Here is a 144,179-nt window from a genome sequence, read left to right as displayed (position 1 = left end):
CTATATTGTGGCTAAATATTAGCATGTCATCCACATAGATGCATATAAGTACAACACTTAAGACTACCTCTTTTGAGTATAGACATGCATATGATTTGTTTAGCATGTAGCCCAGATCCATAATGTCTTATGAAACTTCTCATACCACTGTTTGGGGGCTTGTTTTAGCCCATACATGGATTTTATGAGTCTACATACCTTTCCCTCTAGTCCTGGTTCAATGCACCCAGGTGGTTGCTCCATGTAGATCTCTTCCTCTAGATCCCCATTTAGGAAGGCTGTTTTAACATCCATTTGGTGTACTAGCCAGTTGTGACAGGATGCTAGAGCAAACAACACACGAATTGTGGCTATTTTAGTCACAGGGGAATACGTGCAGAAGTAGTCTTCAACAAACTTCTGTTTGTACCCCTTTGCTACTAGCCTGACCTTAAATCCTTCTATTGACCTGTCAGGTCTCAGTTTTCTTTTAAAGATCCACTTGCAGCCAATAGGTTTGGCTCCTTTGGGTAGATCTACCACTTCCCATGTGTGATTAGACTTAATAGAGTCTAGTTCACTTTTGTAACACCCCAGATTTTTGAAACTTTTAAAACTTATATAATAAAGGTAATTTCTCATTAAATCCCAAAACAGAGCATTACTAAACATAAGTGTTCGGGGTGTTATGCCACATCTGAGCTGGAGAACTCAGATGCACAGGCTATACTAACTAAATATCCTCAAAGCAATGTCAATACATCATCATGGCACAGAGGCCGAAAGGAAAACTAACTATCTACGCTTCGAATCTCTAGCGCGCTCCGGAGTCTACTCATCTGTGCCTAAAAGCCAAATATATCTGTTTAGTGAATAATGCTGGTGACCCACTCCAACGCGTTAAAATACAATATAGGTATATATATATATATATATATATATATATATATATATATATATATATATATATATATATATATATATATATATATATATATATATAGGAAAACCATTTTGAAGCAGGAAGATATATACTCAGGAGACTCTAGCTTTAAAACCAGGATTAGACTCGACAGATAGGGATAAACACATTCAACAATGATAATCAATTATATAGAGACAACATCATAAAAACACGTATCTAAAGTCACAGCTCACTTTCAAATCATTCACATCATCATTCAATCAATATCATTGTCACATAACACACTTTGGTGGCGCAACGGGACCAATCGCATGCCCCAAACATGAGGGTTAGTGCATATAGCGCTAACACGGCCCCGCAGCACCCTACCTCATACCGCAGCATGAAGGAATTGACCCCAGCCAATTGTATAGACCGTCGATAGTTTCAACGGCGGATCACAGCCCTACACACCGCTGACGCGTTCAGTCGGTGAACTGTGATCCTCTTTTGGGGACTGCAACCCTACACACCTCTTGACGAGCTCAGTCAGTGGGTTGTAGCTGATCATAGCCCTACACACCGCCTGAGGGACTCATTCGGTGGGCTAGGATCTTTGGGGACTACGACCCTACACACCGCTGGCACATACACTCGGTGGATCGCAGCCGACCATAGCCCTACACACCGCCTGACAAGTCATCCGTGGACTATGGCCTTCCTCGGGCTAGTGACCCTACACACCGCCTGACGCGTCCAGTCGGTGGACCACAGCACACGAGGCCCATGGGGTGGACCGCAGCCCTAGAAGTGAGTCAGTGACCACAGCCAGGATAATGAACCGCAGCTCATGAGTAACCAGTTTAACCGCAGCCAAGATAATGATCGCAACCAAATTGGGGTATCATGCACACATAACACATAGTAAACACATGCAACTCACATTAACACATTGGGAAAGGGGAAAATGTATAAATAAAACTTATGCGTCATTATCCACATACTAACAATAGTCCTAAGGGGTTCATACATCTTCCTCCTAGGCCAATGGGTTACCGATTCAACTAGCATGCAATACACGAGACTCTTTTATCCTACGAACGGTACCCGAACATCAAACTAGACGCATGCATGACAAACGGAGTCCGTTGGGACACCCTGGGGACAGGGGAACATCAAATGGGGAAGCCAAAGTACCAAAGGGGAAAAATCCAACGGGTGTAGGGCCACCCGCCGGCTACGATCCTCGGGGCAACGGGTGCCCGGCGGGCAGTCGTCTTCCCGCCGGCTGCCCGCTACCGGCGGCATTAAATCGGGCAGCGGGTAGGTGGCGGGTCCCCCTACCCCCACCTACCCCCCAGGACTTTTAACGCAAATGACGACTCCACGTGGACAATTAACGGATCAAAAGCAAGAATCACATGGAACACATCCTATCACGACTTCTAAACATAATCAACACCCGAACATGTGAATTCCCACCCAAATATACCGAGAATATCCCAATATGAAATTCACGATTCAACCTAGGGCTCTGATCATATTTAAATCATCAAGATCATAGTTCATCTTTAATATCAAGAAACATCAAGATTTATCAAGAATATCACACAATCATCAAGATCCTCTTATCATCATCAAGATCATCAAGATCACACATAAAATCATCTCATCAATCATCAAGATCATATCATAATTATCATAGAAGATTTCATCAAGACACAAGCATATAGAAGGAGCCAAAGAAGAAGATTATAGCAAAGAAAATAGGTTTTGTTGAGACATGGGTTACCTCTTAGCCATAATTAAATTTCTTGGACATGAAGGGTCTTTCTTTAAGATCTCTTCTTTCTTGATCTCTCCTATGGGAATTCTTGGGAATTCTTGTGTGGTGAAAGTTATTGTGGTGTGAGTTCTAGTTGCCTCCTATGTCCTTATTTATATATCTAAGGGTCCCAATCAGGGTCTAAATGACATGGGTTTGCTAAATCTATTCCTTATAGGACTAAGGGATTGGTTTTAGGGATACGGGTCCATGGGCTATGGTGGACTCTTCCTAATTAATTAATGGAATTTAATTCTTTCTTTTGGCTAAATGATTAAATAATTAAATGGTTTAGAGGCCGTAACACGGGGTGTTACACTCTCCCCCCCTTAACGGGAAGCTTCGTCCCCGAAGCTTTGGTTTTGCTGAGTTGTCCTCTTCCCTTATCCTATGCTTTCGCCTTGGTTACCTTGTGTGAAGAGTTCGGTGTAGCGTTCCTTCATTGTGTCTTTGAGTTCCCATGTTGCCTCTTCGGCCCCGTGGTTGGTCAAGAGGATTTTTACCATTTCTATGGTTCGCTGGCGAGTGGTTATTGTCTTGGTGTCTAGGATCCTTACAGGTTTCTCTTAGTATGTTAGTGCGTCGTCTAGGTCCACGGCCTCGGGTTGTAGCACGTGACTTGGATCGTGTATATATTTCTTTAGTTGGGATATGTAGAATACGTTGTGTACTCGCTCTAGTTCGATGGGCAAGGCGAGGCGGTAGGCCAGGTCCCCGACTTTTTCTATGATTTCGTAGGGACCGATGAACCGGGGGCTGAGTTTCCCCTTTCTTCTGAACCTCATCACCCCTCATGTGGGTGAGATTCTTAGCCAGACCTTTTCCCCTGTGGAGAACTCGGCTTGCTTCCTCCCCAGGTCGGCGTAAGATTTTTGGCGGTCCTAGGCGGCCTTCATTCTTTCTTGTATGTGTTTGACTTTAGTTATCGTGTCTTGTAGGTATTGGGGTCCCAGTGCCACTGGGCTGACCATGTCTTCCCAACATAAGGGTGTTCTGCATTTTTGACCGTACAGTGCTTTGTAGGGAGCCATGCGGATGCTTGACTGATAACTGTTGTTGTAAGAAAATTCGATGAGGTCTAGGTGTTCTTCCCATGTCCCCTGGAAGTCTAACATGCAGGCTCTTAGCATGTCTTCGAGAGTTTGAATGGTTCTCTCAATTTGACCGTCGGTGGTGGGGTGGAAGGCAGTGCTCAAGTTCAGCCGTGTCCCCATGGCTGTTTGTAGAGACTTCCAGAATTGTGATAAGAACCTAGGATCTCTATCGGACACAATGTTTCGGGGGACTCCGTGGTACTTCACTACTCGGTTTAGGTAGGCCTTAGCTAGTTGTGTCATTGTCCATGTCTCTTTCATGGCAATGAACCATGTTGTCTTGGTTAGCCGGTCCACTATTACCCAGATTTTATCCTTACCTGTTGGTGTTGTGGGTAATCCTCCAACGAAATCCATGGATATGGAGTCCCATTTTCCTTGAGGTATCTCGAGGGGTTGTACGAGTCCCTTGGGCTTGCATCGTTCGGCTTTTACCCTTTGGTAGTTCAGACATTTGCTCACGAAGTCCGCGATTTCCTATTTCATGTTGGGCCACCAAAACATCTTTTTCACGTCTTGGTATAAATTTGTCACCTCTGGGGTGCACCGAGTATGGTGAGCTATCCCTTTCTTCCAAGATTTGTTGCTTTAGGTGGGGGTATGTCATGGGTACGCACCATCTTCCTTGATAGCGGTGGCAACCATCTTCACATATTTTGAATGGTCTTTCCTTTCCCTGAGTCAGGTCGAGCCGTATTTTATCTAGTTTTGGGTCTTGTTGCTGCCCGACTTTGATTTCCTCGAGTAGTGTGGGTATGATTCTGACATTGAATAGGTGGATTTCAGAATTTATTTGTCCTTGCTCTACTACCTCCAAATTCAACCTTTGGAAGTCCTTGCATAGCTCTTCTAACAGGACCCAGGTGGTGTTGAGGGAGTGGTTAGATTTTTAGCTTACGGCGTCTGCCACGACGTTAGCCTTCCCCTCGTGGTACTGAATATCTAGGTCATAATCCTTTATAAGTTCTAACCATCTTCATTGTCGCATGTTTAGATCCTTCTGAGTGAAGATGTACATCAGGCTTTTATGGTCTATATAAATTTTGCATTGCACTCCGTATAGGTAATGCCTCCAAATTCTTAGGGCGAACACGATGGCAGCTAGCTCGAGGTCATGTGTGGGGTAGTTTTCTTCGTGGGTTTTGAGTTGCCTGGATGCGTATGCTATTACTTTGCCCCTTTGCATTAGTACACATCTTAGTCCCTTTTTGGAGGCGTCGCTGAAAACTTCGAATCCTTCCACTCCAGAGGGAAGGGCTAGGACGGGTGCTGTGGTAAGTTTTTCTTTCAATTCCTGAAAGGCTGAGGTGCAGTTGTTGTCCCATCGAAAGGGGGTTTCCTTCTTCATGAGCTTGGTGAGGGGTTGGGCTATCTTGGTAAAATCGGGTACGAACCTTCGATAATAACCTGCTAACCCTAGGAAGCTTCTAACCTCTGAAAGTGATTTCGGTGTGGGCCATTCCTTGACGGCGTGGATTTTGGTTGGGTCCACCCTGATCCCCTCTTTGGTTATCACGTGTCCCAGGAATGCCACGTTTTCCTTCCAAAATTCGCACTTGGAGAATTTGGCGTATAGCTGGTGTTCCCTCAGGGTTTGCAAGGTTGTGCGGAGGTGCTTTTCATGTTCCTTTTTGTCTCGTGAGTAGACCAGGATGTCGTCGATGAACACGATGACGAAGTCATCTAGGTAGGGCCGGAATACTCGGTTCATGAGGTCCATGAATATAGCGGGTGCATTGGTGAGTCCAAAGGGCATTACCGTGAATTCGTAGTGGCCGTAGCAGGTTCGAAAGGCCGTTTTCTGAATATCTGGGTCGGCCACTTTTATCTGATGGTATCCGGATCTTAAATCGATTTTTGAGAACACCCCTGCTCCTTTAAGTTGGTCGAACAAGTCATCAATTCGGGGAAGAGGATACTTATTCTTTATTGTTACTTGATTTAGTTCCCTGTAGTCGATGCATAGATGCATGCACCCATCCTTCTTCTTGACGAATAGTACTGGTGCTCCCCATGGCGAGGTACTGGGGTGTATGTATCCTTTATCTAGTAAATCCTGAAGTTGTGCTTTTACTTCCTTCATTTCTTTTGGCGCCAACCTGTAGGGTGGCTTCGAGATTGGGGCAGCACCAGGCACCAAGTCTATGGTGAATTCTACTTCTCTGGTTGGGGGTGCCCCGGGGATTTCGTCTGGAAAGACATTGGTGAATTCGTTTACCACTGGAATGGTCTGGGGCTCGGCTATTTTGGTGTCGAGATCTTTGACTAAGCACAGGAAGGCTTCGTGTCCTTGGGTCAGATGTCTCTTCATTTACATCATGTTTTCTAATTTGATTTCCAGGTTCTTGTGGGTTCCGTGGTAGGATACCCGTTTGCCGTTTGGTCCCCCCAAAGACCACTTTTTGTTCGCCGCATAGGATTTGTGCTTGGAATTTCCCTAGCCAGTCCATACCCAAGATCACTTGTATCCCATCTAGCCTGATTTGTATCAGGTTGCCAGGGAATTCTACTCCTTCGATGGTGATCATTATATCCTTGTGCATGCGGTCACATTTTATGATTTCACCGGATGCCACCTTGAATTGCAGTTGTACTATTGTGTTGGTGTTCAGACCGAGTTGCCCGGCGAATTCGGCTGCTATTAATGAGTTGGTGGCTCCTGAGTCAAATAGTACGGTGGCAGGGGTGGCATGTACGAGGAAGGTTCCGAAGACTATGTTGCTATCTCTGACTCTGGCTTTGCTTATGGTAAGGATCCTTCCTTGAGTGATTCCCACTTTCCTTGTGGGGGGCGGTGTTATGGCATTGTGGGGCGAGGCGGCCGTGGCGGTCTTTAGTTTTCGAATGGGGTTTGTGTGATTTTTTCCGATTTTTCTTTTGTGTCCCAGGTGTGTTTCCTGTGGCTTGCTCAGTATTTGTTGTAGCTGGGTTACCTTGGCATAGGCTTCTTCGAGAGTTCTTGGTTTGCGTATGGTTAGGGCCTTCTAGCTTTCGAGGTTGAGGCCCGTCATAAATTTCTCGATTTTGATTGACTCTGTAGGTACCAGCTCGGGTGTGAGGCGAGCCAACTTGAGGAACTGCTGGTAGTATTCTGTGATTGGGGTTGCTCCTTGTTTTAGATGGAGGAATTCTTCGTATATGGCTTTATTTATGTGACTAGGGTAGAATCGTTCCCGTAATCGTGCTTTTAGGGCCTCCCAGTTGAATCCCGGACATTTTTCGCAACTGGGTTTCTCGTGGACCCACCAGAGGTCGGCTTCGTGCCTGAAGTGAAAGGAGGCTGTTTCTACTTGGTGATTTTTCGGGCATTCTATTGTTTCGGATATCTTGTCAAAGGTTCTGATCCATTCTTCGAGAATTGTGGGGTCTTCATCCCCTGAGAAGGTAGGCGATCGATGTTCTGAGACTTGGTGGTGGATTTCCAAGTTTCTATTTGGTGGTGGTGGTTGAAGGACTCTGTTGCTTAACGTCTGGGCAACTTGGGCCAGATGCTGCAGATTCTGAATGAAGGATTCATGTGTGGGGAGTCCCAGTGCTTTTGCCTGTTTCCTTGTTGGTGCCATCCTAGGGGTTTACAGGTTGATATTATTTTGCATCCCTACCTTGATACTATGAGTGTAGGGGAATTTCTTTAAATTAAGTGTGATTTAGAGTCAGGGGAAGATTAGGGGACTCACAATCTCACAGCATGTCCTATGATTCCTAAATCCTATGTTCCTGAACACCTAGAGTTTAAGCCTAATGTCCTAAAGTCTGGTCTTAAGAGTTTCGTCCTAGGGTCAAACTTAGGCTCTTATACCATCTGTAACACCCCAAATTTTCGAAACTTTTAAAACTTATATAATAAAGGTAATTTCTCATTAAATCCCAAAACAGAGCATTACTACACATAAGTGTTCGGGTGCTATGCCACATTTGAGCTGGAAAACTCAGATGCACAGGCTATACTAACTAAATATCCTCAAACCAATGTCAGTACATCATCATGGCACGCAGGCCGAAAGGAAAATTAACTATCTACGCTTCTGATCTCTAGCGCGCTCCAGAGTTAACTCATCTGTGCCTGAAAGCCAAATATACCTGTTCAGCGAATAATGCTGGTAACCTACTCCAACGCGTTTAAATACAATATAGGTATATATATATATATATATATATATATATATATATATATATATATATATATATATATATATATATATATATATATATATATATATATATAGATATAGATGTAGGAAAACCATTTTGAAGCAGGGAGATATATACTATGGAGACTCTAGCTTTAAAACCAGGATTAGACTCGACAGATAGGGATAAACACATTCAACACTGATAATCAATTATATATAGACAACATCACAAAAACACGTATCTAAGGTCACAGCTCACTTTCAAATCATTCACATCATCATTCAATCAATATCCTTGTCACACAAGCACACTTTGGTGGCGCCTCGGGACCAATCGCATGCCCCAAACAGGAGGGTTAGTGCATATAGCGCTAACACGACCCTGCAGCACCCTACCTCATACCGCAGCATTAAGGAATTGACCGCAGCCAATTGTATAGACCGTCGATAGTTTCAACGGCGGATCACAGCCCTACACACCGCTGACGTGTTCAGTCGGTGGACTGTGATCCTCTGTTGCGGACTGCGACCCTACACACCATCTGAGGGACTCATTCTGTGGGCTAGGATCTTTGGGGACTACGACCCTACAAACCGCTTGCACATACACTCGGTGTATCGCAACCGACCATAGCACTACACACCGCCTGACAACTCATTCGGTGGACTATGGCCTTCCTCGTGCTAGTGGCCCTACACACTGCCTGACGCGTCTAGTCGATGGACCACAGCACACGAGGCCCATGGGGTGGACCGCAGCCCTAGAAGTGAATCACTGACCGTAGCCAGGATAATGAACCGCAGCTCATGAGTAACTAGTTTGACCGCAGCCAAGATAATGAACCGCAGCTCATGTATAACCAATTTGATCGCAACCAAATTGGGGTATCATGCACACATAACACATAGTAAACACATGCAACTTACATTGACACATTGGGAAAGGGGAAAACGTATAAATAAAACTTATGCGTGATTATCCACATACTAAGAATATTTGTGACACCCCAAAATCCAAATTCAATTAAGGGATTAATTGAGTAATTAATCCTATTTCAATTTGTAATTTAATTCCTTAAATTCCTGAAATTTAATAGTTAGGGACTAGTAATTGACTAGTCAACCCCAAAGTCAAAGTTGTACATTGAGCTTTGTAAGGAGGTCCCTTGTTCCTTACACTTCCTTATGTTAGTAAGGGTATTCTTGACCTTTCAATGTTGTTGGTATTGTAACCTAACCTAGTAGACCACCTTCATTCTCTCCTTACACTTTTCTAAAAATCTAGCTCCACTTCAAGAGTTTCTTCCAAGATTCAACCTTTCATATATTTGGGCATCTAGGAGGGTAAGATCTAAGTACATCTTTTGTTTTTGGTTTTATCTAAGGTGTCTTTTCTTAAAGATAGGATCTTTATGATCTTTTGGTATGTTTTTGAAGTGGGTTTGGAAGGTGAGCCTTGAGAGGAGCTTGTTGAGGTGTAAAGTGAAGTCTTTAGTCTACAAGACGTAACACATGCTCTACAAAACCTATTTTGCTTACCTATATGTTATTTCTTTGATTCTACATGTGCTTTGCTATGAAATGTGAGTGTTTATGCATTGTCTTGTGAAAATGCATATCTAGAGCTTGTGTTTAGGGTTCATTTGTGCCATTGCTTGGCATTTCCTTTGATTCAAGTCATTTTGTTGTATTTGATGAGATTTGGCATGTTTTGGACTTGATTGTGGTACAGGGGTGTACCCGCGGGCGGAACGGCGGGTAGGCGTCCAACCCGCCGCCCACCCACGGGGTACACAGGTTGGGCAGCCTGTACCTGCGGGCGGAACCGCGGGTAGAGGCCTACCCGTGGGCCTACCCGCGGGTACGTATTGTGGTGATGGCAGGGATTTGTTCCCCTTGATTCTTTTGACTCGGTATTTGGTCTTTGGACTTCCCGATGTTCTTTTGTGGAACTTTTTGAGTGTCTTCTTGATGTTTCGTATGTCTAGAACTATATGGTAGGAATCCATGTAGGTTTTGGTGTCTTGAATCGTGCTAAGTGTTCAACATTGTGTTTCGTTGAACCGTGATGAGTCTTGTGTGTTCTTCGGAACTACCTTTGGTTTACCCGTTTGATGAGCATGCTAGTTCGGTGTTTAAATGCTAGCGTGTGTGTTGTTTGTACCTTCCTATTAGTTGATGATAACTTGTCTTATTCATCGTTGTTGGTGTTGGGCTGTGACCCATTCTTTGATTGAGTATGGTTTCATATCTTCATTGTGATCCGTTGATTGATTCATGTTGTGGTGTGATGTGTGCGTGGCTTTACCTGGATTGCACGATTAGTGGTATGGGACACTAGCCACCAAGATATTGCAGCGGTCCTCGTGGTGGCCGTGACACGATTATGGAGTTGTGACCTTTGTGTAAGGTTCACGTGATTCTTGGGTGGCATGTGTTGCCGTGTGTGTGTACGGTACCCTCGTGTACTATGAAATTGGTGGTCTCGTTGGTGGTCGTTGGTGGGGGACGACGGTCCCAGGAGGGAAAAGGTTGGACTTGGTTGTACAGGGGTCCTGGAGGTAATGGTTGGAAGAAGATACAAGGTTGGGGGTAGCCATAAGGTTGGAACCGGGCATAAGGAAGGCATATCAACTCGTGATGGGTGATGTCACGAGGGCTTGTGTAGCTTTTGTTGTGAGTTTGATTCTTGTGACGTGTGTAGTCACAAGGGCATGTGTTGCCATCGGTCTTGTCTTTATCCTTTGGGTTGTGGTTATCCTTTGTGGTTTGGGATGTGTTCCCGTATCCTTGTTGAGAGTGTTGAGTCTTGTGTTGACTATTTATCTTGGTTTTGTACTTATATACTTATGTATTCCGTTTCGAAAATGGCTTTACAACTTATATCTTACCTATGTATGTTATTTCACATGTATTGGTGGGTTACCAGCATTATTCGCTGACCGGGCGTCATCCCATGTTTTATTGTGTTCTTTCAGGTGATGTCTAGACGAGTGCGCGGTCTAGTGCTTGGTAGTATAGCTTCTCCCTCTTTGTTTTGTGTCCAGTGTGCCAGTTTAGATGTAGTACTTTGAGACTATGGGTTTAGATGTAAACATTGCAGATGTTGCCGTAGCGTTCATCCTTTTGGTGAACGTGGCATAACACCCCATGTTTCGAATTATGTTTATCTAGTTTTCTTTCAGTCTTCCGCTGTGTATGTTGTTTAGCTCAGTTATCTGCATGTTTAAGGCTTTTAAATAGCTTGTTTTTAGGGGGTGTTACAATATTCCTAATGGGTTCATATATCTTCCTCCTAGGCCAATGGGTTACCGATTCAACTAGCATGCAATACACGAGACTCTTTTATCCTATGAACGGTACCCGAACATCAAACTAGACGAATGCACGACAAACGGAGTCCGTTGGGACACCCTGGGAGTTGGGGAACATCAAACGGGGAAGCCAAAGTCCCAAAGTGGGAAAAATCCAACGGGTGGAGGGCCACCCGCCGGCTGCCCACTACCAGCGGCGTTAAATAAGGCAGCGGGTAGGTGGCGGGTCCCCTACCCCCACCTACCCCCACTGACTCTTTTCCAAAATAACGACTCCACGTAGACAATTAACGGATCAAAAGCAAGAATAACATAGAACACATCCTATCATGACTTCTAAACATAATCAACACCTGAACTTGTGAATTCCCACCCAAATATACCAAGAATATCCCAATATGAAATTCACGACTCAACCTAGGGCTCTAATCATATTTAAATCATCAAGATCATAGTTCATCTTTAATATCAAGAAACATCAAGATTTATCAAGAATATCACACAATCATCATCAAGATCCTCTTATCATCATCAAGATCACACATAAAATCATCTCATCAATCATCAAGATCATATCATAATTATCATAGAAGATTTTATCAAGACACAAACATATAGAAGGAGCCAAAGAAGAAGATTATAGCAAAGAAAATAGGTTTTGTTGAGACATGGGTTACCTCTTAGCCTTAATTAAATTCCTTGGCTATGAAGGGTCTTTCTTTAAGATCTCTTCTTTCTTGATCTCTCCTATGGGAATTCTTGTGTGGTGAAAGTTATTGTGGTGTGACTTCTAGGTGCCTGCTATGTCCCTATTTATATATCTAAGGGTCCCAATCAGGGTCTAAATGGTATGGGTTTGCTAATTCTATTCCTTATAGGACTAAGGGATTGATTTTAGGGATAAGGGTCCATGGGCTATGGTGGACTCTTCCTAATTAATTAATGGAATTTAATTCTTTCTTTTGGGTAAATGATTAAATAATTAATTTATTTAGAGGCCGTAACACGAGGTGTTACAACTTTGGATGGCTTCTTTCCAAATAAAAGCGTCTATAGAGCGCACCGCAGCCTCAAAGGACTTTAGCTCTTCTTCTAAGAATAACTGACAGACGAACTGATCAGATAGTTCATTAACGTCACTCAGCTCAAATATTTACGTAATGAAATCAGGCCCAAAGCTGGTTTTAGTTCTTTATCTCTTGCTCCTCCTCAGCTCCTCTGCCTCGTTCTCAATTTGATATGAGGAAGGTAGCAAAGACACACCTTCTTGAGAGATAGGTGGGGCCAATTTTAGTGGGAAGACATGTTCGAAGAACTCAGCCTCTCGTGCCTCGCACATAGAGCGACCATCCAGGTACATAAACCTATATGCAGCGCTGTTTTCTGCATATCCCACAAAGACAGCGTCTTGGGTTTTAGACCCGATGTTAGGCCTTTTAAAGGTTGGGAGACATACCTTTGCTAGGCACCCCCATACTTTGAAGTATTTCAGGTTCGGTGCATAACCTTTCCATAGCTCATATGGAGTTTTCTCATACCCTTTATGGGGTATCCTGTTGAGAATGTGGTTAGCTGTAAGAGCTGCTTCTCCCCACAAGGAGGTTGAAGCGCCCGAGCTGATTAGGAAAACACTGATCATCTCTTTGATAGTTATGTTTTTCCTCTCAGCTATGCCATTTTGTTGTGGCGAATAAGGCCCGGTAACTTCAAGGATGATGCCATGTTTTTCACAAAAGGATTTTAGAGATGTGGACTCATATTCTCCACCTCTATTAGACCTAAGTCTTTTGATCCTTTTATCTAGCTGATTTTCTACTTCTATTTTAAAGATAACAAATTTTTGTTCTGCCTCATCTTTTGATCTAAGTAGATATAGCTTTGAATAACTGGTGAAATCATCTATAAAGAGATATAATATCTTTTTCCACCTTTAGTCTTTGTACTTTTAAAGTCAGTAATATCTGAGTAAATTAACTCTAAGGCGCATGTAGTATGGTGCTTTACAGTAAGAAACGGTTTTTTTTAGCTAATTTAGCCTCAGCACATACTTCATATTTGGAATAGGAGTCATTTTTCAGATTTGAGAGCATACTCATAGATTTTAGTATATTCATGCATTTAAACCCAATATGTCCTAATCTAGCATGCCATACATCAAAGGAAATAGCAATATAAGAAGAACCGCTAGTGCGACTGGCAAGATTATCCATAAAAGATTGAATGTTTTGGGAAGTGTACGCAATGAGGGGAAAAAAACAGCCCCCCACGAAGATAAGCATTTCCTATATATTCCCCCCATATGAGTCATTATCATTCTCTCAGACTCAAACACGAGTTTGATCCCAACCCTAACCAACAAGGGACCTGAGACCAAGTTCCTACGTAGAGAGGGAACATATAACACATTTGATAAAAACAAGTACTTTCTAGAGTTTAGCTTAATCTCCACATTTCCTCTACCTCTTACCTCAGAAGTACTGTCATTCCCCATGTATACTTGTTCTCCTTGTCCTTGATGAAGGCTTGGAAGTCTTTGAACATGATCCTACTCACACAGAAGTGGCGAGTTGCTCTAGTGTCAATGATCCACTCCTCAGTGCCTTGCACCACATTTGCCTCCAATGTCACCACAGCTGCTACCACCTCATTTTCTTCAACAACGTTTGCTTGATTCTGGTTCCCTTGTTGGTCGCTCTTTTGCTCGTTTCCTCCTTTGCAGTGGTAGCACTGGGCTGCTCAATGGCCATGCTTGGCACAGACATAGCAGGGGCCTCCTTTCCCTTGGCTCTTGAATCATTGTTCACCTTGACTCCTTTCTTCTAGTTCTTTTTCCCTCCAGACTTTGAAAGCTTTGCCCTGTCACTTTTCTTACCACTGGAATCTACTATGTTAGCCTTTAAATTTCAGTTTGAGAAGCAGACCTTTGCCTGAGGCGATACGCCTCTTCGATGTTCAGATGGTTGACCATTTCCTCCCAGGTGTAGTCCTTTGACTCATGCTTTATCTTGTTTTGGAACTCACTCCAAGACTCAGGTAATTTCTCCAATACAGTATAAGTTTGAAGCATGTTACTTACCGGGATGCTTTCAGGCTCCATGTTGGACACGAGATTCTCGTACTCGTGTACTTGTTCGATGATAGGCTTGGAGTCCACCAACTTGAAATTAAGCCAACGCCCGACCGTATACTTTCTTCGGCCCGCATCGTTTTCTCCATACTTCTTCTTGAGCATGTCCCATATGTCTTTCGCAGATTTGTACTTCGCATAGACGTCTAGTACAATGTCAGACATATGTTGCAGGAAGGTGCCACGAACCGTCTTGTTATCCTTTTCGTACTTCGTACGAACCTGTTGGATCTTCTCGGAGGACTCGGCTGATGCAGCGTTGGGATCAGGTGTTTTTGGATCCGAGTTGTCGTCTACGGTGGTCAGTTGTTTCTCACTTTGCGTCGAGGCTAGAGACTTGGCCTGAGACGCCTCAGGCACATCATCAAGAGCGAGGATGTAATCGAGTTCGAAGGACTCGAAGTGTATCATCATCTTGATCGCCCACCGGCGGTAGTTCAGGCTGGTGAGAGGCTCGAGCTTGGCGAGGTCAGAGGAGGGCTTGTTTGTCATTGACGACATTTTCAGGATAATAATTTGCTTTTAACTGTTGGAATTTATGTAACGAAAAATGTCGCAGTAACACTGCTTTTTATATTGGCTGATTTGGAAAAAGGAACGGAATCCTGTGTCGTGTGAATACACTACCTTAAAAGCAAATTGCCGGTACAACGGGGTGCTTTCGACGAGTTGCACACAGACTTTCTACGAGATACCGGCCCAGGTATTCGCAGTCACAGTAGAACCCGACTTAGAGCTCAGATAGAACGCTTGGAAATAATATAAGAATAGAAGAATGTATTGGTGTGTTTAGTGCTCAGGAGGAGCAGGGTATTTATAGCTATAGAAATACCTGTTCCTCCTCTCTTAGCCATTCAATTTCCACTAAAAGAGGGGAGTGGTGTAGAGGACCACAATTGTAGGAGTTAAACCTCACTCCACAATTTATTGTGGATGGAAATAATCCAAACTTATTTGGGTGTTATTCCGAACACATATATTATAATTATTGTTAATTATATCGTTATTATAACACACACACACACACACACACACACACACATATATATATATATATATATATATATATATATATATATATATATATTCTGGCTATTTCTTCCCTTATTCTTTGCTGGAGGAACCCCGGCGACTGGTTCTCCGCTGTGAACGCGCTTTGTTGTTGGGAGGACATCGCCATGGGCATTATGGTTTGGTGACTTTGTGCTGCGGTGAGGCGAGACGAAGGATGCGGGCTGGGTTCCGGCGTAGGTGCTCCACCACCGTGCAACTTCAGATTCCAGCGGCGTCTCCTCCACCTACGATGCGTAGCAGCAGCGCCGTGAGACACTGTGGAATAGCAACTGGATCTAGAAAGCTGCGTATAGGCTTTTGGTTTTGTTTGGCGATGGTCAGGCACAGAAGCACGATGCTGTTCGCCGGCTTCCATGGTTGCATCCCGGTCCAGTTGTCGCTGCTTTTTCCCTGCCTCTCTGTTGGCGATGGTGCTAGTTTCCCGGTGATGCATTGGAAGAGACAGACGACTGGATGGTAAGCCGTACGCTAATAAAGCTAATTTCCTATTAAAAATGCAATTTCCCTTTATTTTCCATATTAATATATGGTAATACAATTCCTAATATAATATATTCTTTCCTACTTTCTTATTCCTAATACAATTTTAGATTAAAATTAGTAATCTTTATATTAATAATCTATCTATACTGTTAATAAGAGTAAAATCATCACCTTCAACTTTCTCGTTCAAACTAATATGAATATGAATTAATTGGTAAAAAAACTAATAAAGTTTAATTGGTATCAAAATTTTATATGAAAATTAATTAATATCTAATGAATCTAATGAATTGTTATCACAAATTAAAGTCAATATATACTTAAAAATGGAAAATGGTTGCCAAATTCTAAGAATAATTAAACCATTATAATTGTGAGAATAATGCAAACAAATTTTGGGTAATAAATGAAAAAAATCATTGGGAACTCTATGTAATTTTATAAGGAAATAATAATTTATTAAATATTATTTACACAACTGATAATAATTCGAATATTGATTTTACACCAATAATCCAATAATCCATATACTATATATAAAAACAAAATTTTCCATTTTAATTTCCCGCCCAAAAGACTCCTATACTATTAAGGTTTGCGTAATATTGTAAAAATATGGTAATACAATTTTTGAAGTATTTATATTCTTTATAAGGTAGAATCTGTTCTATAATTGTGTATTAAAATTCCTACTTTTGTACTCATACTATAATTGTGTATTGAAATTCCTATTTGTATTACAATAGGACAATATTAAAACACTCTTATAATACTCCTGCGTGACAAATAAATATGAGAGTACAAATACTAGAAATAGGAAGAAACATATATTATAATTATTGTTAATTTTATCGTTATAATAACGCACGCGCGTGCACACACACACACACACACACACACATATATATATATATATATATATATATACATAAATATATATATATATATATATATATATATATATATATATATATATTCTGGTTGTTTCTTCCCTTCTTTTTGGCCGGAGGAACGCCGACGACTGGTTCTCCGCTGTGAGCGCGCTTTGCTGCTGGGAGGACATCGCCATGGGCGTTGTGGTTTGGTGACTTGGTGATATGGTGAGGCGAGATGAAGGATGCGGGCTGGGTTCCGGCGTAGGTGCTCCACCACCGTGCAACTTCAGATTCTAGCGGCGTCTCCTCCAACTCCGATGCGTAGTAGTAGCGCCGTGAGACCCTGTGGAATAGCAATCGGATCTAGAAAGCTGCGTACATGATTTTGGTTTTGGTTGGCGATGGTCAGGCACAGAAGCACAATGTTGTTCGCCGCTTCCATGGTTGCATCCCGGTCCAGTTGTCGCTGCTTCTTCCCTGCTTCACTGTTGGCGATGGTGCTAGTTTCCCAGTGATGCGTTGGAAGAGACGGACGACTAGATGGTAAGCCGTACGCTAATAAAGCTAATTTCCTATTAAAAATTAATATTTAATATATGCGTTATTTAATATTACATATTAATTATGGTAAATGGTAATTATTTAGTTTCAAATTGCCATATTTATATTGTCTTAATTAATATTGTATATTATTTTAGGCAAATGGTAAATATATAGTAATTACATATTTTTCTTTTGGAATATTAATGCCCTTTAGTTTCCTTTAAATTTGGCGTTAAATTCATAATTGAATTATTATTTAATTTTGGGCAAATATTAAGTTTTAAATTTTCTATTTTAATTTTAGTTTAATATTGAGATGCGTATTAAATTGCCTAGAGTATTGCAATTCATTTAGGATTTATGGGTTAGTATATATTAATATGTAAAAATCCAAGCATGCTATGTATATTCATCATTTATTTTATTATAATTGTACATTCATAAAAGCATGCATTAAATTTGGATTAATGTTGTAATTCGGCATATCAACTCGTTAGTTCTCGCGTGATGTTTGCACGGTAATGCTTGGAGATTGTATGTTTATGAGTATATAGAATAGATAAGTAAAAAGGCAGAGGAAGAACACCATGTATAGAACACAATCACATGAGACCATCTTTTCATTAAGCCTCCACCCTCAATTTATAGGGATGATTACAACCTTTCACATCCTTTAACATAAGTAGTAAAATAAGTAAAGGCTAACAAAAGGTCACTAGTTTAATGGCCAAAATAATAAAATATTTATAACACTCCCCATTGGCCATTAAATAACTATACTCATGCCTCGTTAAAAACCTCGCTAGAAAACACAGTGGGAAAAACTAGACGAGGAAAAGAGTACACGAAGTATATTAAACCATTGTGTTGCACCGGTTGCCTCATTAAAAACCTTAGCTTAAGAAAATTCAGTGGGAAAAAACTTAGCTAAGGAAAAGAGTACAACCATAAGCCTTCTGGGCATAATCTTCAAGATTTCAAAGGTCATCAGGACTATCAAGTCAAGTGCACCAACATCGATTGCCCCATTAAAAACCTTAGCCTAAGAAAACCCTGTGGGATAAAATATAGGTAAGGGAAATAGAGTACAACCATATGCTTTCGGAGCATAATCTTCAGTATTTCAAAAGCCTTCTACATTGTCCATTCCAGCGCAGTTAGGGGTTGTCGCTCCCCCTGAAGATAACAATCTTCTAAGCCCACGCATCCCAATTTTACGAACATATTACTCAAAAGTGGATGTAGGCAGAGACTTTGTGAACATATCTACAAGATTGTTCACTAGGGCAAACTTTCTCAACAAGAATTTTACCACTCTTATGGAGTTCATGTTAGAAGGATTTAGGTGCAATATGTTTTGTAAGTTTCCCCTTAACAAACCTATTACTTACTTGTGCAACACAATCTTATTTGTCCTCATATGGGACATTGGGGGAAAAATATAACACAACCAGTTTTGGACTTGGCACCATAGGGATTAAATAAAAGAGCCAGTGCCGAAGTAGCCCATCAAAACCACATATTGGTTTCTTAGATAAACGTCAAAATCTTTGTACCTTGAAGGTGCTGGAGGATGTGTTAAACACAATTCCAATATTTCATTGTAGATGGAGCACTAAACGTTGCTAGCAATTTCATCGCAAATTCAATATCAGGCCTGATGTGACTATAGAACTTCTAGTTCTATAATAGTGCTCCAATAAAAATATCAATTAATGGACTTCCAGTCCCAAAATATCCTCTATCTTCGAGTCTAAATCGTCCTTTATCTACTTCAAGAGATTATTGGACAACCGTTAGTGTGATATGTAAATAATACTTATCCATATAATACATCTTCAAGATATTTTTCAAGTAGGCTGACTGGTGTATAAAACTTCATCAAAGATTACCTCGATCTTAAGGTCGAGACAATACTTGGGTTTCGCAAGTCTTTTATTTCAAAATTCCGTCAATCGGCATGAGCTAATATCACCAAGCTCTCTTTGCGTATTAATAACATTTAAACCATCAATATCGACTGTGATGATAAATAAACAACTCCATTAGCAATTCGTTAACGAACAGATAATGGTACATATTATTTGCATATTCCTTCTTCGGGAGGAAAACACTCAGTTAATAATATTCAAGTCATACAAAGACTTTAGTAGTTTAATGATACACGTTGCGATTTTCACTTTCCTAAAAAAGTGTTGAATCCATCAGGGATTTACAAATAAATATTAGTGTCTAATGACCATAAGTTTTTGGTCATGACGTTCATCAACTGCATATCTAAGTTCATAATTCACAGCTAATAATTTTAATTAGCGGAACGTAATGCCATATGTTATAGGAGAGAACATTTGATCAAAATCAATTTAGGGTCTCCGCGTAAACCCTTAAGCTACTAGTCTCGCTTTATATCATACCACCAGATTATTTGTATTTCTCTTTTGCACAAACACCAATTTGTAACCTTCAGGGTTAACATTAAATGGTGTACATGTTATAAAGAGAATACAGTTTTAGTGAGTTGAGCTGTATATGCCTTAATTGCTCTTTTATACATAAAAAAAAATCAGGGCACTACTGGTGCCTCGCTCTGGATCCAGATTCTCATATACTAAGAGCAATTTATAAGGCAATTGTGTTGTCGACAATTTGGCATATAACCACATGTATTTACAATTTCAAAGCACCATGGTTCATATAGAGCCTATCTCATATATATGAATTGAGAGAATAAATAAAGATAATATGTATTTACAAGTTCATGTATGTACCCAAATTCTTAACCATATCTTGATGAGGGGTTCATCACTCAAAAGTTGTTAACAAACATGAAGAATTATCACTCATTTCATAGAAACAATAATTGAAGGTTCCAAACCAAACTCATAGTCATATATACACATAATATTTAGATATAAACAATGGCATATGATTCACAAAACAAAATGCACAGGAAAAATGAATCAACAGTACCGTTCACCGGAGATTACAGTAGAGACTCGTGCTGATAACGTGTTGTAATTCGGCCTATCAACTCGTTAGTTATCGTGTGATGTTTGCACGATAATGCTTGGATATTGTATGTATATGAGTATATAGAATAGATAAGTAAAAAGGGAGAGGAAGAACACAATGTATAGAACACAATCACATGAGACCATCTTTTCATTAAGCCTTCACCCTCAATTTATAGGGATGATTACAACCTTTCACATCCTTTAACATAAGTAATAAAATAAGTAAAGGCTAACAAAAGGTCACAAGTTTAATGGCCATAATAATAAAATATTTATAACAATGAACATATTATTAACTCATAGTCTCTATATTAAATGTCATTCAATTTTAGGATCCTTAGGCCAATATTTGACATTATGGTCTATTAAGACAACTTGTTTGGTTTCTCATTTAATTTTGAGCATATTTTAGTCCTATGTCTCACTTAGAACTCTAAAACCTATTTTGAATAAGTTATTTGGGACCTATCTTGGGTCATTAAGTTTGGATCCCACCATTTTTTGATTGATATTTTAATAATAATTATAGCTATTTTATTTTGACTTATACCATGTTTATTATGATAATAATATTGATTATTATGCATAACATGTTCACTACGTCTTAATTATTACTGATTACCATATTTTGTTAATGGTATTCATGGTTGGTAATAATATTAAGTTTGGATATATTTCAGTACTAGACCATTTTGTATTCATGTCATAAGTCACTTGGACCATTGAGTTTATGGGTCTAATTTGAGTGATTAAGTGCTATAATTATTATTTTGGGTCTATTTATGAGCCATTAAGAATTTAAGGATTATACTTGTTAATTTGGCTATTACGAATTACAACTATTGTTTAAGTTGATTATATATATTTTTTAATCTATCAATAGTCTTCAGGGCCTTAATAATAATAATAAGTCTTTTAAGTTTATGGCAAAAGAAATATAGTTGGTATATTGTCTTTGAAATAGTAATTTGATTATTACCATAATTTCAGTCTCCCTAAAAGATATAATAGTCTTGATTAATTATTATGCAGTAATATGAGATTGACATTCAGTATCCCCTTAATTATTGTTTTTCCATTTATTAAGTTAAATTTGGCATTATTAATTATTGTTATTAAAATTTAGGGGCTAATCTCATTTATTACCTTTCATAATAATAATTATTTCTTGTTAATCTATTTATTATGTTTGGAAAGATTACCTATTTGGTGATTATTGTTACGTGACGTTGCATTGAGGTTACTGACGGTGAAGATGGGAGAATTCTAGCATTATGGGAGATGTGGTTTGCATCATTAAGGTAAGTCATTAAGTTTTTATCATTATTTATTGGTAATTAGTGCTATAGTTATAGTTTGACTACTATAATTTTGAAATTGCTACATTTTATTTTCTTAAGAAACATTGAAACATTAAGGAAGATATATTACCATACTTTGGTTGTTATTACCAAATATTAATGGTGATTATAAGGTTATTTATTACCATTAATATTTTAATGATAACATTATTATTATGGTTTATTTATGAATCCTAAATTGTTTCCAATTATGTTTATGTGGCAATACTTCAGATAAGAAATTTTTTTTAGGCAACTGACTATTGCCATTACTGTACATATATTCCATAATTCATTTAGTCTTTGAATTATGATTAATGTTATTGCCCATATTTGGTTATGTATGATTCATACTCTTTAGACTGTTGTTTTATGCATTTGGTCATATTAAGTGCATAATATTAAATTTAATTATACAGTTAGGGTTTGTGAGATTTTGATTTACAAATGACAACATATTCTTTTGGCTTGATATTGTTATAATTTTTGAATTTAATATATTTCTCATAAATTTGATCTTTATGCATTAAAACATTTTGTCATGGGCTTACAGTTTGAAAATTTCAAAGTATACATTTATTGCATTATTATTCAAAATGTTGGGTCAATTTTGGTTTAATTTGGACTCATTAGTGTTTGAATATTAAGTTTATACATTGAAATCTCATATTGTAAATTGCTTTAAGTTATGAAATTTGTTTGGAATATATGAGTTTAATGTTTAATTTTATGCATGTTTGTCCTAAACATAATATTATATAGAGATAATATTCTTTTAGCCCACAAGCAAGTTTTATGTCACTAGATTCTTCTGTCCATTTAGCAATTGAGATAAAATATATTATCATAAGGGTTTAATTGGATTTAATAGAATTAAAACTTTATCCTACAGGCAAGTTTTATGTCAATAAATCCCACAACCCACTAAATAATAATTTTATCACATTTCTTAGAATTTATAAATTTAGTTCAATTATAATTCTAAGTTTCATGGTTTGCATTGGCAAAACATGTATTCAGTAACTTCTCAAAATTTAGCCACTTTTATTAATTGATCCACGAATCTTGCTCGGTTCTTCGGACTAACTGTAGTAAGTTATGTGATTAGATATTGTTAGTGTACAAGTTTAGTACACATTAAAACCTTGGTTGGCTAATTTATTTAGTTTCAATTTTAATTAGATTTAAAATTATTTTAAATCTATTTAGACCATTTCCTATCTTATAAGATTATTTTAAGTTGCTATCATTTATTGGAAATTTAAGAAGAGAAAGTCAGCAGAGCATACAGTGAGGGGAATTTCAAAATAGAATGTGTGGATGTGGTTTGTTGAAGATTATGGATGCTATCTTTATGGATCAAATCTGGTGGAGTAAAAGTTACTGTAAAAGGAAGCTATTCCTTTTTGGAAACTGACGAATTGAGAATTGCTATTCTAAGTGAAAGAATATTTTACAAGCTCTTATATTATCTCTTTGATTATATTATTGTAGATTAATTCTGGACTGCACAGATAGTACCTAGTACAGTTGAAGCTTCGCTTGAAGATTGTTATGGCATGCACGGTTCAGTCCTGAACAGGTGTTAGGAAGATTTGTAGTGGTAAAGGCTGAGAGCGATTGGTACTTACCTCTTATAATACTCCTTGGTGAACATCTATAGTTGATTGGGAAGACGTGGATTGCCCCGCAGACGTAGGAGAAGCGATTTGAACTGCCTAACAATTCTCTTGTGTTATTGTTTTATTTTATGCTTTCAATTTTCGTTATTTACATTTGATTAACAAATCTAATTAATGAACGCGATTGTTGCAAAACCTAAAATCAGTAGAATTCTAAGGTTCATCTTGTATTCAAGATTCACGGTGCAGTTTCAGATATACCTCTTTTGAATTCCAAAAATAAAATGTACCTATTTGAGCCAAATTCCAAATTGGTTTTAGAAAGTGTATTTTATTATTATAGTATGTCCAACTATGGTAGGGAATTATGTCCTCATTAGTTATTCCATTAGTTGGACTTTAATTGGAATCATATATTGATTATTTAGTAGGCCCAACTAATCGTGGGGAATTATATCTTTATTAATTAGTTGGTCAAATCAATTATGAGTACGTATATCATTAATTTCGATGAAGAGTATCTTAATCAGTGGGAGTGCTCATTTAGGAAAGGATCATTACTAAAGAATATCTTAATCAGTGGGAGTGATCATTTAGAAAAATGATCATTATGATACTCCACTAAAGTTTTTGGATTTAATTGGCTTCATACATCCCACATTGGATTGTATGTCAAACAATAAGTCCAAAAGATTCCACAAGTATTAATCTTATATTTGTTCATATAAATTTATATTAGTTGTGCAATATATTTATGAAAATGTTGTAACAATATTAAGGAGTTTATTAGCACAAAACATTTAACTTGTGGTGCACTGTTATTTAATAAATTTTTTCACATTTAACAGAGTCTTTAGTTTCTTCAAAATTGATCTTGGGCCATTTTGATTTGTAAGGCTCAAGACAATTTTGCGAAACATAAAAGTAAGGCTCATAGTGTTCAATTCTTTTTGAGGTGGACCTTAAGATTATTTGGGAAGTTATGGTGTATGTTTAAGATTCAAAAATTATGGACTTAGACCTTTGGTTTATTGTCTAAGTTGTTGGAATGCTTCTATGACTAAACTATCTTTTGGCTATTTTTGATGAGTGGGAGTGACAGACGTGTCAACTTCAAGCTCTAAGCCGTTAGAGGTAGTGCTTATGTTAACTTATAAAGAAGTCATGGAATATAGTTAGCATTATGCTAACATTAAGAGATCTCTACTTAAAGCATGCTTTTAAGTATCTTAGAGATCAAAACAGTGTACTATTTTGTACAATTTGGATGGTTTTCTCTCTTATGTTGCGCATATATATTTTATTTTGAGAAACATCCCTTAAGGTACCAAGAATAAACATTGGGTTTGTTCATAAAGGATTCAAGTTGGGGAATCAAAATGCATGTGATCATAGGCGATATTACTCACTTATTCAGTAGAGGACATATTACTGTGGTTCGTGTGTTTTGTTCTTTGATGAGAGTTTGCTAGTACTTGCACCAAGTGGGAGACTATAAGACTTTCCCGTATAATATATTTTATATATTTTGGGTCTTAATTATGTGGTGCAAGTGGACTAGGCCCATTAAGTAATTGGTTGGATTGGACATTTAGGTTTAAGTCTGTATTCCACCAATGTGCCTATATAAAGCCTGTATTGATGGGATACATGATACATGATTCATTATATGGTACTCATACTGCTCAAAAAATACCAATACACCATCTAGGGTTCTGAATCAAGTATGAGACAAAACGCCTAATCCTATTCTGCAGATCTACCGTTCAAGAGGCAATACAACAAGATATCGACTGTGGCTGGAGATCTACAGTGCTTTCGCTTCCGCTACTACGAGTTAAGTTTCTCGTAGATTATACTCTGTATATTTAGATCTCACAACTTAATGTTATAATGTTCTATATTAATTTTTTGAGAAATAACACTGCAAAATATGAATATAAAACACAATTAAATATGAATATGCAACACAGTATATCTATACTATATACGAAAACAAAATCTTCAATTTAACTTCCCGCCCAAAAGACTCCTATACTATTATAAGGTTTTCGCAATATTGTAAAAATATGGTAATACAATTCTTATTCGTACTATCCTGTCGCGCAAGAACCCCACTTCAATTTCGGCCGCCTCACACAGGTGCCTTTAATGTATGTGTTCTTTTAAAGTGCGTGTGTATATATTTCACAATTGTAAAATTATCTTGTGTAGGCCCATTACGAATGACCCGTATGATCTTAGATACAAGGATTTTGGCTTACCAATTGATCCTTACCTCAGAGCCTTGGTATTAAATCCAAGTTTCTTAAGTGGTAATACTTTTATTTGTAGTTGTTACTCCTGTTGCAGAAGTCCTTTATCTTTTCTCAACTGCAACAATGTTGCTGCTCCCTGCTAATGGTGTATTTCTAGAGCTTGAAACATTGCCAGATCCATCTACTGGTGCATTTTATTTGCATAGTTTAAAATTACCTCGATGTAAGGGGTAATAGGCACAAAAAAGGTAGTAGAAGTGGGACCGGAACATAAAAGTAGTAGAGAGTCAGACCGAATAAGTAGAGAATTGACAATAATGAGACGGCCGCACGATCGTCGCACGGGAGGAGCCCTCTACCCTAATCAAGATTCTATATATATATATATATATATATATATATATATATATATATATATATATATATATATATATAAAGGAAATTATGTTAATGGAAAGAAAAACTTGTATATTTAAAATTAAGAATGGATTTGCCTTGATTTCTTTAGCATACTACACCAGCTATTGCAATAGATGAACAAATTCCGTACAAATGAATTACAATAGCCATACACATTAAAACAATAGCTAACTAGCTACTTCATACATACTTAGTTTATCAACTAATAAAATAATTATAACATTCAAGCTGCAGAACTAAGAAACGTGGGCTGACGGAGGATGGAAGTGTCACGAAGAAAAAGAAACTCTGGACCATGCATTCAGGAGTAGATGTGATCGAGTGGTTGACTGCTGGTTTAAATCCTCAAATAATAATAATAATAATAATAATAATAATAATAATAATAATAATAATAATAATAATAATAATAATAAGTACAATATTTAAAATAAGACAATGTGAATACTATACTTTCCATTTAGAAGAATGAGAGTTGAGAGATGAGACTATCCAAAATTGAGAGAAATATGAGAGCTATATATACAATTAATAAGGAGTGAGTGAAAAAGAGAAATGAGGAAATTTCGCTTCCCAGACTTGTTTGCGAATCTTATCATGCAAAACTTGGTAGCCACACGGCTCTCGGTGCTTGTTAATGGTGTAAGCTGTGGTTTCTTTCCGCCTTCAAGAGGTGTCAAACAAGGTGACCCACTCTCCCCGTTACGTTTCATTTTGGCCTATGAAGCTCTATCGCTATCTCTTATTCTGAAGATGGGTGTCTGTAACACCCCGTGTTACGGCTTTTAATCCCAGATTAATTATTTAATTAATTCCGTTAATAATAATTAAAAAGGATTTAATTTGGTTAGGATTCCCTTTAATTAATTAATGTGGTCGACCATGGATCGTGGACCATTGCTTAAAATAGAGTTTTAAGCCTATTAGGAATAAAGAGAGTGGACCTTCCACTATTCAGATTCTATTTAGAAATCCTAGACCTATTAGGAATAAAGATAGTAGGCCTTTACTACTCAGATTCTAATTAAGAATCCTAGACCTATATACCTGTTAGGAATAGAATGTAGGTCTTGAATATTCAGACTCTGATTAGGATTCCTAACTCTATAAATATGGGATTAGAAAGCAATTAGAGCCCTTACCACCCATAGTTATATTACACGAAATTATTCCCAGGAGATTCCCCACCACCAAGCCTAGGGAGATCAATCGGATGGAAATCTTAGAGAAAAACATTAATAGCCAAGGGAGGATTAATTAATGCTAAGAGGTAACCCATGTCTCGACAAATCTTATTTTCCTTGCTATATCTTATTCATTGGCTCCTTTGATATATGATTCTATGTTTGAGTCTCGATAGAGCTTTGCCTAGAGTTAATATTGTGTTTATGTGATAATCTTGATGTTCTTGATACTACGATTGATTATATGAATGATCTTTATTTTGAGTATGTTTAGAGCCCTAGGGTTTATATCGTGAATTTTGTATTATGACGTTCTTGGTATATTTGGGTGGGATTATGCATGATCGGGTGTTAAGTCTAGCCTAGGACTTGTGTTTAAGACTTTGCATATAGATTTCTTGATGTTCTTGTGTCACCCACCCGCCACCTACCCGCTGGAAATCGGTCGTGGTTCGTGATGTTTTTCCCCGTTTGATGTTTCCTCGTGTTCCGTTGTGTCCCGTGGTACCCCGTTTATCGTGTATGAGTCTCGCTTGATGTTTTAGGTATCGTTCTAGGAATTTATGTGTAATACGTGTCATTGTTGTTATGTCTTGATTGTTATTTGAATATGTGTTGATTGATTGAATGATGATGAGTATCATGGTCATTGCGCAATGGCCGGTGTGAATGATGATGAGACTGTGATAGGTGGAAATGAATTGTTGGCGATTGGCACCACTTGTGCCCGATCATTGTACTAAAGGTACAGGCCGTAGCGGTGACTGTGCTAAAGGCACACACCCACCTTAGACTTGCTTTTCGTTGAGCATGGGTCAGGTTATAAGTGCTGCGGTGTCATGTGAGAGCTATATGCGCTAGCCCCTTGATACAGGCACTGGAGGTGCGGATCATTGAATGGCACTGCGACACCATCTTGATATGTTGGTGGTTGATAGGCGGTTTGTCGGTGGGGGCATGTAGTTGCCCGGAGGCATAAGGGGCGATGGTATAACGTTGACCTGGAGGTATAGGTTGGAACTGATATAAGGACGGAGGGGAGCTACAAGTTTGGAACTTGGTATAAGGTTGGAGGATGAGTTGTGTGCTTTGATGACTACTTGCTAATTTATTGTATTGAATGTCTTCGTTGCTTCTACTTGTTATTTGTATGCTTATCTGCCTGTCTTGTCTTGTATTGCATGTTGAGGATGCCTGTTAGTTCTTATGATTATTCTATGATGTTGAGTCTGTTAATATGTCTTGAGTCTTGATCTTGGATTTAAACTAGAGTCTCGTAAGTATATATGTATTCCATTTTCAACATGAGTTTCTTATATCTGCCTATATTGTACTTAACGGGTTGGAGTGGGTTACCAGCATTATTCGCTTACGGTTGTTACACCGAATGTTTTTCAGGGACAGTTGAGTAGTTTCAGAGCGTGCTAGTTGGATTCATGGACTTAGTTTAGGTAGTTCTAGCTTTGATGAGATGGCCTGCGTGCCTGGATTTGTATTTGGGTATTAATTATGGTTTATGCTTTGTTAGATAGTTTAGCATGTGCATCTGAGTTCTCTAGCTCCGATGTGGCATAGCGCCCCGACTACTATGTTTAGTTTATGCTCTGTTGGGGAATTAATAATAGATTTGCCTTTAATTTATAAGTTTTAAATATCTTAAAATTTAGGGTTGTTACAGTGTCGGTCTACTCTCGCCATACTTCATAGCCCCAAATTGCCCGGTGATCACTCACTTGGAGTTCGCGGAGGACATTGTGATCTTTGTAAATGTCTCTTCGGCTTCGTTGAGAGCTTTGGCCGAAGTCTTGATTAAATACCAGGAAGGCTCTGACCAAAAGATTAATTACAGCAAAAGTTTCTTTGTGACTTCCAAACAGTGCACACGCGGTAGGTGTCTTGAAATGGCCCGCATTCTGGGCATGCAAAAATTTACTTTGCCTTTTCGATATCTAGGTGTGAGTCTGTTTAAGGGCAGGATTAGGCCTATTTATCATCACCATTTACTGGAAAGGATAGACAACAGATTACTCAGTTGGCAGCGCAAACTTCTTTCCCCGGGAGGAAGGTTGATTTTGATTTGCCATGTCTTAAGTACAATACCACTCTTTACTGCAGCTTCAATCCCTCTCCCTCGGCAAACGATAAAGGATCTGGAATCCAGGTTCGCCAATTTTTTATGGGGATTTGAGAGGGGAAAACTGAAACGTCATTGGGCGGCTTGGCGAAAGATTTGTTATCCAACAGACGAATGGGGGCTCGGGATTAAATCGCTGGAGTCGATCCAACAAGCATACTCTGCAAAACTTCTCTTTGGGTTCATGAGGGGTGGATCTCTATGGAGTGACTTCATGCACACCCTCTACCACTCTGATCGACGTGCGGCTTCGATTACCTGGCGTCGAATGCAACAGCTTCGAGATTTTGTAGATGACAACACTTTCACTGATTCTAGTACCCCAATTTGGATGCCTGATTCCTATGGCGAATTCACGCTATCATCGGCCCATGATGAGTTGCGTCCCAAGTTAGCCAAGAGCCTGTCGTCTGACAGCATTTGGGGTGGAGGGCTCCCGTTGAAAGTCTTTTTGTTGATGTGGAAAATGCTTCGAAATTTTCTGCCATTCCCAGATGTTCTGCAGCGTTTTGGTGTATGTATGTCGTCGATGTGCCCACAATGTCACCATGCCTCTGCGGATTGTCTTTATCAATGCCGGGTATCCCGGCAGGTTTGGTGTTACCTCCGGGATATCTTTGGATTGGCGACTGGGGCTTCTTCTCCTCGCATAGAATGCCACGCCTGGTAGCTGCTCTCTCCTCCGTGCTCGGCGATAAATTGTCTGCCAAATTGCTGCCATGAGTTGTTTTGTGGTGTCTGTAGTGCTCTTACAACCAGGGCTTTTATGGCGAAGGTACTGCATCGGCCTTGCGTTTTAATAGTCGAGTCAGGCAAGAGATGCTGCTGATTGCTCTCACTCGATAGATTCGTCGCACGAGTCCGACTGATGATTTGCTGCTGTCATCTGGGCTGCTCCTGCGATTTCAACCGCCACCGCGGAAGATCACAGTTTGGGTTAAATGGCTCACTCCACCTGTGGGCAGACTCAAGCTTAACATAGATGCGGCTTTTTGAGCCGCTAGTGTTATAATAATAATAATAATAATAATAATAATAATAATAATAATAATAATAATAATAATAATAATAATAATAATAATAATAATAATAATAATAATAATAATAATAATAATGATAATAATAATAATATTATTATTAGTAATATTAAACCAAGTAGTTAGTTAATTGGTTAAAAATAATGAGAGTAATTATAGGTGCAGTACATGGCCATGATGTTAGCTTTACATGGAGCATTAATTCCTTAATTTTATCATTTGAGTTATCTTATCTAGTATAAATAGTATTTGTATTCAAGCTTTTATTATCAATCAAGTGAATAAACATTTATTCATTCCTCTCTCTCTTCTCCTCAATATATATAAATATAATATATATACACATTATATTTAATATAAATTATAGATATATTATATTATATTTAATATATATTATATTAAATATATTATATTTAATATATCTAACATTTGGTATCAGAGCCAGTCAACCTTTCAACCCCGAGATATTTCCCGTAGTGAAATATGACTACAAATTTCAATATTGTATGGACGGGTCCCAAATTGGACGGGAAACTCGATTATAATTATTGGCAAATTATGATGTCCACACATTTGCAAACTCAAAATCTTTGGAGCTTTGTTGATCCCGGTCTACCCGAAGGAGCTGAAGCAGCCGCTATACGGCGAGATAAATTGGCCTTGGGTCAGATTCACCAAGGTGTTCATTATTCCATTTTTGGGCAATTATCTCGTGCTCAAACAGCAAAACAAGCTTGGGACATCTTAAATGTGTCACACAAAGGAGTCGATCGGGCACAGAAGTCTAAGTTGCAGTCGTTGAGAAGGTTGTACGATAATTGTGAGATGACCTCTACAGAAACAGTAGATGCGTATTTCACTCGTCTTATTGATATGGTGAATAAGATGAGGCTATATAGAGATACGATTGAAGATGGTGCAGTGGTTGAAAAAGTTCTTCGAACTATGCCGATGAAGTATGACCATGTGGTGGCTTCAATAACAGAGTCACACAAAACCGAGCTCTTATCAACTGCAGAGCTTAAAGGTATGGTATAAAGTCATATTGACAAGATTGCGTCAAAATCGGAAGAACCACTAGCAGAAGAAGCTTTGAAGAGTCAAGTCACCATTAATGTGACTGGCACTAATCAAAGAGGTGGAGGATCTGGTAGAGGCCGTGGAAGAGGAAGAGGAGGTTCTAGTGGAAGAGGTCGTGGTAACTTCAACCAAGGAGGAGGACGTGGTAACTCCAACCAAGGAAGAGGTGGAGGTAATACCAAACAAGGTAAATTTCCATTTCATTGCTATAATTGTGACAAGTATGGGCACAAGATTGCAGATTGTTGGTATAATGAGGACAACAATTGTGGAAATCAAGCAAACATTGCTGAAAATACTGCTGAAAAGTCTGGTGAGAGTTCTGAAACTTTACTTTTAGCCAGCGATAGTTTTTCTGCAGATAAAAACATATGGTTCTTGGATACTGGGTGTTGTAACCATATGTGTGGGAAGAAAGAATTGTTTTCTGAACTGGATGAATCAGTCCGGTCTGAAGTGACATTTGGCAATAAGTCAAAGGTGCCAATTTTGGGAAAAGGTAAAATCTCTATTCAGTTGAAGGATGGTACTCACAATTTTATATCCGATGTGTTCTATGTTCCTGAACTACACCAAAATTTTTTGAGTTTGGGTCAGTTGTCAGAAAAAGGATATAAGATACATATTGCTCAGGGGTGTTGTACCATTAAAGATGCTAAAGGAGTTTTGATTGGAAAGGTAAATATGTCCCAAAATCGACTATTTCCTTTGAAAATTAAGCATACTCTCCTTGATTGCTTTAGTTCTGAAGTTTGTGATGATAATTGGTTATGGCCTATGCGGTTTGGGCATTTTCATTTCTCTGGATTAAACTATCTTGCGAGAAAGGAACTTGTTTCTGATTTACCTGTTGTGAATGTCCCTGATCGTATATGTGAGATTTGTGTGATTGGGAAGAAGCATAGAGATCCCTTCTGTAACACCCCAGATTTTCAGGATATTTAAAACTTATAAAATAATGGTGAAATCTCATTAAATCCCAAAACATAACACAAGAGTATAGGGTGCTATGCCACAGCTGAGCTAGAGAACTCAGGTGCACAGGCTAACTAAATAATATCCTCAAATAGTATCAATACTAAATCATGGCACGCAGGCCGAAAGGGAAAAACTATCTAAGCTACGTCCAAGCTTCTAGCGCGCTCCAGTGAACTACTTGTCTGTGCCTGAAAGCCAAATATATCTGTTCAGCGAGAGATGCTGGTAACCCACTCCAACGCGTTGAAATACAATACATATATATATATACATATATATATATATATATATATATATATATATATATATATATATATATATATATATATATATAGATAGATAGATATATGAAAAGTCATTTTGAACATGAGGATATCTCCTACGAACTCTAGCTTTTAAAACAGGGGTAGACTCAACAGATAGGGCTAATCATAGACAGTAGTTATACCGAGCATATACAGTTTACAACAGGCAAGACAGATAAGATAAGCACAATTAATAATCATAACCCAACATATACAATCCCCGGTATAAATCTCATAGTCTCATCCCCAAGATACTCATAACAACAACTCATCCATTCTTCATCACATAGCACACTTTGTTGGCGCCACAGGACCAATCGCATGCCCATACATGAGGGTCAGCGCATATAGCTCTGACACGGCCCCGCAGCACCCTGCCCCGTCTCACAGCACGGAGGGGTCGATCGCAACCAACCAATGAGCCGCAGCTCTATATAATATTTATATACCTGACAGGTCTCTACCAGCCTGGTTAACAGTTGGGATGGTTCTCAACCCATTCAACTGCCCGTATAGTGGACCTCTGTCCTATATAATATTTATATACCTGACTGGTCTCTACCAGCCTGGTTAACAGTTGGGATGGTTCTCAATCCATTCAACTGCCCGTATAGTGGATCTTAGTCCTATATAATATTTATATACCTGACCGGTCTCTACCAGCCTGGTTAACAGCCGTTATGGTTCTCAGCCCACCCGACTGCCCGTATAGCCCGATTGATCTCAACCAAGTCAGGGTAACATGCACACATAACACATAACAAGCACATGCAACCCACATTAACACATTGGGAAGGGGGAGAAAACGTATAACAAAACCTATGCGTGACCCTTCACATACTAAGAATAGTCCTAAGGGATTCACACTTCTTTCACCTAAGTCAACGGGGTACCAATTCAACTAGCATGCAATATATAAGACCCATACGACCTACGAACGGTACCCGAAAATCAAACTAGACATAAGCACGATAGACGGAGTCCGTTGGGACACCACGGGGGTCGGGGGAACATCAAACGGGGAAGCCAAAATCCCCAATTGGGGTGCAAACCAGCGGGTAGCCGGTGGGTGAGGGTTCACCCGCCGGCTGTCCGCCGGCGGCAGCCATTCCGGGCAGCGGGTGCCCGGCGGGCAGCGGGTGCCCGGCGGGCAGCTGCCCGCTGCCGGCGTTGCCCAAGGAGGCCGCGGGTAGGTGGCGGGTCCCCTACCCCCACCTACCCCCCACTGACTCTTTTCATAAAAAACGCCCCGAGAACCTTTGTGGAACCCGAAACCATGCTTTAGACACTTTCAAACGCAATTGATAACACACGTAAACAATTAACGGATCAAAATCAGGAAACAAACGGCACATAACCTATCATGCTTTTCTAAACATAATAAACGCCCAATCATGCGAAATCCCACCCAATATACCAAGAATAATACCATACGAATTCCGTGATATAACCTAGGGTTCTAATTATTTTTAAATCAACAAGAACACGATTCATCTTCTAATATCAAGATTTGGTAAGAATATTATATAAACATCAGGAACATCCTACAATCATTAAGAACATCATATAGCCATCAAGAACGTCATATAATCATCAAGAACACCATAATTATCAAGAACCTTTCATCATCAAGATTACCCATGGAATTATCCCATCAATCATCAATAATAACACAAATCATCAATACACAATAATATGGGGAAATCCTAAGAGGGGAATCATAGCTATGAAAATAGGCTTTGTTGAGACATGGGTTACCTCTTAGCCTTAATTAATTCCTTGGCTATGAAGGGTCTTTCTTTAAGCTTTCTTCTTTCTTGATTTCTCCTAAGGGGATTCTTGGAACTTCTTGTGTGGTGAGAGATTATGGTGGTGAAAGATCTAGGTGCCTCCTATATCCCTATTTATATATTTAAGACTCCTAGTTAGGGTCTGAATGGTATGGGTTTACTAATTCTATTCCTTATACGACTAAGGGCTTATTTTAGGGATAAGGGTCCATGGCCCATAGTGGACCATATTAATTAATTAAGGGGAATCCTAATCGTAGTCTGAATAGTAAAAGGCCTACTTCCTTTATTCCTAATAGATAACTAGGTCTAGGATTCCTAATTAGAATCTGAATTGTAAAGGGTTTACTTTCTTTATTCCTAATAGGCTTAAGACTCTAATTTAGGCAAGGGTCCACGGTTCATGGTGGACCTTATTAATTAATTAAAGGAAACCTAACCGAATTAAATCATATTTAATTATTATTTACGGGATTAATTATATAATTAATCCGGGATTGAAGGCCGTAACACGGGGTGTTACACTCTCTCCCCCCCCCCCCCCCCCCCCCCCCCCCTTACGAGAAGCTTCGTCCCCGAAGCTTGGAAATCATTGCGGGGGTAACGAGTCCGAAGTAGTACGGTGGTCCTATAGCGAAAGCATTCTACGGGGAAACTGTATAGTTGTATGTTTATGTGTGCTGGGTTTTTGGGAGCGATTAGGTTTAAAGGGCTAAGAGAGTGGGTTTCAAACCTGACGACAAAGTGAATTTAGGAATTAGGATCAAAGTTTTCAAGGTTGCAACTTAGGGTGTGAGGTTGCCACCTTGTATGGAATCGTTAAAATAGGGGATCAAGAGTGTGGTTGAAGGGTAGAAAGGGTTTTGAAATATGGAGGGGGGCCGATTTTCCGATGGAGGGAAGGGAATTCGACTAGGATGGGTTAAGGGTTCTCGATCTTTAAGTGACTATTCTGGTTTGATGCTTTGATCACGACGTATTGATGGACTGATGATCCTTCTTCCTTGGTGTTGGCACTTGCTTGACTTTAAGATCCTTGTTAGACCTTGCTTCCCAGGCTAAGGTTTCATCCTTCTCCCCTATCTTGAGGGAATCTCCGTGATGATTTAACACTTACTTCCTTAGTGTGTCCAAGGTCTTGACCATGTTTGGTCAACCAAGCCAATCTCTTAGGGCGCACTTCCCAAATTCTTCCCAAAGTTTCTTGGGTGTCGGTAAACCTTGGGTTGATTTTTCCTTCTTATTGAATTTCATCTCCTCTTTAGTGAATGAAATTCTTAGTAAGACTTCATGTCTTCCCCGAGGTTCGACTAGTTGTGCCTTTTTGTGTTACTTTTAATGGTGAGGGTGTCCTTGCATGCTCTTTTTATTTTTGAAGCGCAGTTGGTTACCTAGCCCCGTTTTGGAATGACTCGATGACTTTACGAGTCATCTCATTTCCTTGTGGGTCCTTAATGACCCTTGAGATCTTGGCAAAAATGTGTTTTTTTTTTTTACTTTTTGCCTAGCACCACGGACTACGTAGTTCTTGATTCCATACAACTTGTAAGGAGTCCTCTGATTTGCTTGAACGATATCCATTGTTTGAAGGAGTCCTGGTCCATCCTTAGCATTTTGACTTTTAAGGTCTTCGTGAGTCCTTAGCACGAGTTCCCAACTCGCCTCCTTGGTTTGCACAATCCTTTATGCCAATCATCCCTAGTCGGTTGCATCGTAGAGTCCAACTTCAACCCCACGTGTAATGCAATTGGTTGTGCTTTTCCGATGATGTCTTGCGTGTCAAGGTCTTTTACCGATGACACCATGTTTGGGTGACCCATGGTTCTTTATCCAAGACTCGCGTTCATCAATCGAGGCACACAAGTGCACCATGAATCAATAAAGTGAGGAGTTAAGAAATCAGCACATTGTACCAGTGGGCGCGAGGTGGGTGGTTGTCCGCCTGCCAAGCTCCTGTTGGGGACCCGTCAAGGTCCCGTTGGGGACCCGCGGGAAGGTGACTAGGAAGAGTGAATTCCTTCGGGGAAAATCCTAAGAATGCACAGATTCAAGTCCCGACAAGCCCCATGTCCATGTGCACAGTAGAAGGGACTTGAGTACATAGGGTGGCCCATAGTATAGTTTTATTGATCCTTAGGCACGAGTTTATAGATGAGTCAAAACTCTCGCATGTTCTTTTTGCTCAGTAGGTCGGGTTCGGTTTCCAATTAGCAACCTCGTCACCTTTACCGGGTGGTTGGTTATAAGCCAACTTTGTCTTTGCCTTGCTTGATTAATGATAAGCCTTCTTGGTTTTTCTTGGAGTTCGGCTTGTCGCTCGTTCTTTGTTTAGTCCTTTGGTGACCAAGTGCTTGGTGATGCATTTCTCTTCCTTGGAATGCATTGACTGACTGCCTTCGACGTCGCATGGTGTTTTGGCGATTTTTTGTGTTACATGTACTTCTTTCGGTGTCATAAAACCATCAAGGTCCTTGTTCCCAGGTAAGACCCTTATCGCCGGGAGGCTCTAGTTGTATGATACTTTCCATGCGTCTATTGCCTCTTCTTGTCATATCGAGTCCTTTTCGACAATTCGTGCTAACGATTGAGAAAAGACGTTGTTTATGTACTACTTTTCTTTCTAGCATTTTAATTGGCGTTCCCGGTCTCCGGGCTGGGATAGTTACGCCCATCCTTAACCAGTTCCGGAAGGGTTCGCTCATGCTGGAGGGAGCGGTCTCCCACTTCCGTTACTCCTTCTTTCGGGTTTGTCCCTAAATTCCCCGTTTGGTAGAAGTTGGCATTACTGGTGTAGGCTTCGTTGGGTGTGCGGGGTTTGCTTACAATTAGGGCCTTCTGGGTTTCGTAGTTGTGGTCTGTCACAGACCTCTTTATCTTGGTTGTCTTGTAGGATCTAATTCTGGCGCGAAACGAGCTAGTTGGAGGGATCGTTTGTGTTATTCCCTGATGGTGGTCATCCCTTGTTTTAGGTGGAGGATTTTCCTCGTACATGGTTGCCCTTACAGGTGCGGGGTGGAATCGTCCCCGTAGCCGTGCCCCTAGGCACTCCTAGTTGAACCCCTGGTTGTTACCCATAATTGGGTTCTTCGTGGATTTATCAAATATCAGCCTCGTGTCTTGAAGTGAAATGAGGCTATCCCTACGCGGCGTTCCTCTGGGTATTCCACTAATCCCGAGGACTTTGTTGAAGGTTCGGGTTCATTCTTCGAGGAGTGTGGGATCCTTGACTGTCTTCTTGTTGGCGCCATGCTGCTGGTTTTCAGGGTCAATATTTATTGTATTGATGAGTCAGTGTGCTGCACCCTTACCTTTGTGTGGTAAGCGTAGGCAGAAATTATTTTAAGTTTAGAGAGGGATAAGGTGAGGGGAGGTTACGTGTAGGTTTCACAATCATACCGCGCGTCTTAAGATTCCTGAATCCTATGTTCCTAAGTACCTAGAGTTCAAGCCTAATGTCTTAAAGTCCGGTCTTAAGAGTCTTATCCTAGGGTCAAACTTAGGCTCTGATACCAACTGTAACACCCCAGATTTTCAGGATATTTAAAAATTATAAAATAAAGGTGAAATCTCATTAAATCCCAAAACATAACACAAGAGTATGGGGTGCTATGCCACACCTGAGCTAGAGAACTCAGGTGCACAGGCTAACTAACTAATATCCTCAAATAGTATCAATACTAAATCATGGCACGCAGGCCGAAAGGGAAAAACTATCTAAGCTACGTCCAAGCTTCTAGCGCGCTCCAGTGAACTACTTGTCTGTGCCTGAAAGCCAAATATATCTGTTCAGCGAGAGATGCTGGTAACCCACTCCAACGCGTTGAAATACAATACATATAGATATATATATATATATATATATATATATATATATATATATATATATATATATATATATATATATATATATATATATATATATATAGATATATGAAAAGTCATTTTGAACATGAGGATATCTCCTACGAACTCTAGCTTTTAAAACAGGGGTAGACTCAACAGATAGGGCTAATCACAGACAGCAGTTATACCGAGCATATACAGTTTACAACAGGCAAGACAGATAAGATAAGCACAATTAATAATCATAACCCAACATATACAATCCCCGGTATAAATCTCATAGTCTCATCCCCAAGATACTCATAACAACAACTCATCCATTCTTCATCACATAGCACACTTTGTTGGCGCCACAGGACCAATCGCATGCCCATACATGAGGGTCAACGCATATAGCTCTGACACGGCCCCGCAACACCCTGCCCCGTCTCACAGCACAGAGGGGTCGATCGCAACCGACCGATGAGCCGCAGCTCTATATAATATTTATGTACCTGACCGGTCTCTACCAGCCTGGTTAACAGTTGGGATGGTTCTCAACCCATTCAACTGCCCGTATAGTGGACCTCTGTCCTATATAATATTTATATACCTGACCGGTCTCTACCAGCCTGGTTAACAGTTGGGATGGTTCTCAACCCATTCAACTGCCCGTATAGTGGATCTTAGTCCTATATAATATTTATATACCTGACCGGTCTCTACCAGCCTGGTTAACAGCCGGTATGGTTCTCAGCCCACCCGACTGCCCGTATAGCCCGATTGATCTCAACCAAGTCAGGGTAACATGCACACATAACACATAACAAGCACATGCAACCCACATTAACACATTGGGAAGGGGGAGAAAATGTATAACAAAACCTATGCGTGACCCTTCAAATACTAAGAATAGTCCTAAGGGGTTCATATTTCTTTCACCTAAGTCAACGGGGTACCAATTCAACTAGCATGCAATATATAAGACCCATACGACCTACGAACGGTACCCGAAAATCAAACTAGACATAAGCACGATAGACGAAGTCCGTTGGGACACCACGGGGGTCGGGGGAACATCAAACGGGGAAGCCAAAATCCCCAATTGGGGTGCAAACCAGCGGGTAGCCGGTGGGTGAGGGTTCACCCGGCGGCTGCCCACCGGCGGCAGCCATTCCGGGCAGCGGGTGCCCGGCGGGCAGCTGCCCGCTGCCGGCGTTGCCCAAGGAGGCCGCGGGTAGGTGGCGGGTCCCCTACCCCCACCTATCCCCCACTGACTCTTTTCATCAAAAACGCCCCGGGAACCTTTGTGGAACCCGAAACCACGCTTTAGACACTTTCAAACGCAATTGATAACACACGTAGACAATTAACGGAACAAAATCAGGAAACAAACGGCACATAACCTATCATGCTTTTCTAAACATAATAAACGCCCAATCATGCGAAATCCCACCCAATATACCAAGAATAATACCATACGAATTCCGTGATATAACCTAGTGTTCTAATTATTTTTAAATCAACAATAACACGATTCATCTTCTAATATCAAGATTTGGTAAGAATATTATATAAACATCAGGAACATCCTACAATCATTAAGAACATCATATAACCATCAAGAACGTCATATAATCATCAAGAACACCATAATTATCAGGAACCTTTAATCATCAAGATTACCCATGGAATTATCCCATCAATCATCAATAATAACACAAATCATCAATACACAATAATATGGGGAAATCCTAAGAGGGGAATCATTGCTATGAAAATAGGCTTTGTTGAGACATGGGTTACCTCTTAGCCTTAATTAATTCCTTGGCTATGAAGGGTCTTTCTTTAAGCTTTCTTCTTTCTTGATTTCTCCTAAGGGGATTCTTGGAACTTCTTGTGTGGTGAGAGATTATGGTGGTGAAAGATCTAGGTGCCTCCTATATCCCTATTTATATATTTAAGACTCCTAATTAGGGTCTGAATGGTATGGGTTTACTAATTCTATTCCTTATACGACTAAGGGCTTATTTTAGGGATAAGGGTCCATGGCCCATAGTGGACCATATTAATTAATTAAGGGGAATCCTAATCGTAGTCTGAATAGTAAAAGGCCTACTTCCTTTATTCCTAATAGATAACTAGGTCTAGGATTCCTAATTAGAATCTGAATTGTAAAGGGTTTACTTTCTTTATTCCTAATAAGCTTAAGACTCTAATTTAGGCAAGGGTCCACGGTTCATGGTGGACCTTATTAATTAATTAAAGGAAACCTAACCGAATTAAATCATATTTAATTATTATTAACGGGATTAATTAGATAATTAATCCGGGATTGAAGGCCGTAACACGGGGTGTTACACCTTCCCTGTGGGCAAGTCAAGGAGGGCTACAAAACAGTTGGAGATTATTCACTCAGACCTATGTTCGTTGGAGGTTCCCTCACATGGAGGTTGTAAGTACTTTATTACTTTCATTGATGATTTCAGTAGAAAAACATAGGTTTACTTTCTGAAGCAAAAGTCTGAAGCATGTGATGTTTTCAAAGCAGAGTGGTTATGAAATTAAAATCTTGAGAACTGATAGAGGTACAGAATGTATTGCCTGTGATGATTTTCTGAAGAAGAAAGGTATTCAGCACCAAATGACAGCTAGATACACTCCACAACAAAACGGAGTGGCTGAGAGGAAGAATAGGTCAATCATGGATATGGTGAGGTGCATGTTGAAATCCAAGAATCTGCCTAAGCCTTTTTGGGCAGAAGCTATTGCTTGTGCTGTCTATGTGTTGAATAGGTGTCCAACTAAAAGTGTGTGTGATAAGACACCCGAAGAAGCTTGGAGTGGGAGAAAACCCTCTATCAAATATCTCAAGGTTTTTGGATGTTTGGCCTATGCACATGTGCCAGATCCATTGAGAAAGAAGTTGGATGATAAAGGTGAGAAGTGCATATTCATTAGTTATAGTGACGCTTCAAAGGCTTATAAACTATACAATCCTGAAACTAAAAAGGTTGTTATAAGTCGTGATGTCACTTTTGATGAATACGGTGCTTGGGATTGGTTAGCTGAAGATGAAAGTTCAGTTGTTATTCCTGTTGTTGAAAATATTGTTGATGAGCAACCGATTCCAGATAATATCCAGTCTCCTTCACAGCCAGAATCGTCAGTTCGACGATCTCAGCGCGAGCGCCACTTAGCAGCTCGCTTGCAAGATTATGTTTTGGGTCATGATAATGACTTGTCGGATGAAGAGATTATTCAATTTTCTCTTTTTGCAGATTGTGACCCTTTATCCGTTGAGGAGGCTGCTACAGAAATTCATTGGCTTAAGGCGATGGATGAGGAGATTCGTGCCATTGAAAAGAGTGGTACCTGTGAGTTAACAGATTTACCTCTTAGGAAGAAGCCAATTGGAGTAAATTGGGTTTATAGAACGAAATACAAGTCAGTATATCCAACTTAAAGATGGAGACATTTCTTAAATTGAAGAAAGAGATATTGGGATGACCAGTATATCCAACTTGGTTTAAAGGAGGCAATGTTATAATAATAATAATAATAATAATAATAATAATAATAATAATAATAATAATAATAATAATAATAATAATAATAATAATAATAATGATAATAATATTATTATTATTAGTAATATTAAACCAAGTAGTTAGTTAATTGGTTAAAAATAATGAGAGTAATTATAGGTCAGTACATGGCCATGATGTTAGCTTTACATGGAGCATTAATTCCTTAATTTTAGCATTTGAGTTATTCTATCTAGTATAAATAGTATTTGTATTCAAGCTTTTATTATCAATCAAGTGAATAAACATTTATTCATTCCTCTTTCTCTTCTCCTCAATATATATAAATATAATATATATACATATTATATTTAATATAAATTATAGATATATTATATTATATTTAATATATATTATATTAAATATATTATATTTAATATATCTAACAGCTAGGGCTGTGGGAGAAGCTTTCTTGCGGGACTCTTGTGGGAACCTTATAGCAGGGCTTTGATGCGGGGATAGCTTAGTTGGGAGAGCGCTAGACTGAAGATTTGAAGGTCACGTGTTCAATCCACGTTCACCACAACATAGCTTCGATGGTTTTAAAATGTAAACCATACAATTATAAGTTAATAATTTTCAAAAGATGATTTTCAACAGATAATCCATGGAAGCGTTCTGTTGTCATCCAGCAGTTAGGATATCTGGCTTTCACCTAGGAGACCCGAGTTCGATCCCCAGCAATGGAAGATTTTATATCTATCAATCCAGTGTATTTGTTTAGACGTCTTGGGTTTGCTTCCCTAGTTTTTTTCGTTATTTCTTTTTCTATAAATAAAATCAATCTAAAAAAGTAATGTCGCTAAAAATATCTCATAGAGTTATTTTAAATTCACCCATATTGATATATTTTTTCAATATATTCTTACAATAAATGTGTGATATATTAATAATATAGATGACGTATGATGACTTACTATACCTACAACAATGGCTTAATGATTATGCAATAGTAATTAAATGAACTTGTAATAATGTTTTGATGGACGAGCATAAATGACTTAATGAACTTGTAGTAGTGACTTCTTTTTTTTCCTTTTTTTAAAGGACTTGCAGTAGTGACTTAATCAACTTGCAATAGTAATTTAACGAACATGCAATAATATCTTCATAAACTTGTTAATTTACTTAACGAAATTGTAATAATAGTAATTAAAAGAACCTAAAATTAGGGGTTTGAATTTCGATTTACAGTTCGTGTCCATTTTTTTTCTCGGTTTGAGTTATATTTTTTCTGTTTTGAAAATACGAAATCATTCTATTTAACATTGTAGTTTAGTTTGGTTTGGTCAATTTGAGAACATTAACATTCTCAAGTTCTTTAGCGCAATTAATTAATTATTTTTTTTGGCAATTAACTCTATTACATTGTAGTATCTGTTCATCTATACTTTTCTCAACCTATGAAGCACAAAGAGTCAACACCACCTCCACTGAGGCTCGATCTCATGACCTCCCATATGAGAGAGCCACTACATGCCATCTGAGCACAATGTGCTTGGCCAATTAATTAATTATTTATTTCTTATGAATTTAAAATTTAAAATCGAAGGAAGACGTCAAAGATGCGTATTTCAAATTCCTCAATCAATAATGAGTCCAAACAACAAGACAACACTACATATTTAAAAATCCAATGTCCAAACATAACATAATACTTAATTCAAATTACAAGATAGCATTCTAAGTGTCTAATAGAAATAAAAAATTGGGATTTAGAGAATTGAGAATTTAGTAATTAGTAATGAGTATATATATACTCGGGTAATTTTCCAAATATAAAAACATTTAGGTATACACAGATACATATATGTGATGAAAGGAAATGTCACAGTTTTTTATGGTTACATTAGACTTTATAACAATTGTGGTAACAATTGAAACATGCACAAGTGATGTTTGGTGTAGTGGAATGAAATCGGTTTGTTTCTCATGAACGTAATCATCATGGGTATGTTTAACTTTTAAGCAATATGTGGAACATAATAACTTATGATTACAAAAAGCTAAACGTTTGTTTATTAATAATAAAATGGTTTTAAGAGATGTGGGGATAGCTCAGTTGGGAGAGCGTTAGACTGAAGATCTGAAGGTCACGTGTTTGATCCACGTTCACCGCAACTTAGCTTTGATGGTTTTAAAATGTAAACCTTACAATTAAAAGTTAATAATTTTCAAAAGATGATTTTCAACAGATAATCCATGGTAGCGTTGCAGTGTCGTCCAGCAGTTAGGATATCTGGCTTTCACCCAGGAGACCCGAGTTTGATTCCCGACAATGGAAGATTTCATATCTATCTATTTAGTGAAGATTTGTAGTGCAAAGTATTGTTTAATGTTGGATTTTTCTCTGGGTATGTCCAGTGTATTTGTTTAGACTGTTATTCTTGTCATGTTGCCAATATAATAAACCAAACATTGCTTAAATCCATTTTTCTTTATTTCTTTTTGTATAAAAAAAATCAATCTATAACAGTAATGACTATGCGAAGCAATATGTGGAACATAATAACTTATGGTTACAAAAAGCTAAACGTTCGTTTATTAAGAATAAAAAGTTTCTATGAGGTGCGGGATAGCTCAGTTGGGAGAGCGTCAGAGTGAATATCTGAACGTCACGTGTTCGATCCACGTTCACCGCAACTTAGCTTTGATGGTTTTAAAATGTAAACCATACAATTATAAGTTAATAATTTTCAAAAGATGATTTTCAAGAGATAATCCTTAGAAGTCTTTCGTTGTCGTCCACTGGTTAGGATATCTGGTTTTCACCCAGGAGACCTGGGTTCGATTCCCTGCAACGGAAGATTTCATATCTATCAATTTATTGAAGATTTGTAGTGTAAATTATGGTCTAATGTTGGCTTTCTCTCTGGGTATGCCCAGTGTATGTGTTTAGACGGTTATTCTCGCCATGTTGCCAATATAATAAACCAAACATTGCTTAAATACATTTTTCTTTATTTTTTTTTGTATAAATAAAATCAATCTATAAAAGTAATGTCGTTAAAAATATCTCATAGAGTTATTTTATATTGACTCATATTGATATATTTTTTCAATATGTTCTTACAATAAATGTGTGATATATTAATAATATAGATGACCTATGATGACTTACTATACCTACAATAGTGACTTAATGAGTATGCAATAGTAATTTAATGAACTTGTAATAATGTTTTGATGGACGAGCATAAAAGACTTAATGAACTTGTAGTAGTGACATTTTTTTTAAAGGATTTGCAGTAGTGACTTAATCAACTTGCAATAGTAATCTAAGGAACCTGCAATCATATCTAGATAAACTTGTTAATTTACTTAATGGAATTGTATTTATAGTAATTAAAAGAACCTAAAATTTGGAGTGGGAATTTTGATTTACAGTTCGGGTCCATTTTATTTTTCTAGGTCTGATTTATATTTTTCAGTTTTGAAAATACGAAACCATTCTATTTAACATTGTAGTTTAGTTTGGGTGGGTCAATTTGAGAACATTAACATTCTCTAGTTCTTTAGCGCATTTAATTAATTATTTACTTTTTATTAATTTAAAATTTAAAATCGAATGAAGACGTCAACGATGCATATTTCAAATTCCTCAGTCAATAATGAGTCCAAACAACAAGACAACACTACATATTTAAAAATCCAATGTCCAAACATAACAGTGATAAAACTTAATTCAAATTACAAGATAGCAATCTAAGTGTCTAATAGATATAAAAAATTTGGATTTAGAGAATTGAGAATTTAGTAATTAGTAATTAGTATATATACTCGGGGAATTTTTCAAATGTAAAAACATTTAGGTATAGATAGATACATATATGTGATGAAAGGAAATGTCACAGTTTTTTATGCTTACGTTAGATTTAATAATAATTATAGAGTTGTTATTAAAGATGATTGGCTTTGGCTTGTGGTAACAATTGAATCATGCACAATAGATGTTTGGTGTAGTGGAATGAAATCGGTTTGTTTCTCATGAACGTAATCATCGTGGCTATGTTTTAACTTTTAAAAAGAGTTTGAAGAGGCAATAATGACTGTGCGAAGCAGTATGTGGAACATAATAACTTATGCTTACAAAAAGCCAAATGTTCGTTCATTAAGAATAAAAAGTTTCTATGAGGTGCGGGGATAGCTTAGTTGGGAGAGCGTCAGACTGAAGATCTGAAGGTCACGTGTTCGATCCACGTTCTCCGCAACTTATCTTTGATGGTTTTAAAATGTAAACCACACAATTATAAGTTAATAATTTTCAAAAGATGATTTTCAACAGATAATCCATGGAAGTTTTCTGTTGTCGTCCAGCGGTTAGGATATCTGGCTTTCGCCCAGGAGACCCGGGTTCGATTCCCGACAACGGAAGATTTCATATCTATCAATTTAGTCTTTGGGTATGCCCAGTGCATTTGTTTAGACGGTTATTCTCGCCATGTTGCCAATATAATAAACCAAACATTGCATAAATACATTTTTCTTTATTTCATTTTGTATAAATAAAATCAATCTATAAAAGTAATGTCGTTGAAAATATCTCATAGAGTTATTATATATTCACTCATATTGATATATTTTTTCAATATGTTCTTACAATAAATGTGTGATATATTAATAATACAGATGACCTATGCTGACTTACTATACCTACAATAGTGGCTTAATGAGTATGCGATAGTAATTTAATGAACTTGTAATAATGTTTTGATGGACGAGCATAAATGACTTAATGAACTTGTAGTAGTGACATTTTTTTTTAAACGTCTTGCAGAAGTGACTTAATCAACTTGCAATAGTAATTTAACGAACATGCAATAATATCTTGAAAAACTTGTTAATTTACTTAATGGAATTGTATTAATAGTAATTAAAAGAACCTAACATTAGGGGTGGGAATTTCGATTTACAGTTCGGGTCCATTTTTTTTTCTCGGTTTGATTTATATTTTGCAGTTTTGAAAATACGAAACCATTCTATTTAACATTGTAGTTTAGTTTAGTTCGGTCAATTTGAGAACATTAACATTCTCTAGTTCTTTAGCGCAATTAATTAATCATTTATTTTTTATTAATTTAAAATTTAAAATCGAATGGACACATCAATGATGCAAATTTCAAATTCTTCAATCAATAATGAGTCCAAACAACAAGACAACACTACATATTTAAAAATCCAATGTCCAAACATAAAATAAAACTTAATTCAAATTACAAGATTGCAATCTAAGTGTGTAATAGAAATACAAAATTGGGATTTAGAGAATTGAGAATTTAGTAATTAGTAATTAGTATATATACTTGGGAAATTTTTCAAATGCAAAAACATTTAGGTATAGATATATACATATATGTGATGAAAGGAAATGTCACAGTTTTTTATGCTTACATTAGACTTTATAATAATTATAGAGTTTGTTATTCAAGATGATTGGCTTTGGCTTGTGGTAACAATTGAATCATGCACAAGAGATGTTTGGTGTAGTGGAATGAAATCGGTTTGTTTCTCATGAACGTAATCATCGTGGCTATATTTTAACTTTTAATAAGAGTTTGAAGAGGCAATAATGACTATGCGAAGCAATATGTGGAACATAATAACTTATGGTTACAAAAAGCTAAACGTTCGTTTATTAAGAATAAAAAATTTCTATGAGGTGCGGGGATAGCTCAGTTGGGACAGCGTCAGACTGAAGATTTGAAGGTCACGTGTTCGATCCACGTTCACCTCAACTTAGCTATGATGGTTTTAAAATGTAAACCATACAATTATAAGTTAATAATTTTCAAAAGATGATTTTCAACAGATAATCCCTGGAAGTGTTCCGTTGTCGTCCAGCGGTTAGGATATTTGGCTTTCACCCAGGAGTCACGGGTTCGATTCCCGGCAACGGAAGATTTCATATCTATCAAATTAGTGAAGATTTGTAATGCAAAGTATGGTTTAATGTTGGCTTTCTCTCTGGGTATGCCCAGTGTATTTGTTTAGACGGTTATTCTCGCCATGTTGCCAATATAATAAACCAAACATTGCTTAAATACATTTTTCTTTATTTCTTTTTGTATAAATAAAATCAATCTATAAAAGTAATGTCGTTGAAAATATCTCATAGAGTTATTTTATATTCACTCATATTGATATATTTTTTCAATATGTTCTTACAATAAATGTGTGATATATTAATAATATAGATGACCTATGATGACTTACTATACCTACAATAGTGGCTTAATGAGTATGCAATTGTAATTTAACGAAATTGTAATAATGTTATGATGGACGAGCATAAATGACTTAATGAACTTGTAGTAGTGCCATTTTTTTTTAAAGGACTTGCAGTAGTGACTTAATCAACTTGTAATAGTAATTTAAGGAACATGCAATAATATCTTGATAAACTTGTTAATTTACTTAATGGAATTGTATTTATAGTAATTAAAAGAACCTAAAATTGGGGGTGGGAATTTCGATTTACAGTTCAGGACCATTTTTTTTTTCTTGGTTTGATTTATATTTTTCAGTTTTGAAAATACGAAACCATTCTATTTAATATTGTAGTTTAGTTTGGGTCGGTCAATTTGAGAACATTAACATTCTCTAGTTCTTTAGCGCAATTAATTAAATATTTATTTTTTATTAATTTAAAATTTAAAATCGAATGAAGACGTCAACGATGCATATTTCAAATTCCTCAATCAATAATGAGTCCAAACAACAAGACAACACTACATATTTAAAAATCCAATGTCCAAACATAACAGTGATAAAACTTAATTCAAATTACAAGATAGCAATCTAAGTGTCTAATAGAAATAATAAATTGGAATTTAGAGAATTGAGAATTTAGTAATTAGTAATTAGTATATATACTCGGGTAATTTTTCAAATGTAAAAACATTTAGGTATAGATAGATACATATATGTGATGAAAGGAAATGTCACAGTTTTTTATGCTTATATTAGACTTAATAATAATTATAGAGTTGTTATTAAAGATGATTGGCTTTGGCTTCTGGTAACAATTGAATCATGCACAATAGATGTTTGGTGTAGTGGAATGAAATCGGTTTGTTTCTCATGAACGTAATCATCGTGGCTATGTTTTAACTTTTAATAAGAGTTTGAAGAGGCAATAATGACTATGCGAAGGAGTATGTGGAACATAATAACTTATGCTTACAAAAAGCTAAATGTTCGTTTATTAAGAATAAAAAGTTTCTATGAGGTGCGGGGATAGCTTAGTTAGGAGAGCGTCAGATTGAAGATCTGAAGGTCACGTGTTCGATTCACGTTCACCGCAACTTATCTTTGATGGTTTTAAAATGTAATCCACACAATTATAAGTTAATAATTTTCAAAAGATGATTTTCAACAGATAATCCATGGAAGCGTTTTGTTGTCGTCCAGCGGTTAGGATATCTGGGTTTCGCCCAGGAGATCCGGGTCCTATTCCCGACAACGGAAGATTTCATATCTATCAATTTAGTGAAGATTGGTAGTGCAAAGTATGGTTTAATGTTGGCTTTCTCTCTGGGTATGCCCAGTGCATTTGTTTAGACGGTTATTCTCGCCATGTTGCCAATATAATAAACCAAACATTGCATAAATACATTTTTCTTTATTTCTTTTTGTATAAATAAAATCAATCTATAAAAGTAATGTCGTTGAAAATATCTCATAGAGTTATTTTATATTCACTCATATTGATATATTTTTTCAATATGTTCTTACAATAAATGTGTGATATATTAATAATACAGATGACCTATGATGACTTACTATACCTACAACAGTGGCTTAATGAGTATGCAATAGTAATTTAATGAACTTGTAATAATGTTTTGATGGACGAGCATAAATGACTTAATGAACTTGTAGTAGTGACATTTTTTTTAAAGGTCTTGCAGTAGTGACCTAATCAACTTGCAATAGTAATTTAACGAACATGCAATAATATCTTGAAAAACTTGTTAATGTACTTAATGGAATTGTATTAATAGTAATTAAAAGAACATAACATTAGGGGTGGGAATTTCGATTTACAGTTCGGGTCCATTTTTTTTTCTCGGTTTGATTTATATTTTGCAGTTTTGAAAATACAAAACCATTCTATTTAACATTGTAGTTTAGTTTCGTTCGGTCAATTTGAGAACATTAACATTCTCTAGTTCTTTAGCGCAATTAATTAATCATTTATTTTTTATTAATTTAAAATTTAAAATCGAATGGACACATCAATGATGCAAATTTCAAATTCTTCAATCAATAATGAGTCCAAACAACAAGACAACACTACATATTTAAAAATCCAATGTCCAAACATAAAATAAAACTTAATTCAAATTACAAGATTGCAATCTAAATGTGTAATAGAAATACAAAATTGGGATTTAGAGAATTGAGAATTTAGTAATTAGTAATTAGTATATATACTCGGGTAATTTTTCAAATGTAAAAACATTTAGGTATAGATATATACATATATGTGATGAAAGGAAATGTCACAGTTTTTTATGCCTACATTAGACTTTATAATAATTATAGAGTTGTTATTCAAGATGATTGGCTTTGGCTTGTGGTAACAATTGAATCATGCACAAGAGATGTTTGGTGTAGTGGAATGAAATCGGTTTGTTTCTCATGAACGTAATCATCGTGGCTATATTTTAACTTTTAATCAGTTTGAAGAGGCAATAATGACTATGCGAAGCAATATGTGGAACATAATAACTTATGGTTACAAAAAGCTAAACGTTTATTTATTAAGAATAAAAAATTTCTATGAGGTGCGGGGATAGCTCAGTTGGGAGAGCGTCAGACTGAAGATTTGAAGGTCACGTGTTCGATCCACGTTCACCTCAACTTAGCTTTGATGGTTTTAAAATGTAATCCACACAATTATAAGTTAATAATTTTCAAAAGATGATTTTCAACAGATAATCCATGGAAGCGTTTTGTTGTCGTCCAGCGGTTAGGATATCTGGGTTTCGCCCAGGAGATCCGGGTCCTATTCCCGACAACGGAAGATTTCATATCTATCAATTTAGTGAAGATTGGTAGTGCAAAGTATGGTTTAATGTTGGCTTTCTCTCTGGGTATGCCCAGTGCATTTGTTTAGACGGTTATTCTCGCCATGTTGCCAATATAATAAACCAAACATTGCATAAATACATTTTTCTTTATTTCTTTTTGTATAAATAAAATCAATCTATAAAAGTAATGTCGTTGAAAATATCTCATAGAGTTATTTTATATTCACTCATATTGATATATTTTTTCAATATGTTCTTACAATAAATGTGTGATATATTAATAATATAGATGACCTATGATGACTTACTATACCTACAACAGTGGCTTAATGAGTATGCAATAGTAATTTAATGAACTTGTAATAATGTTTTGATGGACGAGCATAAATGACTTAATGAACTTGTAGTAGTGACATTTTTTTTAAAGGTCTTGCAGTAGTGACCTAATCAACTTGCAATAGTAATTTAACGAACATGCAATAATATCTTGAAAAACTTGTTAATTTACTTAATGGAATTGTATTAATAGTAATTAAAAGAACATAACATTAGGGGTGGGAATTTCGATTTACAGTTCGGGTCCATTTTTTTTTCTCGGTTTGATTTATATTTTGCAGTTTTGAAAATACAAAACCATTCTATTTAACATTGTAGTTTAGTTTCGTTCGGTCAATTTGAGAACATTAACATTCTCTAGTTCTTTAGCGCAATTAATTAATCATTTATTTTTTATTAATTTAAATTTTAAAATCGAATGGACACATCAATGATGCAAATTTCAAATTCTTCAATCAATAATGAGTCCAAACAACAAGACAACACTACATATTTAAAAATCCAATGTCCAAACATAAAATAAAACTTAATTCAAATTACAAGATTGCAATCTAAATGTGTAATAGAAATACAAAATTGGGATTTAGAGAATTGAGAATTTAGTAATTAGTAATTAGTATATATACTCGGGTAATTTTTCAAATGTAAAAACATTTAGGTATAGATATATACATATATGTGATGAAAGGAAATGTCACAGTTTTTTATGCCTACATTAGACTTTATAATAATTATAGAGTTGTTATTCAAGATGATTGGCTTTGGCTTGTGGTAACAATTGAATCATGCACAAGAGATGTTTGGTGTACTGGAATGAAATCGGTTTGTTTCTCATGAACGTAATCATCGTGGCTATATTTTAACTTTTAATCAGTTTGAAGAGGCAATAATGACTATGCGAAGCAATATGTGGAACATAATAACTTATGGTTACAAAAAGCTAAACGTTCATTTATTAAGAATAAAAAATTTCTATGAGGTGCGGGGATAGCTCAGTTGGGAGAGCGTCAGACTGAAGATTTGAAGGTCACGTGTTCGATCCACGTTCACCTCAACTTAGCTTTGATGGTTTTAAAATGTAAACCATACAATTATAAGTTAATAATTTTCAAAAGATGATTTTCAACAGATAATCCCTGGAAGCGTTCCGTTGTCGTCCAGCGGTTAGGATATTTGGCTTTCACCCTGGAGTCACGGGTTCGATTCCCGGCAACGGAAGATTTCATATCTATCAATTTAGTGAAGATTTGTAATGCAAAGTATGGTGGGTTCGATTCCCGGCAACGGAAGATTTCATATCTATCAATTTAGTGAAGAATTGTAATGCAATGTATGGTTTAATGTTGGCTTTCTCTCTGGGTATGTCCAGTGTATTTGTTTAGACGGTTATTCTCGCCATGTTGCCAATTTAATAAACCAAACATTGCTTAAATACATTTTTCTTTATTTCTTTTTGTATAAATAAAATCAATCTATAAAAGTAATGTCGTTGAAAATATCTCATAGAGTTATTTTATATTCACTCATATTGATATATTTTTTCAATATGTTCTTACAATAAATGTGTGATATATTAATAATATAGATGACCTATGATGACTTACTATACCTACAACAGTGGCTTAATGAGTATGCAATAGTAATTTAATGAACTTGTAATAATGTTTTGATGGACGAGCATAAATGACTTAATGAACTTGTAGTAGTGACATTTTTTTTAAAGGTCTTGCAGTAGTGACCTAATCAACTTGCAATAGTAATTTAACGAACATGCAATAATATCTTGAAAAACTTGTTAATTTACTTAATGGAATTGTATTAATAGTAATTAAAAGAACATAACATTAGGGGTGGGAATTTCGATTTACAGTTCGGGTCCATTTTTTTTTCTCGGTTTGATTTATATTTTGCAGTTTTGAAAATACAAAACCATTCTATTTAACATTGTAGTTTAGTTTCGTTCGGTCAATTTGAGAACATTAACATTCTCTAGTTCTTTAGCGCAATTAATTAATCATTTATTTTTTATTAATTTAAAATTTAAAATCGAATGGACACATCAATGATGCAAATTTCAAATTCTTCAATCAATAATGAGTCCAAACAACAAGACAACACTACATATTTAAAAATCCAATGTCCAAACATAAAATAAAACTTAATTCAAATTACAAGATTGCAATCTAAATGTGTAATAGAAATACAAAATTGGGATTTAGAGAATTGAGAATTTAGTAATTAGTAATTAGTATATATACTCGGGTAATTTTTCAAATGTAAAAACATTTAGGTATAGATATATACATATATGTGATGAAAGGAAATGTCACAGTTTTTTATGCCTACATTAGACTTTATAATAATTATAGAGTTGTTATTCAAGATGATTGGCTTTGGCTTGTGGTAACAATTGAATCATGCACAAGAGATGTTTGGTGTACTGGAATGAAATCGGTTTGTTTCTCATGAACGTAATCATCGTGGCTATATTTTAACTTTTAATCAGTTTGAAGAGGCAATAATGACTATGCGAAGCAATATGTGGAACATAATAACTTATGGTTACAAAAAGCTAAACGTTCATTTATTAAGAATAAAAAATTTCTATGAGGTGCGGGGATAGCTCAGTTGGGAGAGCGTCAGACTGAAGATTTGAAGGTCACGTGTTCGATCCACGTTCACCTCAACTTAGCTTTGATGGTTTTAAAATGTAAACCATACAATTATAAGTTAATAATTTTCAAAAGATGATTTTCAACAGATAATCCCTGGAAGCGTTCCGTTGTCGTCCAGCGGTTAGGATATTTGGCTTTCACCCTGGAGTCACGGGTTCGATTCCCGGCAACGGAAGATTTCATATCTATCAATTTAGTGAAGATTTGTAATGCAAAGTATGGTGGGTTCGATTCCCGGCAACGGAAGATTTCATATCTATCAATTTAGTGAAGATTTGTAATGCAATGTATGGTTTAATGTTGGCTTTCTCTCTGGGTATGTCCAGTGTATTTGTTTAGACGGTTATTCTCGCCATGTTGCCAATTTAATAAACCAAACATTGCTTAAATACATTTTTCTTTATTTCTTTTTGTATAAATAAAATCAATCTATAAAAGTAATGTCGTTGAAAATATCTCATAGAGTTATTTTATATTCACTCATATTGATATATTTTTTCAATATGTTCTTACAATAAATGTGTGATATATTAATAATATAGATGACCTATGATGACTTACTATACCTACAACAGTGGCTTAATGAGTATGCAATAGTAATTTAATGAACTTGTAATAATGTTTTGATGGACGAGCATAAATGACTTAATGAACTTGTAGTAGTGACATTTTTTTTTTAAAGGACTTGCAGTAGTGACTTAATCAACTTGCAATAGTAATTTAAGGAACCTGCAATAATATCTTGATAAACTTGTTAATTTACTTAATGGAATTGTATTTATAGTAATTAAAAGAACCTAAAATTAGGGGTGGGAATTTTGATTTACAGTTCGGGACCATTTTTTTTTCTAGGTTTGATTTATATTTTTCAGTTTTGAAAACACGAAACCATTCTATTTAACATTGTAGTTTAGTTTGGGTCGGTCAATTTGAGAACATTAACATTCTCTAGTTCTTTAGCGCAATTTATTAATAAATTATTTTTTTATTAATTTAGAATTTAAAATCGAATGAAGACGTCAACGATGCATATTTCAAATTCCTCAATCGATAATGAGTCCAAACAACAAGACAACACTACATATTTAAAAATCCAATGTCCAAACATAACAGTGATAAAACTTAATTAAAATTATAAGTTAGCAATCTAAGTGTCTAATAGAAATAAAAAATTTGGATTTAGAGAATTGAGAATTTAGTAATTAGTAATTAGTATATATACTCGGGTAATTTTTCAAATGTAAAAACATTTAGGTATAGATAGATACATATATGTGATGAAAGGAAATGTCGCAGTTTTTTATGCTTACATTGGACTTAATAATAATTATAGAGTTGTTATTAACGATGATTGGCTTTGGCTTGTGGTAACAATTGAATCATGCATAATAGATGTTTGGTGTAGTGGAATGAAATCGGTTTCTTTCTCATGAACGTAATCATCGTGGCTATGTTTTAACTTTTAATAAGAGTTTGAAGAGGCAATAATGACTATGCGAAGCAATATGTGTAACATAATAACTTATGGTTACAAAAACATAAACATTCGTTTATTAAGAATAAAAAGTTTCTATGAGGTGCGAGGATAGCTCAGTTGGGAGAGCATCAGACTGAAGATCTGAAGGTCACGTGTTTAATCCACGTTCACCGCAACTTAGCTTTGATGGTTTTAAAATGTAAACCATACAATTATATTTAATAATTTTCAAAAGATGATTTTCAACAGATAATCTATGGAAGCGTTCCGTTGTCGTCCAGCGGTTAGGATATCTGGCTTTCACCTAGGAGACCCGGGTTCGATTCCCAGCAACGGAATTTGTAGTGCAAAGTATGGTTTAATGTTGGCTTTCTCTCTGGGTATGCCTAGTGTATTTTTTTAGACGGTTATTCTCGCCATGTTGCCAATTTAATAAACCAAACATTGCTTAAATACATTTTTCTTTATTTCTTTTTGTATAAATAAAATCAATCTATAAAAGTAATGTCGTTGAAAATATCTCATAGAGTTATTTTATATTCACTCATATTGATATATTTTTTCAATATGTTCTTACAATAAATGTGTGATATATTAATAATATAGATGACCTATGATGACTTACTATACCTACAATAGTGGCTTAATGCGTATGCAATAGTAATTTAATGAACTTGTAATAATGTTTTGATGGACGAACATAAATGACATAAGGAACTTGTAGTAGTGACATTTTTTTTAAAGGACTTGTAGTAGTGACTTAATCAACTTGCAATAGTAATTTAAGGAACATGCAATAATATCTTGATAAACTTGTTAATTTACTTAATGGAATTGTATTTATAGTAATTGTAAGAACCTAAAATTAGGAGTGGGAATTTCGATTTACAATTCGGGTCCATTTTTTTTCTAGGTTTGATTTATATTTTGCAGTTTTGAAAATACGAAACCATTTTATTTAACATTGTAGTTTAGTTTGGGTAGGTCAATTTGAGAACATTAACATTCTCTAGTTCTTTAGCGCAATTAATTAATTAATTATTTTTTATTAATTTAAAATTTAAAATCGAATGAAGACGTCAACGTGCATATTTCAAATTCCTCAATCAATAATGAGTCCAAACAACAAGACAACACTACATATTTAAAAATCCAATGTCCAAACATAACAGTGATAAAACTTAATTCAAATTACAAGATAGCAATCTAAGAGTCTAATAGAAATAAAAAATTTGGATTTAGAGAATTGAGAAGTTAGTAATTAGTAATTAGTATATATACTCGGGTAATTTTTCAAATGTAAAAACATTTAGGTATAGATATATACATATATGTGATGAAAGGAAATGTCACAGTTTTTTATGCTTACATTAGACTTTATAATTATTATAGAGTTGTTATTAAAGATGATTGGCCTTGGCTTGTGGTAACAATTTTATCATGCACAAGAGATGTTTGGTGTAGTGGAATGAAATCGGTTTGTTTCTAATGAACGTAATCATCGTGGCAATATTTTAACTTTTAATCAGAGTTTGAAAACGCAATAATGACTATGCGAAGCAATATGTGTAACATAATATCTTATGGTTACAAAAAGCTTAACGTTCGTTTATTAAGAATAAAAAGTTTCTATGAGGTGCGGGGATAGCTCAGTTGGGAGAGCGTCAGACTGAAGATCTGAAGGTCACGTGTTTGATCCACGTTCACCGCAACTTAGCATTGATGGTTTTAAAATTTAAACCATACAATTATAAGTTAATAATTTTATAAGATGATTTTCTACAGATAATCCATGGAAGCGTTCTGTTGTTGGCCAGCGATTAGGATATCTGGCTTTCACCTTGGAGACCCGGGTTCGATTCCCGGCAACGGAAGATTTCATATCTATCAATTTAGTGAAGATTTGTAGTGCAACGTATGGTTTAATGTTGGATTTCTCTCTGGGTATGCCCAGTGTATTTGTTTAGACGGTTATTCTCGACATGTTGCCAATATAATAAACCAAACATTGCTTAAATACATTTTTCTTTATTTCTTTTTTGTATAAATAAAATCAAGACATGTTGCTAATATAATAAACCAAACATTGCTTAAATACATTTTTCTTTATTTCTTTTAGTATAAATAAAATCAATTTATAAAAGTAATGTCGTTGAAAATATCTCATAGAGTTATTTTATATTCACTCATATTGATATATTTTTTCAATACGTTATTACAATAAATGTGTGATATACTAATAATATAGATGACCTATGATGACTTACTATACCTACAATAGTGGCTTAATGAGTATGCAATAGTAATTTAATGAACTTGTAATAATGTTTTGATGGACGAGCATAAATGACTTAATGAACTTGTAGTAGTGCCATTTTTTTTTAAAGGACTTGCAGTAGTGACTTAATCAACTTGCAATAGTAATTTAAGGAACATGCAATTATATCTTGATAAACTTGTTAATTTACTTAATGGAATTGTATTTATTGTAATTAAAAGAACCTAAAATTAGGGGTGGGAATTTCGATTTACAGTTCGGGACCATTTTTTTATTCTTGGTTTGATTTATATTTTTGAGTTTTGAAAATACGAAACCATTCTATTTAATATTGTAGTTTAGTTTGGGTCGGTCAATTTGAGAACATTAACATTCTCTAGTTCTTTAGCGCAATTAATTAATTATTTATTTTTTATTAATTTAAAATTTAAAATCGAATGAAGACGTCAACGATGCATATTTCAAATTCCTCAATCAATAATGAGTCCAAACAACAAGACAACACTACATATTTAAAAATCCAATGTCCAAACATAACAGTGATAAAACTTAATTCAAATTACAAGATAGCAATCTAAGTGACTAATAGAAATAATAAATTTGAATTTAGAGAATTGAGAATTTTGTAATTAGTAATTAGTATATATACTCGGGTAATTTTTCAAATGTAAAAACATTTAGGTATAGATAGATACATATATGTGGTGAAAGGAAATGTCACAATTTTTTATGCTTATATTAGACTAAATAATAATTATAGAGTTGTTATTAAAGATGATTGGCTTTGGCTGGTGGTAACAATTTTATCATGCAATAGAGATGTTTGGTGTAGTGGAATGAAATCGGTTTGTTTCTAATGAACGTAATCATCGTGGCTATATTTTAACTTTTAATCAGAGTTTGAAAACGCAATAATGACTATGCGAAGCAATATGTGGAACATAATAACTTATGGTTACAAAAAGCTAAATGTTCGTATATTAAGAATAAAAAGTTTCTAGGAGGTGCGGGGATAGCTCAGTTGGGAGAGCGTCAGACTGAATATCTGAACGTCACGTGTTCGATCCACGTTCACTGCAACTTAGCTTTGATGGTTTTGAAATGTAAACCATACAATTATAAGTTAATAATTTTCAAAAGATGATTTTCAACAGATAATCCATGGAAGCGTTCCGTTGTTGTCCAGCGGTTAGGATATCTGGCTTTCACCCAGGAGACCGGGGTTCGATTCCCGGCAATGGAAGATTTCATATCTATCAATTTAGTGCAGATTTCATATCTATAAATTTTAATGTTGGCTTTCTCTCTAGGTTTGCCCAGTGTATTTGTTTAGACGGTTATTCTCGCCATGTTGCCAATATAATAAACTAAACATTGCTTAAATACATTTTTCTTTATTTCTTTTTGTATAAATAAAACCAATCTATAAAAGTAATGTCGTTGAAAATATCTCATAGAGTTATTTTATATTCACTCATATTGATATATTTTTTCAATATGTTCTTATAATAAATGTGTGATATATTAATAATACAGATGACCTATGATAACTTACTATACCCACAATAGTGGCTTAATGAGTATGCAATAGTAATTTAATGAACTTTTAATAATGTTTTGATGCACGAGCATAAAAGACTTAATGAACTTGTAGTAGTGACATTTTTTTTTTAAAGGACTTGCAGTAGTGACTTAATCAACTTGCAATAGTAATTTAAGGAACCTGCAATAATATCTTGATAAACTTGTTAATTTACTTAATGGAATTGTATTTATAGTAATTAAAAGAACCTAAAATTAGGGGTGGGAATTTTGATTTACAGTTCGGGACCATTTTTTTTTCTAGGTTTGATTTATATTTTTCAGTTTTGAAAACACGAAACCATTCTATTTAACATTGTAGTTTAGTTTGGGTCGGTCAATTTGAGAACATTAACATTCCCTAGTTCTTTAGCGCAATTTATTAATAAATTATTTTTTTATTAATTTAGAATTTAAAATCGAATGAAGACGTCAACGATGCATATTTCAAATTCCTCAATCGATAATGAGTCCAAACAACAAGACAACACTACATATTTAAAAATCCAATGTCCAAACATAACAGTGATAAAACTTAATTAAAATTATAAGTTAGCAATCTAAGTGTCTAATAGAAATAAAAAATTTGGATTTAAAGAATTGAGAATTTAGTAATTAGTAATTAGTATATATACTCGGGTAATTTTTCAAATGTAAAAACATTTAGGTATAGATAGATACATATATGTGATGAAAGGAAATGTCGCAGTTTTTTATGCTTACATTGGACTTAATAATAATTATAGAGTTGTTATTAACGATGATTGGCTTTGGCTTGTGGTAACAATTGAATCATGCATAATAGATGTTTGGTGTAGTGGAATGAAATCGGTTTCTTTCTCATGAACGTAATCATCGTGGCTATGTTTTAACTTTTAATAAGAGTTTGAAGAGGCAATAATGACTATGCGAAGCAATATGTGTAACATAATAACTTATGGTTACAAAAACATAAACGTTCGTTTATTAAGAATAAAAAGTTTCTATAAGGTGCGAGGATAGCTCAGTTGGGAGAGCGTCAGACTGAAGATCTGAAGGTCACGTGTTTAATCCACGTTCACCGCAACTTAGCTTTGATGGTTTTAAAATGTAAACCATACAATTATATTTAATAATTTTCAAAAGATGATTTTCAACAGATAATCCATGGAAGCGTCCCGTTGTCGTCCAGCGGTTAGGATATCTGGCTTTCACCTAGGAGACCCGGGTTCGATTCCCAGCAACGGAAGATTTCATATCTATCAATTTAGTGAAGATTTATAGTGCAAAGTATGGTTTAATGTTGGCTTTCTCTCTGGGTATGCCCAGTGCATTTTTTTAGACGGTTATTCTCGCCATGTTGCCAATTTAATAAACCAAACATTGCTTAAATACATTTTTCTTTATTTATTTTTGTATAAATAAAATCAATCTATAAAAGTAATGTCGTTGAAAATATCTCATAGAGTTATTTTATATTCACTCATATTGATATATTTTTTCAATATGTTCTTACAATAAATGTGTGATATATTAATAATATAGATGACCTATGATGACTTACTATACCTACAATAGTGGCTTAATGAGTATGCAATAGTAATTTAATGAACTTGTAATAATGTTTTGATGGACAAACATAAATGAATTAAGGAACTTGTAGTAGTGACATTTTTTTTAAAGGACTTGTAGTAGTGACTTAATCAACTTGCAATAGTAATTTAAGGAACATGCAATAATATCTTGATAAACTTGTTAATTTACTTAATGGAAATGTATTTATAGTAATGAAAAAAACCTAAAATTAGGAGTGGGAATTTCGATTTACAATTAGGGTCCATTTTTTTTTCTAGATTTGATTTATATTTTTCAGTTTTGAAAATACGAAACCATTCTTTTTAACATTGTAGTTTAGTTTGGGTCGGTCAATTTGAGAACATTAACATTCTCTAGTTCTTTAGCGCAATTAATTAATTAATTATTTTTTATTAATTTAAAATTTAATATCGAATGAAGACGTCAACGTGCATATTTCAAATTCCTCAATCAATAATGAGTCCAAACAACAAGACAACACTACATATTTAAAAATCCAATGTCCAAACATAACAGTGATAAAACTTAATTCAAATTACAAGATAGCAATCTAAGTGTCTAATAGAAATAAAAAATTTGGATTTAGAGAATTGAGAATTTAGTAATTAGTAATTAGTATATATACTCGGGTAATTTTTCAAATGTAAAAACATTTAGGTATAGATATATACATATATGTGATGAAAGGAAATGTCACAGTTTTTTATGCTTACATTAGACTTTATAATTATTATAGAATTGTTATTAAAGATGATTGGCCTTGGCTTGTGGTAACAATTTTATCATGCACAAGAGATGTTTGGTGTAGTGGAATGAAATCGGTTTGTTTCTAATGAACGTAATCATCGTGGCTATATTTTAACTTTTAATCAGAGTTAGAAAACGCAATAATGACTATGCGAAGCAATATGTGTATCATAATATCTTATGGTTACAAAAAGCTAAACGTTCGTTTATTAAGAATAAAAAGTTTCTATGAGGTGCGGGGATAGCTCAGTTGGGAGAGCGTCAGACTGAAGATCTGAAGGTCACGTGTTTGATCTACGTTCACCGCAACTTAGCTTTGATGGTTTTAAAATTTAAACCATACAATTATAAGTTAATAATTTTATAAGATGATTTTCAACAGATAATCCATGGAAGCGTTCCGTTGTCGGCCAGCGATTAGGATATCTGGCTTTCACCTTGGAGACCCGGGTTCGATTCCCGGCAACGGAAGGTTTCATATCTATCAATTTAGTGAAGATTTGTAGTGCAAAGTATGGTTTAATGTTGGATTTCTCTCTGGGTATGCCCAGTGTATTTGTTTAGACGGTTATTCTCGACATGTTGCCAATATAATAAACCTAACATTGCTTAAATACATTTTTCTTTATTTCTTTTTTGTATAAATAAAATCAAGACATGTTGCCAATATAATAAACCAAACATTGCTTAAATACATTTTTCTTTATTTCTTTTAGAATAAATAAAATCAATTTATAAAAGTAATGTCGTTGAAAATATCTCATAGAGTTATTTTATATTCACTCATATTGATATATTTTTTCAATATGTTATTACAATAAATGTGTGATATACTAATAATATCTTGAAAAACTTGTGAATTTACTTAATGGAATTCTATTAATAGTAATTAAAAGAACCAAAAATTAGGGGTGGGAATTTCGATTTACAGTTCGGGTCTTTTTTTTTTTCTCGGTTTGATTTATATTTTTCAGTTTTGAAAATACGAAACCATTCTATTTAACATTGTAGTTTAGTTTGGTTCGGTCAATTTGAGAACATTAACATTCTCTAGTTCTTTAGCGCAATTAATTAATTAATTAATTAATTATTAATTTAAAATTTAAAATCGAATGAACACATCAACGATGCATATTTCAAATTCCTCAATAAATAATGAGTCCAAACTACAAGACAACACTACATATTTAAAATTCCAATGTCCAAACATAAAGTAAAACTTAATTCAAATTACAAGATTGCAATCTAAGTGTCCAATAGAAATACAAAATTGGGTTTAGAGAATTGAGAATTTAGTAACTAGTAAGTAGTATATATACTCGCGTAATTTTCCAAATATAAAAACAGTTAGGTATAGATAGATACATATATGTGATGAAAGGAAATGTCAAAGTTTTTTATGCTTACATTAGAATTTATATTAATTATAGAGTTGTTATTAAAGATGATTGGCTTTGTCTTGTGGTAACAATTGAATCATGCACAAGAGATGTTTGGTGTAGTGGAATGAAATCGGTTTGTTTCTCATGAACGTAATCATCGTGGCTATGTTTTAACTTTTAATCAGAGTTTGAAGACGCAATAATTGTTAAAAAGGAAAAAGAATAATCCTATGAGCAATTGCAGGGATCAGCTGATTCATCATATCATAGTAAATAATGGATGAGATATTACAGTTGATTTACAGCCTTAAAATTTATTCTATTTCCTTTAATAACCAAATGTATTCACCTATAAATTCCTATATCATCTTTCATTGTAACATCATCAAAAATATGTACAATTCTTCTTCTTCAATGCTTGTTATCATGGTATCACAGCAGTGTGTATGGTTCTAGGACCAAACTGCTCAATACTACTCATCATATACCCATTCCTAGTCCTTCAAATTCCGCTGTCAAGCCGCCATGTCCGATGACGGTAGCTCGACACATACAACAGGCATCAACAGTGATGACCTGACAACCCAGCTTGCAAACCTCATAAAAAATGGCCTCAATTCCCAGAACCAAAACCAAAAACAAAACCTTTCTGATAGGCTCAAAATCAGCGTCAAATTAAACAACCAAAATTATGCCCTATGGGCTCGAATGATTCGAGTTGCCATTGGGGGGAAATCAAAAACACTTCTAAGCCACCTATCCGGAAATCCAGCCCCGCCAGATCCAAAAGATGAGAAATATGTGCAATGGGAACAAGATGATTTAGTGGTGTTCTCATGGCTAATACAGAACATCAAACCGGCTTTAGCCAGTAACCTTACTGAGTTTCCCACAGCGAAATCTCTGTGGGATGCACTCGTAGTTACGTATAGCAGTGGAAAAGACAAGTTGCAGACGTTTGACTTACACGTCAAGACAAATGAAATCAAGCAGAATGGTGCACCCCTTGAAGATTTTGGGATTTTAATGCAAGGAATTTGGGGAGAGATCGAACGAAGAGACCCAAACCCCATGACATGTGCAGCTGATATTGCAACCTACAACAAATTGCGGGCAGAACAGAAGTTATTCCAGTTTCTCAATGCCATAGACCGACAGTATGACCCAATAAAACGGGAAATACTTCGATGGGATCCACTGACTTCAGCTGAAGGTGCCTATGCCGCTGTTCGGAATGAAACTGCTCACCAGAATATTCTTGGAGCAGTTTCTGCTATTACTTCATCACAGCAAGGGGTGGCGGCCGGTTTAACGGTAACAGGACCAAGTGAAGCCGAAGGCTTAGGGCTCATCTCAAAGGGGCAGCGCCGGTCAGACCAGACAGGGAGGACGAATGGATCATCATCCCGACCAGATAAATCACAGTTAAATTGCAGTCATTGTGGTATGTCAAAACACACCAAAGAACAATGCTTCAAAATAGTCGGGTACCCCGAATGGTGGAATGACGGACATAAACAAAGTGGAAAAACCACTAGATCAAATGGGGGAAGGGCAGCCGCCGCTGTACGCAATAATGACACTACCATCAACATTGGTGACGGCCAAGGAAACATCAGAGAAGGAGGATTCGGTGGTATGGCAGCAGTAAAGAGGGATGATGAAACAGGTAAAGGGTTTGGGGATTTTTCCTCAAGCCCTTCCTTTTTGAATCCTAAATATTTTCCCCAAAGGTTTTTAAAATTGGTAGAAAATACCCTAGAGAACACAACTGATGAATTTATTGGGAGGGGCTATTTAAAAACAATTAAAACAGCCCAAAAATGTGTTGGGAAGGCAAATATGGCTCAAAATTATTGTGGAAAGCAGGATAAATCATGGATTCTTGATTGTGGTGCTACCGACACAATGACATTTGAATTGTCGGATATTATCTCATCGTCTAAAACAAAAAAAACACACATTCAAGCGGCTAATGGAGAAATAATGCATGTTGAAGGGGGAGGAACTATTGAAATTTCACCAACCATTAAACTTTCCAACTGTCTTTATGTTCCCTCGTTATCACATAAATTGTTATCAATCAGTCATGTGACAAAGGAGCTCAACTGCACGGTTTTAATGCATCCTACTTTTTGTATCTTACAGGATATCAGGACGGGAGTGATCATTGGGCGTGGCACTGAACGCCAAGGGTTGTATTACGTGGACGAAGTGACTCAACGCGGTACTGTGATGCTGGCTCATGGAACCGTAGATTGTGAAGCCTGGTTATGGCATAGGAGACTTGGACATCCATCTAATGGGTATTTACATATTTTGCTCCCAAAATTATTTCCCTCCAATAATATGTCAAAATGTGAGACGTGTGTGTTAGCAAAAAGCCATAGACAAACCTTTAAACCAAATAACACAAGGGTTGATTTACCTTTTTCATTGATCCATTCTGATGTTTGGGGTCCGGCTCCGATTATTGGGGGACAAAACTTTCGTTTTTTCTTAATATTTGTGGATGATTGTACTCGAATGACCTGGGTTTACTTCCTGAAACACAAGTCAGAAGTTTTTGATAAATTCACCATGTTCTATGCCATGATTCAAACCCAGTTCCAAAAGAATATTCAGATTTTTCGATCTGATAATGGAGGGGAATTTGTTAACACCCATATGCAACAATTTTTTCAAAAAAAGGGGATAATTCATCAAACTACTTGCCCACATACTCCAGAACAGAATGGTGTAGTTGAACGAAAAAATCGTATTCTGTTAGAAATAACTCGGGCTCTTCTGATTGAGTCACGAGTTCCTAAATCTTTTTGGCCTGAAGCTATCGCAACAGCCGCTTACCTTATCAATCGACTCCCAACCAACATCCTCAAACTAAAAACTCCATTACAAACTCTATCAGGATTTACCAAAGTACCCCCTGCTCTTACTCTTCAACCACGAATCTTTGGTTGTTCTATTTTTGTCCATATACCCAAAACGAATCGAACCAAACTTGACCCTTGTGCTGAGAAGTGTGTATTCATTGGTTATGGAGTAAACCAAAAAGGTTACAGGTGTTATAATCCAAAGACACGTCAAATGTTCACCACCATGAACTGTGACTTTCTTGAAACTGAGTATTACTACAATTCCCAACACAGTGGTCAGGGGGAGAAGGGATGCTTAGACACAGTAAGTTGGTTGAAATATGTTTCATCATCAGAGGAGATTAATCATAGTACCAAAGATGAGTCACTTAATACTCCCACACAATCTGTGGAACCAATCGTTAGTGCCATTGAAAATGCTCCTCCCAACCTGATGCCTGAGGTGAGTAATACTTACTCTTCTGATACTCACTCTTCTACTTCTCACTCCCCGGAACATATTGAATCTTCTGGAAGTCCATCTATTTCTTTTGACCTTGGTGAGAAAACAACAGAACAGGTTGAACTAGTCCGGTAGGAAATGGTAGAGCGGGGTGAACTACCACAAGAAGAAACTACAGAAAGATATGTGTTACCTCCTAGGGCAAACAGAGGAATTCCACCTAAACGGTCCTTTCCAGAAAAAGAGACTCGAGGATCACAGTATCCAGTGACCAATATATCCAAAGGAAACCTGTCACGCCCCGCTTCTAGGACATGACCCGGCCGTATCGCTACACGAAAACCTGTAACAATACGAAACCTAGCCATATATACCTCTCGGAACCTTCATAACAACACTTTAATACATAACAATTCCTCACTTTTATGGCCAATATAAACAACTAGTTCTTCCCAAAAACTCACCAAATCACCACTATTAAATATTTACAATCAAGACTAGCATGACAAAATGCATTACAAGCACCAAAACCAAGCACAATGGTTTACCAAAATACAAAGGGTCAACGGGAATATCCAAAAGAAACAAAAATCTGTGATAAGCTCCAATAGTAGGACTAAGTCTCCTAGTTTCCAAAAGTCACCTTCGAGACCCCACCACTTGTGCTCGTGCTATTCACATGTCCTTAACTACTCTGAAACATGAGGAAAAACAAATACAAATAATGAGCTAATGCCCAGTAAGTGGTACTCCTCTCAACCCCCGATCAAGTAACCCCAATATAATACAAAAAGCTTTAGAGTAATAACTAGAGGCAAAACTTGATCTTTAAACCATATCGAAGTCATAATATACTCCATCATACAATACATAAGCTCACAAAACAAGAAACTTTAGCTACATGGGCATCAACAATATTTCATAACAAAAGACTTTCAAAAGCACAAATCATTCCTTAACATATGACCCATTGGCAACCTACAACCACCATTATATTTTGTGGCACATGCCATTATTGGTATAATGGTCCAAAAAGACTCGACGATTTGGAATGAGTCAAGCTCGACGATTCGGAATGAGTCGGATGGAACGTTCCAACAAATAATTCAAAAGGCTCGACGATTCGGAATGAGTCAAGCTCGACGATTCAGAATGAGCAATTAGGAACGTTCCAAGCCAAACAAAACAAACAACAAAATGTAGGTTGCCTCATGAGTTTTATCAAATGATCCAAATAGTTCTTATAATCAAATAGCCCGGTGTAGCAAAAATCATTTCTTTAAAATCACATAACAAAGTACCTATTTCCAAAATAGATAATAAGTTTATCAAACTAAGAAATATGCAAGGTATAAACCATTCTCAAAATAATAATTTTCTTAGTACATAACTCTTTAAAAATCATAGAATGATTTATTAAACCAAAGTAATTTCAAAGGGATTGAAATGGCTTAGTTGGAAAGAAACTTAAATTAATAAGTAAGAGGTTAAGAGTTCAAGTCTCACTTTAAATAAATAATTCATTTTATAAGCATATATTACATATATAAAACAAACATAAGTCATATATTACGTATATAAAACAAACATAAGGCCTTATTAGCAAAGCAGATTCAAACTCTAGACCAACTACTACCAACACAGCAACCATAAACCATTCAACCATCACTACACATGGTATTAATTCCAGTTCAGATTAAATAAGACCATACTTTCTGTCCAGAAACACAGTTTACAACAATTCCAGTCCAGATTACATAGCAACGTTTCTAGTCCAAAAATACGCAGCTCAAGCTTCATTATAACAATTCGGAACACAAGCTTAATTTATAGTATAGGGTAAAAATAGTTTTGAGAGGAATAAACACTTATCTAAAACATCCAAATCTTAGCTATTTAGCTTGCCCAAATACTCCTTGTCAAAATCCCTAATATTTTCAAATATCAATCTTAGGGCTCCAAAGATAAATCCACTCATAAAGAGTAAAAGATAGAGGTTAAACTCACCTAGAATACCCAATATCTTAGAGATCTAAGCTTGAAGAAGATGGAGATCCAAGCTTCAAGGTTTTCCCTTCCCCTAACTCTCTCTAATTAGCTCTCCTTGTCTTCTTTCAAATATGATGCTTATCCAAGACTCATGTGGTTCCTTAACCTTTAAGGGTAAAGAAGGGTAATTTGGTAATTTTATCCAATATCAAAATAAGAAGCTTTGACTTGTTGACTTCACTTAAAAAAACTTAAGCATAATTGCATTTATAAGAAATTGGGTATTACAATCTCCTCACCTTAAAATGAGTTTCGTCCTCGAAACTTACTTACCTTCAAACTTGAAGAGTTCAGGATATCTATCCTTCATATCATCTTCCTTTTCCCATGTTGCTTCTGTTGGGGTATGATGTGACCATTGCACTTTAACAAAAGGGATTACTCGGGACCTCAACACTTGTTCCTTCCGATCAATGATACGAAGAGGTACTTCTTCATATGTTAAGTCATCCCTAACTTGTAGTGGTTGATACTCCACCACATGACTCGGATCTGCAATGTACCTTCGTAGCATTGATACATGGAATACATTGTGAACTCCAGCTAATTGTGGTGGTAGTGCTAGCTCATAAGCCAAACTACCCACTCTACTCAGAATCTCAAACGGTCCAATGTAACGTGGACTTAATTTCCCTTTCTCTCCAAACCTCATTACTCCTCGAGTTGGTGAAACCTTTAAATACACCAAATCCCCAACTTTGAATTCCAATTCTCTTCTTTTCAAGTCAGCCCAGCTCTTTTGCCTGTCTTGAGAGGCTTTAATTCTTTTCTTAATTAATTTAATCTTCTCAACTGTGAGTTGTACAAGTTCTGGTCCTAAGATCTTTCTTTCTCCAACTTCATCCCAATATAAAGGAGATCTACACTTCCTTCCATATAAAGCTTCAAATGGTGCCATCCCTATACTTGATTGGTAGCTATTGTTATATGCAAACTCAATCAAAGTTAAGTATTTACTCCAACTACCCTTGAAATCCAAAACACAAGCTCGAAGCATATCCTCCAAAGTCTGAATTGTCCTCTCGGTTTGCCCATCTGTTTGTGGATGAAATGCAGTGCTTAATCTTAATTCAGTCCCCATGGCTCGTTGTAAGCTTCTCCAAAACTTTGACACAAATCTAGAGTCCCGGTCAGATACTATACTAACAGGTACGCCATGTAACCTTACGATTCCATTCACATACAACTCAGCTAGGTCATTCAATGGAGTTGTCTTTTTAATGGGTAGAAAATGTGCAACCTTAGTAAGTAGATCCACAATAACCCAAATGGTATTTTTCCCATGCTGACTGTTCGGTAATCCACTCACGAAATCCATAGATATATGTTCCCACTTCCACTGAGGTATCTCTAGGGGTTTCAGTAATCCTGCAGGTCTTTGGTGTTCAGCTTTGACTTGTTGACATACCATGCATCTAGCCACAAAGTCAGCAATATCCCGCTTCATACCACTCCACCAAAAATTATTTCTCATATCTCTATACATTTTGGTAGCACCTGGATGTACTGAGAAGTGAGACTGATGGGCTTCCTTTAAAATATCCTTCCTTATCTCAACATCATTTGGAATGCATAGTCGGGACTTGAGATATAGGGATCCATCATCATGAATACCGAACTCTCTTGGGTTACCCGTTTGAACTTTTTCCCGAATCTTAATCCGCTCGGGATCTAGAACTTGGGCCGCTTTGATGCGATCTAATAATACTGGTTTTGCAGTCATAGTTGCCAAAATTCCTCCTTGCTTTGCGAAATAACCTCAACTTCCAAATCTTGCAAGTCTTTCAACAATTGGGTTTGAGTGGTTACCATTGTCACATTAACCGTGGAGGACTTACGACTTAAAGCATCGGCTACCACGTTAGCCTTACCCGGATGATAATTAATAGAGAGGTCGTAATCTTTGATTAGCTCCAACCATCGTCGTTGTCTCATATTTAATTCCTTTTGGGTAAAGAGGTACTACAAACTCTTGTGATCCGTGAATATTTGACAAGATTCTCCATATAGGTAGTGCCTCCAAATTTTTAAAGCAAATACCACAGCTGCTAGTTCTAAGTCATGAGTGGGGTAATTAACTTCATGGGGCTTCAATTTTCGGGACGCATAGGCTACCACCCTATCATTTTGCATCAACACACATCCTAATCCTCTTCTTGATGCATCACTATAAATAACAAATCCTCCTTCCCCGGATGGTAGGGTTAAGATAGGTGCATTAACCAATCTTTCCTTTAATTCCTGAAAGCTCTTCTCACACTCCTCATCCCAATCAAACTTTATACCCTTCCGAGTTAACCGAGTCAATGGCATAGCTATTAATGAGAAGTCTTTCACAAATCTCCTGTAATAACCTGCTAAACCCAGAAAACTCCTTATTTCTGTGACATTAGTGGGTCTCGGCCATTGCGTTATCGCTTCAACTTTACCCGAGTCCACAGAAATCCCATCTCCAGAAATCACATGACCAAGAAAAGATACCTCCTTAAGCCAAAATTCACATTTACTTAGCTTGGCATACAATTCATTTTCCTTCAAGGTATGCAAGATGATCCTCAGATGTTGAGCATGCTCTTCCTCACTCTTTGAATATATCAAAATGTCATCAATAAATACCACAACAAATTTGTCCAGAAATGGCTTGAGCACCCTATTCATCAAATCCATAAAGAAGGCAGGAGCATTAGTTAACCCGAACGGCATCACCAAAAATTCATAATGGCCATACCGGGTCCTAAAAGCAGTCTTGGGTATATCGCTAGCTTTAACCTTCAATTGATGGTACCCTGATCTCAAATCAATTTTTGAGAAGTATTTAGCACCTTGCAACTGATCAAATAAATCATCTATGCGAGGTAGAGGATACTTGTTCTTCACAGTAACTTTATTTAATTCCCGATAGTCAATACACAATCGCAAGCTACCATCTTTTTTCTTCACAAATAACACTGGTGCACCCCAAGGAGATACACTAGGTTTAATAAATCCCATATCAAGCAACTCTTGTAATTGCACCTTTAACTCACGTAGCTCAGATGGTGCCATGCGGTAAGGGGCCTTTGAGATTGGAGTGGTTCCGGGAACAACCTCTATTTCAAACTCAATTTCTCTATCTGGAGGTAATCCAGGTAATTGCTCTGGGAACACATCCGAAAATTCTTTAACAACGGGGATATCATCTAACTTAACATCTTTACGGTGGGTATCCATTACATAAGCCAAGAAACCTCTATACCCTTTTCTCAATTCCTTCTTAGCCTTCAATGCTGAAATTACTTTTAATGGCACCCTCGAAACCAACACCCCACTCCTAGGAAAGTGTTCCAAAGTAAAAATAGGTTGCCCAGGAATTTGAAATACCACCTTCCTACGAGCACAATCAATGAAGGCATAGTTTTTGGATAGCCAATCCATTCCTAATATCACATCAAAATCCCGCATATCTAGTTGAACTAAGTCAATTGACACATTACTCCCATTAAGTTGTAGGTGACAATCTTGAAACCAAGTGTCTGTCACCACAATTTTCCCCATCGGGGTACTAACATATAAAGGTTCACTCAACTTCTTAGCTTGCAAATTTAAGCTCTTTGCAAACCTCTCAGAAATAAAACAATGCGAAGAACCAGAATCACACAACACATAAGCATCCACAGTGTTTAGGGGAATAATACCTGCAACTACATTGTCCACCTTATCTGCATCTTCCTGTGTCATGGCAAAAACCCGAGCATTAGCCCTTTTGGGATGAGTCGACTGTGCTTCGTTCTTCTTCATGGAGGGACAATTCTTGATCAAATGGCCTTGTTGTCCACATCCAAAGCAAGCTCCAGTCTTACGGTGGCATGGACCGGTATGAGATCGATGACAATATCCACATGTATTTTCCTTTTTCTGAAATCCAACATCTCTTTTCTTATTGTTAGAACCACTAGCTTCTTTAGATATCTTGGGCCCTGCTCTTTTCTTCCGTGCCCAGTATTCAGCTTGCTTATTCACTTCGGCTTCAGCTTTAAGAGCGCTCATATACACAGCCAAGTAGGTGGTGAAGATGGTCCCACATAACTTATCTCGAATATCAGGTCTTAGTCCCCGCTCAAACTTTCTAGCTTTGTCTCTCTCGTCAATCATATATCTCAAGCAGAATTGGCCCAACCCATGAAACTTGTGCGCATACTCCAAAACAGTCATACTTCCTTGCTTTAAGTCCAGAAACTCATTTTCTTTGATTGTCTTCAAACTGTCAGGGAAGAAATTGTCAAAGAAAATTCTTTTGAAATCTTGCCAATTAACACCATCAGGGTGGGCAGCCCTTTCTACCTCCCACCAATGCTCAGCATTCCCTTGCAATAAAGGAACGGCTACTGCTACCTTGACGTCGTTAGGGTATTGCATTGCATCAAATAATTTTTCCAATTCCTTAATCCATCTCTCTGCCGCTGTAGGATCTGGGCCACCATTAAAGGTAGGGGGGTTCACTCGCCTAAACCTTTCGAAATATGAAGACTGGGTAGTGACATCTTGTTGTCCTTGCTGTTGTCGAATTAGATTAGCTACAACAGTACTGATTCCAATGATATCTGCTTGAGTAGCTAATGGTGGTGTATTTGGCAAGGTAGTTGGGGGAGCTGTAGGTGTTGCACCAGGAGGGGCCGCAGCAGCTCCAGGATTGACTCCCTGAACCGGGGGACTCCTTGATGGTCTTGCATCCACAGCTATGTTCCGAATTGGAGACACATTTGTCGATGGCCTACCTCGATGAGTTTGACCACGTGTACGAACACCCCTCCTAATCATAGTAAAGCAACACTCCCTAAATTCGCAACAGAGAAAGTAGGACCACATTAGCAAAAATGTTTAGGAATCCACAACTAGCTAAAACTTGCTCAAAGCCTAAACTTATCAGCCACAAGGTTAAAGCCTAATTTTGCAAAAATTTAAACTTATGTTCTTGACCAACTAAGGATTCAAACCTAGGCTCTGATACCAACTCTGTCACGCCCCGCTTCTAGGACATGACCCGGCCGTATCGCCACACGAAAGCCTGTAACAATACGAAACCTAGCCATATATACCTCTCGGAACCTTCATAACAACACTTTAATACATAACAATTCCTCACTTTTATGGCCAATATAAACAACTAGTTCTTCCCAAAAACTCACAAAATCACCACTATTAAATATTTACAATCAAGACTAGCATGACAAAATGCATTACAAGCACCAAAACCAAGCACAATGGTTTACCAAAATACAAAGGGTCAACGGGAATATCCAAAAGAAACAAAAATCTGTGATAAGCTCCAATAGTAGGACTAAGTCTCCTAGTTTCCAAAAGTCACCTTCGAGACCCCACCACTTGTGCTCATGCTATTCACATGTCCTTAACTACTCTGAAACATGAGGAAAAACAAATACAAATAATGAGCTAATGCCCAGTAAGTGGTACTCCTCTCAACCCCCGATCAAGTAACCCCAATATAATACAAAAAGCTTTAGAGTAATAACTAGAGGCAAAACTTGATCTTTAAACCATATCGAAGTCATAATATACTCCATCATACAATACATAAGCTCACAAAACAAGAAACTTTAGCTACATGGGCATCAACAATATTTCATAACAAAAGACTTTCAAAAGCACAAATCATTCCTTAACATATGACCCATTGGCAACCTACAACCACCATTATATTTTGTGGCACATGCCATTATTGGTATAATGGTCCAAAAAGACTCGACGATTTGGAATGAGTCAAGCTCGACGATTCGGAATGAGTCGGATGGAACGTTCCAACAAATAATTTAAAAGGCTCGACGATTCGGAATGAGTCAAGCTCGACGATTCAGAATGAGCAATTAGGAACGTTCCAAGCCAAACAAAACAAACAACAAAATGTAGGTTGCCTCATGAGTTTTATCAAATGATCCAAATAGTTCTTATAATCAAATAGCCCGATGTAGCAAAAATCATTTCTTTAAAATCACATAACAAAGTACCTATTTCCAAAATAGATAATAAGTTTATCAAACTAAGAAATATGCAAGGTATAAACCATTCTCAAAATAATAATTTTCTTAGTACATAACTCTTTAAAAATCATAGAATGATTTATTAAACCAAAGTAATTTCAAAGGGATTAAAATGGCTTAGTTGGAAAAAAAACTTAAATTAATAAGTAAGAGGTTAAGAGTTCAAGTCTCACTTTAAACAAATAATTCATTTTATAAGCATATATTACATATATAAAACAAACATAAGTCATATATTACGTATATAAAACAAACATAAGGCCTTATTAGCAAAGCAGATTCAAACTCTGGACCAACTACTACCAGCACAGCAACCATAAACCATTCAACCATCACTACACAAACTCTGGACCAACTACTACCAGCACAGCAACCATAAACCATTCAACCATCAGTACACATGGTGTTAATTCCAGTTCAGATTAAATAAGACCATACTTTCTGTCCAGAAACACAGTTTACAACAATTCCAGTCCAGATTACATAGCAACGTTTCTAGTCCAAAAATACGCAGCTCAAGCTTCATTATAACAATTCGGAACACAAGCTTAATTTATAGTATAGGGTAAAAATAGTTTTGAGAGGAATAAACACTTACCTAAAACATCCAAATCTTAGCTATTTAGCTTGCCCAAATACTCCTTGTCAAAATCCCTAATATTTTCAAATATCAATCTTAGGGCTCCAAAGATAAATCCACTCATAAAGAGTAAAAGATAGAGGTTAAACTCACCTAGAATACCCAATATCTTAGAGATCTAAGCTTGAAGAAGATGGAGATCCAAGCTTCAAGGTTTTCCCTTCCCCTAACTCTCTCTAATTAGCTCTCCTTGTCTTCTTTCAAATATGATGCTTATCCAAGACTCATGTGGTTCCTTAACCTTTAAGGGTAAAGAAGGGTAATTTGGTAATTTTATCCAATATCAAAATAAGAAGCTTTGACTTGTTGACTTCACTTAATAAAACTTAAGCATAATTGCATTTATAAGAAATTGGGTATTACAAAACCTGTCTGAAGAAGCTAGGGCTTTTATTTCATCACTATATTCTGAAGAAACTCCAGCTACTGTGAAACAAGCCTTGGAATCAAAGAACTGGAAAGATGCAATGGAAACGGAGATGGAGGCATTGATGAAAAATGACACATGGGAAAAGTGTGCACTTCTGTTAAGAAAAAAACCGGTGGGATATCGCTGGGTTTTTACAATCAAACATAATCCAGATGGGACTATTGAAAGGTATAAGGCTCGGTTAGTAGCTAAAGGTTACACTCAGCCATATGGGATTGACTACTCAGAGACTTTCTCTCCAGTAGCCAAGATTGACACGATCCGGGTTCTTTTCTCGATAGCTGCAAATGAAGGATGGCCACTTTATCAGTTTGATGTAAAGAACGCTTTCCTGCATGGAGAATTAAAAGAAGAAGTATATATGGAAGCACCTCCCGGATTCGCGGGAGACTTCAAGACAGGTGAAGTTTGCCGGTTAAAGAAATCTCTCTATGGGCTAAAACAGTCTCCTCGAGCTTGGTTTGGCAGATTTACTCTAGCAATGAAAAGATATGGATTTAAACAGAGTAACTCGGATCATACTCTGTTCCTCAAACGAAGAGGTAGTCTTGTAACATGTCTGATTATATATGTTGATGACATGATCATTACAGGAAACGATAAGGAGGAAATTACAGAACTAAAGAAAAATTTGTTTACAGAATTCGAGATGAAGGACTTGGGAAGACTTAAGTACTTTCTTGGAATAGAAGTACTAAGATCTAAACAAGGGATCTTTGTCTGTCAGAAAAAATATGTTCTAGATCTATTAGCCGAAACAGGAATGATTGATTGCAAACCTGCGGATACCCCAATGATGGTGAATCATAAGCTTCAAATGGTAGAAGGAGCCGAGTTAGCAAACAAAGAAAGATATCAACGGCTAGTGGGAAAACTAATTTATCTCTCACATACTCGCCCAGACATAGCATACGCAGTAGGTGTTGTTAGTCAATTCATGCATCAACCCCAAGTAACACACATGGAAGCAGTGTGGAGGATTATTAGATATCTCAAGGGAACAGCTAGCCATGGAGTTCTCTTCAAACCAAATGGGTATATGAAAATCCTAGGGTATACGGATGCAGACTGGGCAGGAGATAAAGGAGATCGAAGATCAACATTAGGATATTTTACCCTGGTGGGTGGAAATCTGGTTATGTGGAAAAGCAAAAAACAAAAAGTGGTTGCTCATTCTAGTGCAGAAGTTGAGTTTCGTGGGGTGGCACGAGGCTTAGCAGAAATATTATGGATACGGAAACGTCTAACTGAGATCGGTTTTCCCCCAACCGAAACTATCAAGATCATGTGTGATAATGAGGCAGCAATCCAAATCTCAGAAAACCCAGTACAACATGATCGTACAAAGCATGTAGAGGTTGATAGACACTTCATCAAAGAGAAGCTGGAAGCAGGGATAATAGAGTTACCATTTGTTCGATCTGAAGACCAATTAGCAGATATATTGACAAAAGCAGTTAATGGCAGGATTTTCTGCAACTGTCTGGTCAAGTTAAGTATGGAAATCCCACTACTCAACTTGACGGGGAGTGTTAAAAAGGAAAAAGAATAATCATATGAGCAATTGCAGGGATCAGCTGATTCATCATATCATAGTAAATAATGGATGAGATATTATAGTTGATTTACAGCCTTAAAATTTATTCTATTTCCTTTAATAACCAAATGTATTCACCTATAAATTCCTGTATCATCTTTCATTGTAACATCATCAAAAATATGTACAATTCTTCTTCTTCAATGCTTGTTATCAATAATGACTATGCGAAGCAATATGTGGAAAATAATATCATGTGGTTACAAAAAGCTAAACGTTCGTTTATTAAGAATAAAAAGTTTTTATGAGGTGCGGGGATAGCTCAGTTGGGAGAGCGTTAGACTGAAGATCTGAAGGTCACGTGTTTGATCCACGTTCACCACAACTTAGCTTTGATGGTTTTAAAATGTAAACCATACAATTATAAGTTAATAATTTTCAAAAGATGATTTTCAACAGATAATCCATGGAAGCGTTCCGTTGTCGTCCAGCGGTTAGGATATCTGGCTTTCACCCAGGAGACCTGGGTATGCCCAGTGTATTTGAATAAACCGAACATTGCTTAAATACATTTTTCTTTATTTCTTTTTGTATAAATAAAATCAATCTATAAAAGTAATGTCGTTAAAAATATCTCATAGAGTTATTTTAAATTCACTCATATTGATATATTTTTTCAATATGTTCTTACAATAAATGTGTGATATATTAATAATATAGAAGACCTATGATGACTTACTATACCTACAATAGTGGCTTAATGAGTATGCAATAGTAATTTAATGAACTTGTAATAATGTTTTGATGGACGAGCATAAATGACTTAATGAACTTGTAGTAGTGCCTTTTTTTTTTTAAAGGAGTTGCAGTAGTGACTTAATCAACTTGCAATAGTAATTTAAGGAACATGCAATAATATCTTGATAAACTTGTTAATTTACTTAATGGAATTGTATTTATAGTACTTAAAAGAACCTAAAATTAGGGGTGGGAATTTCGATTTACAGTTTGGGTTCATTTTTTTTTCTAGGTTTGATTTATATGTTTCAATTTTGAAAATACGAAACCATTCTATTTAACATTGTAGTTTAGTTTGGGTCGGTCAATTTGAGAACATTAACATTCTCTAGTTCTTTAGCGCAATTAATTAATTATTTATTTTTTGTTAATTTAAAATTTAAAATCGAATGAAGACGTCAACGATGCATATTTCAAATTCCTCAATCAATAATGAGTCCAAATAACAAGACAACACTACATATTTAAAAATCCAATGTCCAAACATAACATAAAACTTAATTCAAATTACAAGAGAGCAATCTAAGTGTCTAATAGAAATAAAAAATTTGGATTTAGAGAATTGAGAATTTAGTAATTAGTAATTAGTAATTAGTAATTAGTATATACACTCGCGTAATTTTCCAAATGTAAAAACATTTATGTATAGATAGATACATATATGTGATGAAAGGAAATGTCACAGTTTTTTATGCTTACATTAGACTTTATAATAATTATAGAGTTGTTAATAAAGATGATTGGCTTTGGCTTGTGGTAACAATTGAATCATGCACAAGAGATGTTTGATGTAGTGGAATGAAATCGGTTTGTTTCTCATGAACGTACTCATCGCGGCTATGTTTTAACTTCTAATCAGAGTTCGAAGACGCAGTAATGACTATTCGAAGCAATATGTGGAACAAAATAACTTATGGTTACAAAAAGCTAAACGTTCGTTTATTAAGAATAAAAAGTTTCTATGAGATGCGGGAAAAGCTCAGTTGGGAGAGCGTTAGACTGAAGATCTGAAGGTCACATATTTGATCCACGTTAACCACAACTTAGGTTTGATGGTTTTAAAATGTAAATCATTCAATTATAAGTTAATAATTTTCAAAAGATGATTTTCAACAGATAATCCATGGAAGCGTTTCGTTGTCGTCCAGCCGTTAGGATATCTGGCTTTCACCCAAGAGACCCAGGTTCGATTCCCGACAACGGAAGATTTCATATCTATCTGGCTTTCACCCAAGAGACCCAGGTACGATTCCCGACAACGGAAGATTTCATATCTATTAATTTAGTGAAGATTTGTAGTGCAAAGTATTGTTTAATGTTGGCTTTCTCTCTGGGTATGTCCAGTGTATTTGTTTAGACGGTTATTCTCGCCATGTTGCCAATATAATAAGCCAAACATTGCTTAAATACATTTTTCTTTATTTCTTTTTGTATAAATAAAATCAATCAATAAAAGTAATGTCGTTAAAAATATCTCATAGAGTTATTTTAAATTCACTCATATTGATATATTTTTTTAATATGTTCTTACAATAAATGTGTGATATATTAATAATATAGATGAGCTATGATGACTTATTATACCTACAATAATGGCTTAATGAGTATGCAATAGTAATTTAATGAACTTGTAATAATGTTTTGATGGACGAGCATAAATGACTTAATGAACTTGTAGTAGTGATTTTTTTTCTTAAGGACTTGCAGTAGTGACTTAATCAACTTGCAATAGTAATTTAACGAACATGCAATAATATCTTGAAAAACTTGTTAATTTACTTAATGGAATTGTATTAATAGTAATTAAAAGAACCAAAAATTAGGGGTGGGAATTTCGATTTACAGTTCGGGTCCATTTTTTTTTTCTGGTTTGATTTATAGTTTTCAGTTTTGAAAATACGAAACCATTCTATTTAACATTGTAGTTTAGTTTGGTTCAGTCAACTTGAGAACATTAACATTCTCTAGTTCTTTAGCGCAATTAATTAATTAATTATTATTAATTTAAAATTTAAAATCGAATGAACACATCAACGATGCATATTTCAAATTCCTCAATCAATAATGAGTCCAAACTACAAGACAACACTACATATTCAAAAATCCAATGTCCAAACATAAAGTAAAACTTAATTCAAAGTACAAGGTTGCAATCTAAGTGTCCAATTGAAATACAAAATTGGGATTTAGAGAATTGAGAATTTAGTACCTAGTAAGTAGTATATATACTCGCGTAATTTTCCAAATATAAAAACATTTAAGTATAGATAGATACATATATGTGATGAAAGGAAATGTCAAAGTTTTTTATGCTGACATTAGAATTTATAATAATTATAGAGTTGTTATTAAAGATGATTGGCTTTGGCTTGTGGTAACAATTGAATCATGCACAAGAGATGTTTGGTGTAGTGGAATGAAATCGGTTTGTTTCTCATGAACGTAATCATTGTGGCTATGTTTTTACTTTTAATCAGAGTTTGAAGACGCAATAATGACTATGCGAAGCAATATGTGGAAAATATTATCATATGGTTACAAAAAGCTAAATGTTCGTTTATTAAGAATAAAAAATTTCTATGAGGTGTGGGGATAGCTCAGTTGGGAGAGCGTCAGACTGAAGATTTGAAGGTCACGTGTTCGATCCATGTTCATCGCAACTTAGCTTTGATGGTTTTAAAATGTAAACCATTCAATTATAAGTTAATAATTTTCAAAAGATTGTTTTCAACAGATAATCCACGGAAGCGTTTCGTTGTCGTCCAGCGGTTAGGATATCTAGCTTTCACCCTGGAGACTCGGGTTCAATTCCCGGCAACGGAAGATTTCGTATCTATCAATTTAGTGAAGATTTGTAGTGCAAAGTATGGTTTAATGTTGGCTTTCTCTCTGGGTATGTTTTGACGGTTATTCTCGCCATGTTGCCAATATAATAAGCCAAACATTGTTTAAATACATTTTTCTTTGTTTCTTTTTGTATATATAAAATCAATCAATAAAAGTAATGTCGTTAAAAATATCTCATAGAGTTATTTTAAATTCACTCATATTGATATATTTTTTCAATATGTTCTTACAATAAATGTGTGATATATTAATAATATAGATGACCTATGATGACTTACTATACCTACAATAGTGGCTTAATGAGTATGCAATAGTAATTTAATGAACTTGTAAAAATGTTTTGATGGACGAGCATAAATGACTTAATAAACTTGTAGTAGTGATTTTTTTTAAAGGACTTGCAGTAGTGACTTAATCAACTTGCAATAGTAAACTAACGAACATGCAATAATATCTTGAAAAACTTGTTAATTTACTTAATGGAATTGAATTAATATTAATTAAAAGAACCAAAAATTAGGGGTGGGAATTTCGATTTACAGTTCGGGTCCATTTTTTTTTTCTGGTTTGATTTATAGTTTTCAGTTTTGAAAATACGAAACCATTCTATTTAACAATGTAGTTTAGTTTGGTTCAGTCAATTTGAGAACATTAACATTCTCTAGTTCTTTAGCGCTATTAATTAATTAATTAATTAATTATTATTAATTTAAAATTTAAAATCAAATGAACACATCAACGATGCATATTTCAAATTCCTCAATCAATAATGAGTCCAAACTACAAGACAACACTACATATTCAAAAATCCAATGTCCAAACATAAAGTAAAACTTAATTGAAATTACAAGATTGCAATCTAAGTGTCCAATTGAAATACAAAATTGGGATTTAGAGAATTGAGAATTTAGTAACTATTAAGTAGTATATATACTCGCGTAATTTTCCAAATATAAAAACAATTAAGTATAGATAGATACATATATGTGATGAAAGGAAATGTCACAATTTTTTATGCTGACATTAGAATTTATAATAATTATAGAGTTGTTATTAAAGATGATTGGCTTTGGCTTGTGGTAACAATTGAATCATTAACAAGAGATGTTTGGTGTAGTGGAATGAAATCGGTTTGTTTCTCATGAACGTAATCATCGTGGCTATGTTTTAACTTTTAATCAGAGTTTGAAGACGCAATAATGACTATGCGAAGCAATATGTGGAAAATAATATCATATGGTTACAAAAAGCTAAATGTTCGTTTATTAAGAATAAAAAATTTCTATGAGGTGCGGGGATAGCTCAGTTGGGAGAGCGTCAGACTGAAGATTTGAAGGTCACGTGTTTGATCCACGTTCATTGCAACTTAGCTTTGGTGGTTTTAAAATGTAAACCATTCAATTATAAGTTAATAATTTTCAAAAGATTTTTTTCAACAGATAATCCATGGAAGCGTTCCGTTGTCGTCCAGCGGTTAGGATATCTGGCTTTCACCTAAGAGACCCGGGTTCAATTCCCGGCAATGGAAGATTTCATATCTATCAATTTAGTGAAGATTTTAAGTGCAAGGTATGGTTTAATGTTGGGTTTCTCTCTGGGTATGTTTAGACGGTTATTCTCGCCATGAAGCCAAACATTGTTTAAATACACTTTTTTTATTTCTTTTTGTATAAATAAAACCAATCATTAAAAGTAATGTCGTTAAAAATATCTCATAGAGTTATTTTAAATTCACTCATATTGATATATTTTTTCAATATGTTCTTACAATAAATGTGTGATATATTAATAATATAGATGACCTATGATGACTTACTATACCTACAATAGTGGCTTAATGAGTATGCAATAGTAATTTAATGAACTTGTAATAATGTTTTGATGGACGAGCATAAATGACTTAATAAACTTGTAGTAGTGATTTTTTTTTAAAGGACTTGCAGTAGTGACTTAATCAACTTGCAATAGTAATTTAACGAACATGCAATAATATCTTGAAAAACTTGTTAATTTACTGAATGGAATTGTATAAATAGTAATTAAAAGAACCAAAAATTAGGGGTGGGAATTTCGATTTACAGTTCGGGTCCATTTTTTTTTTCTGGTTTGATTTATAGTTTTCAGTTTTGAAAATACGAAACCATTCTATTTAACAAAGTAGTTTAGTTTGGTTCGGTCAATTTGAGAACATTAACATTCTCTAGTTCTTTAGCGCTATTAATTAATTAATTAATTAATTATTATTAATTTAAAATTTAAAATCGAATGAACACATCAACGATGCATATTTCAAATTCCTCAATCAATAATGAGTCCAAACTACAAGACAACACTACATATTCAAAAATCCAATGTCCAAACATAAAGTAAAACTTAATTCAAAGTACAAGGTTGCAATCTAAGTGTCCAATTGAAATACAAAATTGGGATTTAGAGAATTGAGAATTTAGTACCTAGTAAGTAGTATATATACTCGCGTAATTTTCCAAATATAAAAACATTTAAGTATAGATAGATACGTATATGTGATGAAAGGAAATGTCATAGTTTTTTATGCTGACATTAGAATTTATAATAATTATAGAGTTGTTATTAAAGATGATTGGCTTTGGCTTGTGGTAACAATTGAATCATGCACAAGAGATGTTTGGTGTAGTGGAATGAAATCGGTTTGTTTCTCATGAACGTAATCATCGTGGCTATGTTTTTACTTTTAATCAGAGTTTGAAGACTCAATAATGACTATGCGAAGCAATATGTGGAAAATAATATCATATGGTTACAAAAAGCTAAATGTTCGTTTATTAAGAATAAAAAGTTTCTATGAGGTGCGGGGATAGCTCAGTTGGGAGAGCGTCAGACTGAAGATCTGAAGGTCACGTGTTCGATCCACGTTCATCGCAACTTAGCTTTGATGGTTTTAAAATGTAAACCATTCAATTATAAGTTAATAATTTTCAAAAGATTGTTTTCAACAGATAATCCACGGAAGCGTTTCGTTGTCGTCCAGCGGTTAGGATATCTAGCTTTCACCCAGGAGACTCGGGTTCAATTCCCGGCAACGGAAGATTTCATATCTATCAATTTAGTGAAGATTTGTAGTGCAAAGTATGGTTTAATGTTGGCTTTCTCTCTGGGTATGTTTTGACGGTTATTCTCGCCATGTTGCCAATATAATAAGCCACCATGTTGCCAATATAATAAGCCAAACATTGTTTAAATACATTTTTCTTTGTTTCTTTTTGTATATATAAAATCAATCAATAAAAGTAATGTCGTTAAAAATATCTCATAGAGTTATTTTAAATTCACTCATATTGATATATTTTTTCAATATGTTCTTACAATAAATGTGTGATATATTAATAATATAGATGACCTATGATGACTTACTATACCTACAATAGTGGCTTAATGAGTATGCAATAGTAATTTAATGAACTTGTAATAATGTTTTGATGGACGAGCATAAATGACTTAATAAACTTGTAGTAGTGATTTTTTATAAAGGACTTGCAGTAGTGACTTAATCAACTTGCAATAGTAAACTAACGAACATGCAATAATATCTTGAAAAACTTGTTAATTTACTTAATGGAATTGAATTAATAGTAATTAAAAGAACCAAAAATTAGGGGTGGGAATTTCGATTTACAGTTCGGGTCCATTTTTTTTTTCTGGTTTGATTTATAGTTTTCAGTTTTGAAAATACGAAACCATTCTATTTAACAATGTAGTTTAGTTTGGTTCGGTCAATTTGAGAACATTAACATTCTCTAGTTCTTTAGCGCTATTAATTAATTAATTAATTAATTATTATTAATTTAAAATTTAAAATCGAATGAACACATCAACGATGCATATTTCAAATTCCTCAATCAATAATGAGTCCAAACTACAAGACAACACTACATATTTAAAAATCCAATGTCCAAACATAAAGTAAAACTTAATTCAAATTACAAGATTGCAATCTAAGTGTCCAATTGAAATACAAAATTGGGATTTAGAGAATTGAGAATTTAGTACCTAGTAACTAGTATATATACTCGCGTAATTTTCCAAATATAAAAACATTTAAGTATAGATAGATACATATATGTGATGAAAGGAAATGTCACAGTTTTTTATGCTGACATTAGAATTTATAATAATTATAGAGTTGTTATTAAAGATGATTGGCTTTGGCTTGTGGTAACAATTGAATCATGCACAAGAGATGTTTGGTGTAGTGGAATGAAATCGGTTTGTTTCTCATGAACGTAATCATCGTGGCTATGTTTTTACTTTTAATCAGAGTTTGAAGACGCAATAATGACTATGCGAAGCAATATGTGGAAAATAATATCATATGGTTACAAAAAGCTAAATGTTCGTTTATTAAGAATAAAAAGTTTCTATGAGGTGCGGGGATAGCTCAGTTGGGAGAGCGTCAGACTGAAGATCTGAAGGTCACGTGTTTGATCCACGTTCACCGCAACTTAGCTTTGATGGTTTTAAAATGTAAACCATTCAATTATAAGTTAATAATTTTCAAAAGATTGTTTTCAACAGATAATCCATGGAAGTGTTCCGTTACGGAAGATTTCATATCTATCAATTTAGTGAAGATTTGTAGTGCAAGGTATGGTTTAATGTTGGGTTTCTCTCTGGGTATGTTTAGACGGTTATTCTCGCCATGAAGCCAAACATTGTTTAAATACATTTTTCTTTATTTCTTTTTGTATAAATAAAACCAATCATTAAAAGTAATGTCGTTAAAAATATCTCATAGAGTTATTTTAAATTCACTCATATTGATATATTTTTTCAATATGTTCTTACAATAAATGTGTGATATATTAATAATATAGATGACCTATGATGACTTACTATACCTACAATAGTGGCTTAATGAGTATGCAATAGTAATTTAATGAACTTGTAATAATGTTTTGATGGACGAGCATAAATGACTTAATGAACTTGTAGTAGTGATTTTTTTTTTTTAAGGACTTGCAGTAGTGACTTAATCAACTTGCAATAGTAATTTAACGAACATGCAATAATATCTTGAAAAACTTGTTAATTTACTTAATGGAATTGTATTAATAGTAATTAAAAGAACCAAAAATTAGGGGTGGGAATTTCGATTTACAGTTCGGGTCCATTTTTTTTTCTGGTTTGATTTATAGTTTTCAGTTTTGAAAATACGAAACCATTCTATTTAACATTGTAGTTTAGTTTGGTTCAGTCAACTTGAGAACATTAACATTCTCTAGTTCTTTAGCGCAATTAATTAATTAATTATTATTAATTTAAAATTTAAAATCGAATGAACACATCAACGATGCATATTTCAAATTCCTCAATCAATAATGAGTCCAAACTACAAGACAACACTACATATTTAAAAATCCAATGTCCAAACATAAAGTAAAACTTAATTCAAATTACAAGATTGCAATCTAAGTGTCCAATTGAAATACAAAATTGGGATTTAGAGAATTGAGAATTTAGTACCTAGTAAGTAGTATATATACTCGCGTAATTTTCCAAATATAAAAACATTTAAGTATAGATAGATACATATATGTGATGAAAGGAAATGTCACAGTTTTTTATGCTGACATTAGAATTTATAATAATTATAGAGTTGTTATTAAAGATGATTGGCTTTGGCTTGTGGTAACAATTGAATCATGCACAAGAGATGTTTGGTGTAGTGGAATGAAATCGGTTTGTTTCTCATGAACGTAATCATCGTGGCTATGTTTTAACTTTTAATCAGAGTTTGAAGACGCAATAATGACTATGCGAAGCAATATGTGGAAAATAATATCATATGGTTACAAAAAGCTAAATGTTCGTTTATTAAGAATAAAAAGTTTCTATGAGGTGCGGGGATAGCTCAGTTGGGAGAGCGTTAGACTGAAGATCTGAAGGTCACGTGTTCGATCCACGTTCACCGCAACTTAGCTTTGATGCTTTTAAAATGTAAACCATTCAATTATAAGTTAATAATTTTCAAAAGATTGTTTTCAACAGATAATCCATGGAAGTGTTCCGTTGTCGTACAACGGTTAGGATATCTGGCGTTTACCCAGGAGACCCGGGTTCAATTCCCGGCAACGGAAGATTTCATATCTATCAATTTAGTGAAGATTTGTAGTGCAAGGTATGGTTTAATGTTGGGTTTCTCTCTGGGTATGTTTAGACGGTTATTCTCGCCATGAAGCCAAACATTGTTTAAATACATTTTTCTTTATTTCTTTTTGTATAAATAAAACCAATCATTAAAAGTAATGTCGTTAAAAATATCTCATAGAGTTATTTTAAATTCACTCATATTGATATATTTTTTCAATATGTTCTTACAATAAATGTGTGATATATTAATAATATAGATGACCTATGATGACTTACTATACCTACAATAGTGGCTTAATGAGTATGCAATAGTAATTTAATGAACTTGTAATAATGTTTTGATGGACGAGCATAAATGACTTAATGAACATGTAGTAGTGATTTTTTTTTTTTTAAGGATTTGCAGTAGTGACTTAATCAACTTGCAATAGTAATTTAACGAACATGCAATAATATCTTGAAAAACTTGTTAATTTACTTAATGGAATTGTATTAATAGTAATTAAAAGAACCAAATATTAGGGGTGGGAATTTCGATTTACAGTTCGGGTCCATTTTTTTTTCTGGTTTGATTTATAGTTTTCAGTTTTGAAAATACGAAACCATTCTATTTAACATTGTAGTTTAGTTTGGTTCAGTCAACTTGAGAACATTAACATTCTCTAGTTCTTTAGCGCAATTAATTAATTAATTATTATTAATTTAAAATATAAAATCGAATGAACACATCAACGATGCATATTTCAAATTCCTCAATCAATAATGAGTCCAAACTACAAGACAACACTACATATTTAAAAATCCAATGTCCAAACATAAAGTAAAACTTAATTCAAATTACAAGATTGCAATCTAAGTGTCCAATTGAAATACAAAATTGGGATTTAGAGAATTGAGAATTTAGTACCTAGTAAGTAGTATATATACTAGCGTAATTTTCCAAATATAAAAACATTTAAGTATAGATAGATACATATATGTGATGAAAGGAAATGTCACAGTTTTTTATGCTGACATTAGAATTTATAATAATTATTGAGTTGTTATTAAAGATGATTGGCTTTGGCTTGTGGTAACAATTGAATCATGCACAAGAGATGTTTGGTGTAGTGGAATGAAATCGGTTTGTTTCTCATGAACGTAATCATCGTGGCTATGTTTTTACTTTTAATCAGAGTTTGAAGACGCAATAATGACTATGCGAAGCAATATGTGGAAAATAATATCATATGGTTACAAAAAGCTAAATGTTCGTTTATTAAGAATAAAAAGTTTCTATGAGGTGCGGGGATAGCTCAGTTGGGAGAGCGTCAGACTGAAGATCTGAAGGTCACGTGTTTGATCCACGTTCACCGCAACTTAGCTTTGATGGTTTTAAAATGTAAACCATTCAATTATAAGTTAATAATTTTCAAAAGATTGTTTTCAACAGATAATCCATGGAAGTGTTCCGTTACGGAAGATTTCATATCTATCAATTTAGTGAAGATTTGTAGTGCAAGGTATGGTTTAATGTTGGGTTTCTCTCTGGGTATGTTTAGACGGTTATTCTCGCCATGAAGCCAAACATTGTTTAAATACATTTTTCTTTATTTCTTTTTGTATAAATAAAACCAATCATTAAAAGTAATGTCGTTAAAAATATCTCATAGAGTTATTTTAAATTCACTCATATTGATATATTTTTTCAATATGTTCTTACAATAAATGTGTGATATATTAATAATATAGATGACCTATGATGACTTACTATACCTACAATAGTGGCTTAATGAGTATGCAATAGTAATTTAATGAACTTGTAATAATGTTTTGATGGACGAGCATAAATGACTTAATGAACTTGTAGTAGTGATTTTTTTTTTTTAAGGACTTGCAGTAGTGACTTAATCAACTTGCAATAGTAATTTAACGAACATGCAATAATATCTTGAAAAACTTGTTAATTTACTTAATGGAATTGTATTAATAGTAATTAAAAGAACCAAAAATTAGGGGTGGGAATTTCGATTTACAGTTCGGGTCCATTTTTTTTTCTGGTTTGATTTATAGTTTTCAGTTTTGAAAATACGAAACCATTCTATTTAACATTGTAGTTTAGTTTGGTTCAGTCAACTTGAGAACATTAACATTCTCTAGTTCTTTAGCGCAATTAATTAATTAATTATTATTAATTTAAAATTTAAAATCGAATGAACACATCAACGATGCATATTTCAAATTCCTCAATCAATAATGAGTCCAAACTACAAGACAACACTACATATTTAAAAATCCAATGTCCAAACATAAAGTAAAACTTAATTCAAATTACAAGATTGCAATCTAAGTGTCCAATTGAAATACAAAATTGGGATTTAGAGAATTGAGAATTTAGTACCTAGTAAGTAGTATATATACTCGCGTAATTTTCCAAATATAAAAACATTTAAGTATAGATAGATACATATATGTGATGAAAGGAAATGTCACAGTTTTTTATGCTGACATTAGAATTTATAATAATTATAGAGTTGTTATTAAAGATGATTGGCTTTGGCTTGTGGTAACAATTGAATCATGCACAAGAGATGTTTGGTGTAGTGGAATGAAATCGGTTTGTTTCTCATGAACGTAATCATCGTGGCTATGTTTTTACTTTTAATCAGAGTTTGAAGACGCAATAATGACTATGCGAAGCAATATGTGGAAAATAATATCATATGGTTACAAAAAGCTAAATGTTCGTTTATTAAGAATAAAAAGTTTCTATGAGGTGCGGGGATAGCTCGGTTGGGAGAGCGTTAGACTGAAGATCTGAAGGTCACGTGTTCGATCCACGTTCACTGCAACTTAGCTTTGATGGTTTTAAAATGTAAACCATTCAATTATAAGTTAATAATTTTCAAAAGATTGTTTTCAACAGATAATCCATGGAAGTGTTCCGTTGTCGTACAACGGTTAGGATATCTGGCGTTCACCCAGGAGACCCGGGTTCAATTCCCGGCAACGGAAGATTTCATATCTATCAATTTAGTGAAGATTTGTAGTGCAAGGTATGGTTTAATGTTGGGTTTCTCTCTGGGTATGTTTAGACGGTTATTCTCGCCATGAAGCCAAACATTGTTTAAATACATTTTTCTTTATTTCTTTTTGTATAAATAAAACCAATCATTAAAAGTAATGTCGTTAAAAATATCTCATAGAGTTAGTTTAAATTCACTCATATTGATATATTTTTTCAATATGTTCTTACAATAAATGTGTGATATATTAATAATATAGATGACCTATGATGACTTACTATACCTACAATAGTGGCTTAATGAGTATGCAATAGTAATTTAATGAACTTGTAATAATGTTTTGATGGACGAGCATAAATGACTTAATGAACATGTAGTAGTGATTTTTTTTTTTTAAGGATTTGCAGTAGTGACTTAATCAACTTGCAATAGTAATTTAACGAACATGCAATAATATCTTGAAAAACTTGTTAATTTACTTAATGGAATTGTATTAATAGTAATTAAAAGAACCAAATATTAGGGGTGGGAATTTCGATTTACAGTTCGGGTCCATTTTTTTTTCTGGTTTGATTTATAGTTTTCAGTTTTGAAAATACGAAACCATTCTATTTAACATTGTAGTTTAGTTTGGTTCAGTCAACTTGAGAACATTAACATTCTCTAGTTCTTTAGCGCAATTAATTAATTAATTATTATTAATTTAAAATTTAAAATCGAATGAACACATGAACGATGCATATTTCAAATTCCTCAATCAATAATGAGTCCAAACTACAAGACAACACTACATATTTAAAAATCCAATGTCCAAACATAAAGTAAAACTTAATTCAAATTACAAGATTGCAATCTAAGTGTCCAATTGAAATACAAAATTGGGATTTAGAGAATTGAGAATTTAGTACCTAGTAAGTAGTATATATACTCGCGTAATTTTCCAAATATAAAAACATTTAAGTATAGATAGATACATATATGTGATGAAAGGAAATGTCACAGTTTTTTATGCTGACATTAGAATTTATAATAATTATAGAGTTGTTATTAAAGATGATTGGCTTTGGCTTGTGGTAACAATTGAATCATGCACAAGAGATGTTTGGTGTAGTGGAATGAAATCGGTTTGTTTCTCATGAACGTAATCATCGTGGCTATGTTTTTACTTTAAATCAGAGTTTGAAGACGCAATAATGACTATGCGAAGCAATATGTGGAAAATAATATCATATGGTTACAAAAAGCTAAATGTTCGTTTATTAAGAATAAAAAGTTTCTATGAGGTGCGGGGATAGCTCAGTTGGGAGAGCGTCAGACTGAAGATCTGAAGGTCACGTGTTTGATCCACGTTCACCGCAACTTAGCTTTGATGGTTTTAAAATATAAACCATTCAATTATAAGTTAATAATTTTCAAAAGATTGTTTGCAACAGATAATCCATGGAAGTGTTCCATTGTCGTACAGCGCTTAGGATATATGGCATTCACCCAGGAGACCCGGGTTCAATTCCCGGCAACGGAAGATTTCATATCTATCAATTTAGTGAAGATTTGTAGTGCAAGGTATGGTTTAATGTTGGGTTTCTCTCTGGGTATGTTTAGACGGTTATTCTCGCCATGAAGCCAAACATTGTTTAAATACATTTTTCTTTATTTCTTTTTGTACAAATAAAACCAATCATTAAAAGTAATGTCGTTAAAAATATCTCATAGAGTTATTTAAAATTCACTCATATTGATATATTTTTTCAATATGTTCTTACAATAAATGTGTGATATATTAATAATATAGATGACCTATGATGACTTACTATACCTACAATAGTGGCTTAATGAGTATGCAATAGTAATTTAATGAACTTGTAATAATGTTTTGATGGACGAGCATAAATGACATAATGAACTTGTAGTAGTGATTTTTTTTTTAAGGACTTGCAGTAGTGACTTAATCAACTTGCAATAGTAAACTAACGAACATGCAATAATATCTTGAAAAACTTGTTAATTTACTTAATGGAATTGAATTAATAGTAATTAAAAGAACAAAAAATTAGGGGTGGGAATTTCGATTTACAGTTCGGGTCCATTTTTTTTTTCTGGTTTGATTTATAGTTTTCAGTTTTGAAAATACGAAACCATTCTATTTAACATTGTAGTTTAGTTTGGTTCAGTCAACTTGAGAACATTAACATTCTCTAGTTCTTTAGCGCAATTAATTAATTAATTATTATTAATTTAAAATTTAAAATCGAATGAACACATCAACGATGCATATTTCAAATTCCTCAATCAATAATGAGTCCAAACTACAAGACAACACTACATATTTAAAAATCCAATGTCCAAACATAAAGTAAAACTTAATTCAAATTACAAGATTGCAATCTAAGTGTCCAATTGAAATACAAAATTGGGATTTAGAGAATTGAGAATTTAGTAACTAGTAAGTAGTATATATACTCGCGTAATTTTCCAAATATAAAAACATTTAAGTATAGATAGATACATATATGTGATGAAAGGAAATGTCACAATTTTTTATGCTGACATTAGAATTTATAATAATTATAGAGTTGTTATTAAAGATGATTGGCTTTGGCTTGTGGTAACAATTGAATCATGCACAAGAGATGTTTGGTGTAGTGGAATGAAATCGGTTTGTTTCTCATGAACGTAATCATCGTGGCTATGTTTTAACTTTTAATCAGAGTTTGAAGACGCAATAATGACTATGCGAAGCAATATGTGGAAAATAATATCATATGGTTACAAAAAGCTAAATGTTCGTTTATTAAGAATAAAAAGTTTCTATGAGGTGCGGGGATAGCTCAGTTGGGAGAGTGTCAGACTGAAGATCTGAAGGTCACGTGTTCGATCCACGTTCACCGCAACTTAGCTTTGATGGTATTAAAATGTAAACCATTCAATTATAAGTTAATAATTTTCAAAAGATTGTTTTCAACAGATAATCCATGGAAGCGTTCCGTTGTCGTGCAGCGGTTAGGATATCTGGCGTTCACCCAGGAGACCCGGGTTCAATTCCCGGCAACGAAAGATTTCATATCTATCAATTTAGTGAAGATTTATAGTGCAAGGTATGGTTTAATGTTGGCTTTCTCTCTGGGTATGTTTAGACGGTTATTCTCGCCATGTTGCCAATATAATAAGCCAAACATTGTTTAAATACATTTTTCTTTATTTCTTTCTGTATAAATAAAATCAATCAATAAAAGTAATGTCGTTAAAAATATCTCGTAGAGTTATTTTAAATTCAATCATATTGATATATTTTTTTCAATATGTTCTTACAATAAATGTGTGATATATTAATAATATAGATGACCTATGATGACTTACTATACCTACAATAGTGGATTAATGAGTATGCAATAGTAATTTAATGAACTTGTAATAATGTTTTGATGGACGAGCATAAATGACTTAATAAACTTGTAGTAGTGATTTTTTTTTAAAGGACTTGCAGTAGTGACTTAATCAACTTGCAATAGTAATTTAACGAACATGCAATAATATCTTGAAAAACTTGTTAATTTACTTAATGGAATTGTATTAATAGTAATTAAAAGAACCAAAAATTAGGGGTGGGAATTTCGATTTACAGTTCGGGTCCATTTTTTTTTCTGGTTTGATTTATAGTTTTCAGTTTTGAAAATACGAAACCATTCTATTTAACATTGTAGTTTAGTTTGGTTCGGTCAATTTGAGAACATTAACATTCTCTAGTTCTTTAGCGCAATTAATTAATTAATTAATTATTATTAATTTAAAATTTAAAATCGAATGAACACATGAACGATGCATATTTCAAATTCCTCAATCAATAATGAGCCCAAACTACAAGACAACACTACATATTTAAAAATCCAATGTCCAAACATAAAGTAAAACTTAATTCAAATTACAAGATTGCAATCTAAGTGTCCAATTGGAATACAAAATTGGGATTTAGAGAATTGAGAATTTAGTAACTAGTAAGTAGTATATATACTCGCGTAATTTTCCAAATATAAAAACACTTAAGTATAGATAGATACATATATGTGATGAAAGGAAATGTCACAGTTTTTTATACTGACATTAGAATTTATCATAATTATATAGAGTTGTTATTAAAGATGATTCGCTTTGGCTTGTGGTAACAATTGAATCATGCACAAGAGATGTTTGGTGTAGTGGAATGAAATCGGTTTGTTTCTCATGAACGTAATCATCGTGGCTATGTTTTAACTTTTAATCAGAGTTTAAAGACGCAATAATGACTATGCGAAGCAATATGTGGAAAATAATATCATATGGTTACAAAAAGCTAAATGTTCGTTTATTAAGAATAAAAAGTTTCTATGAGGTGCGGGGATAGCTCAGTTGGGAGAGCGTCAGATTGAAGATTTGAAGGTCACGTGTTCGATCCACGTTCACCGCAACCTAGCTTTGATGGTTTTAAAATGTAAACCATTTAATTATAAGTTAATAATTTTGAAAAGATTCTTTTCAACAGATAATCCTTGGAAGCGTTCCGTTGTCGTCCAGCGGTTAGGATATCTGGGTGAAACGGAAGATTTCATATCTATCAATTTAGTGAAGATTTGTAGTGCAAAGTATGGTTTAATGTTGGCTTTCTCTCTGGGTATGTTTAGACGGTTATTCTCGCCATGTTGCCAAAATAATAAGCCAAACATTGATTAAATACATTTTTCTTTATTTCTTTTTGTATAAATAAAATCAATCAATAAAAGTAATGTCGTTAAAAATATCTCATAGAGTTATTTTAAATTCACTCATATTGATATATTTTTTCAATATGTTCTTACAATAAATGTGTGATATATTAATAATATAGATGACCTATGATGACTTACTATACCTACAATAGTGGCTTAATGAGTATGCAATAGTAATTTAATGAACTTGTAATAATGTTTTGATGGACGAGCATAAATGACTTAATAAACTTGTAGTAGTGATTTTTTTTAAAGGACGTGCAGTAGTGACTTAATCAACTTACAATAGTAATTTAACGAACATGCAATAATATCTTGAAAAACTTGTTAATTTACTTAATGGAATTCTATTAATAGTAATTAAAAGAACCAAAAATTAGGGGGGGGAATTTCGATTTACAGTTCGGGTCCATTTTTTTTTCTGGTTTGATTTTTAGTTTTCAGTTTTGAAAATACGAAACCATTCTATTTAACATTGTAGTTTAGTTTGGTTCGGTCAATTTGAGAACATTAACATTCTCTAGTTCTTTAGCGCAATTAATTAATTAATTAATTATTATTAATTTATAATTTAAAATCGAATGAACACATCAACGATGCATATTTCAAATTCCTCAATCAATAATGAGTCCAAACTACAAGACAACACTACATATTTAAAAATCCAATGTCCAAACATAAAGTAAAACTTAATTCAAATTACAGGATTGCAATGTAAGAGTCCAATTGAAATACAAAATTGGGATTTAGAGAATTGAGAATTTAGTACCTTGTAAGTAGTATATATACTCGAGTAATTTTCCAAATATAAAAACATTTAAGTATAGATATATACATATATGTGATGAAAGGAAATGTCACAGTTTTTTATGCTGACATTAGAATTTATATTAATTATAGAGTTGTTATTAAAGATGATTGGCTTTGGCTTGTGGTAACAATTGAATCATGCACAAGAGATGTTTGGTGTAGTGGAATGAAATCGGTTTGTTTGTCATGAACGTAATCATCCTGGCTATGTTTTAACTTTTAATCAGAGTTTAAAGACGCAATAATGACTATGCGAAGCAATATGTGGAAAATAATATCATATGGTTACAAAAAGCTAAATTTTCGTTTATTAAGAATAAAAAGTTTCTATGAGGTGTGGGGATAGCTCAGTTGGGAGAGCGTCAGACTGAAGATCTGAAGGTCACGTGTTCGATCCACGTTCATCGCAACCTAGCTTTGATGGTTTTAAAATGTAAACCATTCAATTATAAGTTAATAATTTTGAAAAGATTCTTTTCAACAGATAATCCTTGGAAGCGTTCCGTTGTCGTCTAGCGGTTAGGATATCTGGGTGAAACGGAAGATTTCATATCTATCAATTTAGTGAAGATTTGTAGTGCAAAGTATGGTTTAATGTTGGCTTTCTCTCTGGGTATGTTTAGACGGTTATTCTCGCCATGTTGCCAATATAATAAGCCAAACATTGTTTAAATACATTTTTCTTTATTTCTTTTTGTATAAATAAAATCAATCAATAAAAGTAATGTCGTTAAAAATATCTCATAGAGTTATTTTAAATTCACTCATATTGATATATTTTTTCAATATGTTCTTACAATAAATGTGTGATATATTAATAATATAGATGACCTATGATGACTTACTATACCTACAATAGTGGCTTAATGAGTATGCAATAGTAATTTAATGAACTTGTAATAATGTTTTGATGGACGAGCATAAATGACTTAATAAACTTGTAGTAGTTATTTTTTTTAAAGGACGTGCAGTAGTGACTTAATCAACTTGCAATAGTAATTTAACGAACATGCAATAATATCTTGAAAAACTTGTTAATTTACTTAATGGAATTGTATTAATAGTAATTAAAAGAACCAAAAATTAGGGGTGGGAATTTCGATTTACAGTTCGGGTCCATTTTTTTTTCTGGTTTGATTTTTAGTTTTCAGTTTTGAAAATACGAAACCATTCTATTTAACATTGTACTTTAGTTTGGTTCGGTCAATTTGAGAACATTAACATTCTCTAGTTCTTTAGCGCAATTAATTAATTAATTAATTATTATTAATTTAAAATTTAAAATCGAATGAACACATGAACGATGCATATTTCAAATTCCTCAATCAATAATGACTCCAAACTACGAGACAACACTACATATTTAAAAATCCAATGTCCAAACATAAAGTAAAACTTAATTCAAATTACAAGATTGCAATCTAAGTGTCCAATTGAAATACAAAATTGGGATTTAGAGAATTGAGAATTTAGTACCTAGTAAGTAGTATATATACTCGCGTAATTTTCCAAATATAAAAACATTTAAGTATAGATAGATACATATATGTGATGAAAGGAAATGTCACAGTTTTTTATGCTGACATTAGAATTTATAATAATTATAGAGTTGTTATTAAAGATGATTAGATTTGGCTTGAGGTAACAATTGAATCATGCACAAGAGATGTTTGGTGTAGTGGAATGAAATCGGATTGTTTCTCATGAACGTAATCATCGTGGCTATATTTTAACTTTTAATCAGAGTTTAAAGACGCAATAATGACTATGCGAAGCAATATGTGGAAAATAATATCATATGGTTACAAAAAGCTAAATGTTCGTTTATTAAGAACAAAAAGTTTCTATGAGGTGCGGGGATAGCTCAGTTGGGAGAGCGTCAGACTGAAGATTTGAAGGTCACGTGTTTGATCCACATTCACCGCAACTTAGCTTTGATGCTTTTAAAATGTAAACCATTCAATTATAAGTTAATAATTTTCAAAAGATTGTTTTCAACAGATAATCCATGGAAGCGTTCCGTTGTCGTCCAGCGGTTAGGATATCTGGCTTTCACCCAGGAGACCCGGGTTCAATTCCTGGCAACGGAAGATTTCATATCTATCAATTTAGTGAAGATTTGTAGTGCAAGGTATGGTTTAATGTTGTCTTTCTCTCTGGGTATGTTTAGACGGTTATTCTCGCCATGTTGCCAATATAATAAGCCAAACATTGTTTAAATACATTTTTCTTTATTTCTTTCTGTATAAATAAAATCAATCAATAAAAGTAATGTCGTTAAAAATATCTCATAGAGTTATTTTAAATTCACTCATATTGATATATTTTTTCAATATGTTCTTACAATAAATGTGTGATATATTAATAATATAGATGACCTATGATGACTTACTATACCTACAATAGTGGCTTAATGAGTATGCAATAGTAATTTAATGAACTTGTAATAATGTTTTGATGGACGAGCATAAATGACTTAATAAACTTATAGTAGTGATTTTTTTTTAAAGGACGTGCAGTAGTGACTTAATCAACTTGCAATAGTAATTTAACGAACATGCAATAATATCTTGAAAAACTTGTTAATTTACTTAATGGAATTGTGTTAATAGTAATTAAAAGAACCAAAAATTAGGGGTGGGAATTTCGATTTACAGTTCGGGTCCATTTTTTTTCTGGTTTGATTTATAGTTTTCAGTTTTGAAAATACGAAACCATTCTATTTAACATTGTAGTTTAGTTTGGTTCGGTAAATTTGAGAACATTAACATTCTCTAGTTCTTTAGCGCAATTAATTAATTAATTAATTATTATTAATTTAAAATTTAAAATCGAATGAACACATCAACAATGCATATTTCAAATTCCTCAATCAATAATGAGTCCAACCTACAAGACAACACTACATATTTAAAAATCCAATGTCCAAACATAAAGTAAAACTTAATTCAAATTACAAGATTGCAATCTAAGTGTCCAATTGAAATACAAAATTGGGATTTAGAGAATTGAGAATTTAGTAACTAGTAAGTAGTATATATTGTCACGCCCCGCTTCTAGGACATGACCCGGCCGTATCGCTACACGAAAGCCTGTAACAATACGAAATCTAGCCATATATACCTCTCGGAACCTTCATAACAACACTTTAATACATAACAATTCCTCACTTTTATGGCCAATATAAACAACTAGTTCTTCCCGAAAACTCACCAAATCACCACTATTAAATATTTACAATCAAGACTAGCATGACAAAATGCATTACAAGCACCAAAACCAAGCACAATGGTTTACCAAAATACAAAGGGTCAACGGGAATATCCAAAAGAAACAAAAATCTGTGATAAGCTCCAATAGTAGGACTAAGTCTCCTAGTTTCCAAAAGTCACCTTCGAGACCCCACCACTTGTGCTCGTGCTATTCACATGTCCTTAACTACTCTGAAACATGAGGAAAAACAAATACAAATAATGAGCTAATGCCCAGTAAGTGGTACTCCTCTCAACCCCGGATCAAGTAACCCCAATATAATACAAAAAGCTTTAGAGTAATAACTAGAGGCAAAACTTGATCTTTAAACCATATCGAAGTCATAATATACTCCATCATACAATACATAAGCACACAAAACAAGAAACTTTAGCTACATGGGCATCAACAATATTTCATAACAAAAGACTTTCAAAAGCACAAATCATTCCTTAACATATGACCCATTGGCAACCTACAACCACCATTATATTTTGTGGCACATGCCATTATTGGTATAATGGTCCAAAAAGACTCGACGATTCGGAATGAGTCAGGCTCGACGATTCGGAATGAGCCGGATGGAACGTTCCAACAAATAATTCAAAAGACTCGACGATTCGGAATGAGTCAAGCTCGACGATTCAGAATGAGCAATTAGGAACGTTCCAAGCCAAACAAAACAAACAACAAAATGTAGGTTGCCTCATGAGTTTTATCAAATGATCCAAATAGTTCTTATAATCAAATAGCCCGATGTAGCAAAAATCATTTATTTAAAATCACATAACAAAGTACCTATTTCCAAAATAGATAATAAGTTTATCAAACTAAGAAATATGCAAGGTATAAACCATTCTCAAAATAATAATTTTCTTAGTACATAACTCTTTAAAAATCATAGAATGATTTATTAAACCAAAGTAATTTCAAAGGGATTGAAATGTCTTAGTTGGAAAAAAACTTAAATTAATAAGTAAGAGGTTAAGAGTTCAAGTCTCACTTTAAACAAATAATTCATTTTATAAGCATATATTACATATATAAAACAAACATAAGTCATATATTACGTATATAAAACAAGCATAAGGCCTTATTAGCAAAACATATTCAAACTCTGGACCAACTACTACCAGCTCAGCAACCATAAACGATTCAACCATCACTACACATGGTGTTAATTCCAGTTCAGATTAAATAAGACCATACTTTCTGTCCAGAAACACAGTTTACAACAATTCCAGTCCAGATTACATAGCAACGTTTCTAGTCCAAAAATACGCAGCTCAAGCTTCATTATAACAATTCGGAACACAAGCTTAATTTATAGTATAGGGTAAAAATAGTTTTGAGAGGAATAAACACTTACCTAAAACATCCAAATCTTAGCTATTTAGCTTGCCCAAATACTCCTTGTCAAAATCCCTAATATTTTCAAATATCAATCTTAGGGCTCCAAAGATAAATCCACTCATAAAGAGTAAAAGATAGAGGTTAAACTCACCTAGAATACCCAATATCTTAGAGATCTAAGCTTGAAGAAGATGGAGATCCAAGCTTCAAGGTTTTCCCTTCCCCTAACTCTCTCTAATTAGCTCTCCTTGTCTTCTTTCAAATATGATGCTTATCCAAGACTCATGTGGTTCCTTAACCTTTAAGGGTAAAGAAGGGTAATTTGGTAATTTTATCCAATATCAAAATAAGAAGCTTTGACTTGTTGACTTCACTTAATAAAACTTAAGCATAATTGCATTTATAAGAAATTGGGTATTACAATCTCCTCACATTAAAATGAGTTTCGTCCTCGAAACTTACTTACCTTCAAACTTGAAGAGTTCAGGATATCTATCCTTCATATCATCTTCCTTTTCCCATGTTGCTTCTGTTGGGGTATGATGTGACCATTGCACTTTAACAAAAGGGATTACTCGGGACCTCAACACTTGTTCCTTCCGATCAATGATACGAAGAGGTACTTCTTCATATGTTAAGTCATCCCTAACTTGTAGTGGTTGATACTCCACCACATGACTCGGATCTGCAATGTACCTTCGTAGCATTGATACATGGAATACATTGTGAACTCCAGCTAATTGTGGTGGTAGTGCTAGCTCATAAGCCAAACTACCCACTCTACTCAGAATCTCAAACGGTCCAATGTAACGTGGACTTAATTTCCCTTTCTCTCCAAACCTCATTACTCCTCGAGTTGGTGAAACCTTTAAATACACCAAATCCCCAACTTTGAATTCCAATTCTCTTCTTTTCAAGTCAGCCCAGCTCTTTTGCCTGTCTTGAGAGGCTTTAATTCTTTTCTTAATTAATTTAATCTTCTCAACTGTGAGTTGTACAAGTTCTGGTCCTAAGATCTTTCTTTCTCCAACTTCATCCCAATATAAAGGAGATCTACACTTCCTTCCATATAAAGCTTCAAAAGGTGCCATCCCTATATTTGATTGGTAGCTATTGTTATATGCAAACTCAATCAAAGTTAAGTATTTACTCCAACTACCCTTGAAATCCAAAACACAAGCTCGATGCATATCCTCCAAAGTCTGAATTGTCCTCTCGGTTTGCCCATCTGTTTGTGGATGAAATGCAGTGCTTAATCTTAATTCAGTCCCCATGGCTCGTTGTAAGCTTCTCCAAAACTTTGACACAAATCTAGAGTCCCGGTCAGATACTATACTAACAGGTACGCCATGTAACCTTACGATTTCATTCACATACAACTCAGCTAGGTCATTCAATGGAGTTGTCTTTTTAATGGGTAGAAAATGTGCAACCTTAGTAAGTCGATCCACAATAACCCAAATGGTATTTTTCCCATGCTGACTGTTCGGTAATCCACTCACAAAATCCATAGATATATGTTCCCACTTCCACTGAGGTATCTCTAGGGGTTTCAGTAATCCTGCAGGTCTTTGGTGTTCAGCTTTGACTTGTTGACATACCATGCATCTAGCCACAAAGTCAGCAATATCCCGCTTCATACCACTCCACCAAAAATTATTTCTCATATCTCTATACATTTTGGTAGCACCTGGATGTACTGAGAAGTGAGACTGATGGGCTTCCTTTAAAATATCCTTCCTTATCTAAACATCATTTGGAATGCATAGTCGGGACTTGAGATATAGGGATCCATCATCATGAATACCGAACTCTCTTGGGTTACCCGTTTGAACTTTTTCCCGAATCTTAATCAGCTCGGGATCTAGAACTTGGGCCGCTTTGATGCGATCTAATAATACTGGTTTTGCAGTCATAGTTGCCAAAATTCCTCCTTGCTTATCTTGCGAAATAACCTCAACTTCCAAATCTTGCAAGTCTTTCAACAATTGGGTTTGAGTGGTTACCATTGTCACATTAACCGTGGAGGACTTACGACTTAAAGCATCGGCTACCATGTTAGCCTTACCCGGATGATAATTAATAGAGAGGTCGTAATCTTTGATTAGCTCCAACCATCGTCGTTGTCTCATATTTAATTCCTTTTGGGTAAAGAGGTACTTCAAACTCTTGTGATCCGTGAATATTTGACAAGATTCTCCATATAGGTAGTGCCTCCAAATTTTTAAAGCAAATACCACAGCTGCTAGTTCTAAGTCATGAGTGGGGTAATTAACTTCATGGGGCTTCAATTTTCGGGACGCATAGGCTACCACCCTATCATTTTGCATCAACACACATCCTAATCCTCTTCTTGATGCATCACTATAAATAACAAATCCTCCTTCCCCGGATGGTAGGGTTAAGATAGGTGCATTAACCAATCTTTCCTTTAATTCCTGAAAGCTCTTCTCACACTCCTCATCCCAATCAAACTTTATACCCTTCCGAGTTAACCGAGTCAATGGCATAGCTATTAATGAGAAGTCTTTCACAAATCTCCTGTAATAACCTGCTAAACCCAGAAAACTCCTTATTTCTGTGACATTAGTGGGTCTCGGCCATTGCGTTATCGCTTCAACTTTACCCGAGTCCACAGAAATCCCATCTCCAGAAATCACATGACCAAGAAAATATACCTCCTTAAGCCAAAATTCACATTTACTTAGCTTGGCATACAATTCATTTTCCTTCAAGGTATGCAAGATGATCCTCAGATGTTGAGCATGCTCTTCCTCACTCTTTGAATATATAAAAATGTCATCAATAAATACCACAACAAATTTGTCCAGAAATGGCTTGAGGACCCTATTCATCAAATCCATAAAGAAGGCAGGAGCATTAGTTAACCCGAACGGCATCACCAAAAATTCATAATGGCCATACCGGGTCCTAAAAGCAGTCTTGGGTATATCGCTAGCTTTAACCTTCAATTGATGGTACCCTGATCTCAAATCAATTTTTGAGAAGTATTTAGCACCTTGCAACTGATCAAATAAATCATCTATGCGAGGTAGAGGATACTTGTTCTTCACAGTAACTTTATTTAATTCCCGATAGTCAATACACAATCGCAAGCTACCATCTTTTTTCTTCACAAATAACACTGGTGCACCCCAAGGAGATACACTAGGTTTAATAAATCCCATATCAAGCAACTCTTGTAATTGCACCTTTAACTCACGTAGCTCAGATGGTGCCATGCGGTAATGGGCCTTTGAGATTGGAGTGGTTCTGGGAACAACCTCTATTTCAAACTCAATTTCTCTATCTGGAGGTAATCCAGGTAATTGCTCTGGGAACACATCCGAAAATTCTTTAACAACGGGGATATCATCTAACTTAACTTCTTTACGGTGGGTATCCATTACATAAGCCAAGAAACCTCTATACCCTTTTCTCAATTCCTTCTTAGCCTTCAATGCTGAAATTACTTTTAATGGCACCCTCGAAACCAACACCCCACTCCTAGGAAAGTGTTCCAAAGTAAAAATAGGTTGCCCAGGAATTTGAAATACCACCTTCCTACGAGCACAATCAATGAAGGCATAGTTTTTGGATAGCCAATCCATTCCTAATATCACATCAAAATCCCGCATATCTAGTTGAACTAAGTCAATTGACACATTACTCCCATTAAGTTGTAGGTGACAATCTTGAAACCAAGTGTCTGTCACCACAATTTTCCCCATCGGGGTACTAACATATAAAGGTTCACTCAACTTCTTAGCTTGCAAATTTAAGCTCTTTGCAAACCTCTCAGAAATAAAACAATGCGAAGAACCAGAATCACACAACACATAAGCATCCACAATGTTTAGGGGAATAATACCTGCAACTACATTGTCCACCTTATCTGCATCTTCCTGTGTCATGGCAAAAACCCGAGCATTAGCCCTTTTGGGATGAGTCGACTGTGCTTCGTTCTTCTTCATGGAGGGACAATTCTTGATCAAATGGCCTTGTTGTCCACATCCAAAGCAAGCTCCAGTCTTACGGTGGCATGGACCAGTATGAGATCGATGACAATATCCACATGTATTTTCCTTTTTCTGAAATCCAACATCTCTTTTCTTATTGTTAGAACCACTAGCTTCTTTAGATATCTTGGGCCCTGCTCTTTTCTTCCGTGCCCAGTATTCAGCTTGCTTATTCACTTCGGCTTCAGCTTTAAGAGCGCTCATATACACTGCCAAGTAGGTGGTGAAGATGGTCCCACATAACTTATCTCGAATATCAGGTCTTAGTCCCCGCTCAAACTTTCTAGCTTTGTCTCTCTCGTCAATCATATATCTCAAGCAGAATTGGCCCAACTCATGAAACTTCTGCGCATACTCCAACACAGTCATACTTCCTTGCTTTAAGTCCAGAAACTCATTTTCTTTGATTGTCTTCAAACTGTCAGGGAAGAAATTGTCAAAGAAAATTCTTTTGAAATCTTGCCAATTAACACCATCAGGGTGGGCAGCCCTTTCTACCTCCCACCAATGCTCAGCATTCCCTTGCAATAAAGGAACGGCTACTGCTACCTTGACGTCGTTAGGGTATTGCATTGCATCAAATAATTTTTCCAATTCCTTAATCCATCTCTCTGCCGCTGTAGGATTTGGGCCACCATTAAAGGTAGGGGGGTTCACTCGCCTAAACCTTTCGAAATATGAAGACTGGGTAGCGACATCTTGTTGTCCTTGCTGTTGTCGAATTAGATCAGCTACAACAGTACTGATTCCAATGATATCTGCTTGAGTAGCTAATGGTGGTGTATTTGGCAAGGTAGTTGGGGGAGCTGTAGGTGTTGCACCAGGAGGGGCCGCAGCAGCTCCAGGATTGACTCCCTGAACCGGGGGACTCCTTGATGGTCTTGCATCCACAGCTATGTTCCGAATGGGAGACACATTTGTCGATGGCCTACCTCGATGAGTTTGACCACGTGTACGAACACCCCTCCTAATCATAGTAAAGCAACACTCCCTAAATTCGCAACAGAGAAAGTAGGACCACATTAGCAAAAATGTTTAGGAATCCACAACTAGCTAAAACTTGCTCAAAGCCTAAACTTATCAGCCACAAGGTTAAAGCCTAATTTTGCAAAAATTTAAACTTAAGTTCTTGACCAACTAACGATTTAAACCTAGGCTCTGATACCAACTCTGTCACGCCCCGCTTCTAGGACATGACCCGGCCGTATCGCTACACGAAAGCCTGTAACAATACGAAACCTAGCCATATATACCTCTCGGAACCTTCATAACAACACTTTAATACATAACAATTCCTCACTTTTATGGCCAATATAAACAACTAGTTCTTCCCAAAAACTCACCAAATCACCACTATTAAATATTTACAATCAAGACTAGCATGACAAAATGCATTACAAGCACCAAAACCAAGCACAATGGTTTACCAAAATACAAAGGGTCAACGGGAATATCCAAAAGAAACAAAAATCTGTGATAAGCTCCAATAGTAGGACTAAGTCTCCTAGTTTCCAAAAGTCACCTTCGAGACCCCACCACTTGTGCTCGTCCTATTCACATGTCCTTAACTACTCTGAAACATGAGGAAAAACAAATACAAATAATGAGCTAATGCCCAGTAAGTGGTACTCCTCTCAACCCCGGATCAAGTAACCCCAATATAATACAAAAAGCTTTAGAGTAATAACTAGAGGCAAAACTTGATCTTTAAAGCATATCGAAGTCATAATATACTCCATCATACAATACATAAGCTCACAAAACAAGAAACTTTAGCTACATGGGCATCAACAATATTTCATAACAAAAGACTTTCAAAAGCACAAATCATTCCTTAACATATGACCCATTGGCAACCTACAACCACCATTATATTTTGTGGCACATGCCATTATTGGTATAATGGTACAAAAAGACTCGACGATTCGGAATGAGTCAGGCTCGACGATTCGGAATGAGCCGAATGGAACGTTCCAACAAATAATTCAAAAGACTCGACGATTCGGAATGAGTCAAGCTCGACGATTCAGAATGAGCAATTAGGAACGTTCCAAGCCAAACAAAACAAACAACAAAATGTAGGTTGCCTCATGAGTTTTATCAAATGATCCAAATAGTTCTTATAATCAAATAGCCCGATGTAGCAAAAATCATTTATTTAAAATCACATAACAAAGTACCTATTTCCAAAATAGATAATAAGTTTATCAAACTAAGAAATATGCAAGGTATAAACCATTCTCAAAATAATAATTTTCTTAGTACATAACTCTTTAAAAATCATAGAATGATTTATTAAACCAAAGTAATTTTAAAGGGATTGAAATGTCTTAGTTGGAAAAAAACTTAAAATTAATAAGTAAGAGGTTAAGAGTTCAAGTCTCACTTTAAACAAATAATTCATTTTATAAGCATATATTACATATATAAAACAAACATAAGTCATATATTACGTATATAAAACAAACATAAGGCCTTATTAGCAAAGCAGATTCAAACTCTGGACCAACTACTACCAGCACAGCAACCATAAACCATTCAACCATCACTACACATGGTGTTAATTCCAGTTCAGATTAAATAAGACCATACTTTCTGTCCAGAAACACAGTTTACAACAATTCCAGTCCAGATTACATAGCAACGTTTCTAGTCCAAAAATACGCAGCTCAAGCTTCATTATAACAATTCGGAACACAAGCTTAATTTATAGTATAGGGTAAAAATAGTTTTGAGAGGAATAAACACTTACCTAAAACATCCAAATCTTAGCTATTTAGCTTGCCCAAATACTCCTTGTCAAAATCCCTAATATTTTCAAATATCAATCTTAGGGCTCCAAAGATAAATCCACTCATAAAGAGTAAAAGATAGAGGTTAAACTCACCTAGAATACCCAATATCTTAGAGATCTAAGCTTGAAGAAGATGGAGATCCAAGCTTCAAGGTTTTCCCTTCCCCTAACTCTCTCTAATTAGCTCTCCTTGTCTTCTTTCAAATATGATGCTTATCCAAGACTCATGTGGTTCCTTAACCTTTAAGGGTAAAGAAGGGTAATTTGGTAATTTTATCCAATATCAAAATAAGAAGCTTTGACTTGTTGACTTCACTTAATAAAACTTAAGCATAATTGCATTTATAAGAAATTGGGTATTACTTATATACTCGCGTTATTTTAAATTCACTCATATTGATATATTTTTTCAATATGTTCTTACAATAAATGTGTGATATATTAATAATATAGATGACCTATGATGACTTACTATACCTACAATAGTGGCTTAATGAGTTTGCAATAGTAATTTAATGAACTTGTAATAATGTTTTGATGGACGAGCATAAATGACTTAATGAACTTGTTGTAGTGACTTTTTATTTTTTTAAAGGACATGCAGTAGTGACTTAATCAACTTGCAATAGTAATTTAAGGAACATGCAATAATATCTTGATAAACTTGTTAATTTACTTAATGGAATTGTATTTATAGTAATTAAAATAACCTAAAATTAGGGGTGGGAATTTCGATTTACAGTCCGGGTCCATTTTTTTTTCTAGGTTTTATTTATATTTTTCAGTTTTGAAAATACGAATCCATTCTATTTAACATTGTAGTTTAGTTTCAGTCGGTCAATTTGAGAACATTAACATTCTCTAGTTCTTTAGCGCAATTAATTAATTATTTATTTATTATTAATATAAAATTTAAAATCGAATGAAGACGTCAACGATGCATATTTCAAATTCCTCAATCAATAATGAGTCCAAACAACAAGACAACACTACATATTTAAAAATCCAATGTCCAAACATAACAGTGATAAAACTTAATTCAAATTACAGGATAGAAATCTAAGTGTCTAATAGAAATAAAAAAATTGGATTTAGAGAATTGAGAATTTAGTAATTAGTAATTAGTAATTAGTATATATACTCCGGAAATTTTTCAAATGTAAGAACATTTAGGTATAGATAGATACATATATGTGATGAAAGGAAATGTCACAGTTTTTTATGCTTACATTAGACTTTATAATAATTATAGAGTTGTTATTAAAGATGATTGGCTTTGGCTTGTGGTAACAATTGAATCATGCACAAGAGATGTTTGGTGTAGTGGAATGAAATCGGTTTGTTTCTCATGAACGTAATCATCGTGGCTATGTTTTAACTTTTAATCATAGTTTGAAGACGCAAAAATGACTATGCGAAGCAATATGTGGAAAATAATATCATATGGTTACAAAAAGCTAAACGTTCGTTTATTAAGAATAAAATGTTTCTATGAGGGGCGGGGATAGCTCAGTTGGGAGAGCGTCAGACTAAAGATCTGAAGGTCACGTGTTTGATCCACGTTCACCGCAACTTAGTTTTGATGGTTTTAAAATGTAAACCATACAATTATAAGTTAATAGTTTTCAAAAGATGATTTTCAACAGATAATCCATGGAAGCGTTCCGTTGTCGTCCAGCGGTTAGGATATCTGGCTTTCACCCAGGAGAACTGGGTCCAATTCCTGGCAACGGAAGATTTCATATCTATCAATTTAGTGAAGTATTGTTTAATGTTGGCTTTCTCTCTGGGTATGCCCAGTGTATTTGTTTAGACGGTTATTCCCGCCATGATGCGAATATAATAAACCTAACATTGCTTAAATACATTTTTCTTTATTTCTTTTTGTATAAATAATATCAATCTATAAAAGTAATGTCGTTAAAAATATCTCATAGAGTTATTTTACATTCACTCATATTGATATATTTTTTCAATATGTTCTTACATTAAATGTGTTATATATTAATAATATAGATGACCTATGATGACTTACTATACCTACAATAGTGGCCTAATGAGTTTGCAATAGTAATTTAATGAACTTGTAATAATGTTTTGATGGACGAGCATAAATGACTTAATGAACTTGTAGTACTGACTTTTTATTTTTTTAAAGGACATGCAGTAGTGACTTAATGAACTTCCAATAGTAATTTAAGGAACATGCAATAATATCTTGATAAACTTGTTAATTTACTTAATGGAATTGTATTTATAGTAACTAAAAGAACCTAAAATTTGGGGTGGGAATTTCGATTTACAGTTCGGGTCCATTTTTTTTCTAGGTTGGATTTATATTTTTCAGTTTTGAAAATACGAAACCATTCTATTTAACATTGTAATTTAGTTTCGGTCGGTCAATTTGAGAACATTAACATTCTCTAGTTCTTTTGCGCAATTAATTAATTATTTATTTTTTATTAATATAAAATTTAAAATCGAATGAAGACATCAACGATGCATATTTCAAATTCCTCAATCAATAATGAGTCCAAACAACAAGACAACACTACATATTTAAAAATCCAATGTCCAAACATAACAGTGATAAAACATAATTCAAATTACAAGATAGAAATCTAAGTGTCTAATAGAAATAAAAAATTTGGATTTAGAGAATTGAGAATTTAGTAATTAGTAATTAGTAAATAGTATATATACTCCGGGAATTTTTCAAATGTAAGAACATTTAGGTATAGATAGATACATATATGTGATGAAAGGAAATGTCACAGTTTTTTATGCTAACATTAGACTTTATAATAATTATAGAGTTGTTATTAAAGATGATTGGCTTTGGCTTGTGGTAACAATTGAATCATGCACAAGAGATGTTTGGTGTAGTGGAATGAAATCGGTTTGTTTCTCATGAACGTAATCATCGTGGCTATGTTTTAACTTTTAATCTTAGTTTGAAGACGCAAAAATGACTATGCGAAGCAATATGTGGAAAATAATATCATATGGTTACAAAAAGCTAAACGTTCGTTTATTAAGAATAAAATGTTTCTATGAGGGGCGGGGATAGCTCAGTTGGGAGAGCGTCAGACTAAAGATCTGAAGGTCACGTGTTTGATCCACGTTCACCGCAACTTAGTTTTGATGGTTTTAAAATGTAAACCATACAATTATAAGTTAATAGTTTTCAAAAGATGATTTTCAACAGATAATCCATGGAAGCGTTCCGTTGTCGTCCAGCGGTTAGGATATCTGGCTTTCACCCAGGAGAACTGGGTCCAATTCCTGGCAACGGAAGATTTCATATCTATCAATTTAGTGAAGTATTGTTTAATGTTGGCTTTCTCTCTGGGTATGCCCAGTGTATTTGTTTAGACGGTTATTCCCGCCATGATGCGAATATAATAAACCTAACATTGCTTAAATACATTTTTCTTTATTTCTTTTTGTATAAATAATATCAATCTATAAAAGTAATGTCGTTAAAAATATCTCATAGAGTTATTTTACATTCACTCATATTGATATATTTTTTCAATATGTTCTTACATTAAATGTGTTATATATTAATAATATAGATGACCTATGATGACTTACTATACCTACAATAGTGGCCTAATGAGTTTGCAATAGTAATTTAATGAACTTGTAATAATGTTTTGATGGACGAGCATAAATGACTTAATGAACTTGTAGTACTGACTTTTTATTTTTTTAAAGGACATGCAGTAGTGACTTAATGAACTTCCAATAGTAATTTAAGGAACATGCAATAATATCTTGATAAACTTGTTAATTTACTTAATGGAATTGTATTTATAGTAACTAAAAGAACCTAAAATTTGGGGTGGGAATTTCGATTTACAGTTCGGGTCCATTTTTTTTCTAGGTTGGATTTATATTTTTCAGTTTTGAAAATACGAAACCATTCTATTTAACATTGTAATTTAGTTTCGGTCGGTCAATTTGAGAACATTAACATTCTCTAGTTCTTTTGCGCAATTAATTAATTATTTATTTTTTATTAATATAAAATTTAAAATCGAATGAAGACATCAACGATGCATATTTCAAATTCCTCAATCAATAATGAGTCCAAACAACAAGACAACACTACATATTTAAAAATCCAATGTCCAAACATAACAGTGATAAAACATAATTCAAATTACAAGATAGAAATCTAAGTGTCTAATAGAAATAAAAAATTTGGATTTAGAGAATTGAGAATTTAGTAATTAGTAATTAGTAAATAGTATATATACTCCGGGAATTTTTCAAATGTAAGAACATTTAGGTATAGATAGATACATATATGTGATGAAAGGAAATGTCACAGTTTTTTATGCTAACATTAGACTTTATAATAATTATAGAGTTGTTATTAAAGATGATTGGCTTTGGCTTGTGGTAACAATTGAATCATGCACAAGAGATGTTTGGTGTAGTGGAATGAAATCGGTTTGTTTCTCATGAACGTAATCATCGTGGCTATGTTTTAACTTTTAATCTTAGTTTGAAGACGCAAAAATGACTATGCGAAGCAATATGTGGAAAATAATATCATATGGTTACAAAAAGCTAAACGTTTGTTTATTAAGAATAAAATGTTTCTATAAGGGGGGGGGATAGCTCAGTTGGGAGAGCGTCAGACTAAAGATCTGAAGGTCACGTGTTTGATCCACGTTCACCGCAACTTAGTTTTGATGGTTTTAAAATGTAAACCATACAATTATAAGTTAATAGTTTTCAAAAGATGATTTTCAACAAATAATCCATGGAAGCGTTCCGTTGTCGTCCAGCGGTTAGGATATCTGGCTTTCACCCAGGAGAACTGGGTCCAATTCCTGGCAACGGAAGATTTCATATCTATCAATTTAGCGAAGTATTGTTTAATGTTGGCTTTCTCTCTGGGTATGCCCAGTGTATTTGTTTAGACGGTTATTCCCGCCATGATGCCAATATAATAAACCAAACATTGCTTAAATACATTTTTCTTTATTTCTTTTTGTATAAATAATATCAATCTATAAAAGTAATGTCGTTAAAAATATCTCATAGAGTTATTTTACATTCACTCATATTGTTATATTTTTTCAATATGTTCTTACATTAAATGTGTGATATATTAATAATATAGATGACCTATGATGACTTACTATACCTACAATAGTGGCCTAATGAGTTTGCAATAGTAATTTAATGAACTTGTAATAATATTTTGATGGACGAGCATAAATGACTTAATGAACTTGTAGTAGTGACTTTTTATTTTTTTAAAGGACATGCAGTAGTGACTTAATGAACTTCCAATAGTAATTTAAGGAACATGCAATAATATCTTGATAAACTTGTTAATTTACTTAATGGAATTGTATTTATAGTAACTAAAAGAACCTAAAATTAGGGGTGGGAATTTCGATTTACAGTTCGGGTCCATTTTTTTTCTAGGTTGGATTTATATTTTTCAGTTTTGAAAATACGAAACCATTCTATTTAACATTGTAGTTTAGTTTCGGTTGGTCAATTTGAGAACATTAACATTCTCTAGTTCTTTAGCGCAATTAATTAATTATTTATTTTTTATTAATATAAAATTTAAATTCGAATGAAGACATCAACGATGCATATTTCAAATTCCTCAATCATGATTTAGGAGTCCAAACAACAAGACAACACTACATATTTAAAAATCCAATGTCCAAACATAACAGTGATAAAACATAATTCAAATTACAAGATAGAAATCTAAGTGTCTAATAGAAATAAAAAATTTGGATTTAGAGAATTGAGAATTTAGTAATTAGTAATTAGTAATTAGTATATATACTCCGGAAATTTTTCAAATGTAAGAACATTTAGGTATAGATAGATACATATATGTGATGAAAGGAAATGTCACAGTTTTTTATGCTTACATTAGACTTTATAATAATTATTATAGAGTTGTTATTAAAGATGATTGGCTTTGGCTTGTGGTAACAATTGAATTATGCACAAGAGATGTTTGGTGTAGTGGAATGAAATCGGTTTGTTTCTCATGAACGTAATCATAGTGGCTATGTTTTAACTTTTAATCATAGTTTGAAGACGCAAAAATGACTATGCGAAGCAATATGTGGAAAATAATATCATATGGTTACAAAAAGCTAAACGTTCGTTTATTAAGAATAAAATGTTTCTATGAGGGGCGGGGATAGCGCAGTTGGGAGAGCGTCAGACTGAAGATCTGAAGGTCACGTGTTTGATCCACGTTCACCGCAACTTAGTTTTGATGGTTTTAAAATGTAAACCATACAATTATAAGTTAATAGTTTTCAAAAGATGATTTTCAACAGATAATCCATGGAAGCGTTCCGTTGTCGTCCAGCGGTTAGGATATCTGGCTTTCACCCAGGAGAACTGGGTCCGATTCCTGGCAACGGAAGATTTCATATCTATCAATTTAGTGAAGTATTGTTTAATGTTGGCTTTCTCTCTGGGTATGCCTAGTGTATTTGTTTAGACGGTTATTCTCGCCATGATTCCAATATAATAAACCAAACATTGCTTAAATACATTTTTCTTTATTTCTTTTTGTATAAATAATATCAATCTATAAAAGTAATGTCGTTAAAAATATCTCATAGAGTTATTTTACATTCACTCATATTGATATATTTTTTCAATATGTTCTTACATTAAATGTGTGATATATTAATAATATAGATGACCTATGATGACTTACTATACCTACAATAGTGGCTTAATGAGTTTGCAATAGTAATTTAATGAACTTCTAATAATGTTTTGATGGACGAGCATAAATGACTTAATGAAGTTGTAGTAGTGACTTTTTATTTTTTTAAAGGACATGCAGTAGTGACTTAATCAACTTGCAATAGTAATTTAAGGAACATGCAATAATATCTTGATAAACTTGTTAATTTACTTAATGGAATTGTATTTATAGTAACTAAAAGAACCTAAAATTAGGGGTGGGAATTTCGATTTACAGTTCAGGTCCATTTTTTTTCTAGGATTGATTTATATTTTTTCGTTTTGAAAATACGAAACCATTCTATTTAACATTGTAGTTTAGTTTCGGTCGGTCAATTTGAGAACATTAACATTCTCTAGTTCTTTTGCGCAATTAATTAATTATTTATTTTTTATTAATATAAAATTTAAAATCGAATGAAGACGTCAATGATGCATATTTCAAATTCCTCAATCAATAATGAGTCCAAACAACAAGACAACACTACATATTTAAAAATCCAATGTCCAAACATAACAGTGATAAAACTTAATTCAAATTACAAGATAGCAATATAAGTGTCTAATAGAAATAAAAAATTTGGATTTAAAGAATTGAGAATTTAGTAATTAGTAATTAGTAATTAGTATATATACTCCGGAAATTTTTCAAATATAAAAACATTTAGGTATAGATAGATACATATATGTGATGAAAGGAAATGTCACAGTTTTTTATGCTTACATTAGACTTTATAATAATTATAGAGTTGTTATTAAAGATGATTGGCTTTGGCTTGTGGTAACAATTGAATCATGCACAAGAGATGTTTGGTGTAGTGGAATGAAATCGGTTTGTTTCTCATGAACGTAATCATCGTGGCTATGTTTTAACTTTTAATCAGAGTTTGAAGACGCAAAAATGACTATGCGAAGCAATATGTGGAAAATAATATCATATGGTTACAAAAAGATAAACGTTCGTTTATTAAGAATAAAAAGTTTCTATGAGGGGCGGGGATAGCTTAGTTGGGAGAGCGTCAGACTGAAGATCTGAAGGTCATGTGTTCGATCCACGTTCACCGCAACTTAGTTTTGATGGTTTTAAAATGTAAACCATACAATTATAAGTTAATAGTTTTCAAAAGATGATTTTCTAAAGATAATCCATGGAAGCGTTCCGTTGTCGTCCAGCGGTTCGGATATCTGGCTTTCACCCAGGAGAACCGGGTTCGATTCCTGGCAACGGAAGATTTCATATCTATCAATTTAGTGAAGTATTGTTTAATGTTGGCTTTCTCTCTTGGTATGCCCAGTGTATTTGTTTAGATTATTATTCTCGCCATGATGCCAATATAATAAACCGAACATTGCATAAATACATTTTTCTTTATTTGTTTTTGTATAAATGAAATCAATCTATAAATGTAATGTCGTTAAAAATATCTCATAGAGTTATTTTAAATTCACTCATATTGATATATTTTTTCAATATGTTCTTACAATAAATGTGTGATATATTAATAATATAGATGACCTATGATGACTTACTATACCTACAATAGTGGCTTAATCACTATGCAATAGTAATTTAATGAAGTTGTAATAATGTTTTGATGGACGAGCATAAATGACTTAATGAACTTGTAGTAGTGACTTTTTTTGTTTTTTTAAACGACTTGCAGTAGTGACTTAATCAACTTGCAATACTAATTTAAGGAACATGCAATAATATCTTGAAAAACTTGTTAATTTACTTAATGGAATTGTATTAATAGTAATTAAAAGAACCAAAAATTAGGGGTGAGAATTTCGATTTACAGTTCGGGTCCATTTTTTTTTTCTCGGTTTGATTTATATTTTTCAGTTTTGAAAATACGAAACCATTCTCTAGTTCCTTAGCGCAATTAATTAATTATTAATTTAAAATTTAAAATCGAATGAACACATCAACGATGCATATTTCAAATTCCTCAATCAATAATGAGTCCAAACTACAAGACAACACTACATATTTAAAATTCCAATGTCCAAACATAAAGTAAAACTTAATTCAAATTACAAGACTGCAATCTAAGTGTCCAATAGAAATACAAAATTGGGATTTAGAGAATTGAGAATTTAGTAACTAGTAAGTAGTATATATACTCGCGTAATTTTCCAAATATAAAAACATTTAGGTATAGATAGATACATATATGTGATGAAAGGAAATGTCACAGTTTTTTATGCTTACATTAGAATTTATAATAATTATAGAGTTGTTATTAAAGATGATTGGCTTTGTCTTGTGGTAACAATTGAATCATGCACAAGAGATGTTTGGTGTAGTGGAATGAAATCGGTTTGTTTCTCATGAACGTAATCATCGTGGCTATGTTTTAACTTTTAATCAGAGTTTGAAGACGCAATAATTGTTAAAAAGGAAAAAGAATAATCATATGAGCAATTGCAGGGATCAGCTGATTCATCATATCATAGTAAATAATGGATGAGATATTACAGTTGATTTACAGCCTTAAAATTTATTCTATTTCCTTTAATAACCAAATGTATTCACCTATAAATTCCTGTATCATCTTTCATTGTAACATCATCAAAAATATGTACAATTCTTATTCTTCAATGCTTGTTATCATGGTATCACAGCAGTGTGTATGGTTCTAGGACCAAACTGCTCAATACTACTCATCATATACTCATTCCTAGTCCTTCAAATTCCGCTGTCAAGCCGCCATGTCCGATGACGGTAGCTCGACACATACAACAGGCATCAACAGTGATGACCTGACAACCCAGCTTGCAAACCTCATAAAAAATGGCCTCAATTCCCAGAACCAAAACCAAAAACAAAACCTTTCTGATAGCCTCAAAATCAGCGTCAAATTAAACAACCAAAATTATGCCCTATGGGCTCGAATGATTCGAGTTGCCATTGGGGGGAAATCAAAAACACTTCTAAGCCACCTATCCGGAAATCCAGCCCCGCCAGATCCAAAAGATGAGAAATATGAGGAATGGGAACAAGATGATTTAGTGGTGTTCTCATGGCTAATACAGAACATCAAACCGGCTTTAGCCAGTAACCTTACTGAGTTTCCCACAGCAAAATCTCTGTGGGATGCACTCGTAGTTACGTATAGCAGTGGAAAAGACAAGTTGCAGACGTTTGACTTACACGTCAAGACAAATGAAATCAAGCAGAATAGTGCACCCCTTGAAGATTTTTGGATTTTAATGCAAGGAATTTGGGGAGAGATCGAACGAAGAGACCCAAACCCCATGACATGTGCAGCTGATATTGCAACCTACAACAAATTGCGGGCAGAACAGAAGTTATTCCAGTTTCTCAATGCCATAAACCGACAGTATGACCCAATAAAACGGGAAATACTTCGATGGGATCCACTGCCTTCAGCTGAAGGTGCCTATGGCGCTGTTCAGAAAGAAACTGCTCACCAGAATATTCTTGGAGCAGTTTCTGCTATTACTTCATCACAGCAAGGGGTGGCGGCCGGTTTAACGGTAACAGGACCAAGTGAAGCCGAAGGCTTAGGGCTCATCTCAAAGGGGCAGCGCCGGTCAGACCAGACACGGAGGACGAATGGATCATCATCCCGACCAGATAAATCACAGTTAAAATGCAGTCATTGTGGTATGTCAAAACACACCAAAGAACAATGCTTCAAAATAGTCGGGTACCCCGAATGGTAGAATGACGGACATAAACAAAGTGGAAAAACCACTAGATCAAATGGGGGAAGGGCAGCCGCCGCTGTAGGCAATAATGACGCTACCATCAACATTGGTGACGGCCAAGGAAACACCAGAGAAGGAGGATTCGGTGGTATGGCAGCAGCAAAGAGGGACGATGAAACAGGTAAAGGGTTTGGGGATTTTTCCTCAAGCCCTTCCTTTTTGAATCCTAAATATTTTCCCCGAAGGTTTTTAAAATTGGTAGAAAATACCCTTGAGAACACAACTGATGAATTTAATGGGAGGGGCTATTTAAAAACAATTAAAACAGCCCAAAAATGTGTTGGGAAGGCAAATATGGCTCAAAATTATTGTGGAAAGCAGGATAAATCATGGATTCTTGATTGTGGTGCTACCGACACAATGACATTTGAATTGTCGGATATTATCTCATCGTCTAAAAAAAAAAAAAAAAAAACACACATTCAAGCGGCTAATGGAGAAATAATGCATGTTGAAGGGGGAGGAACTATTGAAATTTCACCAACCATGAAACTTTCCAACTGTCTTTATGTTCCCTCGTTATCACATAAATTGTTATCAATCAGTCATGTGACAAAAGAGCTCAACTGCACGGTTTTAATGCATCCTACTTTTTGTATCTTACAGGATATCAGGACGGGAGTGATCATTGGGCGTGGCACTGAACGCCAAGGGTTGTACTACGTGGACGAAGTGACTCAACGCGGTACTGTGATGCTGGCTCATGGAACCGTAGATTGTGAAGCCTGGTTATGGCATAGGAGACTTGGACATCCATCTAATGGGTATTTACATATTTTGTTCCCAAAATTATTTCCCTCCAATAATATGTCAAAATGTGAGACGTGTGTGTTAGCAAAAAGCCATAGACAAACCTTTAAACCAAATAACACAAGGGTTGATTTACCTTTTTCATTGATCCATTCTGATGTTTGGGGTCCGGCTCCGATTATTGGGGGACAAAACTTTCATTTTTTCTTAATATTTGTGGATGATTGTACTCGAATGACCTGGGTTTACTTCTTGAAACACAAGTCAGAAGTTTTTGATAAATTCACCATGTTCTATGCCATGATTCAAACCCAGTTCCAAAAGAATATTCAGATTTTTCGATCTGATAATGGAGGGGAATTTGTTAACACCCATATGCAACAATTTTTTCAAAAAATGGGGGTAATTCATCAAACTACTTGCCCACATACTCCAGAACAGAATGGTGTAGTTGAACGAAAAAATCGTATTCTGTTAGAAATAACTCGGGCTCTTCTGATTGAGTCACGAGTTCCTAAATCTTTTTGGCCTGAAGCTATCGCAACAGCCACTTACCTTATCAATCGACTCCCAACCAACATCCTCAAACTAAAAACTCCATTACAAACTCTATCAGGATTTACCAAAGTACCCCCTGCTCTTACTCTTCAACCACGAATCTTTGGTTGTTCTGTTTTTGTCCATATACCCAAAACGAATCGAACGAGACTTGACCCTTGTGCTGAGAAGTGTGTATTCATTGGTTATGGAGTAAACCAAAAAGGTTACAGGTGTTATAATCCAAAGACACGTCAAATGTTCACCACCATGAACTGTGACTTTCTTGAAACTGAGTATTACTACAATTCCCAACACAGTGGTCAGGGGGAGAAGGGATGCTTAGACACAGTAAGTTGGTTGAAATATGTTTCATCATCAGAGGAGATTAATCATAGTACCAAAGATGAGTCACTTGATACTCCCACACAATCTGCAGAACCAATCGTTAGTGCCATTGAAAATGCTCCTCCCAACCTGATGCCTGAGGTGAGTAATACTTACTCTTCTGATACTCACTCTTCTACTTCTCACTCCCCGGAACATATTGAATCTTCTGGAAGTCCATCTATTTCTTTTGACCATGGTGAGAAAACAACAGAACAGGTTGAACTAGTCCGGGAGGAAATGGTAGAGCAGGGTGAACTACCACAAGAAGAAACACCAGAAAGATATGTGTTACCTCCTAGGGCAAACAGAGGAATTCCACCTAAACGGTCCTCTCCATAAAAAGAGACTCGAGGATCAAAGTATCCAGTGACCAATATATCCAAAGGAAACCTGTCTGAAGAAGCTAGGGCTTTTGTTTCATCACTATATTCTGAAGAAACTCCAGCTACTGTGAAACAAGCCTTCGAATCAAAGAACTGGAAAGATGCAATGGAAACGGAGATGGAGGCATTGATGAAAAATGACACATGGGAAAAGTGTGCACTTCTGTTAAGAAAAAAACCGGTGGGATGTCGTTGGGTTTTTACAATCAAACATAATCCAGATGGGACTATTGAAAGGTATAAGGCTCGGTTAGTAGCTAAAGGTTACACTCAGCCATATGGGATTGACTACTCAGAGACTTTCTCTCCAGTAGCCAAGATTGACACGATCCAGGTTCTTTTCTCGATAGCTGCAAATGAAGGATGACCACTTTATCAGTTTGATATAAAGAACGCTTTCCTGCATGGAGAATTAAAAGAAGAAGTATATATGGAAGCACCTCCCGGATTCGCGGGAGACTTCAAGACAGGTGAAGTTGCCGGTTAAAGAAATCTCTCTATGGGCTAAAACAGTCTCCTCGAGCTTGGTTTGGCAGATTTACTCGAGCAATGAAAAGATATGGATTTAAACAGAGTAACTCGGATCATACTCTGTTCCTCAAACGAAGAGGTAGTCTTGTAACATGTCTGATTATATATGTTGATGACATGATCATTACAGGAAACGATAAGGAGGAAATGACAGAACTAAAGAAAAATTTGTTTACAGAATTCGAGATGAAGGACTTGGGAAGACTTAAGTACTTTCTTGGAATAGAAGTACTAAGATCTAAACAAGGGATCTTTGTCTGTCAGAAAAAATATGTTCTAGATCTATTAGCCGAAACAGGAATGATTGATTGCAAACCTGTGGATACCCCAATGATGGTGAATCATAAGCTTCAAATGGTAGAAGGAGACGAGTTAGCAAACAAAGAAAGATATCAACGGCTAGTGGGAAAACTAATTTATCTCTCACATACTCGCCCAGACATAGCATACGTAGTAGGTGTTGTTAGTCAATTCATGCATCAACCCCAAGTAACACACATGGAAGCAGTGTGGAGGATTATTAGATATCTCAAGGGAACAGCTGGCCATGGAGTTCTCTTCAAACCAAATGGGCATATGAAAATCCTAGGGTATACGGATGCAGACTGGGCAGGAGATAAAGGAGATCGAAGATCAACATCATGATATTTTACCCTGGTGGGGGGAAATCTGGTTAAGTGGAGAAGCAAAAAACAAAAAGTGGTTGCTCATTCTAGTGCAGAAGCTGAGTATCGTGGGGTGGCACGAGGCTTAGCAGAAATATTATGGATACGGAAACTTCTAACTGAGATCGGTTTTCCCCCAACCGAAACTATCAAGATCATGTGTGATAATGAGGCAGCAATCCAAATCTCAGAAAACCCAGTACAACATGATCGTACAAAGCATGTAGAGGTTGATAGACACTTCATCAAAGAGAAGCTGGAAGCAGGGATAATAGAGTTACCATTTGTTCGATCTGAAGACCAATTAGCAGATATATTGACAAAAGCAGTTAATGGCAAGATTTTCAGCAACTGTCTGGTGAAGTTAAGTATCGGAAATCCCACTACTCAACTTGAGGGAGAGTGTTAAAAAGGAAAAAGAATAATCATATGAGCAATTACAGGGATCAGCTGATTCATCATATCATAGTAAATAATGGATGAGATATTACAGTTGATTTACAGCCTTAAAATTTATTCTATTTCCTTTAATAACCAAATGTATTCACCTATAAATTCCTGTATCATCTTTCATTGTAACATCATCAAAAATATGTACAATTCTTCTTCTTCAACGCTTGTTATCAATAATGACTATGCGAAGCAATATGTGGAAAATAATATCATATGGTTACAAAAAGCTAAACGTTCGTTTATTAAGAATAAAAAGTTTTTATGAGGTGCGGGGATAGCTCAGTTGGGAGAGCGTCAGACTGAAGATCTGAAGGTCACGTGTTTGATCCACGTTCACCACAACTTAGCTTTGATGGTTTTAAAATGTAAACCATACAATTATAAGTTAATAATTTTCAAAAGATGATTTTCAACAGATAATCCATGGAAGCGTTCCGTTGTCGTCCAGCGGTTAGGATATCTGGCTTTCACCCAGGAGACCCGGGTTCAATTCCCAGCAAAGGAAGATTTCATATCTATCAATTTAGCGAAGATTTGTAGTGCAAAGTATGGTTTAATGTTGGCTTTCTCTCTGGGTATGCCCAGTGTATTTGAATATACCGAACATTGTTTAAATACATTTTTCTTTATTTCTTTTTGTATAAATAAAATCAATCAATAAAAGTTATGTCGTTAAAAATATCTCATAGAGTTATTTTAAATTCACTCATATTGATATATTTTTTCAATATGTTCATACAATAAATGTGTGATATATTAATAATATAGATGACCTACGATGACTTACTATACCTACAATAGTGGCTTAATGAGTATGCAATAGTAATTTAATGAACTTGTAATAATGTTTTGATGGACGAGCATAAATGACTTAATGAACTTGTAGTAGTGACTTTTTTTTTTAAAGGAGTTGCAGTAGTGACTAAATCAACTTGCAATAGTAATTTAAGGAACATGCAATAATATCTTGATAAACTTGTTAATTTACTTAATGGAATTGTATTTATAGTACTTAAAAGAACCTAAAATTAGGGGTGGGAATTTCGATTTACAGTTTGGGTTCATTTTTTTTTTCTAGGTTTGATTTATATGTTTCAATTTTGAAAATACGAAACCATTCTATTTAACATTGTATTTTAGTTTGGGTCGGTCAATTTGAGAACATTAACATTCTTTAGTTCTTTAGCGCAATTAATTAATTAATTATTTTTTATTAATTTAAAATTTAAAATCGAATGAAGACGTCAACGATGCATATTTCAAATTCCTCAATCAATAATGAGTCCAAACAACAAGACAACACTACATATTTAAAAATCCAATGTCCAAACATAACATAAAACTTAATTCAAATTACAAGATAGCAATCTAAGTGTCTAATAGAAATAAAAAATTTGGATTTAGAGAATTGAGAATTTAGTAATTAGTAATTAGTATGTACACTCGCGTAATTTTCCAAATGTAAAAACATTTATGTATAGATAGATACATATATGTGATGAAAGGAAATGTCACAGTTTTTTATGCTTACATTAGACTTTATAATAATTATAGAGTTGTTAATAAAGATGATTGGCTTTGGCTTGTGGTAACAATTGAATCATGCACAAGAGATGTTTGATGTAGTGGAATGAAATCGGTTTGTTTCTCATGAACGTACTCATCGCGGCTATGTTTTAACTTCTAATCAGAGTTCGAAGTCGCAGTAATGACTATTCGAAGCAATATGTGGAACATAATAACTTATGGTTACAAAAAGCTAAACGTTCGTTTATTAAGAATAAAAAGTTTCTATGAGATGCGGGAAAAGCTCAGTTGGGAGAGCGTTAGACTGAAGATCTGAAGGTCACATGTTTGATCCACGTTAACCGCAACTTAGGTTTGATGGTTTTAAAATGTAAATCATTCAATTATAAGTTAATAATTTTCAAAAGATGATTTTCAACAGATAATCCATGGAAGCGTTCCGTTGTCGTCCAGTGGTTAGGATATTTGGCTTTCACCCAGGAGACCCGGGTTTGATTCCCGACAATGGAAGATTTCATATCTATCAATTTAGTGAAGATTTGTAGTGCAAAGTATGGTTTAATGTTGGCTTTCTCTCTGGGTATGTCCAGTGTATTTGTTTAGACGGTTATTCTTAAGCCAAACCATGTTGCCAATATAATAAGCCAAACATTGCATAAATATATTTTTCTTTATTTCTTTTTGTATAAATAAAATCAATCAATAAAAGTAATGTCGTTAAAAATATCTCATAGAGTTATTTTAAATTCACTCATATTGATATATTTTTTCAATATGTTCTTACAATAAATGTGTGATATATTAATAATATAGATGACCTATGATGACTTACTATACCTACAATAATGGCTTAATGAGTATGCAATAGTAATTTAATGAACTTGTAATAATGTTTTGATGGACGAGCATAAATGACTTCATGAACTTTTAGTAGTGATTTTTTTTTAAGGACTTGCAGTAGTGACTTAATGAACTTGCAATAGTAATTTAACGAACATGCAATAATATCTTGAAAAACTTGTTAATTTACTTAATGGAATTGTATTAATAGTAATTAAAATAACCAAAATTTAGGGGTGGGAATTTCGATTTACAGTTCGGGTCCATTTTTTTTTCTCGGTTTGATTTATATTTTTCAGTTTTGAAAATACGAAACCATTCTATTTAACATTGTAGTTTAGTTTGGTTCGGTCAATTTGAAAACATTAACATTCTCTAGTTCTTTAGCGCAATTAATTAATTAATTAATTATTATTAATTTAAAATTTAAAATTGAATGAACACATCAACGATGCATATTTCAAATTCCTCAATCAATAATGAGTCCAAACTACAAGACAACACTACAGATTTAAAAATCCAATGTCCAAACATAAAGTAAAACTTAATTCAAATTACAAGATTGCAATCTAAGTGTCCAATTGAAATACAAAATTGGGATTTAGAGAATTGAGAATTTAGTAACTAGTAAGTAGTATATATACTCGCGTAATTTTCCAAATGTAAAAACATTTATGTATAGATAGATACATATATGTGATGAAAGGAAATGTCACAGTTTTTTATGCTTACATTAGACTTTATAATAATTATAGAGTTTTTAATAAAGATGATTGGCTTTGGCTTGTGGTAACAATTGAATCATGCACAAGAGATGTTTGATGTAGTGGAATGAAATCGGTTTGTTTCTCATGAACGTACTCATCGCGGCTATGTTTTATCTTCTAATCAGAGTTCGAAGACGCAGTAATGACTATGCGAAGCAATATGTGGAAAATAATATCATATGGTTACAAAAAGCTAAATGTTCGTTTATTACGAATAAAAAGTTTCTATGAGGTGTGGGGACAGCTCAGTTGGGAGAGCGTCAGACTGAAGATCTGAAGGTCGTGTTTGATCCATGTTCACCGCAACTTAGTTTTGATGGTTTTAAAATGTAAACCATTCAATTATAAGTTAATAATTTTCAAAATATTGTTTTCAACAGATAATCCATGGAAGCGTTCCGTTGTCGTCCAGCGGTTAGGATATCTGGCTTTCACCCAGGATACCCGGTTTGATTCCCGGCAACGGAAGATTTCATATCTATCAATTTAGTGAAGATTTGTAGTGCAAAGTATGGTTTAATGTTGGCTTTCTCTCTGGGTATGTTTAGACGGTTATTCTCGCCATGTTGCCAATATAATAAGCCAAACATTGTTTAAATACATTTTTCTTTATTTCTTTTTGTATAAATAAAATCAATCAATAAAAGTAATGTCGTTAAAAATATCTCATAGTGTTATTTTAAATTCACTCATATTGATATATTCTTTCAATATGTTCTTACAATAAATGTGTGATATATTAATAATATAGATGACCTATGATGACTTACTATACCTACAATAATGGCTTAATGAGTACGCAATAGTAATTAAATGAACTTGTAATAATGTTTTGATGGACGAGCATAAATGACATAATGAACTTGTAGTAGTGACTTTTTTTTTTTAAAGGACTTGCAGTAGTGACTTTATCAACTTGCAATAATAATTTAACGAAAATGCAATAATATCTTGATAAACTTGTAAATTTACTTAATGGAATTGTATTAAAATTTATTAAAAGAACCTAAAATTAGGGGTGGGAATTTCAATTTACAGTTCGGGTCCATTTTTTTTTCAAGGTTTGATTTATATTTTTCAGTTCCGAAAATACGAAACCATTTTGTTTAACATTGTAGTTTAGTTTGGTTCAGTCAAATTGAGAACATTAACATTCTCTAGTTCTTTAGCGCAATTAATTAATTAATTATTTTTTATTAATTTAAAATTTAAAATCGAATGAACACATCAACGATGCATATTTCAAATTCCTCAATCAATAATGAGTCCAAACAACAAGACAAAACTACATATTTAAAAATCCAATGTCCGAACATAACATAAAACTTAATTCAAATTACAAGATAGAAATCTAAGTGTGTAACAGAAATACAAAATTGGGATTTAGAGAATTGAGAATTTAGTAATTAGTAATTAGTATATACACTCGCGTAATTTTCCAAATATAAAAACGTTTAGGTATAGATAGATACATATATGTGATGAAAGGAAATGTCACAGTTTTTTATGCGTACATTAGACTTTATAATAATTATATAGAGTTGTTATTATAGATGATTGGCTTTGGCTTGTGGTAAGAATTGAATCATGCACAAGAGATGTTTGGTGTAGTGGAATTAAATCGGTTTGTTTCTCATGAACCGTAATCATCGTGGCTATGTTTTAACTTTTAATCAGAGTTTGAAGACACAATAATGACTATGCGAAGCAATATGTGGAACATAATATCATATGGTTACAAAAAGCTAAACGTTCGTTTATTAAGAATAAAAAGTTTCTATGAGGTGCGTGGATAGCTCAGTTGGGAGAGTGTCAGATTGAAGATCTGAAGGTCACTTGTTCGATCCACGTTCACCGCAACTTAGCTCTGTTGGTTTTAAAATGTAAACCATACAATTACAAGTTAATAATTTTTAAAAGATGAATTTCAACAGCACTCCCTCTAGAAGATCCATGTGAATACGTGATTGAGTTAGTAAACCTTGCACTTGTTGTTCCAAAAGTTTGAGCCTCGACGTAGTATCGGACCCATGCTTTCCCATTTCATTGAACAACTTCATCACATCTTTCTTCAATTCATCTTTGGCCGTGTCAATTTCGGTTTTTAATAGGCCTTGCCTATTAAACAATTGTTGAGCACGATCCACCATCTCCTTGTGATAATCATCAAGTTTTGTGTTTATTGCCTCCATCTTTGTTCTCAATCCACCCGTAGATTCTTGTACAATGGCCTTAACATCTCCAACAATCTCTTCTCTTAAGGCTTGAGTATTGATCAAGGGTTCATGTTGCACGGGTGGGGTTGGAATTGGCAAAGGGTGTGCAAAATCATCTCTTGGTGTGGTGATCATTGTATCAACAAGGTTGGGTTCGGCTTCCTCAGTGTTGTAGCAAAGAAGCAATGTTGATCTATTTCTTGGATGTTCTTGGTCATAAAACTCATAGGAAGATGGCAAATTAGGCAAATTCCTTGTTTCATCCAAGTTCAAAGAAACCCCTTGACTTAGTGCATTTCTTTCTTCACGAATAGACTCCGTAACCTCCGTTACGGGTTGTGGAAAGTAAGATTCAAAGCTCAAATTTTCATTCAAATTTTCATCTCCAAAATTCGCAGGATATGGATCAAATGCCACGATCTCTACACCATCATTTCTCGTCAAAGATCCCTCTCCGGGTCCTCTTCGGGTATCCTCTAAAGACATAGCGGTGGCACGGCGAATATCATTCGGATCAAATTCACCTATAGGCACTTCGGTTGTGGCTTCCGTCATAACACCTTTTTCAGTTCTTTTCTTCTTAGCAAGCTTAGTCAAAAAACAAGAATTAATCACCGAAAACCGGGTAGCTTTAGCAAGATCACGTGTACCCAACCAATTCAACACCATTTCTTCCCTTTCCAAGGTATTCGGCCCTATTGATTCGGCCAACATGTTGTGGTCTCCTAATCTCTATGCTCTCCATTCTAGTGCTCTTTTATACTCCTCCAAAAGTGCACTATCCGCCCCAATTGTGGATATCTCATCATCACTTCCAACTTCAATTTGATCATTCTCAACAACATTCACCTCAACTCTATTTTCCTCAACAAAGCCGTGGCTCTCAAAGATAATTGGGTTCGGGTTTTGAGTGGTTAAGGGTCTTGAGATTGGGTGGCTTGATTGTTCTTCGTTGGATCGGACGGCATGGGTGTTTGATCCTTCATGGCTTGGTTCTCGGATATATTGTTTAAGGTTTTGAAAGGGGTTGGGCAATTTTCTTTTTCGGGTGGGTTTTGGTAGGCTTGTGGGTAAGGTAGGATTTTTAGGTTCATTGGAGTTGGGTGGCTGAAAGAGGTAGCTATGGTTTGTAATATGCTTGGCTTTGGTAAGGGTGACATTTTTGGTTCTCAAAATCTCACCAACGGCAAACCCGTAACTGATCTCCTGTTGAAACCATCCATCCAACAAAGGTTCCGCCTTCCTTATAGACTCACACAACCTTCCAAACATAAAAGCACCCCAATCCACACAAATATTGTTCAAGATAATATCCATAATCAACAATTTTTCTTTTGACAACTTGTCACGGCAATGATACCGGGATTCTACACATTTATGAACAATATCCAACAACAATCCATAATCCTTCTTCAAATCTCTTTTGTTACCATTAACCTTCGGAGATAGCGGTGCGTTTGCATCGCGTACCTTGGCCCAAATGGCATTGACATCATGCACATGATTTTCTACCCTTAAATTTGATTCAACAAGATTAAACATCCTCCGAAAATCATCGAGATTAATTTCTACATCAACACCTTTGATCGTAGAAATAATTTAACAACCCACTAGATTCGAGAGAGTTGATAATTTTTACCCCAATAGATTTGTCCTCCACTTGCTTATTGAAGTCGGTGACATCAAGAATCATCCCGCTAAGTACACGGCTTGACTTCCTTGTTCCTCCGGTTGTGAATGACTCCATCTCCACTTGATTAGCCTCCATTTGAGTAGAAATAGAATTTAGTAATTTTTGGTGCAAGATTGAGTGATTCGGCAGTGAGGTCCGAAATAGGATAGAAGGGATGGGTTTTTGGATTGTGAGGTTATTTGGGTAGGATTTTGGGTTTGGGTGATGGGTTTTAGTGTGTAGAAGATTTTTGTGTAGAGAAATTAGAGTGGGTATAGGAGCATTGAGAGATTTTTGGCTTCTTCTAGTGTGTTTTTCCGGCCGGCGAGAGAGAGGAGGAGGAAGAAGACTTTGAGTTCTTCTAGATTTCCAATTCTACCCGTTAGAATTGAGGGAGAAGGGTGAGAAATTACTCTTTTGCCCTCTAGTGGGTAGAGAGAGAGTATTGATCTCCTTGAGGATAAATTCGACCTTCCACATGATTTAAATTTGCCAGCTCATATTTATATACTCCATTTGTGAGTACATGGCGCCAAAAATTGTGATTCAAATAACCGCCAACCTGGAGCAAATCAGATAAAAAAATCTCGAAAATAATCTGTTAGACCAATAAATATACTCCAGCTAAATATTATTATTTCAATTTCATATTTCAATAAAGCTGATTTTCTGAAAAGAAACCTGATAAAAATAAATTGATCAAACTGATACCTAATATCTGAAAAGAAATTTCAAGTTCCCAAAACAAATAAATCTTTTGACTTTCTGAAATTGGGCCTAACTTGTTTCACTTTTGAATCTCCAAAATGGGCAACCATTGATCAGAAAAACATTTTTCTCAACATGCAAACTCAAATAAACCCAATAGGCATGCAAATATATACGATTTCATCAAAATTAACCCAATTAAAAGAACATTCCCCCTAAATTACATACTTAAGTCAAATTAATCTAATTAAACACATTTAGCAAACAAATTACACAAATTAATTATGTTTACACGTGACAAATTAAATAGACATACGTATCACATAAATAAATCGCAAATTTAGGTACGCAGATTTCGTAAGACAAAATTATAACACATAAATTTTACGAAAATATGTACACAAATAAACATATATTATACGTACATACACAAATTCAAATTAAAACACATAGATCACATAGATTACATGCAATACACACAGTACGTATCAAAAATTAACAAAAATTAAGAGTTAAGGAATTGCTTAGCTCATTTCGATCATTCCCATTTCATGCCTTAGAGTTGCAAAACGAGATTCACACAACGGCTTTGTGAGAATGTCGGCAATTTGATTCTCCGTGGGAACATAATCGATTTTCAAATCTTTTTTTTCGACGTGGTCTCGGATAAAATGGTGTCGAACGTCAATATGCTTGGTTCGCGAATGAAGCACCGGATTTTGGGTTATGGCGATTGCACTTGTATTATCGCATAAAATGCTAACATTTTCGCACTTAATCCCATAGTCCAATAATTGTTGCTTCATCCACAAGATTTGTGCACAACAACTCCCAGCTGCAATATATTCGGCTTCGGCAATGCTCGTAGCTATGGAGTTTTGCTTTTTGCTGAACCAAGAGACCAATCTTCCCCCTAAGAACTGGCATGTCCCTGGGGTACTTTTTCGGTCTATTTTACAACCTGCAAAATCTGCATCTGAATAACCAGTTAGTGTAAAATATCCTTCTTTGGGATACCATAATCCCACATTGATTGTTCCTTTGAGATATTGAATTATCTTCTTGGTTGCAATCAGATGACTCTCTTTGGGCTTTGATTGGAATCTTGCACATACGCCAACCGAGTAGGATATGTCCGGTCTGCTTCCGGTTAAGTATAGTAACGATCCAATCATCCCTCGATACATCGTTTGATCGACGTCTTTTCCTTCATCATCTTTATCCAATTTTTGAGATGTACTCATGGGAATTTTGACTGAGGATTTTCCATCTATGCCAAATTTCTTGATAAGATCTCTTGTGTACTTGGCTTGATTTATGAAAATTCCTTCTTCAAGTTGCTTGACTTGCAGTCCCAAAAAGTAATTTAATTCTCCCATCATACTCATCTCGAACCTGTTCTGCATGAGCTTAGAAAATTTCTCACATAAAGATTTATCAGTACATCCAAAGATAATATCATCAACATAAATTTGTACTAATAAAATGTGATTATTTTCTTGAATTCTAAAGAGGGTTTTATCGACTAGACCTTTGGTGAATCCACAACTAATTAAGAACATTGACAAGGTGTCGTACCAAGCTCGCGGAGCTTGTTTTAACCCATACAATGCCTTCTTTAATTTGTAGACTTGATCACCAACGTCTTTTACCTCAAAACCAGGTGGTTGTTCGACGTAAACTTCTTCTTCAAGTAAGCCATTAAAAAATGCGCTCTTTACGTCCATTTGATATACCACGAAATTCTTGTGCCCTGCATATGCTAGGAATATCCGGATTGCTTCGAGTTGTGCGACGGGGGCGAATGTCTCATCAAAATCAGTTCCTTCTTCTTGTGAATACCCCTTCGCGACTAATCTTGCTTTATTCCTAACAGTGACGCCGTCTTCGTTTGCTTTGTTCCTAAAGACCCATTTAGTGCCAATTACATTTTGGTGCGTTGGTCTTGGAACACGTTTCCGTACGTCGTTGCGCTTGAATTGATCTTAATTCCTCTTGCATGGCATCTATCCAACTTGGATCGGCTAAAGCTTCATCAATTTCTTTTGGTTCCAGTTGTGATAGAAAGCATGAGAACATTGCATCTTGTTGTTGGTTCCTAGTAGATGATCGCGTCTTCACTCCGTCACTTGGATCTCCAATGACTAAGTCATGTGTGTGACTTCTTAGCCATTTTCGATTTGGTTGGAATTTTGTTGGATTCTCAGAGTTTCCTTCTTGATGTGATTCCACTTGTTGTGTATTAATGACGGTTGCATCTTCGGGTTCAACTACTGGAATTTCTTCTTGTGCAATTTCAGTTGTGCGTGATATTTCGGGTATCACATTTGATATTGCCTCAATTTGGTGATCACCCATATCACTTGATTCTTCTACTTCCTGCAACACATTGTCTTCGAAATTGTCATTAGAAATAATTAAATCACGATTACCTTCATCATTTTTGCCATTATTGCCGTGATTTTCATCGAACACAACATGAATCGATTCTTCTACCACCATGGTTGATTTATTGAAAATTCTATACGCCTTGCTGGTGGATGAATATCCTAAGAATATTCCTTCGTCCGCTCGCTCGTCAAAAGTCTTTAATTGAGACTTTCCATTAACAAGTACAAAACATTTACAACCAAATGTATGAAAATAGGTGAGATTGGGTTTTCTCCCTTTCCATAATTCATAAGGTGTTTTGTTATAAGACTTGTGGATTAGACTGTGATTTTGAGTATAGCACGCCGTGTTAATCGCTTCTGCCCAAAATCTTTTTGGTAGTCCGGCGGCCGTTATCATGACTCGTGCGGCTTCCTTGAGTGTTCGATTTCTTCTTTCAGCTACACCATTTTGTTGCGGCGTTCGTGCGGCAGATAATTGATGTAAGTTTCCTTGCGAATTGCAGTAAGATTGAATCACTCTGTTCACGAACTCTGTTCCTCGATCGGTTCGTATTGTTGCAATCTTCATGTCTTTTTCGACTTGCAGTAGCTTCAATAGCTCTGGCAACTTTGATAAGACTTCATCCTTTTTCTTGATAAATATTGTCCATGTGTACCTAGAAAAATCATCAACAACAACCAAAGTGTATTTCTTAACACTTATACTTACTGGGTCTACTGGACCAAATAAATCCATGTGCAATAGACTTAAGAGTCTTGATGTTGACTCTTGAGCTTTGACTTTGAATGATGCTTTGATTTGTTTTCCTTTCTGGCATGCATCACAAATTTGATTTTTCTTGAACACAATGTTGGGTAGTCCTTCGACTATATTGTTTCTTGCAAGCTTGTTGATGGTTTTGAAATTCAAATGATTTAGCCTTCTGTGCCATTCCCAACAAGCTTCATTCGAATTATTTGCCATCAAGCATACGGATTTCATCGTTGTACTCCAATCCACAACATACATGTTTTTCTTTCTTGATCCGGCGAGTACGACTTCATTCGTAGATTCGTCCTTGACTTGACATTTGCCTTTGTAAAATTCTACAAGATATCCTTTGTCGCAAAATTGACTTGTACTAAACAAGTTAAATTTTAATCCTTTGACATAAGATACGTCATCAATTTGTAGACCATTTTTCACAATTGCGCCTGTTCCTTTTGTCATTCCATATCGATCGTTTCCACTGAACACTATTTTTGGTCCTTCGATACTTTTGAACTCAACTAGACTAGCTTTATTGCCGGTCATATGTCGAGAGCAACCGCTATCGAAATACCAAACTTCCTCTTCGTCGATTTCACGCGCCATGTAGCATTCCTCATGTTCGGATGTCTTGCCCATTAGACATAGTAGCGCTGTATCTTCTTGTGATGAATCACTCTCGTCACTAGATGATTCTTCGGATTCACTTGCTTCTAACGGATCGCTTATTAGTGCCTTCCGTTTGCCCTTTTTGAATTTCTTCTCTTTGGATTTGTATTCCACTTGTGGAGAAGTATTCGAATTTTTGTCCGCCTTGGGGTGTGGACATTCGACCATAAAATGTCCAGGCTTTCTAGAATTGTAACACACGTTTGTGTTATCTTCGACCGGTTCCCTTCTTAATCTTCTATTTTCTCGAAAGAAATTTCCTTGTGGTGATCCTTTGTTCTTTCGCATGAACTTCTTGAATTTCCTAACAAATAAAGAAAATTGTTCGTCAGTTAAAACATCATTATTTCCTACTGACCTTGATGTTGAGGGTTGTTCGGCCATCAATGCGGATGTTCGTTCATCACGTTCTTCCTCGACTCGTGTCTTCATTTCGAACTCATATGCCTTAAGATCACTAAAGAGTTTATCCGTAGATAATGTCCTTAGATCTCTATGATCGTGCATTACGGTCACCTTCATATCCCAATTTGTAGGTAGTCCGCGTAACACTTTGAGCGATATTTCTTTCTGCGTAATGGTCTTTCCCAGATCCGTGATCTCTCCAAGAATTTTGATTAATCGAGCTTCCATGTCGGTGATGCTTTCGTTCGGTAGCATTTTGAAATCTTCGAACCTCTTCAAGGCAATGGTTAGTTTGTTGTCTTTTTCTTGTTCATCGCCTTCACTGATTCCGATAAGTGTATCCCATATTTCTTTTGCTGTGGTGCACTTTCGAATCTTTGGGAATATGGTGTCATCGACCGCTTTGAACAAAATATCTTTGGCAATGTTGTCCAAATTATTTCGCCCTCTATCTTCCTTTGTCCACTCCATTTTTGGCTTTGGAATATATCGTGGAGCATTTGGAGTTAGTGCGGCGGCAGTGTTAACTTCCATAATTTGGATAGGACCATTTGCGATGACTTCCCACATTTCGTCATTTAAAGCAGATAAGTGCACCTGCATACGTATTTTCCAATCATCAAATTTATCAAGTGAGAAAAGCAAATTTTGAGCAAGAGCCATATCTCTCTTCATTTAAAGATTTTGAGATCTATCTAGCAGTCAAAATTGACTCAAATAGACAACCGCTCTGATACCACATGTTGGTCCCGAAAGGGTGGCGAGAAGTCTAGAGGGGGGTGAATAGACTTCTCTAACTTTTCAAACTTTCTTCGAAAACTTACAAGGCAAATAAAACTTTGGTAATTTCAACTCTAAGTAACAAGCATTAACAAGATAAGCAACATAGAGTGTGCAGCGGAATAAGTAGCGGTAAAGTGTTATGCTTATAAGTGCGGTGCTCAAAAAGATATTCTAAACATGCAACACGTTAGAAACACTTGATATGGTTCAAGGATGATGTACGTAAAGTTTGGCTTGCATGCAAACGTGGGAACTATCAAACCCAGACAGATAAAGATATGCGATAAATCGTAATCGGGTTAGTTCGCAGTTAGAATAAGCATGCACAAAATATATGAGCAGTAAGTAAATAGAGAGAGAGATTTATAGTGGTTCAGAGGTGGTGTAATCCTCCTAGTCCACTCTTCTCCTTTCACTTCAAGGAGGAAATTCACTATTCTTCGATCACCCAGATACAATAGTGAATAAGTGTCCACTGACACTTCTCCGAGTGCTTCGCACAAAGCTACACTCCTCCAAGGTTTTTCGCAAGTTCCTCTTGTTACTCCGCCTTCCCGAGTACTTCGCACCAAGCTGTACTCCTACACCACGAGAACTACGCACAAAGCTACGTCCTCACAGGGTTTTCACAAGCTACTCATGTTACTCTGCCCTTCACCACGAGTGCTACGCACAAACCTACACTCAACCAGGGTTTTTCACTCTCTCTAGTTACTCCGCCCTCTTTCTACACTCAGTAGAGAATATTACAAACAAATAAAATTTCTCTCTCACTCAGACTTGAATTTTATTCTATGAAGCTCTATTTCCCCCTTTTTGGCTAATTAAAAAAATAGCTTGTATCTTTTTCTTGTATGTCTTAGCCGTTGTTCAAGTTGTTGAACTGCTCTATCACTTGGGGTTTTTCTTTCTTAACTGCTGCTTGTCTTCAAGTCTGCTTGGACAATTTATAGCTAGTGAAAGCTATTTGCCCGTTGATCATCTTTCGATCTCGATCGTCCATTTTGAATTGTAGTTGATCAAAAGATATTGTCAACTTGATCTGAAATATTAGGTAGATGCCTTTTCTCCTTTTGTCAGATGATTTGAATAATTTGCCCGTTGCAGTGTCTTGAATTTTGTAGCCTCCAAATTTTGAATAAGTTCGGCACGACAATCTTTGACATTTCTGGTCCTTCATAAATACTCTGACATGTCAAGTTGATCAAATAATTTATCTGCTGATTCTTGCTTGAGTATAAAATAATTTCTCCGCGAATCAGCCTTCTTTGAGCGTCTCCGGTTCCATCGTAAAAACTTGATGTTCAGATGAAAATATATAAGATATTTTCTCCTTCATGATCCTTGTAAAATAATATACTGGAACCTCTGTAAAAACTTCACAGTTGTCCATTGTGAGATGCTCTGTTTCGAATTTAAGATTGGTCCACCATACTTGGTGTGTTTCTCCATATGGTGCATGGCTTTTGTGAAACTTGTGCATTTTCCTTACTTAGTCTCCATATTGGCTACTCTCTTTTTAGAGAGTCTCCATATTAGCTAGTCTCTCATACGGTTTGGTATACTTTGAGCTAGCCTCCCATACGGTATACGGTCCAATATACTTGACCTTGAGCTAGTCTCCCATACGGTTATACGGTCCAAGCTAGTCTCCCATACGGTATACGGTCCAATATACTTGACCTTGAGCTAGTCTCCCATACGGTTATACGGTCCAAGCTAGTCTCCCATACGGTCAGAGCTAGTCTCCCATACGGTCCAAGCTAGTCTCCAAAGCTTAAAAATGCTTCACTTGAGATTCAAACTTAGGATCATTTGGCATAGCTCACACATGTTTCTTCCAACTCCTCTAGCATGGTTCTTGGTGCTTTATCCGTAACATAATTGTGTTAAGCTATAATACCGCTTAACTTCTTTAATTAAATCATGATCTTCCAGACTTGTACATGGGTTGCATGATATGGGTGCACCATACTCTGTAGACTCAAACTGACTCAAATAGAATAAAAATGGGGACTACTTGGTTTTTCAAAAACACATTCGGCTCATCAAAATTTACAATTTATTCCTAACATATATATACTCGGGTAATTTTCCAAATATAAAAACATTTAGGTATAGATAGATACATATATGTGATGAAAGGAAATGTCACAGTTTTTTATGCTTACGTTGACTTTATAATAATTATAGAGTTGTTATTATAGATGATTGGCTTTGGCTTGTGGTAACATTTGAAACATGCACAAGAGATGTTTGGTGTAGTGGAATGACATCGGTTTGTTTCTCATGAACGTAATCATCGTGGCTATGTTTTAACTTTTAATCAGAGTTTGAAGACGCAATAATGACTATGCGAAGCAATATGTGGAACATAATAACTTGTGGTTACAAAAATCTAAATGTTCGTTTATTAAGAATAAAAATTTTTTATGAGATGCGAGGATAGCTTAGTTGGGAGAGCGTTAGACTAAAGATCTGAAGGTCATGTGTTCGATCCACGTTCATTGCAACTTAGCTTTGATGGTTTTAAAATGTGAACCATACAATTATAAGTTAATAATTTTCAACAGATAATCCATGGAAGTGTTCCATTGTCGTCCAGTGGTTAGGATATCTGGCTTTGACTAAGGAGACCTGGGTTCAATTCCCGGCAACGAAAGATTTCATATCTATTTCATATCTATCAATTTAGAGAATATTTGTAGTGCAAAGTATGGTTTAATGTTGGCTTTCTCCCTGGGTATGTTCCGTGTATTTGTTTAGACGTCTCGGGTTTGCTTCCCTAGTTATTCTTGCCATGTAGCCAATATAATAAACCAAACATTGCTTAAATACATTTTTCTTTATTTCTTTTTGTATAAATTAAATCAATCTATAAAAGTAATATCGTTAAAAATATCTCATAGAGATATCTTAAATTCACTCATATTTATATATTTTTTCAATATATATTCATACAATAAATGTGTGAAATATTAATATTATAATTGAGTAAAACTTTAACCGACAGGCAAGTTTTATGTCACCAAATTCTTCTGTCCATTTAGCAATAATTGAGATAAAATATTATCATAAGGGTTTAATTGGATTTAGTAGAATTTAAACTTTAGCCTACAGGCAAGTTTTATGTCAATAAATCTCACAACCCACTAAATAATAATTTTATCACATTTCTTAGAATTTATAAATTTAGTTCAATTATAATTCTAAGTTTCATGGTTTGCATTGGCAAAACATGTATTCAGTCACTTCTCAAAATTTAGCCACTTTTATTAATTGATCCACGAATCTTGCTTGGTTCTTCGGACTAACTGTAGTAAGTTATGTGATTAGATATACTTCTTTTGAATTCCAAAAATAAAATGTACCTAGTTCAACATCTATTTAACATGTTATGATAGATTTTTTAACCTTTTAGGTTAAATTGATATATGCATGTTATAACATATAACATTGTTTAATAACTTGTTTTTGTATAAGTTTATGGATTGTAACATCTTTGTTAAACATGTTATGTTCGTGTCAAAGAGATATTTTGCGATACATATGTCTCAAAACAGCATGAATGCATGTTAATTAATATGACATGACTTACTTTAAATAAGTTAATTGGGATAATAGATTAAGGAACATTTGGTTTATAAGTTATGTGTTAAAAATCATATATTAGTCTTGTTTAATTTTGTTTGTAAAAGTGAGAGATCCTAAAAAAGTTGAGATTTTTTTGAAAAACAAGAGCTAATTCATTAAGTCATAATCAAGACAATTAACAACGAAGTGCGGGGGTGTACCATACTACACCAGCTATTACAATAGATGAACAAATTTCGTACAAATTAGCCACTAATGAATTACAATAGCCACCAGGACTATGTGGTCTAATGGTACCCGGGTTGGACTTTCGTTTGGAAGATTATGATTTTGAGCCTCAGTGGAGGCGTTATTGGTTCTTTGTGTTTCAGTATGTTGACAAAGTATATGAACAGGTATTACAATGTAATAGAGCCAGTAACTTTCAAAAAGAATTACAATAGCCATAAACATTAAAATAATTTATCTAATCTACTAGTTTTGCTCAAATCATCCGCTAACTACTTCATACATACTTGGTTTATCAACTAATACAATAATTATAACATTCAAGCTACAACACTACCAAACGAGGAACTACTTCATACATACTTGGTTTATCAACTAATACAATAATTATAACATTCAAGCTGCAACACTAACAAACGAGGGTTGGCCGATGATGTAGGCTACTCCTGGTGTGAAGAAGAAGAAGAAACTCTGAACCATGCATTTAGGAGATGTGATTGAGCGGTTAACTGTTGGTTACGGTCCACAGCTCACACCCCGGAAGCTCTCTCCTTCCTCGGTAAACACCGTGACAGCATGATCACTAAACAAAGATGGATTAATTGGCTTCCACCTACACCCGGCTACTTTAAACTCAACACGGACACGGCACGCAAAGCCAACAGGAGCATGGTCTGGGATGGTGGTTTGGTTCGTGATCACAACGGCTCGTGGGTCGTGGGTTTCATCACAAAGATTGTGATAACTAGCAGTTTCATGGCGGAACTCTAGGGATTTAGGGATGGGCTCTGTCTTGCTTTAAGAATCATTACCGAGACAAACTCTGAAGCTATGGTCAATGTGGTGAAGAGTGAAGAAGGAGACAAGAATGAGAGAAATCAAGAGCCACAAGTTATCTTGGGAAGCAAGAAGAAGACTATGGAGATTTAAGAAAATCGTCTGGTTCATTCTTGTACTCTTTCGATAATTCGTATTTATTATTATTTGCTATGTATAATTTAGCCATACAGGGCTAAATTCCATTAGAGATTTTCGGGTAAAAGTGTTTATGAACCTATGTGCCTGAGCTCTCAGATTCTTTAATATATTATTATTTGGGTTTAATACTTGTGTTGCAATTGTGATAATATTGTTTGATGCTTGTAATTAGTGACCATAGTTACTTGTTTCGTTTGCTTTGTTTGTGTCACAACGACAGTTGGGAATAACTTAGGGCACACACAATTGCACCTAACTGTTGCACCTTGAGAAAGCGTAATTTTGTTAGGGAGATTAATTCTTGATTATTGCACATCGAGAGTTGCTAGTAGTTAGAAAGTTATGATGCTTGATCTTGTTTTAATGGGTGTTTAAGCCACGAGAGTGGAAATTCACCCGTGTTAGTGACTACGAGAGTAGCTCTATACCACCTTGCATTCTCACACTTGTATGAACCCAGATTTAATATTACATTAGGTTAGGCACTAGGGGATTAAACACTTGAATCCGAAGAATCACAATCTCTCTATTTTGTTTTCAAAACCCTCAATCACTGCTTTATTTTATTTATTTAATGCAACCCTCCAAGTCTATCATTAGGATTAGCTTTAATGAATAAATTAATTAGTAACTAGTGCTTAAGACAACCACTTGCCTGTGGATCGATTACCCGATACTCTGAGTATTATTTGTTTGTAAATATACTACAATCACAGAGTGCACCACCGCAAATGACCCCCAGAGATACTCCGAGTCAAGAGTCATGGCTATGTGAAATAGAGAAGGGCCGCTGGACGACGACGTTTCAGTCCTTAGTACACCTTAGCTAATCGTCGGACAGCCCACGCCGTTCCGCTACTCCGGCACCTCAGAAAACCCAAACCCTCCACCGTTCTCTCCCTCATTAATCTCTGCAAAACTCCTAATCCCAACACACCCAAACGATACTAATCCAACAATCAAAACAAAAACAACCACACAATTATTCATATTTAATTCTTATCATCTGAATTTTCCAAGAATCTCTAATACCATCCCCCCTCTCTCTCTCTCTCTCTCTCTCTCTCTCTAATGATCTACAGAAACAACATTTGCCTAATGCAGAAAGAGAAGAAGAAGAAGAATGTGTAAGGTAAATTGAGAGAGAGATACTGTCGGGTGAGAATTAAAAGACGACGGAATTTATGAAAATGGTGAAGAAAAGGTAAAGTTTTAAGGAAATGACTTTAATACCCCTCTATTCAACGCCAACCAAACTGATACTTAACGGAAGGACCACTGCTGGAACAAATCTGATAGTCAATGGCCTATTTTGTCCAAATTAAAAGACGATGACCAATTTTGAAAAATTGCAATAGTCGGAGGACCATTGCTGGAATTAACTCTTTGAGAAATGATATAGAGCAATTAGGGTAATAAACAAAAAAAAAAAATTAACTAATTAATTGAGAGGCCTATTCGAATTATTTTTTACTCATTCTACACTTTCAATATATTTATTTTCTATATTATTACAAACACACAAAGTACAAACAGTTTTAAACTACCTTGGTGTAGGGGTAAAAGGCTCAAACAGGTAGTAAAACTGGGCTCGAAACACAAAAGTAGTAGAGAGTGGGCGATGAAAAATTTAAGTAGTGTTGAGTCAATGATGGTGGATCAAAGAAACGAAGAGTTGAAAAGGAAGATTGAAGCATTAGAGAGCCGACGATGGAAGATCGAAGCATTAGAGAGCCGACGATGGAAGATCGAAGAATGAGAGAATTTGTGATGAAGGATTAGAGAATCGGCGATAAGACGGCCGCACGGGTGGAGTGCATCATGAGACAGCAGCACGATCATCGCACGGGATAAGTCCGCTCAACCCGATCAAGATTCAATATATATTTAAAGGAAATTCTAGAAGAGGAAAGAAAAACTTGTGTATTTAAAATTCCCAACAAATTAGCCACTAATGAATTACATACAATCAAGCAGCTGCGATGCACTACAAAAGAAGGGTTTTCACCCATCAGCACTCGCAACATTATATTGTTGAAAACCTCCTTTACACTCTCCCCGCGATTGTGTGCCTGGATCTCCTCATTCAAAATTTTAATCCTTTTACACCTTGTACAGGAGATCTTTCATCTCCTCTTTAGGTATATATGCCTTTTTCTTTCTCCTTTGCGCCAACAATTTCAACCGCCTCACACAGCCTAATCAGATTGCTTATCCTGCCGCGCAACAACTCCACTTCCAGAGATTGCTAGAAAGTTTAATTTTTAAGCACCTACACTAATTGAAGACATCACCTACTTTCTCATTCGAGAACATCTAGCTCTAAGGAAAGTAAAGATACTTCTATTCATTTGTCTCATTTCATATGTCTAGTCGGTTAACGAGGATTAACTGAAGTTATTTACAAATCAATTGTTCATAATATTAAATTTAGTTTTAGTATATAAAATCAACATATTTAGAAACAATAATATTAAAATTTATGTTAAACACAAAAAAAAAAATTATTTTTAAATACAAAAAGAAAATAATCTAATAAAAATGTTGATTTAACCAATAAATAATAAGTATGATACTTAAAATAAGACAATGTGAGTACAATACTTTCCATTTAGAAGAAAGAGAGTTGAGAGATGAGACTATCCAATTGAGAAATGATATAGAGCAATTAGGGTAATAACTAATAAACAACAAAAATTAACTAATTAATTGAGAGGCCTATTTGAATTATTTGTTACTGATTCTACACTTTTAATATATTTATTCTCTATATTAATACAAACACACAAACTAGAAAAAGATTTAAATTACCTTGGTATAGGGGTAAATGGCTCAAACAGGTAGTAGAAGTGGTCTCAAAAAGTAGCGGAGAGGTAGTCAGCGATGGAAAATTGAAGCAATGGAGACTAAACGATGGTAGATCAAAGCACCAAAGAGTAGAAGATGGAAGATCGAAGCAACGGAGAATAGGCAATTAATGATCGAAGAAACAAAGAGTCTGCGACGTATGATTGAAGTTTCGAAGTAGTAGAGAATCGGCGATGGAAATTTGATGCAACGGATAGTCGAATATGCAAAATTGAAGTAATGGAGAGTTGACGACGGATGACTAAAGCAGCGATGAGTTGTCAATGGAAGACCAGAGCGAGACTCGACAACCAAAAATCAGAGCGAGACTTGGCGACAAAAATCCGAGCGAGACTCGACGACGAAAAATCAGAGTGAGACTCGGTGACGGAAACTCAGAGCGAGATTTGGTGACGAAAACTCAGAGCGAAACCCGGCGACGTAAAATCAGAGTGAGACTAAGTTACAAAATTAAACGCAAAAGTAGTAGAGAGTCGCATCAATGAAAAATTGAAGCAGTGGAGAGTTAGCGATGGTGGATCAAAGCAACAAATAGTTGAAAAGGAAGATCGAAGCAATAGAGAGCTAGCAATGGAAGATCAAAGAAGCAGAGAATTTGTGATGAAAGATCGAAGAAATAGAGAATCGACGATGGAAATTTGAAGCAAAGGAGAGTCGACGGTAGAAAATTGAAGCAATGGAGAGTCAATGATGGATGATCGAAGAAACAATGAGTTTTCGATGGAAGATCAACACAACGGAGAACCAACGATGGAAAATCGGAGCGACAGAGAGCCGCCAATGAAAAATCGGAGAGACAGATGCATCATGAGACGGCCACATGACCATCGCACGGGAGGAGTCCGATGCACAAGAACAAGATTGTGTGTATATATATATATATATATATATATATATATATATATATATATATATATATATATATATATATATATATATATATATAAAGTAAATTCTAGAATAGGAGAGAAAAACTTGTGTATTTAAAATTCAGAATGAATTTGCCTTGATTTCTTTAGCATACTACAACAAGCTATACTATTTATAGTCGAATAGATTAATAAATTAAATTCCCTACAAATTAGCCACTAATGTATTACATACCATTGCCATGCATTCAAGCAACACTACAAAAGAAGGTTTTTCACGGGACATAGCAACAAATGTGTGGATTTGACATGAATGAGACAAAAATGTGTAAAGTACTAATGCCATTACCTTCTTTTCAAAATCCTATTTGAAAAGAAGGTAATTGGACTACCTTCTTCTATTTTTTTGTTGCTTTGACCGAAAATGCCACAAACTTTTCAAATTCTTTTTTAAAAAGTTCTTTTGACTATTTTGCCCTTGCTTCTTTTTATAATTCCAAATGTATCCTTTATTTGTTTTGTATGTAATTTTTTATTTTGTCAAATACTTATATTTAATGTTTGTATTATTAAATATAAATTATACCATATTAAATATCTCATTGAGATGATCAAAAAAGTCTAATACTAACGATATATTAATTAAAATTTCAAATACGTCAAACATAAATAGATCATAATAAAAATTAAAATACATATGACATAATATTATTGATATTAGAAAATACAACCCAATTTTCAAAAATATTCTGAAATTCATTTTTTAAAAATAATTAATGTTATAAAAAATTAATTAATGTTAATAAAAATTATTATTTATATCACTTGTTATATTTTATATTAAACTAATTGAGTTTGAACTAAATTATATTAAACTAATTAAACTCAAACTAATACTTGAGAAATCAAATTATTTTAGTATAGAAATTTTATGTTTTGGTGTTTTGATGTAAATGGGTTGGAGATGCTCTAACAACACCCAGTATTCCAGTGGGATTTCTGCAAGTACTGATATGCATCTGGAAACAACTATTCACTACTACAGAATATATTGAATCTCTATATTCACAATTATTGAATCTCTATATTCACAATTACATAAAAACATGTTCATAATTATGTTCACAACACTATGTTCATAAGTATAGAACTATATATTCATAATTTTTGAACTATATATTCATAATTATGAACAATTTTAAGACCGTGTCTACCTTGCAAGGTAGACACGATTCCACAGCATAATTTGCGGGGTCAATATTACTCAAAAAAATAATAAAATAAGAGCCTTTGGACTTCTCAATACTTGCCAACATTGATGGGCAAACAATTATGTTTGTAAGAGGAGCATTATAGAGGAGCTCAAAAGCTCCTCTTTGGAAACATTTTTAATGTGGGATCAAAATGATTCAACATCATTTACAAAGGAGAGCCTGTGGCTCCCTTTTGTTTCTTCTTATTTTTTTTTTATTTTAATTTTATTTTGTATATCGTTTTGTATGGATGATGATGATGATGATGATGATGATGATGATGATGATGATGATGATGATGATGATGATGATGACGACAGGGCCGTTCCAATAAAAATTGGGGTCCTGTGCAATATCATAATTTGGACCCCTTTTATCAAGTAATTTCTGTATATAAATAACAGTTGTTTAAAAAGTTGTGTCAAAATTTCAGATCATAAATATTGTATAAAAAATACATCTTAAGTTTCATTTAAAAAGGGGCAAATATCTTGTGTAAAATGCATATGAAAATCTTCTAAAGAATTTATCTTTAGAATATTTTTTTATTGATAAATTTCTTTTAGTACCATCTTTCACAAGAATATCTATTAATTTAGAATCAATGGCATCCCAATTTCTTGGGTAATATATATCAAATAAAAGCGAATCATTTGGTTTATCTCTGTGACTAACATCATCTAAACAACTAT

General features: G+C 35.0%; 1 protein-coding gene and 37 non-coding genes across 38 annotated transcripts; all 38 read left to right on the top strand.

Annotated features, from left to right (window-relative positions):
• The first annotated feature begins 43,969 nt into the window (after window positions 1-43,969).
• Window positions 43,970-44,042, top strand: TRNAF-GAA. The gene has a single exon. It is a non-coding gene; the product is annotated as a tRNA-Phe (tRNA).
• Window positions 44,043-46,059: 2,017 nt separating this feature from the next.
• TRNAF-GAA lies at window positions 46,060-46,132 on the top strand. Its single transcript has one exon. It is a non-coding gene; the product is annotated as a tRNA-Phe (tRNA).
• Window positions 46,133-46,224: 92 nt separating this feature from the next.
• Window positions 46,225-46,296, top strand: TRNAE-UUC. The gene has a single exon. It is a non-coding gene; the product is annotated as a tRNA-Glu (tRNA).
• Window positions 46,297-47,583: 1,287 nt separating this feature from the next.
• On the top strand, window positions 47,584-47,656 carry TRNAF-GAA. Its single transcript has one exon. It is a non-coding gene; the product is annotated as a tRNA-Phe (tRNA).
• A 92-nt stretch (window positions 47,657-47,748) lies between these two features.
• On the top strand, window positions 47,749-47,820 carry TRNAE-UUC. Its single transcript has one exon. It is a non-coding gene; the product is annotated as a tRNA-Glu (tRNA).
• A 1,332-nt stretch (window positions 47,821-49,152) lies between these two features.
• Window positions 49,153-49,225, top strand: TRNAF-GAA. The gene has a single exon. It is a non-coding gene; the product is annotated as a tRNA-Phe (tRNA).
• A 1,488-nt stretch (window positions 49,226-50,713) lies between these two features.
• Window positions 50,714-50,786, top strand: TRNAF-GAA. Its single transcript has one exon. It is a non-coding gene; the product is annotated as a tRNA-Phe (tRNA).
• A 1,488-nt stretch (window positions 50,787-52,274) lies between these two features.
• TRNAF-GAA lies at window positions 52,275-52,347 on the top strand. Its single transcript has one exon. It is a non-coding gene; the product is annotated as a tRNA-Phe (tRNA).
• A 92-nt stretch (window positions 52,348-52,439) lies between these two features.
• Window positions 52,440-52,511, top strand: TRNAE-UUC. Its single transcript has one exon. It is a non-coding gene; the product is annotated as a tRNA-Glu (tRNA).
• Window positions 52,512-53,906: 1,395 nt separating this feature from the next.
• Window positions 53,907-53,979, top strand: TRNAF-GAA. The gene has a single exon. It is a non-coding gene; the product is annotated as a tRNA-Phe (tRNA).
• Window positions 53,980-54,071: 92 nt separating this feature from the next.
• On the top strand, window positions 54,072-54,143 carry TRNAE-UUC. The gene has a single exon. It is a non-coding gene; the product is annotated as a tRNA-Glu (tRNA).
• A 1,568-nt stretch (window positions 54,144-55,711) lies between these two features.
• TRNAE-UUC lies at window positions 55,712-55,783 on the top strand. The gene has a single exon. It is a non-coding gene; the product is annotated as a tRNA-Glu (tRNA).
• A 1,300-nt stretch (window positions 55,784-57,083) lies between these two features.
• TRNAF-GAA lies at window positions 57,084-57,156 on the top strand. Its single transcript has one exon. It is a non-coding gene; the product is annotated as a tRNA-Phe (tRNA).
• Window positions 57,157-58,729: 1,573 nt separating this feature from the next.
• On the top strand, window positions 58,730-58,802 carry TRNAF-GAA. Its single transcript has one exon. It is a non-coding gene; the product is annotated as a tRNA-Phe (tRNA).
• A 92-nt stretch (window positions 58,803-58,894) lies between these two features.
• Window positions 58,895-58,966, top strand: TRNAE-UUC. The gene has a single exon. It is a non-coding gene; the product is annotated as a tRNA-Glu (tRNA).
• Window positions 58,967-60,460: 1,494 nt separating this feature from the next.
• On the top strand, window positions 60,461-60,532 carry TRNAE-UUC. The gene has a single exon. It is a non-coding gene; the product is annotated as a tRNA-Glu (tRNA).
• A 1,329-nt stretch (window positions 60,533-61,861) lies between these two features.
• Window positions 61,862-61,934, top strand: TRNAF-GAA. Its single transcript has one exon. It is a non-coding gene; the product is annotated as a tRNA-Phe (tRNA).
• A 1,599-nt stretch (window positions 61,935-63,533) lies between these two features.
• Window positions 63,534-66,461, top strand: LOC109155214. The gene has a single exon (XM_019302930.1). It carries the CDS (start codon window positions 63,534-63,536, stop codon window positions 66,459-66,461), a length of 2,928 nt encoding a protein of 975 aa, XP_019158475.1.
• Window positions 66,462-80,401: 13,940 nt separating this feature from the next.
• TRNAF-GAA lies at window positions 80,402-80,474 on the top strand. Its single transcript has one exon. It is a non-coding gene; the product is annotated as a tRNA-Phe (tRNA).
• A 1,479-nt stretch (window positions 80,475-81,953) lies between these two features.
• On the top strand, window positions 81,954-82,026 carry TRNAF-GAA. Its single transcript has one exon. It is a non-coding gene; the product is annotated as a tRNA-Phe (tRNA).
• Window positions 82,027-82,118: 92 nt separating this feature from the next.
• Window positions 82,119-82,190, top strand: TRNAE-UUC. Its single transcript has one exon. It is a non-coding gene; the product is annotated as a tRNA-Glu (tRNA).
• Window positions 82,191-83,492: 1,302 nt separating this feature from the next.
• Window positions 83,493-83,565, top strand: TRNAF-GAA. Its single transcript has one exon. It is a non-coding gene; the product is annotated as a tRNA-Phe (tRNA).
• A 1,503-nt stretch (window positions 83,566-85,068) lies between these two features.
• TRNAF-GAA lies at window positions 85,069-85,141 on the top strand. The gene has a single exon. It is a non-coding gene; the product is annotated as a tRNA-Phe (tRNA).
• A 1,400-nt stretch (window positions 85,142-86,541) lies between these two features.
• Window positions 86,542-86,614, top strand: TRNAF-GAA. The gene has a single exon. It is a non-coding gene; the product is annotated as a tRNA-Phe (tRNA).
• Window positions 86,615-88,075: 1,461 nt separating this feature from the next.
• On the top strand, window positions 88,076-88,148 carry TRNAF-GAA. Its single transcript has one exon. It is a non-coding gene; the product is annotated as a tRNA-Phe (tRNA).
• Window positions 88,149-89,548: 1,400 nt separating this feature from the next.
• Window positions 89,549-89,621, top strand: TRNAF-GAA. The gene has a single exon. It is a non-coding gene; the product is annotated as a tRNA-Phe (tRNA).
• A 1,460-nt stretch (window positions 89,622-91,081) lies between these two features.
• On the top strand, window positions 91,082-91,154 carry TRNAF-GAA. Its single transcript has one exon. It is a non-coding gene; the product is annotated as a tRNA-Phe (tRNA).
• A 1,459-nt stretch (window positions 91,155-92,613) lies between these two features.
• On the top strand, window positions 92,614-92,686 carry TRNAF-GAA. The gene has a single exon. It is a non-coding gene; the product is annotated as a tRNA-Phe (tRNA).
• A 1,478-nt stretch (window positions 92,687-94,164) lies between these two features.
• On the top strand, window positions 94,165-94,237 carry TRNAF-GAA. Its single transcript has one exon. It is a non-coding gene; the product is annotated as a tRNA-Phe (tRNA).
• A 1,444-nt stretch (window positions 94,238-95,681) lies between these two features.
• TRNAF-GAA lies at window positions 95,682-95,754 on the top strand. The gene has a single exon. It is a non-coding gene; the product is annotated as a tRNA-Phe (tRNA).
• A 1,609-nt stretch (window positions 95,755-97,363) lies between these two features.
• TRNAE-UUC lies at window positions 97,364-97,435 on the top strand. The gene has a single exon. It is a non-coding gene; the product is annotated as a tRNA-Glu (tRNA).
• A 10,826-nt stretch (window positions 97,436-108,261) lies between these two features.
• On the top strand, window positions 108,262-108,334 carry TRNAF-AAA. The gene has a single exon. It is a non-coding gene; the product is annotated as a tRNA-Phe (tRNA).
• A 1,489-nt stretch (window positions 108,335-109,823) lies between these two features.
• TRNAF-AAA lies at window positions 109,824-109,896 on the top strand. The gene has a single exon. It is a non-coding gene; the product is annotated as a tRNA-Phe (tRNA).
• Window positions 109,897-114,515: 4,619 nt separating this feature from the next.
• On the top strand, window positions 114,516-114,588 carry TRNAF-GAA. The gene has a single exon. It is a non-coding gene; the product is annotated as a tRNA-Phe (tRNA).
• Window positions 114,589-121,402: 6,814 nt separating this feature from the next.
• Window positions 121,403-121,474, top strand: TRNAE-UUC. The gene has a single exon. It is a non-coding gene; the product is annotated as a tRNA-Glu (tRNA).
• A 1,460-nt stretch (window positions 121,475-122,934) lies between these two features.
• On the top strand, window positions 122,935-123,006 carry TRNAE-UUC. Its single transcript has one exon. It is a non-coding gene; the product is annotated as a tRNA-Glu (tRNA).
• A 2,883-nt stretch (window positions 123,007-125,889) lies between these two features.
• TRNAF-GAA lies at window positions 125,890-125,962 on the top strand. Its single transcript has one exon. It is a non-coding gene; the product is annotated as a tRNA-Phe (tRNA).
• Window positions 125,963-136,136: 10,174 nt separating this feature from the next.
• On the top strand, window positions 136,137-136,209 carry TRNAF-AAA. The gene has a single exon. It is a non-coding gene; the product is annotated as a tRNA-Phe (tRNA).
• The last annotated feature ends 7,970 nt before the right edge of the window (window positions 136,210-144,179 follow it).

The sequence above is a fragment of the Ipomoea nil genome, unplaced genomic scaffold, assembly GCF_001879475.1.
Source record: "Ipomoea nil cultivar Tokyo-kokei standard unplaced genomic scaffold, Asagao_1.1 scaffold2694, whole genome shotgun sequence".
In the NCBI taxonomy this organism is placed as follows: domain Eukaryota; kingdom Viridiplantae; phylum Streptophyta; class Magnoliopsida; order Solanales; family Convolvulaceae; genus Ipomoea; species Ipomoea nil.
The sequence above is the reverse complement of the archived record's forward strand: the minus strand, read 5'-3'. Positions and strand labels throughout refer to the sequence as shown.

Excerpts from the sequence above, each read along its gene's own strand:
- LOC109155214 (XM_019302930.1), top strand. The coding sequence starts at position 63,534 with ATGTCCGATGACGGTAGCTCGACACATACAACAGGCATCAACAGTGAT.